This window comes from Corvus hawaiiensis, chromosome 26, assembly GCF_020740725.1.
Source record: "Corvus hawaiiensis isolate bCorHaw1 chromosome 26, bCorHaw1.pri.cur, whole genome shotgun sequence".
Lineage (NCBI taxonomy): Eukaryota > Metazoa > Chordata > Aves > Passeriformes > Corvidae > Corvus > Corvus hawaiiensis.
Genome location: NC_063238.1, coordinates 10,147,195 through 10,288,967, shown reverse-complemented (window position 1 = coordinate 10,288,967; position 141,773 = coordinate 10,147,195). Strand labels below are relative to the sequence as shown.

General features: G+C 39.8%; 1 protein-coding gene and 1 long non-coding RNA gene across 3 annotated transcripts; one reads left to right on the top strand and one right to left on the bottom strand.

The window, feature by feature from the left end:
* Nucleotides 1–29,627: 29,627 nt before the first annotated feature.
* LOC125317291 lies at nucleotides 29,628–38,060 on the bottom strand. The gene is made up of 2 exons (XR_007200004.1): nucleotides 37,934–38,060; nucleotides 29,628–30,692 (listed from the first exon to the last, which is right to left on the bottom strand). It is a non-coding gene; the product is annotated as an uncharacterized LOC125317291 (long non-coding RNA).
* Nucleotides 38,061–38,109: 49 nt separating this feature from the next.
* On the top strand, nucleotides 38,110–126,304 carry CPA6 (carboxypeptidase A6). Of its 2 annotated transcripts, none has more exons than XM_048287046.1 (11): nucleotides 38,110–38,212; nucleotides 77,094–77,169; nucleotides 89,871–89,995; nucleotides 93,377–93,491; nucleotides 94,435–94,536; nucleotides 95,365–95,469; nucleotides 109,199–109,309; nucleotides 109,557–109,647; nucleotides 114,193–114,395; nucleotides 119,351–119,435; nucleotides 126,117–126,304. In XM_048287046.1, the coding sequence occupies exons 1-11, from the start codon at nucleotides 38,127–38,129 to the stop codon at nucleotides 126,119–126,121; spliced, it is 1,104 nt and encodes a 367-aa protein (XP_048143003.1). In that variant the 5' UTR covers nucleotides 38,110–38,126; the 3' UTR covers nucleotides 126,122–126,304. The 2 variants fall into 2 exon arrangements, with proteins under 2 accessions (XP_048143003.1, XP_048143002.1); XM_048287045.1 differs by having other exon boundaries at nucleotides 120,754–126,304.
* The last annotated feature ends 15,469 nt before the right edge of the window (nucleotides 126,305–141,773 follow it).

Below are 141,773 nucleotides of genomic sequence, written 5' to 3'. Positions count from 1 at the left end.
CACTCTATGCCTAACAGAACTGTTTACATTCAGCAGCAATATAATGCTGCTCTAAGACAAAAGGTTGCTAGCTGCAGGATATAAATCAGTGACAGCACACTGATTTATGAGTGCTGAAAAATCAGTAATTTGGGTACAAGTTAGGTGTGGATCAGCAACCTTTTATGGCCATCTATAAAAGGCCATGTAGCAATAAGTGCATTATGGCAGCTGTGGGAATAGGTGATTAGGAATTTCCTGTGGAAGTAGCATTTTTATTTTCCACAGTAAGAATTCCCACTCAGCCACTATGACATTGTTTGGACTCTAGAGAGTTTCCTGCACAGGTGCTCCATGACCATTGGAAGGAACTGCACAGAAATGTTTGTGCCGCTAAAAAGCACACAAACACGTTCTGTCAACAATATGAAATCACAATTTAAAAGATATTTCACTATACATGATGAAGACACATGGCCATAAAACAGTAACCTAAGAACTGAATCTGGAGTTTACCACTAATTTGTTGTGCAAGCACCATTAAGCCATCTCACTGCATGCTCCTCTGGGTTCTTACCAGCTATTACCTCCATTTATACACTTGACTACCACTAACCCACAAATCAATAGCGGCTTTTTTTTTTTTTTTTTTTTTTGGCAGCTTTTATGTTTTCATGGGCCTTCATAACTCACCCTTCCTTGCTCACATAATGTCAAAAATACCTGGCAGGGTTTCCACAAAGTACCTCCTACTGAAAGGAGACAAAATTTGCTGCTGTTGTAAACGGGAACTGTCAGTAAAAAAGGGCAGCAATCCTATACTGGCAGGAATTTCACCATAGGAGACTAAACAGTAACACCTATGCTAATCTCTGTAAACTGTAATATCTGATAGGCTTTTCCTTCTCAGACAACAGAATTTATTCTGTTACAGTAATAGTGTTGCCTCAATAATTATCTTTTCAATTGTTTTTCAAATTACTGCAATAAAAAACATATTATTTTTACATTACAAAGGAGGTAATACATAACACAGATGTAAGACCTGCTGTCCCAATGAGTTATGACAGATTCGCACGCCACCTGCTAGTGCAGTTTGGCTTCCCTGTGAGACAATGGTGTTACAGCCCTAATACTTGATTCCATAAATAAATGCAGGTGTAATAAATGAAATTGATGAAATAAAGTCCATAAATAATGCCAGACACAGGATCTGGACTTCCAGCAAGGACTGGTGAACTAAGGTTTATTGAACAAATGAAAGGAATTATTGCAGTAAGATTTAGAGTACTAAGCGTTGGATGATCATATTGCCTGGATGAGGAAATTGAGCCACTTCTGAAGTACAACTCCAAATCCCAAGGCCTGCATTCCTTTTGGTAGAAAATATCCTTTTTATTGTGTCATTCTTTGACAAAACATGACACATTTTGCAATACAGGAATTGATCTGGTATCATTACTATATATATCTGTGTCAGTTTGGCCTACACTGGGGCTCTGTAGCCTGGGGAAGAGAAGGCTCGGGTTAGGGGAAGGGTTGGATCTCATCCATGTACACGTACACTAGAAGGGAGTGCGACAGCACGTCCATCAAAGGGCAACAGGGCTCATGAAAGGACTAGAGAACATGTCTTATGAGGGGCATCTGAGGGAGCTGGGTTTGTTTATTCTCAAGAAGAGGAGGTTCAGGGGGGACCTCATCACTCTCGACAGCTCCCTGAGGTTGTGGTGAGGTGGGGGCCTGTCTCTTCTACCATGCCTGCAGTGAGAGGACCAGAGGAAATGGCCTTAAGCTGAGACAGGGGAGATTCAGATGAGCTACAAGAAAAATTTTTTCATTGTTCAGGTGGTCAGGCATTGGAATAGGTTGCCCACGGAGGTGGTAGAGCCACCATCCCTGAAGGTGTTCAAGAACTGTCCAAATCTGGGTGATGGTTTCATGATATGGGAGTTACAGTGGTAGTGCTGGGTTGATGGTTGGACTTGGTGATCTTAAAGGTCTCTTTCAACCTTGATAATTCTGCTCTAAAGCAGAGAGAACGGGGCTCTTTTCAGTGTCACCCAGTACCAGGACCAGAGGCAATGGGCACAAACTGAAAAACAGGTTCCTTCTGAACATCAGGAAACACCTTTTCACTTTGAGCTTGACCTAGCACTGGCACACCTTACCAAGACAGGTTGTGGAGTCTCCACCCTTAGAGATATTCAAGAGTCATCTGAACATGGTCCTGGGCAACTGGCTCTTGGGTGGCCCTACCTGAACCCCCTTAAGGGGGGTTGGAATAGATAACCTCCATAGGTCCCATCCCATATCTGTCATTCTGTGGTTCTTTGAACTGCCAGGCTCATAGAGTTTTGATTACTGGCATAAATTCTGGATGGAGGCAAGTTAATAGGGATATATCTGGAGGCTGGTACTGGATCTAATACTGTTCATCCACTTCATTAATAATCTGGATTATGGGATAGAGTGCATCCTCGGTAAATTTTCATAAGATATAAAACCAGGAAGAGTAGTGGATACACAAGGTCATTGTGCTGCTATTCAGAGGCACATCAACATAAAAGAACCCATGAAGTTCCCTCAAGAGAGAATGTGAAGTCCTGCTCCACGAAAGCATCAGCAAGCACTGCCAGCCAACAAGATAGAAAGCAGTTTTGCAAGGAAGGACCTGGGGGTTCTGAAGGATGACATTAACATGAGCCAACGGTATGCCACAGTCCCATGGATAACACCAGCACAGAGCAATGGAAAAAATGTAAGAGGCAGCAAAAGACAAGAAGTAAGGAGCAGCAGAATGAAACTGCTACACACTGATCCACACTATCTCTGCCACCCATCACGTCACAAAAGGGACTGGGAGTAACCATCAGTGACAACAGGAGGAGTGAAGACAAGGAAGTTGGAAGAAATGGTATCTGGAGTGAGCTTAAGCCTAAGAAAAGGGAAAGAAAGGTGTTTTCCCCGAGTCTTCAATGCTTGTCTTCTTTCTCAATACCCAAATCAGTAATTAAGTGTTTATGGCAATTAATTCTCCCACTGGACTCTGCTCATAGTAACATAGTAACTATGTTAATAGTAACTATTAATTCTACCACTGGACTCTGCTCATAGTAACCCTTTGACTCTGCACAGCCATAGCCTCCACAAGCCTGCCCTTGGCATTTCTCCCCACATGCATACACACAGCACCTGTGCCCAGACTTAGGAATCTCACCACACTGTTTCTTACAGATCCTCAAATCCTCCCTTCACCTGCACCCAAACTGCACCAGCATCCCAAAAATAACAAATCCACCACAAATCCATCACGTTAGCAGTGCTCCCAATGTCAAACACTGTCCAAGTATCCCAGTCTCTCTAGTCAGAAAACCTTTTCTGCATGTTGAACCCTTATATGTGGAACTTAGTCTCGGATTTTTTTTCAAGTGGGTAAAAGTTGCTTTCTTATCTCTGTCTTGTTTCACCCCAGTGCTGCCATATTCGCTGGTGTGCCCCATCCTGCATTTAGCTCCATAGAGCTGGAGCAGGGCTATTGCTACAGGTTATAGTTCCTTCACTGTTGTGATCCTCCCTGTTTTCTCAACCCCCCAACAAAAAAAGCAGAATCAGTAAGACAACATCTGCAAACTACCAAATACTAAATATACCTGCTCTGATTTTAACCTAGAATTTAGCCATTTAAACTGCTGCACTTATGCAACCCAAAACCTACAGATTCTGCTCAGGTATTGGCACAGTACCTGAAAAGCTAAAAACAGGACATCTGCTTTGTGATTAAACAGTACGTCACCTAACTGAACAATTCCCCAATCTAAAGCAACCAGAGAAAGAAAATTTTCTGAAGCAACTTTATTGCTAAAGAAATCATCAGTCTTTAGAATAATGTACAATGTCTGGTGTTTTCCCCTGGAATTGCATGTGCATAAGAACAGCTGTGTTGAGGATCTAAAGAAAAAAATATATGTGAGATATAACCTATTCCACACACAAAAAAATCCATTATGTATACAGCAGGAAATCAATAATCTGATCTAAATCAATTAGAGACTACATAGGACTGACTGAAATAAGGAAATGTCTGAAACACAAAGTGCTGTCTTAACTGTTTGAAAACATCCCAGCTGGTTCCTTCAGTGAGCTCAGGATACCTGAGGCAAGACAAAGCTCCATCCCATTTTCTTTCTAGAATCTTATTCCAGGGATCAGATGTCTAGACAGGGTCCTGGACAGCTGGCTCTGGGTTTTCCTGTCCAGGCAGAGACTCTGGACCCCAGGCCATCCAGAGGTCCCTTCCCACCTCAGCCATTCTGTGACTCTGTGGGATTGCCATTGTACAAATTCATAATGATGACCAACCCTACTTTGCCATTTCGGTCTTAAAATTTACAGACAGAAACCTCTGGTTAAGAGTATTAAAACATGTATTTTCTGTCAAGTGTGAGTACAGAGACATATACTTTCTCAGGTCCCTTACCAGCCTTAACAGCCCTGCCCTGACTCTCCAGGGCTCCCTGCATGCTGCCCATGGCATAGGACCCCACATCAGCCCCAGGGCTCCCCTCACCCTGCTCCAGAGGTGCCACAGGTGGGCTGGTCTCCAGCTTTCCCTCAGCCCTGCCTTGCCTGGCCATGAGCTCCACAGAGCCAGGCCCAACCATGGACTGATGGCCCAGCCGGGACTCTGCATGTGGCGCTGATCAGCCATGTCTGACCCTTGTTCTCCTCACCAGCTCTGACTCCCAGCTGCAGACCACTGGCCTGGCCTGGCCCCATCACCACATCCCTGCCTGTTGGCCACTGGACCCAACTGCAGACTCCGCCTCCACCATCTTCTGTACTTTTGTTCATGTACTGTCAAAGCATTAGGCATGCTGCCACTGCAAGGCGTTTTCCATGGGTGGATTCACATTTTCTTGAAAAGCAATCACTTCTGCCTTTTTAGGCTGCCCAAAGTAATCTGTGTGTGCTTAAGAGCAGCAGTCCAGATCACAGCATTCAACATAGAAATGATCTAGAAGCTTAAAGTAATGAACAGCAACACGGGAAAGACTGCTTGAGTTGAAAAGTTCATTACATGACCGCTTATCCTTGTCTCCCAAAGCTTTTTTTCCTTTGGAGTGAGAATTTCTTTATCACCTACCTTCCAGCCTAAATTTACATGGAGACTCTACTTTGCTGTTAACCATGTTTAATCTTCTACGATGTGTTTTCTTTAATGTCGTAATTGTTGCTTCCCCTGCTATTTATATGTTTGCTGAAAGTGGCAACAATTTCCCACTCTGAAGATGTAAATGGACCTTGTATTTATAAACAAAGGCAAATGCAAATGTATTACTTGACAAATCAAAATTTTTCCATTATGTGCTGTGCAACTATCATATGTACTGCTGTTGTTCTCGTGCACAGAAAATGGGAGAAAAGAAGAATATCACTTCATACAGTCAGAGTTCATCCTCCAGATTTCCAGATTTCAATTTTTAATCAGTCTTTTCCTCATCCTTTGTTGCTATGTTTCCTGCTGCATCCAGTAAAGGACGGAGATTCACCTTGACCCTCCTGTTGCTAATGCATGTTAACAAGAACCATGAAGTAAACAAGAGTACTTGTATGCATATCATTCATCCATCCGTCACCATAGGTGTAACTGCTGTCCTAAATACATTAAGTATTACGTTCATCCTTGAATGCATAATTAGCATCACCAGAGTTAAAATTTAAGCATTTCTCTAAGTGTTTAAAGTCACTGCCTTCACAACAAAAACATGGCAATATATAATCTGTGTGAGAATAACTCTAGAATATTTATTAAAAATAATAATTAGGGAGGTTTTAGGCATTAGTAAAATTAATTTTTGCAGCCATCTTAGGGTTCCAGAGATTTGGCCATGAATTTTACCTATGTAATTCACATTTACATATCCTGAGGATATTTCTAGGGGAGAAGTAAAATTCAACTTCCACACTACAGTGTTAGGTAATTTAAAACTAAATAAATTGGTATATACAGTAGCATTATAAAAGTGTGGTCTATATTTTCACAGAGTTATGCTGAATATGCTCATTTTAAATTTGATGGAACTTTTTGTTTGGTTTGGATTTGGGTTTTGTGTGGAGGCAAATATATTTTCTTTCACAGAATCACAGAATGGCTGAGGTGGGAAGAGAAGTGTGGAGGTCATCTGGTCCAACATGCCCACTCACACAGGGCCCCATAAAACTGGTTGCCCAAGACCATACCCAGATGGCTTTTGAATATTTCCAAAGAGGGTGGTTCCACACACCCCTTGGACAATGTGTGCCAGTGTTCTGTCACTTTCAAAGTAATTTTCATATGATGGGTAGCAGAAGAATTATCCTCTCTAACTGAGTACCGTTCTGCCACTAGACAGCCTTTTCTTTCATTTATTTGTCCCGGTAATTTATCAGCTAACTGGCAAACAGCACTTCTGATAGTACAGTTATAGTTATGCTTATTGAAAGATTTAAATATGACTCCCTTATATGCAAAAAACCCTGGAAAAAAAGGCACAATTTCAGGGCTTCTAATGGCACTAGAGAGTGATAAAAGAGTAGTTTTGAAGCAGAAATTGTAATGGTCACCACCATGGTTCAAAAACCTAAAAATACATGAGAACTATGAAAAATGTTCATGAGGAACATTTGAGTAAATCACAGAACAAGTTGAGTCATTTTTTAGGACACAACTGAAGGAACAAGAGATCATTGATATGCCCCTGGAAAATATGTCTTAAATGTAGTCAATCCACTGCCAATCCTGTAACATTGTTGTAGCAACTGTAATTAGGACAGAATAACATTTAAGAGCATCTAAAGTATTAAAACAAGTGAAGTGGTGATGGTGCCCCTCTCTGGTCATTAGCTATGTATCAGATGCTGTTTGATCACATTTTTCATAGCTTCCAGACTGATTTACATGTGTTGGAAATTAACCCACAACATTTTATCTATCAATCATCACAGCTCTTTGAAATGTATCTTAACATCATTTGATTTCCCAGTAGAGGAACAGACACATGCAGTGTATTTATAGGTCTCCCAGTGCTGTCTAGTCTGGTAAATGAACCACCTATTTTAAAAATGTATTTGTTTTGGTTGTATTTCCAAACTGATGACTAAAACATTTTAAATACCTAAATAACAATAAGTATTTTTTTTACATTTTCTCACAAGAAAAAGCAACCTCTGAGTTGTGTATGGATGCAGATTGATAGCACCAAGAGTTGAAGAGCAAATAAGGACAGATATGCAGATAAGAAATTAAAACTGCACAAATGTCATTTGCATATTCACCAGAGAATATGGATTTTTATCTGTGATACTGAATTAAGCTTTTAAGTCCACACTCTTTCTTACATATTACAGTCATGTTTTCAACAGAAATGCAAAACTAAATCTGAGCTCGCATCCTTTCCTCTTATTTATTATCTTTTTAAGTAACGAGGCCATAGAGCCCTTATCAAGCATGAAAATGCATGGGAGCTGCAGTAGCTGCTTTCAGATTTTACAGGGTGCACAGGATCAGGCTGGCAATGGAGCTAATTAACAAACCAGCGTTTTAGCTATTGCTGAGCAGTGCTTGCACAGGGTCAAGGCTTTCTCTGTTCCTCTCTCTGACCATGAGCAAGCAGGCTGGGGGTGGGCAAGATGCTGGGTGAGGACACAACCTGGGCAAAGGGACATTCCTTACCATGTCTAATGTCATGCCCAGCAACAAAACTGGAGGGGAGTCACGGGAAAAAAAGGCAAGATAATATTTCTTGTGTGAAAAGCCTAAAAAAATTGGGGGTAGAGGGCTGGTGAGTATTCAGTTTTCCATCACTAATAAAGGAGAAAATTACATCATTCTCCAGTACTTTTGATTACCCTACATCTTATATGCATTTGATCAGTCAGGTTTGGGTTTTCTGATTAAAATTTCAAATAAGAAAAAATAGTAATAGAAGTCTTATAAATGTATGCTTTCTAAAAGTAATCTTTTGGTAGAGTAATGCATAAAGAAAAAGAAAGAGCAAACTCCAAGGGGAAAAACCACTGAAAACAGGGAAAGCCAAACAACCTATTAAAAACCTAAGTTTTGATTGTAGGCGCTCACTAGATTTAATGAGTTTTAATAATCCTTTTCAACACATACGGAACACACAGAGTAGTTCATTTTTATACACTTTCTACTTTCTATTTAATCTACTTGCTCTTAAGATTGTTTACAAGAATAATAAAACCAACATTTCTTGGAAAAGGCTGGCATTCCACTGGCTGTTTGATCCCAAATCGGTTTTTTCCCTTTGAACTGTTTCCTTAGTATACTGAAATTATCTCCTGGAAAATTATGAAACAATGCAGATTTATAGCTGGCCAAATAGTCTTTTTTCCCATGTGCTGGATTGCTAGCCGTGAACAGTAAAAGGAGGACACAGGGAACACAATGGATATGCAAAGTTCTTTGCTTGCCAAATTAAGGACTCCTTTTACCTTCACATCTGTACCTATAGGGGGCCTACAAGAAATCTGAAGATGGACTTTTCACAAGGGCATGTAGTGATAGGACAAGGGGAAATGGCCTTAAGCTAAAAGAGGGCAAGTTTAGATTAGATATTAGAAAGAAATTGTTCACTGTGAGGGTGGTGAAGCCCTGGTACAGGTTGCCCAGAGAAGCTGTGTGTGCCCCATCCCTGGAACTGTTAGAGGACAGGCTGGATGGGGTGTTGAGCAACCTGGTCTAGTGGAAGGGTAGGGGGTTGGAACGACATGATCTCAAAGGTCTCTTCCAACACAAGCCATTCTATGATTCGACGATTATGAGGCAAAGATTCATTCTTCCCATAGCTATCATTTACCCATTACACCAACAAAATAATCAGAGTTTATCCAGTAAGCCATAAAACTCCAGACTGGGCACCTAGCAGACCCAGCAACTTTATAGCCATTCCATGCATCTGTAACCAACATACTATGTCACATGAGGTCCTTACATAGGTTGATGACTTCAGTATTACTTTGAATCCATCATCTCTTACAGCAAGTGAAAAGAGTTCAAATTTACATCACAAATCACAATGGAACAGGCAGAGTTTGATTTGTGATGCAGCTTTAAAACACTATTCACTTTCAGACACAGCAACAGAAAAACTCCTGATGCCCAGAAAGGCACACACATGTATCTCTATAGTTGAAAAGGCAGCTCTATTCAGGAAGAAAAATCATCCTTTCCCACATAACTGCTGTAGGGATAATTTATGGTATAAATCTAAAGGGAAGGGTCTTCCTTATTGAGAAAACAGAACTAAAGTAAACTTCTCTGCCCTATTTAGTACAAGGATCCTTAAGCAGATTTCCTCATTTATGTTATTCTGAACCTAGAAGTGAATGGACTTAATAGTTCACTGCTGTAATCATTGTTTTATGTTTCTAGCTACAAGTGTGTGTTGGGTTGACCCTGAGTTGATGGACAGTCTTTAAGACCAATTACGCTTCTCACAATTTACATATTTAAACCGCACCGAAAGGCAGGACTTCCCCTTTTTGGTCGGAGCTCGCCTGCTGGAAGGTGGGGGGGCTCCGAGCCTCCCGGCCCCGCTGGGCCGGGCCGGGGCCACTGCCCCTTTCTCCCTTTCCCATCGCCGCGGCACGGACCCTGGGTCACTGAGGGGGACTGTCCCAGAGCCGCAGGCAGCTAAAACCAGCCATGGACTGCTCACAGCTAAAACCATCCAGCGCGGCTTCTGGGGACAGGCGGGTCCCTCTCCTCTCCATGCGGAGCCGGCGGAGCCAGCGGGAGCCGGCAGAGCCTCCTGTCCGCAGCCAGCACACTCCGTGCTGAACTGAAGAGGACACCACGCAGCCAGCAGCACAGAGGGAGCGAGGCTTTCCCCACCGTAAAGCCCGAACAAGAACACTCTTCAACATGGCGGCTTCAGAGTCAGAGAGAAAGAGAAGTGAGTCACGTGGGACGGAGCTGAGCATGGCGACGGGAGAAAAGAGGGCGGTGCCGCGATTCTGGCGCGCAGCTTAAAAGAAACCTTCTTGCATGCCGTGGTAAGAAACTGTAATACCGCAAACTGTTTGTCTCTTTAATCCATTTGAAGAACATGGGGGGGGGGGGGGGGGGGGTGGAGAATCAACGTGTGCCTATGAAGTTTGTGAAGAGTGCCTATGCCAGGCTATATAGAAGTAGTAAGAGGCTGTTAGAGACTTGTGGCGAAGAAAAGCCTCTGTGTGCAGGCCAAAATAACTTATCCTTAAAAAGATGAATAACCCCATGTGATGGCCCATGTTCTGTAGTGTGAAAGAACTGTGAAATTCTTCATGGGAGAGATGTTCTACACACAGCAGACTGTTTGTTTCCGGGCGGGTCTGCTATTGGTGGCAGTTTGGGAACCACGTGCAACTGAAGGAAAACCTTTTTTTCCTTAAGCATAAGAGAGAGACTTTTCAGGAACTGCAACACTGACTAACATCCCATGTTCTGTTATCCCTTGTGTGAGCTGGATAAAAGGAGAGAAGTGCTGGAAAGAGGGGGGGGGGGGATTTACTTTAATTTTGTTTTGTTGTTTTCTCTTTACTTTTAATTCTGTTAGTAATAAAGCTCTTTCATTGTACTGCAACTGTTTAAGGTTTGTGCCTGCTTTGCTTTTCTCCTAATTCTTATCTCACAGAAGGAAAATAAGTAAATAATGAATATTTTGAATCAAAACCACTACATTTAATTAGTGTTTCCGCCCGGTTTCAAACTCAACCCGCTACAAAGTGCTGTTGCTTTCAGCACAAAACAGAACAGATGATAAAAGCTCAGTGTGTCTAAATAAAAGAGATTTTTCACTTTTTCCAGTCATATCATCAAGTCTAACCAAATATATTATCTTTTTCTTCAATCATTGCTTCATTATAGCCTTGGTAGTCATGAATGCAACAGTAATTAAGAGTATGGTATCATGAAGCTTTGGTCTTACTCCTTTCCTGTTTTTGCTCCTAACTGTACAAACATAGGGTCTGCCTTGGCTTCTCCTGGTTATTTTTCTGTTATTTTGTCTTGCTCAATATATCTCTTCCACATACAGAAACCATGATAAAAATAAAACTGTCACCTCAACACATTCACCCCCAGATACTAATTTCTTTACTCACTTCAAATAGGAATGACTTAGAAAAATTTTCCTTTTGGAACATGTTCCATCCATTCTGCCAATAATGATTAGGAGAATGGTTTCTATCAACAGTCTGTAGATTAAACTACATGTCTCAAACAATACAATATCCTATCACTTCTATTTTTATCTGATTTTTATAAGGACTTCTTATATTAACTTATTTCTCCTTATTTAATGCCACTTACTTAATATCACTTTAACAGTTATTGAGGAAAAAGGAAAGGAAGTAAGTGTCATACATAATTTACAATTTCTTTTGATTAATCATCTTCTGTTGGCAGAACTGTTCATCTTTCATGTAAAGAGCTTGGGAACATTCAATAGTTCTACTGGACTAACACTATATAAAAGCTACTGCTCAATTATTCATACATAGATTAAAGTGAATTAAAACTGTGGTCTTGGAACATCAGGAAAATATTAAATTACCAAGAATTACTAATATAGAAACCTTCAAAGAAGTTATAAAAGTCAAATTCTCAGCTACAACCTACTGTTATCTTTTTGGTCCAAAAATCAAAGGAAAACTTATTTTCTTTTTTAAAATATGGTAATTCATTTTTTCACAGTTTCAATTAATTGTGCCAAAGATTTCAGAGAATCTCTTTCTTACTAAAGAAGATCATTTCAAGGGGTAAATTACAGGAGTGGTTCATAGGATTGATATGGTATTATGCTGACCTCAAGCCCTATGGAGTCCTCTCATGACTGAAAGGGCAATCTGGAGTTAACACTTTCTTCCCTGCTCATGATGTCTACACACTGCAACACTGATGCCTTCAGTTTTGTCACCTACTTGGGGGAAAAAAGGAAAAAACTGAACAGAGCACTGTGGAACAGTATCATTCTAAGATAAGATAATAGGAGTTCCAAAGGAGAGTCCAGTTATGCCTTTCTTGAGAAATTTTGGCACTCATTTTGGGAAGGCCAAGGATGTAATTCAGAAAACGCAGATAATGTACAGCCGGTCTCTCACCTGCCACCTTATTTTACACCAAGAGTTTCTGGTCTGTTATGATCCCAGTAAGAAAGCATTTTGACTCTGTAAGGTATCATTTAAAATTCTACTTATTAGAGATAACACTATAATGAGAGAAAAATAAAGGTAATTTCATGTCCTGTTTGCTGCTGGGAACTCTGAATGTTCAGCATCAAATTATTCTCTGATGCACATGTAGCTCATCATGCAGAGAACATCCATTGAATTTTTGGTGATTTGAGCTGTTACAGGATTTTATTGCAAGAAAACAACTCTATTCATCATTTCTACTATCAAACAGAAAGGATGTTCACATGAGAAGTTCTTGCTGTGCCTTTAGATAAGGCAAGGCCAAGCAGGTGGCATAATCGTGGTGGGAGTTGCCTGCAGGCTCTTTTTTCACAGGGAGTGGGCTGAGTCTGTCGTGAAGCCAAAGGACACAGGCAGCACAGCACCAGCCTGAAGGCAAAGCTGCATGTGCAGTGCAGCTCAGGTTGACTGTTTCATGGCTCACTAATGATATAATATGGTCTTCTGGTCAGGATTTCTACACACATCTTTCAGCATGTTTCCCCTAGAACTAATGCTGTATTTTTCACAGAGGGACACTGAAAGGCATTTACATTCTCCCCAGAATTCTGAAAGCTCCCACTCTCACAGCTGCTGTCCTACTGCAGAGAGAGCACAGGTCTCCTTGTAGAGCTCACATACAACTTCCAAAAATTCTACTTGCACCATCCCTTCTTCTTTCCTGTAACTGTGTACTATCATGCAGAAATTAGCGTTAAGTCAATTTAATTGCACAAGCACACAGCTAATTTTTCCCCTGCATACTTGTTCAGTTGCACGCCATGCTTACGTTCCTGTGGCTTTTTACTAATTTTTAATCTCTTCATTCGCTCTTTTCTCGAAGAGAACATGCTCCTTATTTCTGCCACTCAGTTCTACTTGTATTCACCTCTGTTCATCCCAGCTATGAAGAAACAGGGGTTTGCATGCATGCACACTTCACATGCTGACAGCCACCTGTCTGAGCACCCATCCTTCTTCCCTTCTATACTCAAGACAAAACAGAGAGCGGGAACATGACATTGTGTGAGTATATGTGTGTGTGCATGCGTGCTTTGGTGTTTATTTACCCTCAAGCACACACACATATACACATGCACCTTGCTGGGTCCTGGAGTGGAAGAGGATGCGAACAGGCTCAATGGGACACAGACTCACATCCCTGCAGGAAGGGAAAGAAACAGCTATTTCTCCATCTGCAAGCCGCAATATTACTTCTGCTCTCAGGACTGAGCAGAGCTCAAATTCAAGAATAAGTTATACCTTCAGCTAGCATAATCAAACTCTGAAAATAAGGCTAAAGCTCTGCACCCAGAACTCCCTGTACCTGACTCTCAGAGAGGATGAATTTGATATCCTGCCTCTGCAAGTCACTGCTTTCTGTACTAATGTTCAAATTGTGGTGCACCAGAAAGCAGACATAGGGAATAAACACTGCTTACCTCTATGCAGAGCACATATGAACAACTGGGGCCACATTGCATCTTGCTCTACTTGGGACAATCCATGCAGTTGTCATACCTACTGTGGCATTCACAGGCAGGAGCGCAGCACACAGACTAAACTGGACACTGCACAAGGCAGCCAGATAATGGTCAGTGCACACACAGATGTTGTTGAAAAGGCTGAGATTAGGAACCTCTCGTAGGCATCTATAGAAATGTTTCCATGCTTGTTCTCACTGAAGGTAGACTTCAAGCCTAACGTGTGACAAATGAGGTGTGACATCTGCCATGGGAAAAAAAAAGTGACAGGATCACACAAAAATATCTGCTATGTCTGTGAAATGCTTAAATGACCACTTGCCACTTTGGCTTAAGTCATTATTTTCATTAGCTGACTAGCTAGGTAATATTCAGAACATCAACTTCTATTAGGAGAGAGAAGTTTCATTCAATTAATACTCAGAATTAAAATAATTTGCTCAGAAAGATATGCTGAATTTTTATCCTACATCAGGTGCATCCTTTTCATCACCACCACATTGCACAACCAGTGTACTATTGTCACAAGCACAGGTGATTTAATCACTAATTAATGAAATGCTGCAATCAAAAATATAACACAGCAAGCCTTTGGCTCTAAATGAGAAATTCTAATCAGACTTAAATAGTTCAGTTGTTCCAGTTACTGCATTGATCTTTGTATTCATGGTTTTTTTAATAGGATGAGACTATCTGTGTCAAAAATGCTGTTACCCAAGTACAAAACTGCATGTACTGTAGGCACTTTTCAGTTGCCCAATTCTGTCTTAAGTCTTGAAGCAGATGTTTGGTTCATTTTGATAATTTATTATCACTAATTTTCATGGGTTTAAATTCACTATATTTATTTGAGGTTTATTTCATTATGGCCACAGCACCTTTAGTATCATTAATACTTTCTAAATCTAGTTTGCTTCAAATTTCAATAAATATACAGAACTTGTAGTTGTGAAAATAGGAAATGAGTATAACAACAGGTTTCAACATCAGAAGACAAAGTTCACCTAAAATTACAGTAAATAAAATAATTTTTTCTGACCTAACTCCAAATTATTTTTTTAATACCATAAGTGAATGATGCTGGTGACCAACCTCCTTAACCTGATTATTTGGGTGCTGTTTTTCCGAAAGCTGCAATAAAATGCATTCACATTACTCTTGCTGTGTACTGCCCTCTCGTGGATTCATCAGACAAGAAACCCAAAAAAGGGATCCAGTAGACTAAGAATATACAGAGACCTACGAAATTGTTTTCCCCAGCCCTGTAAAGCCTCTGTACATGCCTGACTTTGGTCACAGAAGTGGGTCCACAGGAATTCGCATCCAGAAATATACATAAGCATTTACAGAAATCTCTAATCACTCAGAGAATAAATATATTAACAACACTTTGCATTCAAATGACAGCTCTTCATGTCTTCAAAAAACCTATTTATGGTTTTTACATTAAAATAACTTATAGATTAGAACTTGATAATTTTAGCTACAAAACTTACTTTTTGTATCGATTATAACTGAAAAACAATTTAATTAATGAAAGCCTTAAGCTGCTTTAAAATCAAGCCAAGTGTTTTAAAATGAAGCCAAACTCTACAGCATTTTCAATAGGCATTTACAAGTAATGTAAATAGTTTGGAACTCATGTAAATTTATGATACACATATTTTTAGGTCAAGACTGGTAAAACACCCAGATTTTGGCTACCAGAAGGAACATTTTATGCAAGCTGCAGAAAAGAGAGACACTTCAATACAGCTGGCACATTGAGCAAGACAGATCTGCAAGTATTCTCAAAAAAATACTTTCAGCATCAAACCTGTTGTTTGCTCCATGTGAAAATGTGAGTTTCTCTGCAATTCAGCCTGCTCCTGAAATTCACAAATTCCTGGAATTTTTTTTAATCTTCAAAGATGGGTGTATAATTTATCTCTGAATATGGGATAGTCTGCTGCATTTTTTAAAGGCAAAACTGGATTTATTCAAAGGCATGCCACAGGAAGGGTGCTTTGGTCTGTACAGAGTATACCTAAAAGTCTATGTCAATAAGCTCATTCAGCCCAGTCCAACAAAAGCACATTCCCTTCCAGGAACCTCCTTCCCTGATTAATTGATTTCAACTAATTTTGAGAGGAAAAAGATCAGAAGCTTTCAATTAGCATGGTTTACTATAACGTGATGAAACAAGCTCTGCCACTGATCAAGGAACATAATATATCCATTGTTTCCATCATATTTTAAATTAAGACTTCAGAACAGGGTAAATTATTCTTTATTTCTTCTCTATCCAAAAAAGTGTGCATATCAGAATGCCTTCACAAAAAGCAGATGGACATTTGACAGGAAAATCAAATCCAGGTAATCTAGGATTTTAATCCATGTTGTCAACTCTGTTGTCACTCAAATGAAGGGATCTTGGACCGTAACTTTGACAGGAAATAAAAGTATTGGAGATGAAGAGTTACAATGCATGACCACCTCCAGATGTAATGAGGAAAAACACAGTTCTGAGTTTAATGCTGTAGTGAAACTGAAGATTCAGCCCACAATCTGAATTCATTGCTGGCATCTAGGGGCAGATCAAGGGTATAGATTTCTCCATGCCAACAGCATGGAAAAGTCTCCACCACAGCCCTTCTGCTACCCAGCTGAGTCTGTGCTCACTTTTTACTCCCAGGAACCAGAATAGGCAGTGCTTTTCCATTGCTTCATTCAGGATTTAGCTTCTGTGGCATCGCCCATTTTAAAATACACATTGGGGAACAGATGGATAGGATGACACATTTTGCATGTCTATGCAATATAATTCTTTATGGAACAAGCTGCCAGATTTTAGTATTTCTAATTTACAAGAAATTTTTTTATACCTTTTATCAGCATCAGACACTGCAGCTCACTTTCTGAAGCAGCTAGAAGTAAATAGCTATAGATTTTAGGATGGATAGAAGAGGAATGCACTTCAGGGAATTCTAAATTCAATAGAAGTCTATTTGAGCGTTCAGTTCTTTTATCTGGGCATCTTTTAGAGCCAACTAGGAACACTACAGAATGAGCACAGGAAAGTTTTCCCTCTCTGGTCATCCAATCAAATTGAGTAGGTCAGCTTTAGAAAGGAAAGTGTTCTTCTATTCCTTTTGAGACTCTTACTTGTGCATTGATGTGATATTCTGGTTTGTGCCTGTTCTCTACTATTCTGTTAATACAAGAGGACCCAGGCTCAAGAATACTGCTGGTTTTGTTTGATCTCTCTTGAAGTAGTAAAGTCAGAGCAAAAGCAGGATTCAGCAGAAGAAAGGGTCCATAAAGAGCCTTAGAGACTTGTGGATTCCAGTGATTTCCATGGCAGTACCAGAAAACAAGATTGGCCTCATTCAATTTTCTTTTGTGGTGCATTACTTTGTTCCTGTGGTAGATGACACTAACAGTAGCTATTATCAATTTTACCACTTTTCACCTAAAATGTTGTTTAATTATTTATAGTTTTGCCAAGTACCAGTACTTTGCCCTTAGAGTTTGTTTCCAGGCCAAGTATCATGTCAGCTTGAAATACAGGGATGAGGGACAAGAGAAGGAAAGGAACAGATTTCAATAAAAATAATTCAGCTGTGTAGACAGAATTGATTGAGACTTTGTTTGCCTACGTTTAAAATTAAGTGTAATCTTACTTTTTAAAAATTCTAGCAATTTGGTTTTTGAAGTAGGGACTTGAATTTCAGGCGGCCAAGGATGGGAAGGGGGGAGTGCCAACCCACCACTGTATCAAGAATGTGGCTTTTTCATCCTTTTGAAACACTAAGTCCCACTGAGGTAAAAATATGGCAGGGCAAAAATAACTGCTTGAGTGCCAATAAATCAGTACCTATAAATGATAATCTGAGAAGTGAAGTGTATCCAAAGAGGATATTTCACAAAAGTAGTGGAAGACTAGTCAGAATAGCAGGTGGTGTTCCCAGGAGTTTTGGGAAAAGCAGGCTGTGACAAAAATCTTGAGTGCTTTGTACAGATGAGGGCTCCAAGCAATTTGGAAAGTGACAACCAAAATATGTAAAACAGTGACTGAGATATTTTATATGCAGAGAAAAAGAAATGCATAAGGGAAATGAGATCTACAGGTTTACTGAGGCTCTCTGAATTGCTAATCCTCTGTTTCATGTAATGGACAGTTCTGTTCTGCTCTGCAATGCTAACTGGAAGGTTATTTAGCAGCATTGTCAAATCAGCATATCATACTGATGGATTTTGAAAGCCAGGTAAACCATCTAATTCATCTGCTGACAGGTTCACAGAATCACAGGATGGTTGAGTTTGGAAGGACCTCTGGAGGGCATCATGTCCAACTTCTCTGCTCAAGCATGGTCATGTAGAGCCCAGGACTATGTCCAGGAAGCTTTTGAATATGTTCATGGATGAAGACCCACAATCTCCCTGGGCAACCTTGCCAGCCCCTGGTCATCATCACAGTGAAAAAGTGTTTCCTGGTGTTCAGAAGGAACCTCTTGTATTTCAATGTGTGCCAGTTGCCTCTGGTTGTGGCTCTGGGCACCACTGACCTCCTGGTTCTGTCCATATTGGACCCTCCCTTCAGGTATTTTAATACATTGATCAGTTTTCCCCTGAGCCTTCTCTTCTCCAAGCTGAACAGTCCCAGCTCTCCCAACCTGTCCTCACAGGAGAGATGCTGCAGTCCCTTCGTCATCTTTGTGGCCCTTCACTGTACTCTCTCCAGTACATCCATGTCTCTCTCTATTTCTCTGGAGTCCAGAACTGGAGCCAGGCCTCCCCAGACCCAGGCCAACACCTCCATTGTCTCTTGGCCCAAGAGAAGCCCATGCCTCCCTGCCAGCTGCTACAGCTTAGCTGTGAAGTAGCCTTCGTCCCCAGCTTTGCCCAGCCATGTTACACGTTATTCGTCCAAACCGAATTCAGTCATGCTGGTCTGCGCCCACAAAGACTACTGCAAAAGACAGCTGCCACAGATGTGTATCACCAAATCACAGAATGGTTGAGGTGCTGAGTACAAGACAGCTAATACTTTACATTTCTTCCTAGTGTTGATAATTTTTTTATAAATCTTGGCAAAACTAGGGGGAGAGGAGAAGCAGCAAAGAAATTATGTAAAATTCTGGCTTTGTAGTTCAGCTTCAGTTAAAAGAGAGAAAAAAAGTCATAGCAAATATTTATGTTCTTTTAATATTTTGAGCAGGGCACACAAGTAAAACCTAGTGAGATAAAGAAATTCAAATTAAAAAACAGCATGATGTACATTTTGCACATATTCTGTGGTGATTTAGATCCTATACAACCAGAGATACCAGTGACTCAGCACACAGTGTGAGTTAAAAATAGGACTTTACCCAAAACAAATAAATATTTGTTACAAAAATCATTGCACTTTAATACATACCCCACCTTCTACTGTACACTCCAGGCACTCAGGTCTACAAGGTCAATGATTTGGCTACATTGCCAGAAGCCTCCCTTGTGACAAGTCACCTTGTTCCCATATGGTTATGAAACAAGAGCATTGACACTCTGTCAGAAATCTGTAGGATTTTTTTTCTCTCTCTTCATCTTTAGTCAAGTTAGAGCTGCACAAAATTGTGGGAATGACAGCCCTGGTGTGACTGTATTCTTTTGTAAAATCACAAAAGGGTTCAGCTTGAGCAGAACTGACACCAACCTCCCAACAGTATCTTATCAAGATCCATCAGCCATGGCCTCCAGTGACCTCTCCCAGCAGTGAGCTTCATTTAAACCCAGTTTAGTCAGAAGGTTCCCTGGTGGAAAAGGCTTGCAATGCTGGCAGCTCTGTTCAGGCCTTGGTTCAGGCCGACTGAACCAAAATCACCACCACATTTCACATAGTTATCCAAACAGCACATAGATGGCAATTGCTGGTCACTATCTATCCAGCCTGGATATGGTAGTTATTCGCATCTATATTAGCATCTTTTTAAAGACAGCTTGGAGATCTATTCCTAGCAAGATGATCAGTATGTAAATTATTTCATAATGTAATTAAAATTTGCAAACTGCAGTAAGAATCCAAAGGGATTGCCTAAAACCTAAAATTATCCTGTGAAGACTGTGCTCTCCAAGCTCCCTCATTTTTCAGCAGTGAAAGAAAGTTTTCTTGGGCACAGAAACATAAACCAACTTCAGTCACCCTGCATCTCCCTCTAGAAAAGTCCCACAGGAAGCCCAGGGTTATTAGTTTTGTGAGGCTTAAGTTTACAGAATGTAAAAGACCCTTTATGAGGCACTATGTAGAGTAAGAAGAACAGGAGCTTGTGGTATGTTTTTGTTTGGTTTTTACTTTATTTTTGAATGCACAAAAATATTCCTTAAATATGCATTTAATTCTCAATGAAAAACAGTGTCAAATTGCTTATAGCAGAGACTTGTAAGGAAAGTTGTTATTTTTTATTGGATGTACCTCAGAGTATGATGTCTCTTTGACTTCCTCTGTGATTTTGTTAAATTTCCCAGGCCTACCTGACAACAGCTGCCTTATCAGCCTGATAGCTCAACACATCTGCAGAGAAATGCAACAACAAGAGCTGGAGAAAAAGATAACACCTATTTTGATGTGATTAACATATTAAAAAAAATATAAAAGGTCAGATGTCTGGTTCTGGGCATATGAAGTATATAACTAGATAAATTTAAATTTTGCATGGGGAGCAAAGGAAAGGAGGAAGGAAAAGCACTGCCTGTCTGCATCCACTAATCCCACAGTTATACTGTAGGCACTGGTGGGATCCTCTATTGCAGAACTCATTCCCAGCTACCTTTGCTTTGTAGCAGCTTACTGGTTTACACTGTTCCGCTCTGTCACAGCCACATTAAACCTCCTATTAAATTGCAATAGCTTAGTCATTACCATATTTTGACTCAAGTAGTATAACAAAATACTACCAATAGAATTAATATTCTTAGACTTATTCATGATCATAGCATGGAAATTCCCATATGTTTTGAGAAGGAAAGTAATTTAGAAATTATCGGTTTGATATCATGATGGTAAAGAGACTGTATGGTCCATAAAAACTTATTAATAAAATGCTTTACCCTACTAAAGTGAAATGTGTTTTTTAAACCTCTCGGTGGCCATTTCATGATTGGGTGCATATATTATTAATAATGTTTTGGTTATGGTAAATACCTGAGATACATTCCCCAAACCTTACAGTATTTTTTTAATATTATAAAACTGTATTTTTCTACTGCAAGTGCCTATAGGTAAAGAATTAAGCAGCTTACAGTACACAAAATGTGTATACTTATATATATATAATTTTGTAACACAGGCTCTTCTGATAGATAAGTGACAAAACTGGATGGAAATATTCACAGTAATCTGGTTAATTGTTGGATAAATTATAGCAGACCAGATCCTGATCCCACATTTATTCTCCACAGGAGTTGACCCATACAAGCCTAAATGGCATGCTAGCAAATCCTGGTGCTCCAAACCATGCACACACATCCTAAGGCACCTTAAATGCATCCCATGAAGGAACTTGATTTGATAGAGAATCGAAATAGCTCTTATTGCATAGATATGTGTACATCATGTATTAGTTCTCCGCAGAATATAAGAATTTTTAGATGTGGACTGAGTGATTTTATGATAATAGCAGAGGTATTTGCAAGAATACCTACATTCACGGGATTCCCTTGAAATATTTCCACACTGCTTAGAGTTTTTCCCATGTATATCAGAGATAAGATATACTGCAGTTGTCGAGCAGCTGTAATGACAGCCCATCAATACAGAGTGAGAAACGACTGTAGTTGGTTCCTTTAATTTAAAGTTTCATTTATGACATGATCCTGATCTTCATCTAAATTTGGGTTATAATTCATTAGAAGCAGCCTCGGGGATTTTTCTCTTATTTTAATCACCACAAGTGATTTTAAATCAAGTTAAAAATCCTATCTGATAATATTCCATGCATTTAATCTAAACTTCCTAGACAACTGTCTAGCAACAGGGGAATGGAAATCTCTAATGCCGTTGCAGTGTTCTCTGCAGTCATACCAGAATGTAAAGCAAATGGCACACCTTTGACAACTTTTCCCCATCTGGGTTCCTACTTCCACTATTCAGGCAGTAAGTGGATTCCTAAGGTCTCTTATACACTGATTGCTAATTTTTTTCTTTCTGACAAGCTTTCACCATGTAATAACATCTGCCTGTTTGTTACCTTGTTCTCTTTGTCAGATCCTTTGAACTGATTAAACAGCTTAGCAAACTGACTTTTCATCATGTTCAAAGCTGAAACCCCCTCCTTCACTTTCCATCAAAGAAGATAAGATTATAAAGAAGTCAACACATTAGTGACCCCTGAAGAATCTCTATCAATTCTACTTTCTCTGCTATTACATTTCTGTGCAAACCCCTTAACTTCAGTGCTAGAGCCATTTCTTCCGAAAAAAAAATAGGAACCAATTATACAGACTAAAGTGATTCTGAGAAACTCTATGCCATTTCAAAAATATCTGGTAGGTCCTGTTCAAATATCACTGATATTTCTTAAGTTAGAATTTCAAGGACCATGGTTCCTGTAGAAGTCTTACTCAGGTAATCCAAATAGCCTGTTTAGAGCCTATTTAGTTAAAATAAATGATGTTTCCCCTAAAAAGATAAACCAAAGATACAGGGATTAATGCAACCATTCTTTAGCAAAGCTTTTTAAGAAGAAAAAAAAAATTAATTTGACAGATATCCATGAGGTATTGTCTTGGTTTGAAAGACAGGTGTCTGCTAAGGAAGGCAGAAGCCTCCCTTGGAATGGCAGATGCGACCCCCCTTCCCTCCGAGTTATTATAATTTTGAAATCAAGGGGCTTTTAGGCAAAGACGTGGGAAATAGGAATAACCCTTCTTTACTATTATATATCTATATGTGTATAACCAGTCAAACAAACAGCAATAACTCTGGCAGTAACAGCAATCACAAACCCAGTCCCAGCCTTCTCGGCTGTCAGGCCGTTTCCCCTCGGGTGCAGTTCCGCTCGCAGCCGGCAGGGGCGCTGGCGGCTCCCGGTGAGCAGGGCAGGTGCGATGGTTCCCCCGCGGCTGCAGGGGGCGCTCCGGAGCGAGCTCGGGAAACCCGCGGCTCTGGTGCCCTGGGATCCCGGGAAGGATGGAACAAAGGCTTCACAAACCCCTGGGCAGCCGATCCCGGTGTCCGGCCAGACCCAGCAGCAGGCTGGAACGGCAGGGACGAGCACAAATCCCGGGTGGCAGACGAGATGTATCCAAACTCTGGAGCTGTGGTGGGAACGCCCCGGAGGTCTGGGCAGGCAGGGTGAGCAGAGCTACAACACAGTGAAGGCTCGAAGCAATGGCAGGGGCAGGGCGGCCACGGCCTGGCTCTGAGCGCAGCAGGGAAGGCGGGCTTGGGATCCCAGGGTTTCTCTGGCAGAAGGAAAAGCAGCCAAAGAGAGCAGCCTCCCCCTCCGTCCAAACGCCAGGGACCGACTGACCGCACACCCAGGTGAAACAAAAGAGTAGCCTGGTGCACCCCACCCTCAGTGGCTAGGTCTTTGTTTTTCTTAAATACCCAGCAATTTGTCCCGTATGGGGAAAATTCCTTTAACAGAAAAAAAAAACCAAACCAGGAGAGCTCCTAAAACCCCAACAGGTATAAAAGCAGCATCATGCTGCTCCCACCTCAGCACATTATCTTAGGTTCCTACAGCAGCTGACAATGTGGTCTCCAAAGTAATTTTGATATTTTGTTTCTTTTGGTTTTGAGGATTTTCCTTGAAGTGTCACAGGACTTCTAAATACTCTTGAATAAAGAATGCTTGCCACTGACAATTATTGCAGTTCCAGAAAAACTTTTTACCAACTTATTTCTCATGTGCTAAAATGTGACTGTAGCAAATAAATTGTGTGTATATATATAGAATTGCAATAAGTGTTCTTAAAATTAACCAAGGACTTATTTATAAACAGGCTAAATAAGGTGCTAACTATTCTCCTTTGCCATCATTTTAGTTTAATGGAAATAGGTTTATCTGCATGTGCTTGGAAATTAATCAAAGATTCCGTGGTGCCTTGTCAAAAGCTCACTATGCCTTTTCCATGGAATCCAAGAGGTGTATCCTGTTCCTGAATTTCAGACGTTATTTACATAACTAATAGGGCACTGCAAGTTTTAGTTTGAGTAAAGTTGGGCAGAACATGTAAAAGGTATCAGTCTGCCTGCTGCCAGACTGAGGGAATGTACTAAGGGAGAGCTCATCCTACCTCCATTTTCAATGGACTCTGTGATTTTGAAGTTTAGTTTGAACACAAATGTTTATCCATTTTGCATCTCAGTCCAAAGAAAATCTGTGTGGCAAGTGGAGAATAAAGAGCAATTTAAAGAGTCACAGGCTAGAAATACCACTCAGCAGTGATGTTGTTTTTTTCTACAGTGCTACTCCTAGTCAGTCTTCAGACAGTCTTGAGAAATGTGATGAATGTGAAATACATTGTCCAACGGCGGTCTGGAAAAGATGCTGTGGCTTAGTCTAGACAGAAACTTCTTCCAATTTCCTCTTGCTGAAGGGGAAGGAATAATTTGAGGATCTTTGCCTGTTATATGTTCCTTCCATCACAAGTGTTGGGAAGATTCATGACTCTATTAATTCTGTAATTTCCTTCCCACAAAGCCTCCTTGACACAAAAGCACGTTGACATGTGCCTACTCATCACAAGAGTCTTTCAGACTGGAATAAGTGTTACAATGTAGTCTTAATATAGATGCGTACCTGTTTGTACGTATAAACCTGCAAAGTTAAAAGGGAGATAAATTTTTAAGGGAAGTAAACTATATGTTATTTTCCAAATATCTAGGGTTAGAGGAGCTCATCAGTGCCATAATACTGTGTCAATGGGAGTCTGTCAAAACTTTGTGGGAGTTTGTCTCACCATTATGCCAGGTCACCTTGCCCCAAAATTAAAATTCTTCAGGTCAATATTATTTCATGTTTCGACCTCAGTCTCTCTGACTTAAAATAAGAATGAAACAGTGGCAACAAACTTGAAAGGACTGTCAATCCAAAGTTTAGTAAGTACACAAGGAAGGAGCATCCTGGACTATGTTAACAGGCATGTAGCTAGTAGATTGAGGGCAGTCATTATTCCCCTTGGCATTTGCTATACGAGGTCTAGAATACGGTGTCCATTTTTTAGGGCCCTGATACAGATAATGCAATAATTAAACCAGTGCACATCCAGTGAAGAGCCAGCACAATGCTGAAGGGCTGGAGCACTCCTATGAGAAGAGGCTGAGAAATCTAGACCTTCAGCCTGGAGAAGGACAGATTTGGAGGAGATTGAATAATCCCCTGCCAGTAACTATGAGGAGATCACTGAAAAGACAGAGACAGACTAATATAGGAGTGGATGGTGGGAATGAAAGAAACAACAGATAGATGGACACAAGAGAAGTTCAAACATATGAATTAAATCTTTCTCACTGTTGGAACAGTGACAGTGAAAGAGGTTGCCCAGAGAGGAAGCACAATACCTGTTCTTAAAGATTTTCAAGATGTGGCTGAATAAAGCCCTGGTCTCACCTCATATGTATGCCTCTTTTAAGCAGAAGGTTGGGTTACGAACCTCCTGCAATCCCTCCCAATCCTTTCTCATGATCCTACGCAATACTCTTAAGAGAAGGGGGATTGATCTGTATGCTCTTACTCAGGACATTATTTTTTTTGCTGCCAAACTTCATGTCATTAATCAGTTTCTTTACTGAGGGGTATGAACATGTTATCACAGATACTACTACAATGATCATACTACAGAGATTTTAGTGCTGCATAGAAGTACTACCAGTAATTTAAATCAGCTGTTTCAGGTAATAGTCACACTCTGGCTCAAATCTAACTTCCAGAGCTGGCAGTCAGAATAGGGAGTTTTGAAAACACAAGGTTTGAAAACAAGATAGTAACAAGACAATAACTTTACACACAATTATAATGGGGATAATTCAGATGGCTCCATGGATGACTTTTTTCCCAACAAGTTTCTTAATATAACCTATTTCCTTATACAATTCATCAGTGTTCCATCTTACTCGCTTTACTGTACTTACATTTGCACAAATGGTCCCAGACACAAGGAATACCCATTACACTAGCAACTGTATCAACAAATGTTAAAATAAAGAAGGCTGGGTGAGGAAAAGAGTGGAAAACATTATCATTCCTACATTGTTTTCTCCAAATTGCTCCCCATTACAAAGTCTTATGTTGAACACCCCACACACACACTCCCAGTTAGTAACTTCCTTGAACAGACATTAATAGATCTAGATGGAGCCTTAAATGGAACAAAAAACCCCTCCTCTCCAAGAAAAGGAGTAAGACAGCTGAATTGCCATTTATCACTGAGACATTGGACACTGAGATACGGCATTTTGAAAGCAGTAAGTGCTAACCTTTATTTGCTAAGATCAAAGGGTAGTTTGAGCAATTTTACCAGTGTTCTTGGGTACACTGACAAATCTTTTTCCTAATCTCAGGTATCTTCTCTGGTTTCATTTATAATGCCAAGTAAGGTGTGGGTGCATACCTGAAAAAATATCTGCACTTAACAATGTGTTTAAAGCCTATTATATTAAATTGTATTCATATTAATTAATGTCAGTATGTTACACTGTTATATTAAATGCTAACATAAAAAGCATCCAGCTAATTGTTTAAGAAATAAAAGAAATAAGAAACTGCTATGTTGCATGGAATGTAATCACCTGGAGGTGAGAGTTCAGGAGGCAATTAGAAAGCCAGCTAGGATAAAAGAGAGAGGAACTTGAAAGGAATCTGCAAAGGATTCAGTCACTGCAAAGAGTGAGGAAAAAGAGAAAGAGAGAGATGTAGTCATAGATTACTAGAAGACCTGAGAACTAATGGGCAATTAGAGTGACTGAATACAATGAGGGATGGGAAATTCTAACAGGATGCACTTCACATTAAAGGAAGCACTGGCCACAGTGAAGTGCCTCAGGAATTTCCTGCCTGCCTCCCTTTCTTTCTGGCAGGCCAGTCTTTCAGTGAGGAAGTCAGTCTGCTAGGAGCTGATGTGGTTGTCCAAAACCTTCATCCAAGCTGCTGCAACAACAGAATGTCGCAAGACACCACCAAATCAGTGAAGAAGCTGGCAAAATACATTTAACTGAGCACTGGTTAATGTATTTCATATTAACCTCCAAAATACAAACAAAAATATGCATGCTTACTTTATTGGCCATATAGGATTTTCTTAAACTATGCTTTCCTCAGGCACAAACCTGCATCTTGTTTCAATGACAAACAGATCCCAAAGACTGAAAGCATGGGTTTAGTGCATAATTTGGAATCAATAAATAGAGAAAAGATTTTTTGTCGTATATGCAAATATATGTGTATATAAACATACACGTATTTTTATCGTGCTAGCATGCTAAACACTGACAAAAAATGACTCCGAGATATTTTGTAGTTTTTGGAATGTACAATTTAAAGTTGCCAGAGCTCACATCCGCTGTAGGAAGTGCAAATGTGTTACTTCTGACGCTAGATGGCAGGAGATTGAAGGAAATTGTTTCAGCGGGTCAGAGTAGCCTTCTTAATAAATCGGCTTATAAAACAAATGCCTGACATTTTGTTTATAAGGTGATCAAATCAAATTGAGAGATATCGAGATGTTTCTGAAATAAAGCAGAATAGATTTTTAAGTTTTTAAAGCTAAAATATTTCTCTGAGAATGACTGTTCAAACACACACATAAAATCTCAGTAATTAAATGGAGTTCACAAAGGGTTAAAAAAATCAGGTGGAACTGATTCTACAAATTTCTAACCCCAATGAAGTTCTTCCAGGTGTGGTTAGAAGCTGGTTGAGTCTCACTTTTACATTTAGCTAGTGTTTTCTTGGTCTGTTTCTTTATCAGAATTATATTTTAGAGCAGTTACCAGCTACATCCATCACACAGGGCTGTGGTTACAATGATACAGAGCCAGTAATGTAATACAGTGCCAGACTAGCTGGCACTTTTCATTATTCATTAATTGCTCTTTGAAAATGGTGAGTATCATTATATCTCTTTTCTAGTTGGGGAAACTTAAGCTGAGGAAAATGGTGCAATCTGTGCAGGATCATCATCAGGCTAGCAGCAAGTCAAAAACTTAAATCCCTCAGATTCTGGGCCTCAGGTTCTAGCCACTGCCTTCCAACAACATAGTAAATACTAGGAAGAAAAGATTCTGGCATCTTTTGTCATCTAGTAATTTTTCTTTCATATTGATATTTTATATGCAATGGGTGATAATTTTAAGCTTCCAGTATCTGAAGAGGGTGTACAGGGAAGCTGGAGAGGGACTTTTCATCAGGAATTGTAGTGATAGGACAGGGAGCAATGAGTGCAAATTGAAAGGCAGAAATTTAAGTTAGATATTAGGAAGAAATTTTTTACTGTGAGGGTGGTTACACTGGAACTGATTGCCCAGGAAGGTGGTGGATACCCAAACCCTGGTGGTCTTCAAAGTCAGGTTGGATAAGGCCTTGAGCAACTTGGTCTACTGGGAGGTGTCCCTGCACATGGCACGAGTGGTTGGGACTAGATGATCTCTAAGATCAGTTTCAACACCTGATTCTCTGATTGGGAGTTCAAGCAGCCTCTGGTAATGGGAACAGGACTAGTCCCAGTCTCCTACTAAACCACTTCAGCTGATGGTCCCTTCCACATTTATTATGGATCCTAGCAAATAGAGAATACTTTTCTTAGATGTTATAAATTATCCATTTACAGGTATCATATTGAATTTAAACCACTCAAATTATTCTAATTCACTGTTCCTGTGCTTTTTGCACTGGTTCAATTTAGTAGATCAGATTTGTAACATATCTCTATGGAGCCTTGCTTAGATGGTTCCCATTAATTACAATTTCCTATTAACCCCCATTTCCTTTGTTCACCTGTTAACTTGTCTCTTAATCTGTGAATTTGCACTTTATTTGTATGGCATACAGCTATTCTTGATTTGTGCTATTCAGAACATTGAGCAATATGAAATCGTGTATTGTACTTCTAAAAAGTTGGAATATACTGCACCCACATGGCAATAAACCCAGCTCCCAGAGGGGTAGCTTATGTTTGTGAACAAGTGTCAAATATATTTGATTTAAATCTTTTTATGTACCTTTTTTCACCATTCATATTGACTAACATTACTTCCACTCCAATCCTCAGATTTTTCTTCTAACTGCACCCTGCGTAAGCCACTCCTCTGTCTTCCCTGGGACTTCAGACCAACAACCTTACCTGGATCAGCTACTCTGTCTCTGTAATACATAATATGGAACAGTATTTGACTTTTCCATAAACTTTTCAGAGATCCATTATTTATCTAAAATCATGAAAGGATACAGGATACAGCTCTCTGGCAATGATGATTAATATTTTCTTTATCCCTTATTAGAAATTGCTCATGATCTTCCTTGATCACTTCTCAGATGATTCCCAGTTCTCTTAAAGTATTAGATTATAATGTTGATTCTTGCTTCTTTACAAATACAGAACAAATTTTGCTATTGAACACTTATGTTAATTCTGCATTATTAATAATTTAACCATCAAGCAGTGCCTCTTTGCCACAGCGAGGATTTACACTCTACTCAATGTATTTAAGCCCCTTTGTTCTTAGGCTTGTCAGTCATGAATTTCTTCCTGATGCCTTTAAATCCTCTTATAACTCAGAATTTGTAAAGTGTAGAATGTGTGTATCCACTGGTATATATTTCTCTTTTTTTCTTGTTACATATTGCTTTTTCCTTTTTAATCACTGCACTGTTTCGCTACTGAACCAGGATGAACTTTTAGGCAGTACTGTCCTATTTCCTGGAAAATAGTAATCATTGAATGATGTCTTCAGGCCATAAAATAAATTATTCTCAAAGGTTATTCAATTCAATACAGTTTTTATTTTTGTTTATTAGAGAGATATTTAGGAAATAACATATATTTTTCATTTGGCCCTTAACAAATCCTAATCAGTGTCCTTCCTGTGCTGTATTAATATGCCGATCCACAAATTCAAGACCCCATGATTCTTTCTTAATCAGCTTTCAAACAGGTAATGGTGTGTCTATTGTGAAAGACCTTATTGTTTTATGCTTTTTACTCTCTCTACCCTCACTAGATGGCTCAAAAAGTAGTTTCTCTGCAGTAGAGTAACTGGGGTTTTTTGAGGCATTACAGAGGAAGACTCTGTTATGACATCAATTATCTGTATTTCTGGCAGGTAGCTGAAAATACTGGCAGGATGTGCCACTGCCTCTAAACCACCTGTTGGCATTTGGAACATCAAAGATATGTGAAATGAAAGGAAACATCATGACACTTCTCTTGTTCTTGAGGGTAAGAATATATTCCAGCAGTGGGATGGTACAACCTTCAGAGAGCTGTGTGGCAATTTCCTCATAAGTATTGACCTTTCTAGCTGTTAGAGAAAGCTCTGGATTATCAGTTTAAATCCTTGGATTTAATCCAGGCGAACAGTCTCTGAGCTAAGAGATTTTTTGCTATGGAAACAGTTTCCATGGTGCATGGATGGTCTAATTCTATCAGATATATCAACCAATCTGACAAAATTTGACTGAAGTATTGCATAATAATTTTATATTTTCTTTGAAACAACAATATTCCCAGATGCAGTCACTTGTTTATATCCAGTGATAGCTGCGTGACAGAATGCAAAATGGTATTACACCAAAATACTTCCATGTTAATGAAGATGTTACTTGGAAAAACTATCCTTGACATTTCATATGGATCTTCACTACTAAGTTTTGCACTAATAGAAGGCAGAAAACTGTAATTCATTTCCAGGAAAAAGGTCCCACAGCTCTTTTTTCAATGTCTTAGAATAAGGAGAGTTTTCACTCTATGGAGTCCAGATTCAAAAATGTTCATTGGTTGTCTGGTGTATCAGGCACAAGTTGTGGGCAGGAAAGCAGGACACAATCTGGGCTGGAAAAGCAAACAAACAAACAAACAAACAAACAATTATTTAAAGTTTAGCAAGATGGTTGAACTGAGAATAGAATAATTGAGCTGATAAGGGACTTGAATTGAGTTTTTTTACCTGGAGAACTTACCTACTATACTTCAGCTGCACATATACCTGAGCTAAATGTTACCACAAAGGATTATCCCACTTCTACAGTCACACAGAGATTGGGTATGTGAAACACTTTTAATAGTGTTAAGAAACAACAGAGAAAGTAATCACTTGGTTAACAAGTTGACATCTGCTGACTGACTACTCAGGAAAGAAAAACAGTTTAACAGGCTCCTAAGGGGTATTTTCTACTCTGCTTGTCTGCTCCTGTTCTGTGTTTTCATGTGCTTACCTCTTTGGACAGTAACACAGCAGCTCAAAACCTTTTTTTTTTCCTAATATATTGCTTCCAGGTTGAGGTTTTTTGTTTCTCCAACAGTGGAACAGCCTATCAAGAGAAGTATATTTTTGCATTGGCCGGGGGTGACGGGTTCATTTGCTTATGAGGGGAATTTCAATCAATCCAAGGAAATACGAAGTGGAAAAATTGCACATCTGTGTCTCAGCCACTGCTGTCATGCCTGAAATCACCACATTTAAGAGAGCAACAAGTGAAGACTACATGCTACCTGAGTTATAAAACACTAGTACTTGTTCTAATGAAGGAAAAGAGATACTGCATTCAGATCATGTACTGCAAGGACTAGCTTAGACACCACATTCAGATCACTCTGCCTACCAACGACAAAGAGAAAAAGCTAAATTGTAATCTAAAATGTTCTTTAACTGTATCACGTGTCCTTCCTGCACTGTCATGCTCTGTGAAACAGCATTACCAACACGGATGTGAGGTGAAAAAAATACTTGACGAGCCCTGGATGAAAACATTAATGGACATCTTCAGCAAATTTTTCTTTCTTTAAACAAACTATTTTCCATATTTTCTCTTCATAAACAGTTTTACAGGTTGTTCTTTAAAATTTTTTCATTAAATGAGTAAGTTCAAAGGATCACATTTAAAGGAAGGACTCCCCAACAGAAGATTGTAAGAGATGACCTTTCAGTGAAAATATATGGATCCCACAACTTCCAGCAGATGATGAAATTATGAAATTCTCGTTATGAAGTTCTTTCCTGAATCAAATTTTGTAAAGTCACCTCTTGTTAAATTAGTAGAATATTGGTCAAAAATAACTCAGTGGCTGTAAAATTCAAGTAGGGTGTTAATCACAAAAAGGGGGGTTGAGTTCAGATTATTTTTTGGCATTATATTTCCATATTTATAGCTACAATTCAACTTCAGGTACCTGCAAGCTCCTGCCACCCTCCCTCTTCTGGCTTTGTAGCCACTTGCCTCTGGTTTGAGCTGCCACGCTATGTGTGCCTTCACTGGGTCAGCCACCCAGCTGGAGAGGATGAACAGACATGTCAGGGAGCAGAAAAAGGCAGCTCCCTGTGAGCTGGGAGTATTAGGGTGTCCCAGGGCAGCCCCAGCCCCAGGATGTGGGCCTGGCTTGTTGGGGCCCATGGCCAGGCAGGGCTGTGGGGAGCTGGGGACCAGTTCTGCTGTGGCATCACTGGGGCAGGGTCTGACCTGGGGCCCTGGGCTGTGGGCAGGGCTGGGGAGCCCTGGGCAGATGCAGGCAGGCCCAGCAGCGCCCTTGGGGATCTGGCAGTTCTCCATTTCCCAACTGAAACAGTTCCCTCTCATAGCCCAGCTCACATGCATCCACTTTTTTTAGGAGTTGTTGACAATAGGTGGTGTGATCTCGCCATAGTGCTGCCTGCTTGTAAGACCCAAGGATGTTTGCATTAAATATGCTTGCGGGGTTCTCCTTGTTTTCCTCCTCTGACATATTTCACCAGATCTAGACTTTATTCCTTGGCTTTTTAATGTTTCAGGATTGACAGAATTCTGTAATACCAGTACTTTTCACCATTCATATTTTCCAGTCTTTTCAGCATTTTTCAGCATTCAAGTTGCATAAAGCTCTGAAGCACATGCTACCTAATTATATAGTTGCAGGCTATTGAGGCATCTGAATTTGAAGGAGGACCATCAAAATATCACTTCAGGCACAGATGGTAAAATGACCTGATAATTATGAGGCAATGTTAAGGGTGAGAAAGAGAGGAGGAGGAAAGACACTTCTCATACCAGTGCAGCTGACAGATAAATTAACAACTCCGTAGTTTCTGCTTCACCTACCTCCAGTACGATATTCTACGTAATGTTCCCTTTCCTCCCAGAAGATATAATAATAGTTCACTGCAGAATGTCTGCAGCCAGGAGTTGTCTGGGGAGTCACACAGAACACCATTGTACTGAATGTACTCTTTCAGAAGTACCTTTTCCTTCTCAATATTTTCACACATGTATGTATGGCAAATGCCAATTGATATAAATAAATACTGGGCACCTGCCATCTTTTGTGGGCAGTAGCAGCTATAGAGCAGTGCTGATTCAGAAGATTTCTAGCGGTGTTTCAAAATAACATTGTTATAATTTTCCTTTCTTCTCAACATTGTAACTGGGTCTCCAGTGATTGCAAACAATGTGTTTTAGAACTAGATACTGAACATACAATGCAGTTGGCAGTGCTAAGTTAATGGTTGGACTTACTGATCTTAGAGGTCTTTTCCAACCTCAATGATTCTATGATTCTTTGATTTTATGGCATAAAATCTTTCATTGGGATTTGTCACTACCCTTGGAGCAAAAGAAGCAAGACTGTATCTAAGCCCAAGTACCCTCAGACAAGTTTGAGACTCTGGGAACTAAAATGTTTGCCTTTCAAATTAGAAGTACAATCTAATACAAATTCACAAATTCCATATGTTTGAGTGGTTATACTCATGAAATCCAAATGCTAGACTTAAAGTTGCTACAGACTTGCTCTTAACTCTTGGGACAAATTATTCAGCCTCCACATATCTTAGTATGTCCACCTGCAAAACAACTCCAAAATACTGGTTACATGAAGTTAGAAGAAGTCTGAGATCTTTAACCACTATAAAGTACAGAAATTCAGAGAAGGATGGAGAAATGTGAAATACAAGTGCAGTGTATTACTACACACAAATCATTTGTACAGAAAGTAAATACACATGATTTGTGTAGGAGATGCAAGAAATTTTTTAATTGCCATCCTCGTATTTCCCCACCATGAATTTTTCAGCAGAACAGAAAAGATAGGGGAAACTCTTGCCTAATAAAAGGCTGTATTTTCACTCAAAAAAAATTATCATGGAGGTTCAGATATAGGGAATATTTTTATGTGTGTTAGCAGGGATAGAGACATCTGAGACAAAGTCTGTATTCAATGCAATTTGTTTATCCAGTTATATACACCTCTTATTTGTCATGAGCAATGCTTTTTTTTCAGAACACTCAGCCAAAAGTCTGAAACCAAGTTGCCACATGTGTCTTAATGCAGAATCTCAAGACAGAACAAACCTTTCTTCACAATGGTGCCTGCAGCAAAGCCTTTAAAGACTTTTTTTCTCCTATGGTTAATTCTAAGAACTCTGTACGTATAAAGACACCTATGAACAAAAGTATACAAGTCTTTCCAAGACTAAAACTATTCTAAGGAATGGACTCATCAGGTTTGTAATACTGTGTTCTGATGTTATCTATCAGTATGATTCCTAAAGGCTTCTATGGAGGGTTGATCTGTTGATGAATTGTCTATTATACATCTATTTTTCTTTAGCTGCTTCTAAAGCATACCCATATTTAAATGTCCCTTGATTCTACAAAACAGAAAAGAATATTTAACCTGTATTCCTGTCCTCCTGCAGAATAACAGAATAAGAGCAGAAGACAGAAATTCTCTAAGTGCAATTGTTCCATTCTTCCACTTCATTTAACCGTTTAATGAAAGTTCAGTGCCATTGACACAAATTCAGATAAAATTTTTCAGTTATGGTAATGCAGCATCCCAAAGTAAGTTGAAGACAGAATGTCAAATTCTAAATTGCAAAACTCCTTCCTTCTAAAGATACTTGTACTTCGTTTTAGTAAGAAAATTACATTTGAATACCCTCCAAGGCAATGTCAAGCCCTGGTTCATTGTAAGGAAACTGTCTCAGGTACCAACAGCAGCCTGTCTCTGATAGTGCAAATCCCAGCACAACCTGAATAACCAAGCCCTAAGAGTGGGCAATTCTCAGGTTATCAGATCTCTGTTGCTACAGTAACATTTCTGACTACACAGAGTGGTTAGTTAAGGCTAACTAGCCATGGCACTCATGCATGGATTATATCACATTCATTCTTTTAGACCACAAACCTAACCTAGAACATAACCAGCAGGGCTACTTTCACTTTCCTTCATCTGACAAGGTCTCTGTGGGAGTTAAAAGAAATAGAGACCAGATCTTGAAAAGAACATTACACTCAATCAACTTCAATCTTTTTTAATGAGTTACAGCAGAGAAAATGCCAGCATGAACACGCTTAGTCTAATTTATCATTAATGGGTATGATTTAAACTAGGAAATGCAAACCCTTTTTAAGCTCCTGTTTCTGAACTGCTTTGTCTCTAACAAATGTGCAGCAAGGATTGTTCATTCAAGCCATGCAACCTTCTCATGAAGGTCAGAGTTGGGCAAACTCAAAGCTATAAAATATGCTCATAAGAAGCTAATGCCCTTTTTTCTGCTCTTCCCAATAAGTGGCATGTTCTAAAGTCCAGGTACCAGATGTAGGCTGCCTGCCCACTCACTTTAATGAAGCCTTTCCTCTTTCCACGCCGTGTAGAATTGCCTCTGTTTTGGCAGTATGCGCTCCTTGTAAAGTGTAGGACGCTGTGAAAAATCCCACAACTTGATTCATTAAGAGGGAAACTGTATCTCAGTTTGCTCTCTTCTGTTCCATCCAAAGCTGTTATTACTACCAAGCAGTCCTTGCTCCTGGCAATTTCTCTTTTCTGTTCCAAGAAGAGAGGGAATAGAAGCTCTGATCTTCTTTGTCTCAAATCCTTTGTTTGGCTGGGTGCAAGTTAGATAGCCCCTTCTTGTCGAGAAAGTAGACTTGCCACGTGTAACTTCCAGGCTCAACTACAGTGTTTTAATACTTTCCTAGCTGCCAGCATGACAGAGTTCCAGCCCTCCCTCCAGTATGCCCTGCAACATAGTAAAATTTAAACTGATGGATCAAGGAGGCATCAATGGACCTGTATCCGCCTCACTATCCCTACCTCGTCAAAGCTCTTTTTGGTACTTTTGAGCTGTTTCCTTCTCCAGCTTCCCCATAGCTTTAAAAGTGTACTTTAAAATTATATTTAAAATGTATTTTAAACTGCCTGAAGTAGTACCTATTAACAAAGGTAGTGACACCTTTTTTTTGAGTATTGATTCCCTATTTTGTTACTTTCCTTCACTATTTAGTTTTGGTGCATGAGTTTCCTTTCTATCTCATACCTTCTTGCATTTTACTTTCAAGGAATGTTGCAGGAAGGCAGGATTTAAGACTGAAACCTAGAGCCACAGAAGCCCCCCATAATTACATCCTCCCTAACTCAAATGAAGCCAAGTTTTCCTCTTGAAAGCAAAATTTTTAGAATAACAGCTAAATTATTCTACAAAGAGATGCCAAAAGTAAAGTTCTTACTAACTCAAATAGAGGCGGGTTTTCATCTGGAAAGCTAATACTTTCGTATAATAGCCAAACTACATTTTAAAAATATTTAAATAAATTAGTGTATTACCCAATGCACTTCAGGTGTCGCAAGAATAACAGTAAGAAAAGTAAATGTGTAATAAAGCAGTGGGCTTTGCTTTAATATCATACTCACCCCCTTCAAAAGTCACTTACTCAACTTTACCTTTGAAGTCACTTCTGAACAGAGAGTAGAGCTTTTATTAAATAGGTGTTTGTAAAGTTGAAGTTGCATTTATTATAAGACTGAAGATTCACAGAACAGATTTGGAGGCTTGCCTGTAGTTAATGGAAAGTGTTTCCAACAAGAGATGTACAGCATTTAAGCACACACACACACACACACACACATTCACCTCTGCATATTCTCACCAGAAATAAATTTAAGATTTTAAGCAGGGCATGTTATGGGGGGATGGGAAGCTCAAGGGTGAGAACACCAATAACCAGACAGAAGAGAATAATCCTGCCTTGGACAAAGCCTTTTCCACCTCCAGACTCTATCATACAACTAGTGTCAGATTTGGTGCCAGTATGAAAAAGAGGCAAAGGAAAATGCTTGTTTGCCTTTCAGCCAGAGAATACAAAGTGTGTGTGGTTTAATACAGTCCTTTTTCAAAAGGCTCCCTGTGTTTCTGAAACATTAACAGGGATTTACAGTAGTTCTCACACGTTCAAATGTCAGCTGGTTTTATTTTTCTACAGCCCACTCGTTCATTTTGCTGTCAGAGAGGCTGAGAATCAGTTGGGTTTGAAACAATTTTTGCTCCTTTTTAGTAAATTCAACATAAATATATCAAAGGGGCTACCATTTATTCCATATTGACATTACATTTTTACCTACATTCTCTTTAACAGGTACTCCATGTGCTTTCTATAAACTACAATTATTTGCAGCAAAATTCTTCCCATTTTCCTTGTTATTCTCAGTGCACCAATGACTTATCTTTACATGGATCTTTCATCCTCACCAGTGCGGAAGAGATAGCAAAAGTCCAGTTTTAAAATCATGCTTGGCTTTTAATTCACTCTATCGTATCAGTGTCTCTTCCATTCTCACTGCTCAGACCCAAGATTTTTGACCTCACCGGTAGCTTGAAATCCCACGTTCTCCTCCCTTTATGGTTCCTAGTGGACGTTCTACCACTCTTTGTTTCATGGAAGTGTGTCTCTGCCCTCTCATCAGCCTCACCTCTTGCCCAGCCTGGGAAACCTCATCGATAATCCCCCGATGCCACTGACTGCGCATTAAGCGGCCCTTGGCCGGCTGCCTCGCCGCACCTGCAGCCGAAGCCCACCCCGCCGCAGCCCTCGTCCCGCCAGCCCCGACGGAGCCGCCGTGCCCGCGGGGGCCTGCTCTCCCCCGCCCGGCCCTTGCCGGCCCCCGGGCTCCCCCCGGGGCAGGGCGGCGGCGGGGCCGCGCACTCCCCGCACCCCCGGCCCTCCCCGGCGGGCGGGCGGGCTCCTCCCCGCCCAGTCCCGTCCCCGTCCCGTCCCCATCCCCGTGCCCAGGCGCGGCGGGGCTGCGGCCGACGGGCGTCCTACCCCGACTTTCTGCCCTCGCCGCTGGCGACCAGCGACACCTCCGAGAGCCCCGCTCCTCCCGGCTGCGGCCCCGGCGCCGGCTTTGTGTGCGCGGCACCAGCCGCCACCTGGGGCGGGCGCGGCGGCGGTGGCGGTGCCGGGGGTGGCGGTGCCGACGGTGACGGTGCCGGCGGTGACGGCGCGGCCCCGCACGATGCCGCTCCGCAGGCTCCTGCCCCTTTGTCTGCTCTGCCTCCAGGCTGCGCTACCGCTCCGCGGCCACCGCGGCCGCTACGCCGGGTAAGTCCGCCCGCCGCCCCGCTCCGCCCGGGGCGCAGCACCGCGGCCGTGCTCCCTCCGCTCCGCTGGCCAGAACCGGCTGGTGTCTGCATGTTCGGGCATCCCTCCCGCCGCCGACCTGGTCGTGGGCTTGTTTGCTGGCAGTTATAGCATGTAGTTCTTGAAAGAGGTGCTGCTAGTCTCTGTTAGCCAAAGGTAGGATGCTACATTGGGGGAAAAGAAAAAAAAGTTTGAGTGTCCTTGTGAAAAAGGAAATTGCGATTATACAGGGGGGAAATAATAGGTTTCGAGGCTCCACCGTGCTCTGAAATGAATGAAGGTTTGTATTTTCCTTTAGGATACAATTGTACTGGAACTTAAAATCGTTTTTCAGCCGTTGAACAGCGTGCAGTCTTATTAGGGAATGCATAAGAAGTTCAAGTAATAGGGGAACTCTACTGTAAGCAAGTGAAGACTAAAACTTTCACGTGTATTTCAAACTAGACTTTTTCTTTTTTTCAGCGGGAGTTCAAATTTGTGTTAGAGAGGGAAAGATTGAACTAAGTAGTAGTAAAATGTGAACTTGCCTCCAAAGTGTATGTTCTTTGCCCGGTTTAAAAACTTTGTTTTTAGTAAGTATTTAACATAATAGGTTTATGATGCAAATGAAAAGGCAGTCAAATATAGGAGCATTAGAAGCCAGTGGCGTGTGTCAATGTACAGTATAAAATTCTTTCGAAGTGATCAGCAAATTCGTCAGGATAAGCATCCCTCTCTGTGGAAGTAAGAGCTGTATTATTCTTTTCATTTTGTTGGAGTAGCCAAGCCAGGCATAGAAATTCCCCTACTAAAATGAAGTTAAAAAAAAACATTCCCTAAGCTTCAAGGATTTGGTAATGTGATATGAAGCCATTTACCCCTGGGTCACTATTAGTGACAGAAAGTAGTTAAACACTTGACAGCTGTTTCACCATCTCTGTTCAGTTCCTCAGGTCCCAGTATCTGTCTGCACTGCGAAATCAAACAGGCCACCACAGTCAAGAGTCCTCCTTACAGTGCCAGAAAGCAGCAGGACATAAAACTAAACTGTTCTTTAAAGCCAGGGTCCCACTGTAAGTTTTGTGCCACAGCACTGTTCTCTCTGTCTGAAGTCCATAGCACAGGCATGGTCTCCAGGGTCTTGAATTTTTTAAAATTCAAGATAGCATTCAATTTGTTTCCAGGTGACATTGAGATGAATAACACATTGACAGTGCTGGTGCCTAACTTTTTCTGAATATTAATTACATGAGTTATCTACTAATTGATGTGTAAAATGTCAAAATACACATTTTACTATCCTCTAGGTTTAAGTGACATCGTCAACTATAATCAAGTTGGTTCAAATAGAATAATATGCATAAAAATTCAAATATTGTACCTCTGCTCATTTATGCAACTCAACAATTTTGTTCAAAGTTTTAAAAATTATTTTCTTGTTTCAGAATCTCATATTCCCAAGGTGATATGTGAAAGACCTGCCCAAACTCTCCTTTGTTGATCCCTGGTTTTGAAGCTTTTGCATAGACTCTAGTTCAAAAAAATGAGACTTCTCAGCAGCTTCCAGAAGTTGGGCAAGAAAATCACTGCTCAAAAAAAAAAAAAAAAAAGCTAGAGTTAATTATAAAAACTCCTGGTCAATAGGCAATTGTAGTAGGGGGCCAAGATACATTTACAAGCCTTGCTGAAAATGTGGTCATATTTGAAACAGAAACCAGAATGTGTACCACATGTGTAACACAAACTGGAAAAACAAGCTAATATTTTTCCCACTCTACTAATATTTTCCCCACTCTACTAATATTTTCCATTTCTACCGTCCTGGCATTAATTTTGTCAATAAAAGATGATGGAAAGTTATTTTGAAATGGGATGAAGGTTTCTACAGGATTATGAATATATCTTGTCTGTCTGTCATCATCCCAGTGTCCTGAGCGGGATCATTTAATTTCTTCTGTGTGTGCCATTGATTAGAAACAGTTGAACAAGTACTGCCATTACTACTGAACCTGGCTGTCACTCAAGGGGAAAAAATTTTGATGGGTTTCTTTTGAGAAAGCCAATTAGGAGGTGAATATTTTGCTAATGTTCACCATTAGAAGGGGTGCCCCAACAAACTGACTTCTTTTTGTGCTGAGAAACATCTGTGAATCTTAGTAATTTCTATTGTGTCAGAAGCTGTACCATAAAGGGAAAAGGCATAAGTATAATTAGGGCAAAAGAATGAGAGGAAAAAAGAACCAAAAAAAGTAATGGAAACATTTCTCATAAACTTACGTCAGCACTAATAGGTACATGCAATTGTAACTCTTTAGTTGAGGACTCAGACCTAAGACAATTTCCTGGTACTGCACATGTTTCTCCAAACTATGTCAAGCAGGCCAGGTATGCCATATGGGCACATCTTTAGGTAAATGTGTTCCAGATACCTTTGGGAACTCAGCAAGTATTTGGGGAGTCTCAGCAAAGAAGAAGAAGCATTCATGCCCACAGAGCTCTTGGAAAGACTGAGGGACAGTTATATTTGCCTTCTGCCTCACACAATACTCAGAAGTTCAACCTGCCTCTGTGTTCTTGTGCCTGAAGGAACTCAAGAGGAGCTGTCTAGAAGACACTGCTAATTGGCCACCCGACAGCAAATTCAAAATTATACTGACACATACATTTTTCCTTCCTGCATTTGTATGTTCTGTCCAAAGGTTCCAGGGGAAGTGGATAAGTGGGAGATGCACACACACACATCAGGGTTCGGACAGAGTAGATGTGGAATTTTTAAGAGGATTTTTCAGGAGGCCATTGCCAGAAATTCAAACAGGGGAACAGTGATAACCAAATGCATGGGAATAGTTGAAGTTCCTGAAATAACCAAGTGGACTAGAACTCTTCAGTGTCCAGTAGAAACAATTTAGGCTCTAAGAGATGTCTTCAAACTTAGAGCCACATGGACCCAGTAGATAAAGATGAGTTGTTCACTGTTTCTTCCAGTTACAGGAAGCAGGAGACATAAAATGAATCTAGTAGGAACCTTTTGATAGCTTTACAGAATAGGGTGCTGGAGCAGACGGAGTTTTGTGAGGATTTTTTACCAAATGCAGCAATCTTCCTACTCTTGGGAATCCTATGAAGGAGATGACTTCCCATTAGCAGGTCAAGTTTTCTTAGAATAGAAAATCTCTCTCATTTATTCTTTAAAAATCACTACTGTGATCTTTTACTTCAGTTCATCTACCTCCACCTGTAAATGGTGGCTCAGCATGTTGCCTCTGATTTCTCCCCTACTTTTTGTTCTTCCAAAGCCTTCTCAGAAGTGTTCCTCATCTCACCTCTTCTCTCACATGTTGATGACCAAGTGCAGGCAAAGGCTGAAATAACTTGTCCAGTTTTTCTCTAAGGTATTTGTTGCAAGATTTGAAGTCTTTTTAAATATTGGATCAAGATGATAAGTCCTCCAAAATGTTATTCCTCAATGAGTTGCAGTACTGCAGATAATTGTCATTTCTCTTGGTCAGATGAAGGCCATGATACTGTGTAACAACCGCATAAAATAAACTGGGAGTCATGTGGAGGTGGATAGCAAGGAAACAGAACAGTAAAGAGATGTTCTGTAATCCAAGATATAATGTGCTGTAGCTACTGGGATATGACATCTGGCAAATTGCATAAACCAACTGTTCATGGAGATAAGGACAGATATCAAATCTGAGAACGTTCAGCAATTTTCAGGTATTTTAATGCCCATTAATACCCCTACATACCATAACTAAGTACCTCTGATCTCACAGTACCTTACACACAATGGCTGGCAATTGTTCTGTCTCATGGAAAAAACACATGGGAGTGTGATGAAAATGAGTTGCTGAGGGAATTGAGAAGTGGAAAGGAACTCCTCCTGTGCTATTCCCTTTGCAGATTTTTTCCAAATGCTTTGATCAGGGACTAAAAGCTCTGCAGTGTAAAAAAATTTCTTTCTCCCTGCTGCTCAGCTCTCCATCCCCAAGTCAAAGTTAAAAATGTCATGAACACTGGCAAAAAAAGCGTTTGGAAAGCACACCACCAGCATGAGATGGAAGGTAATCATATTAATTCAGATGAAAACCAAACTTAGTGCTTCTCTGGATGGTGTCAGGGAGCTTCTCAGAAGTGAAAAGCTGTGAGCTCTATAGCAAAAACCATTCTGAGTATTCTTTTTTTCAGATGACCAATAATTATGTAGTCAAATCACCACTGATTCCTAAAAGCAGCACAGATCAGTGAAATCCACAACAGCTCTGGGACCACTTACCTATTATTGTCCCAACACCACATCTCTAATTATGTGTTTTCTCATTACCTGATACTCCACCTGTACAATAACATTTATGTTCTCCATCAGGAAAAAAAAGTACTGCCGAGTTTTGGTTATTTTTCTCCTCTATGCCCAAGCATCATAAATTTCCCTTTTAAAGCTTCTCTGCCCTCCTCATAATAAATGAGAAATACAAAGTGTTTCAGTTGCTCTTCCTTTCCCTCTTTTACTTTCTTTTTTAAAATAATTGGAACAACAGTACACATCCACACTACCTAGGTGAAGTGCATGCCAGGCAAGGAGGGTCCCAGTTTATTATGGCTGTGTTGGAACTGCAGATTCAGGTCACCATGTGAGCCTGGTACCCATACACTTATCCAGACTGGGACACCATTGCCTGGTGTTGTGGCTTCTGACCTCTGCAGGTGGAAAAGATGGGGGGAAAAGCATGGGAAGTAAGGGAAGATACAAAAAATCAAGACATGGGCAAAGCTTGCACCCCTGCTTAGGAGCTCTGAACCTGTCCTAGATTTCCTAGCTTTTATGCAATCTATGGCCTTTCAGTAAGAATGATTCTTTTGGAAGTGTAAAAGCAATTCCAGTAAACACTTACACTTTCCTCGTTTTAAAGTGTGTATGTTACAAATGGGAATGTAGTCTATTATTAAAGAAAATTCATGTTCAGGGTTGAATCCAACAATTATGTATGCAAAAAAACCCAGGATACATCTAAGATGTACTTAGAAAAAGACACTTTTAAAAATAAGAAATTCACAAATAAAATCTGCCTGGACCCTCAGTCTAAAACATCCACTTTGAATATGCCAGCTTCACTGTCTCATGAAATTAAGCAGGCAAAGAAATACAGCTTTTCCCAGAGCTTCTGGTAGTAGTTGCAGTGAATTCCAAAGCTCCCACTTCTACACTGTGTTCACCATATGCTGCTGCTGTGAGTTCACACTGCCAGAGTCATTCATAGGCTTCTTAAAATGAAGTTCTCAAATCTGAATGTTTTGTACAGGGCTTAACAAACACTTAACAGGGGACAGACACTGTATAAATTACGTACATATTGATTCTTTTCACTAAAGAAAAAAGAAATCTAAAATATGTGAGCAATTCATATAAAAGACAGCATAACCTACTTTTAGTTTAGAAAGAATCTCACAGTTCTGAAAGGAGCAAATTTGAAAAAGAGAGGCTAAAAATCTGCTTTTCTGAATACACTGCTAATATTTTACAGGGAACCCTTAGTTTCATACACTGTACAGCACTGTATCCCACACTGCACAATAAACAGGATCCCAAAGTCTCATCTCCTGAAATTCTAGTATCTGTAAAAATGTCATTCATATGTCTGAAATGGCCTTACATGGTCAAAACACTGTAGGAAACGTTTATTGTTGTATCCAGTTGAAGGTGAATGGACACCATCAATCATCTCTCACTATCTCCTGGAGGTAAACTCTGTCATCTCTGTCTTGCAGCATGGCTCTTCATTTATGTTTTCTCCTTAATTTTACTTCTGAATACATAACAGAAACTGTACTCCCTCTTCTGTGGTAGAACATAGTATTTAAGAGGGCACTGTGTGCATAATGGTCAGGAGGAAGTCAAGAAATAAGCAGTTATATTGATCATATATTGGGCATCTCTTCAGTTCTCCTGCAAGCAAAACCTGCTGTGAGCATGCATATAGCTCTCAAAACTGAGAACAGCAGTGTAGGTCAGCAGTCAGTACTTCTACTGCTCAGGCAGTATGATTTGTTTTGCTCTCAGGCAAGAGATTAAAAGAATTTTTCTCAATACAAAATAAAAATAGAAAATAATTTTAAATAAACAGCATTTTTACTGTCCTCTGTCCTCCTAGCTTACATCTTTATGTTATCAGCATTGTTTTTCAAGCAGAAAACAAGTGAAACCCATACTCTCTGTTCTATTTACGGTAAGCAGGTTTAGTTGGAAAATGAGAACTAATAATTACAGTTACACATTAAACCTCTCTCTGAAAACTCTACTGTGGTTAAAACAGGACTTTTGCTGGTCTCAGATTTGCAGGAACAAATCCACAGTCAGCAAAATTCTGGAGACAAGCCAAATTCTAATTTTTTTCCAGTTAATTTTGATTCCGATTTAAAGGCTTCATTTACATGACTGTACATGTGGGTACGAAGTTATGGTTCTGATTTGATGTTGGTGTTACAGCAAAATGTGCATGAATTTCAAGGGTGCTACTAATTTGCACCTCAGTATATCAGATCAGAATCAGACTTTAAATAGACTGTGATTTTCAGGAAGATATCTGCAAAGAAAGCTCCAAAACTGCAAGGCACCTAAGGGTAGATAAACCACAGTACTCTGAACTGAAAATATACTCAGACCAACAAATGGATGGGGACAATAAATTCCATTTTTTCTATTATTTTGCATCTTGAACTTGCCAGATGAGGAGGATGGGATGGGAGCTGGAATCCAGCAGTGGACAGGGAGCATGAACCCTTTCCTTCTGTGTCTGCCTGTGCAGGCTGAATGCTCTGGAGGACAATGCTCTGCTGAGCCTCCTCTTCCTCTGGGAAACAATGAGACTTACAGTGTATTTATTTAAAGAGAATCCACACCATAAAGTTACCAGACAAAACAATACACAGAACAGCATTTTCTAAAGAGAAGATGCTCTAGATTGCTTAAATACAGCCATGGAAAAAAACAGAAGTACCTTATCAAATCAAAACAGTTTTTCTTTACGGTCTGCACCTCAGTTAAGGCTGTGACACAGGGGAGACTACCACAGCAGGACCTTGAAAATGAGTTTTTAGGGGGTTTATTATAGTAAAATTATTCTAAGAAAAATTTACTGTTTCTTTATCATACCGTATTTCAAATATCTTCAGAACAGTAGTGATACACCTCATGGTTGACTCAGGGATAAAAAAAGAAGCTCTTTTTAGCTGAGATTAAAACTAAATTCTGGGTGTTCACAGCCCAGAAAGCCAATCATATCCTGGACTGCACCGACAGAAGTATGGCCAGTAGGTCGAGGGAGGTGATTCTGCCCATCTGCTCCACTCTCATGAGACCCCAGCTGGAGTGCTCCAGTGCATCCTGCTCTAGGGACCCTCACATAAGAAGGACATGGACCTTGGAGCAAGTCCAGAGGAGGGTCACGAATATGGTCAGAGGACTGGAGCACCTCTCCTGCGAGGAAAGGCTGTGAGAGTTGGGGTTGTTCAGCCTGGAGAAGAGAAGACTCCAGGGAGACCTCATTGCCACCTCTCAGTACTTGTAGAGAGCTTATAAGAAAGATGGGGACAAACTATTTAGCAGGGCCTGTAGCAATAGGACAATGGGTAATGGTTTTAAACTAAAAGAGGGTTGATTTAGGCTAGATAGATAAAAGAAATCTTCTACAGTGAGAATATTGAAACCCTGGAACAGTGTACTGGAACAGGTCTGGTTGCCCAGAGCTCCATCCAACCTGACCTAGAAGGTTTCCAGGGATGGATCATCTACCATCTCTCTGGCCAACCTGAACTAGTGAAAGATGTCCCTCTGGAGGCATTGAAGTAGATGGCTTTAAAGGTTCCTTCTAACCCAAACTATTCTGAATTACTTTAGCAGGCCTGATGAAAAAATCTTGATTAATTCCACCGTACTCCTGCCAAGATTACCACCAGATGCCACCCCGAGGCTGCAGTGCAGTCATACAGCCAAACCCTACAAACCCACACTAGTGGCCACCTGCTGCCAGGGCAGTCAGTTGTGCTTCTGCTCTTCCAGATGTGCAGCCTCCGCTCAGGGACTGGCACTTCTCTGCCTACAGAAAGACAATTCCAGGAACACAGAGAGTGAAAAAAACCCAACTTACTCATTCTTTTTTTCTCCTGGGACTAATTGACAGCTTATCAGGTTGTGATCTGGCTGCTGCAGAGGCTCTGTGTTTGTGTTGGCACAGGGAAGGGGCAGGAGTGGCTGGTTTTTTGGTACCTGCCTGTGTACCTTCAGCCTGTTAGTCTCCCTGTGCACTGGGGATGGTTATCTGAAACCAGTTGATTCCAGATGTGTATTCCAAGGAGCACACCATGGGTTTACCTCAGCAGAATTTGGCTTCTTGATCAGTCCTGACTGCCAGATTCCTCTCCAGACCTATGCCAATGGAACGATCACAAATGAATGTCTCAGACTCAAAGAGAGAATAGTAGGATGCTTATTTTCAAATAAGTACTTTCCTGAAAGTGAAAAACCAAAGAAAACTTTAACCTCAATACTAACCATCATCCTGTGGGTTTTTGAAGCAAAGGAACTTCATTATGCTTAATGTCTGAAGAAGCTGTAAGTCCTTTACATAATGAACAAGACTGATGTGATAGGGCCTACAGAAAAAATAGCCTCTATTTATTAAGTAGGTTTGTGTTAGGCAAACAATAGCTATTACATGTCAAGAAATCAGGGAAGACATTTAATTAAGGATGTTTTATTAAGAGCTCTGTATTTTTTGTCACAGCACAGTTTCATATTTTCAGGGAAATAAACCTTGGGTTCACTTGAACTGTGTAGCACAGGCAGCCAAAAACACACGCTGCCCAAAATTTACACCAAATAACAGGAGTCACCGTGCAAGCACAATGCCAAGTCTGGGCTTGTAAGTCAGACCTCTCTGTAGAGTGGGCTTGTGTCCTTGCCAGCAACACACAGTGTAAACATACCCAGCAGCACAAAGACAGCGCAGTGTGTCCTTACCCTGCTCCCTTATCAACAAGCTGGATCCCTGGTCCATCTGCCTGTGGTAGCAACAATGGTAAAAAATGTAAATGGAGATGATTAATCGAACATAAAATCTAAGTAATTTGCTTTTCTTCATGAAAAATCCAATAGTTTCACCTTCAGTGTGTTTAGCTGAGGTTTTTTTATTTTGCTTTTACCAGAAGCATCTCTCTTAGTTTTGAAATAGTCAAACATGTAGTCATGTTTTGATATGGCCAATAAAAAGGCTTCAGAGGAAATCATAGCATTTGTGTTTAAAGGGTAAAATCTTTTGTATTCACTATCCAGCAGCATAAAAATAATTACTGATGTATTTTCTGAGGCCTAGCCTAAAATATTAATTGCAGTGAAATATCTAATTATGCAGGTTTTGATCACTACTGCAAGGGTTTTTCTTTTCACCACTAAGTTGTCCTGAGAGAGAGTGGTGGTTCTCCCTCCAAAGCAGCTGCGAGGAGCGGGAAACACAGGAAGGGAGGGCTCCTGTGTCCAGACAGGTCTTGTGAGGAACCCTGCCTTCTTGCCATGGGCTGTGCAGTGTCTGAGCACATTTGGTGTATCATATCTCAGAGGCCCCAGGCAAAGGAACATCATCTGGTCATAGAATCACAGAACCATAGAATTATTTGTTTTATAAAAGACCTTGAAGGTCACTGAGTCCAGCTGGTAACCTAACACTGCAGAGTCCACTACTGAACCATGTTCCTAAGCATCAGATCCATATGTCTTTTAAAGACCCTCAGGAATGGTTTAGAATGGTGACTCAACCACTTCCCTGGACAGCCTGTTCCAATGCTTGACCACCCTCTCAGTGAAGAAATTTTTTTATCAACCTCTGTCAGACAGATGCATGACAAAGATGCTGATCTACTCTTGCCAGGTGCTTCTAGGCCAACACAGAGACAGAAATGTGGGTATTTCAGGTTCAAACTGGGTGAGGGAGGACTCAGGGGCTTCAGCCTTTCCTCCTGTCTACAGCATATGTTTTTTGTCACATGAAGTAGGTATATCTTTCAAGGCCTTACGTCTAGCCTCACCTGCCAAAAAATCGTGCCTTTGCAGTCCAGAAGCAAATTAACAGGTGTAACACACCTGGAGACTACAGGACCATCAGTGCCCCTGCTAGCATCCACTCCTCCTATTCTTAGTCCTTAGCTAGTGGGTGGCATGCAACCCTCCAGAGTGTTATTTTTCCTATGTTCATCCCTCTTCCTTGCAGCTGTCACCTCTTCTTCATAAGATAACTGGTGGCTTTTTACTATATCATGAGTGGTGGAAAAAAAGGCACCTCAAAAGTCTGGTAGTCAGCACAGGCTGCCCCTGCAAGGTGCAGGACAATTTGTAATGATTAGCATGTATCACCCAGAAACATGAGAAAACAGTATAGAGCCATAGAAAGATTAGTTAGCTTAAGCCTCTGGGAGATTATGGAAAAGTGGAGTCAAGTCATTGTCCTACATGTTAAGGAGTCAGTATGGAGTAGTGCTCAGGATGAGTTAAAGCTTATGTCTTTTTTTATGAGGGGCAACCTCTCCAAATCCTATGAAAAATCCAGGGAGGAATGGTGAGTGAAGGGCTCCATGGACCAGGAAAATCTGATCTTTTGCTTCTGCTGAATGAAACTGTAAGAGTGAGGGCAAAACCCACAGATTTTACCTCGTCAGATGAGATCAGTCCTACCAATTTGCAGACAGTGAGACAGTGCCATGAAACATTTTAGGGTACAGTATAGTAGAGAATAAGGGATGCACACTGTGCTCTGTGAAAGCTGATCTTTCTGCATTGTTTGCCTTTAATCCAGCAACCATTATCTCTACTGAAAAAATACATGTGAGCTTTTGTGTGTGGCAACTGCACTCGGGGTGGTCTTTGAATTAGAAGGCATTTGGTCGCAGAGCCTGCAGCAAGTCATGCCAGTGCAGCCTGCAGTTATACTGGGAAAAAAGAAGCAGACAGGAGAGGAAAAGCCTTGTCCTGGGTGGTTAAAGGGGCAGATCTGTGAAAACTAGATCTGAGGAAAGAGGTTTCTAATATTCAGGTGTATTTACTGTGAAGTGACATTAACTGAGGGAAGAGACATACATTTTAAATGTTTATTCCACAGGTGATGGATCTACCAGATTTAAGTTATCTTGTTAGAGCTAATGAAATGCAGTCTTAATGGAGTAGCTAATAGCTGGCCAGTAAAAATGCAAAATAATAATTCTGTTAAAACATAAAATAATTAGAACAAACAGAAAAAGTCTTTATGCAGAAGAGAAATTCAGGGATCTTACTGGGAGGACCAGTTTTACAGCACCCAATGGAAAAATTGTTAGGGTGTATGTAGCAATAAAAGTCCCCCTGGCTCACTGGAAAACATTACTTTTTTTTCAGGAGGAAAAAAACAACACAAACTTCAAGCAAACAAAGGAGGAATTTTTAAATTAGTTGTTGCATGAAGAACCTTGCTTCTTACAAGAATAAATAAATGGGTGAATTTAAGGTAGTATTTTTAAAGTTATAAAATTGCAGAGAGACTATTTATTTCTAAACTGCATGGCTATAAAACACCAGATGCCATACAATGAAGTAATCTCAGAGCAAGGCTGGAATCTGTTGTCTGCGAGGAACACGCAGATGCTTGCTTTCAGCAGTGGCGTCTTGCTCATAAAACAGGAGCACCAAACACTCTTCACTGCATTCAGAACTTGTGTCCCCATTGCGTGTGGGATTTTGTTGTTTTAAGCTTAATAATTACTCATGTGAAACAAGGAATGGAGAGTTTTAAGTTACAGTTTATGAAGAGAGAAGTAAGAGTTGTCTTATGTTATGTTAAGGATTAACTGAAGGAAATGGTGCCTCTTGGTTGAGCTTGGCAGCCAAGCTCTTTTGGCTCTTTTGGCCACACATTGTCCTGATGTATGGCTTAGGTCACTCCTCTCTATTCTACAAAAGCAAAAATGAAAGATCAACAAAAGGATATATTTTTCATTTGAGATGGAAAAAAACAAAATTCCAGTATAAAGGCAAAGTATCACCTCATATATCGTGCTGCTTCTTGCGTAATATAAGTTTTGGCAGCTTGTTCTTAGTCATGGAGCATGCCAACTCCATTTTCCATGAAACTTGATGTAATGATAGCTGGTCACAAAAAGAGTATAATAAGAAAGAAGCTGCAGAAATGTGGAGCCAACAATTTAGTGGTTTTGTAAAGCTCTACATTTGTGTGGTATTAATTGACATAGCATATCAAGTGTAGCTCAAAATGCACGTATTTTGCCCATTGCAGCCTTATAGACTGCAATAATTGCAAATGGTAATGAATTCACCTTATGAATTTATCCCGGTGTATAATGTAAAAAATATAATTTAAATTGTAAGTGTATAAAAGCAGAGAATGTGATATTAGCTGGATTTTTAAAAATAAAATAAAAAATAAACACAACTCTGTATCTGGGTTCTGAATTTAGTATGTAGTGGGCATGTACTATTGCTGCTAATTAAAAAAAAACCCCTTTTGTTTGCACTTTTGATAAATCACATTCCTTCAGGCATATCAAAACAACTGTCCTTTTCTAGGAGAAAATGTAGAGCAAAGCTGAGGTTCAATATTGATCACAGGTTTCATAATTTGTGCATTCAAGATAGCATAAAAAAATACAAACATTACGTATTTTTTCATCTGAAATTTCATCTCACGCTTCGAGACCATTTCAGACAAATTGAGTTACATCCTATTTACCTGCCAAAAACTCAGCAAAATCAAATAGACCAACCAACCTTCCCTAGCTCAGCATTTCACCTTTAGATGGGAGTAAGTACGTTAGAAGCTGTTTCATAAAAACACTGGGTGCTACAGCAGCAGCAGGAGATTTTGGAGAAAATGCTGCTTGGGGGATATATCTTGGCAAGCAGCAGCTCCCTGATGGAAATAGCATTTGGCATCAAAAGTTCTCTCACAGAAGGCCTATGTACATAGTTTCTTGGTTGTCTTTTTCAAAGAACCTTTCCTTTTGCTGGCTGTGCAGGTGCTAAGCTGAGATTACAGCCTGCTGTGTAAAAACCTGCCCCTTTTCCTCATACCTGCCTCTCAGTTCTCACCCCCTTCTACTTCATTGTCCTCGTGTCTCCTCATAAACAGCCTGCAGAGCCATTCTGGGTAGGGACTGAGGCATTTTACTACCCGCTGGCTCAGCACATAATTCCAGATCTTTGTTGTGTGACTGCAGTATAATCAGGCAATAGCAGTTTCAGCTCTGAAACAGGTCTTTTGGACAGTGGGCCCAGACAGTATGATAAATAGCCATCTTATCCAGGTGAAAATAAGCTCAACAAGTTTTTATTATTATGAATGTTTCCAATTTAGGGATTTGGTTTCAGTTAGACAGAAGGCAAGAAATGCTGATGGGATGATTTGTTTAAGGAGCTAGCAGCTCTCTTCAGCATTTCATTAATTTTTGTGAGTTATTTTATCAAGAGAGATCTTATATCATACTTAGGAAATTTTCAACAAGTATCAACAGACAAAGGTCTGTTTTGTAATATGTTGAGTAGATGTGAGCAATGCTGAGAAATAATTGATACCTGAGTGCAAGACTCTGACACCCTCTGAACTTGGTATCCTGTTCTCCTGGATTCCCTTGGATTTTTTTGGTGTATTTGCTTGGGTTTAGTAGTTTTATCTGTGTGGGAGTTGGAAATAGGAATCAAAAAAGAGGAGTAAGCAAGAGGTCATAAACACCAGCTCTGAGAGACATCTACCCTGGTCATTTCAGTCCAATGTAACACATCCTGAGTGAATTTGATAGCAATGTCCCTTTTCACTAGAAGTTACGAGTATATTTTTATACCTTCACACAAATATGTGCATCATTATCCATTATACCTCCGAAGCTGGTAAGTCAAAGCAACACACAAAAAGGTAACTGTCTCTCATACAGAAAGTGTGAACAGCATGATGTCATGCAGTCAGGTAGACTAAACAATCTGTCTTTTTTAGATAAAAAACTATAAAACCTTTAGAAACATTTACTGTATCAGGTATCTGATGAAAATTACAGCAATAAATCTGAGATGATTTAGAAACTGTGTTCCCAGGACAATTACAGAATGCCTTAGGCATTCGCTGTCTGCCTGCTCTTAGGCAGAACATGTTTACACCATGTTTCATAAATCCAACTTCTGCAGCATGGAGTGGTTTATTCTAAGAGCACAGCAGTGAATTGTCTAAACAAAATGAATGACGTAAAATGTAGGTTACGGGGGTTCTGGGGGTCCAGTCGGGACGGCCGGACGTAGACGGTGACGGATGGAGACGAGAGATCTCTATAGGCAGGTCTTGGGACACAGTCGGTTTATTGTAAAGGGCGTGGGTATTGGGGCACTGCTCAGAGCTGCCAGACTCAGCTCTGAGCAGGCCCAAGAGAGCAAGAGAGTGAACGGGTGAGAGAGAGAGTGTAAGAGCAAGAGTAAGAGCAAGAGTAGAAGTGGAAGAGAGAATGTCTGAAGTCCTGGTTACAATACAATAAATCATCTTCTGTACTGAATATTCTAATTGTCACTAACCAATCTAATACAAGATACAAATCCTATAGCATTTACATACAGCCTATAAGAGTTCTTATATTACCATAGAGTGTTACATCTTAACTTCTAAAAACTACTCTTTGGACCCCTTCTGCTGAGCTAGTAGGATCTGCTCTGACCCTTGGACCTGTTTGCAAGCAGAGGGTATTGTTCCATCAAGAGGGGATTACTTCAGTGGCCATACCATTGTTTTCCAGTTGTTCAGTAACTAAGACTTGGTATTTCAAAAGTGGCTTTCATTTCGATGTTGCCTGTAGTTTTCATATTCCCAAAATCTTTTGTCAGGCAGTCATATTTACAAGGCTTTCCTGTTTCATCTTCCCCAACAGTAAAACCTCAAATGGCAAGTTTGATATTTCAGTGACAAAGGCACAATACTTAAAGGAGATCTCTGCATTTGTGGTTTGTTGTAGTTTAGCAAATTAGATTCCAGATTGATGTTTAGCAAATAATCAGTGTGGTAATGCTTTTCAACAATCAAGTAATAAACAAATGTAGTGGCATGTCTCAAGAAATCAATTGTAAGTTGTTTTAACAATGCATAAAACATCTGCTTATTACTACAGATGTCACAGGGCTCTAGCATGGAGAGTGGCACTAATGGGACTTGCTGTGTGTTGTCAGTGCCCTGAGTCTTTCCAAGTAGCCCCTTCACCACCCTGCCTTCTTCCAGTAGAAGAGCCAAAATCATCATGTTATATTCAGTGACTACTCATTGACTATTCTGAGCCATGACTCAGTTGTAGCCACACCTTGAACTTTGAAAACACAGAATCACTGCTTTGCCAGTTAAGAGTTTTGGGAGAGCAGCCAAGGTAGTCTGGGGAGGTTTTGATGGCATTACAACAATGAAATCAGAATCTGGCCAAACATGAATGCTCCTTAATTTGAGGAAAAAGTGTTTACCAGGCAAATAAGTGACATTTTCACAGATTTCAGTTCAGGGCATTAAACTTTTTCTATCTCTGTGGAAGTAAAAACCTTACCATCTAATAACAGCTCTGCCTTTTTTGTTTAGCAGAGCTTCCCAAAAGTCGATTATATTTCTTTTCTTGGTATCATAAGGGATTCCCAAACCCTACTGCATTATTTCTCTGCTTAAAGAATATTTTTCAAGTCACACTTTTCTTTCAAGCTTATAGCTTGGTTGTTCCTTTAGATAAAATAAATAACACTGCCATCAGATTTTCTGATTTTTTTATTTACCTATTGAATACTGGGGAAAAACACAAACATTGATTCAGGAACCTGCATAATTCTGGGCAATATTGGCTAAGAAAGTTCATGTGTTGAACAGATGATAGTAAATGAAATGTTTTCTCCAGGAGTTACTAAATTCTCCAAACTGAATGAAACTGTAATGCATGTTAATTCATCTTAATTCATGCTGTGATGAGAATTTCCCAACCTCACCCCACATTTCAACACAAATATTTGTATTATCTAGCCGTAAAGTGAGTTTATTAAATGAAATAAGACACTCTGTACTCCATTTTACAAACATTTTTCCGTAAATTACATCATATTGGTAACAGATTTTGAGCCCAGCTAAGTCCAAAACACTAGAAATAGTAAGATGAACTATTTAAAGGGTCATTTTTTTGTGTGTTTTAAATTGGCAAGAAATTACTTCAACCTTTTGTTGTTTTGGTTTTGTTTTGTTTTTTAAATAAAGGAAAAAACCAAGGAACTTTTAGGTATGCTGGTGATCATGATACCTCCCATAAAATTGTGAATGTTTTATGATGTACTTTGGGATATCAATCACAGGACCCATAAGCAAAGAGTCAGCAAAGGCAAGAGACTCTTCCAGGCATGACACATCTGGTTCTTTGGCAGCTTAAACAGACTTTATATTGCCAGCTTTAAATTGGGCCTTTGAGTTTGCCACATGCTTTGTCTGGCGATGGGCTGTCTGGACTGCCATGTGTTCCTGGTTGCAGCAGCTTTAACATTTAATATTTAGGTTATTCCCCTCCCTTCTCTCTCTTCAGAGGATCTCCATGCACACAAACCTTCATACTCAGTCCTCGTGCTTAGGGCTTATGGCCTTGCACTTCTAAGCCTCGAAATATGCATTTCTAATTGGAACTGGGACACATTTACAGTACTACATGAATTGTGTTCCTGCGTCACCCACAGTTCTACACTTGTAGATATTCAAAATGAGCAATTAAAAGATTTCCCATCTGTACAAGACTCTTAATGCATCCATTGACTGGTCAGAAACTTCTCAATTGCTTTCTTTACTAAACTGAGGCTCTATTATCAGAAATCTATTACTAGAGGAAGTCAGTTGTAAACTGTATTTGTCAGTTACGAAAATGAATCTAGAATCAACTGGGTATGCCATCATAGATTGTAAATGAATGTACATTTGTGTATATCTTGATTTAAGGTGTTCTGCAAAGAAGCACCTTACTGCTTTTAGAAGTAGAAGGAAGCTGCTGTTAGGGAAAAAAGAGTCTTGATTATCTCCTGGATGTTAAGCTCTAATAAAACATAAAGTTGCTTAAAAGGAGTATCAGTAGTTTCCAAATTAAGTGATATAGGAAATAGAGGAAATAAAGTAGTTTATTCTTGATCTATTCCATTTCTGGTTTCTAGTACTCTTGCCCCTACATCTGACACTTCAGTCTGTATACAGCGTACTTCTGAAGTTATGGATTCGGGTATATTCATGCTGATCTTAAGCATTAACTTTTTTTTTTCCTGCTCAGACTATGCAATCAAAAATAACTGAAATATCATGGAAAACAAGTTTCCACTGTGAACCTATATACTCAAAGCAGGAAAATGGACTAATGCTTTTGTTTTCCCTTATCCATAATTTCTTAAGCTTCTCTTAGAGTCTGCACAAACTGTTTGAACACTCAAAGTCAGCAGTGACTGGGAAAGCAGAGAAGTATCAGGCCAGAGGATTGCAGATGTTGCCCCACTCTGGCTCTGTGTGCTATTTGTCACAGGTGCCACTGACTCCACCAGTGTGTTATGCTGAGTGACAGTCAAGTGCTTTCATGCAAATATCTGCTAAGCAGCCTTTCCCCTCACTGCCTGCATCTTCTTCATTGCACTCCCTGTTCTTGTGACAATGGTGCTCTCACTTCTCTTCCAATTTAGGGCTTATTTAGAAATTGCTACTGCCATCAAACCTCAGACCAGCAATGGGCCACAGAATGGATTATCAATCTTAAATATTCTAATATAAAAAGCCATTGTAGTGTGGTATTACTAAGTATGCTGTTAAACTAATATGAAAATCAATAAAATAGTTTCACTTATGACACTGATATCAGAGAGCATAAATAAAAGAGTTCTGTTTCTTCCCTTGTTTTCTTTTTAGGTGTTGCTCATTAAGTGTGAGCATTAAGGAGACTTATAGAATCAGGAACCTCTTCACTTTCATATCCAAAGTGAAAGCAAATGGCAAGCTAGCAGCCACCCTGCTCTGCTCCCTAAACCAGCCATGGATCTGGTGTATTTCTGTATCATACTGTATTTATCTGGTCATGTGTGATAGTGTGGTCATTTACAACAGTACCAACATAGCACCAGGATGCCACTTACTGCTGTGGCAGCTATATCAAACTCCAGCAGATTACCAGGCTTCCTGTAGGCAAATAGCACCCAAAATACTCATCTACCCAGGGAATTAGGCATCTGTTAACTTACCTGATAGCTTCTTTGTTACACAGTTCATTCTCTTGGCAACTGACCTTCAAAATAAATGTGAAATGCAAACCTCAAAGCATAAGAAGAGCCCCTAAAATATATCAAATCACTTAGTAAAATCCATCACTATTGGCTCAGACAGAATGCTTCCTAATTTAAGGCTGATGTTTATGTTACTCTAAAATAGCTAAACATGAATACTGAAGAGAGGAGAGAAGTTAGAAACATCAGAATTAGTAGTTAAATTTCTACATCACTTAATTTTAAAAGTTTGGTTGATGGCATGAGATTCTAAAATCTGTAAGAACAGGGGATTTATGGGTTTGCAAAAGACCTTTAGAAAGCTATGTACATGCATTACTGGATCGTTAAAATATTTTATGGAGAAGTTTTGAAGAAGAGTGTTTTGGTTTCTTTGACACTTGCTTAAAACTGTAATATTTCACATAAGAGCCTAATGTGGAACTGAGAAAGCTTATTTTACACATTTAAATATGTACCGACTTTGATAGCATTCAGACATCGACACTTGTATAACGTAGTGCCCTTGTAGGCAGAAAACATGTGTCAAGTAGAGCTGGTAAAAACAAAAGTTACTCGGGGTGTTTTTTGATTAAATTGACCTTTGACAGAATAGAAATTTCTGTGAGGTTTTTTCGTGCTTGTGCTGATGCAAAAAAAAAGAGCCATTAGGGGAATTTAAAATATATTTTAATTTTTTTTATGAAAGCTAAATACATTAACTTTCTTCTTACTATTTCTCTGGGAATAAATAAATTTCATGAGTAGTTATCAACAAATTAGAATTTATCTCAATTATGACAAAATTTTGAGGGTGAAATTTCTCTCACCAGAAGACAGGATGACTTGTAGCTCATGTGTTAATGACATGTATTTGAGTGGGGAAAAAGTGTTTTCCACAAGCAGTGATGGAGAATATACATCCACCCTCTCAAATGCATGGTCTTGTGTAGGAAAAATGGCCCTCCAGGAGTTACCCTACCTTTGGTAAATTTGAAGTAGTTTTGGTTAAATTTAAATCTAAGCAGAGGTCTACTTTTAAGTCTTGGCATTTTGAGTCAAAATAACCACCCTTTCAGGTTCTGTGTGAGCAGGTAGCCGGTGCTGAGGACCAGATCTTCTCTACATTATATGGATATGATTGGGTTTGGCTTTGGACTGGCTGATCTCATCTCATGGACTAAAAGCTGATTTGTGGTTGGGGCACATTGCGTGTATCCCAAGAGCATCCCTCAGTTTATGTTCAATCAAATTCATGCACTCTCAGACTGGTCCAATGTGTGCCACAAACCCAGAGGCTGCGTCATAGCAAGAACCATATGTGTGTAGGAAGGGACACGCAGGTTCAGTTCAGAAGTGCACTTCTGATATAAATTAAAATGTTTATGTAACTTCTATCCTTCTCCCAACACTAGCATCTAAAGAATAAGGTGTCTGAAATACTGCAGCTGTTAAACAGCATATCTGCAGCAAAGGATTCTTCCTAATCTCTATCACTTATCATTGATAAAGATACTGAGATCTCTGAAGTGTCTTGAAAGAGAATATGGAACTACTGTATTTGTGTTCTCTTGGTTTTGTAATTTGTGGGTATAATAGGGAGTAATTCCATCCAGAACGATCCAAGATTCTTGTGTATATTTTAAAAAGCTTTACTCAGCCATTGGCTCCTTTTTCAGAAGAATATTTTCACATTGTAATCAGATTTGTACTGCCTAAAAATGAAGTAATTACCTGCTCTGTACCAGGAATGTATTTAAACTAGCAAAACTTTTCCACTTCTTTGCTTTGTGACCCAACATAGTAACTGTAGAACAAATGTAGTTTCTTTAAAGCATTGCCTTACACCTGTACAACATACACATCTGTATGTTGGGACTTCCGTATTGAAGGCTGTTGTGTCAGCAAATATCCGGATCACTTCAAATCACGGACCTTGGAGATTAGGAACCAGCTGACTGACTACTGAAGCAATTCAGATCACTGACACCTTTTCTTTTGTTAGCTGAGGACTGAAATGAGTCATATTTAGAGAACACTATTTGTCCTTCAGTAAAAAAATCATATCAGGGGAAGCAAAATGTTTACCTGTGTGTACCTGAGGCACCCATCTGAGTGGACTTGGGTGAAGGCCCTGTCACCCTTGGCCTGGGTGGTACCATGTGGTCAGCTCAACCCCACAGCTGTGACTGAGCTGTGACACCCATTTGGCACCATCTCGCTGGGTGCTCTCTGCCTTCTCAGCTCCTGCTGTGGGACAGCTGTGCATCCCCCACGAACCAGCCCCACACACGTTAGCTATGCTTACACCACACCCAACACAAAAATAGCAAAGCAGGAACTCTCACTATCCATTTCTTCCTTTAATTCATTTGCAAAGGTGTCTTTTGAACCCCTCCTTTATGGAAACTAAGATATCAATAACAAGAAATACAAATTCTCCAATAACAAGAGTGGTTAATACCAGGCTTTCACTTTTGAAGTTACTATAAATGGAGTCATATTACCCTGAATGGGCCTAAGAAATGTAGAGCAAGTCCCAGCTGCCCTGAAGAGATTTCTGAGACTGGGCTGAAGATTTAAGAGAAGACACCAGCTTGTCTGCAAGCTTCATGGCAGCTTCCCTTGTAGTAAACTAAGCACAGCTGTCGCAGCTTCTTGCTTGAGGGCAGGGGGTTAACATTCCCTTACACACCACACTGTGTTAATCTCCACACTACCTTGGGTTTTTGTTTACTGAAAAAAAGTGAACAGAATCAGTGAGTGCAATTTAAAATGTTTCAGCATCACACTGCTCTTCTTTGTGCAGGTGACACTGTCCAACCGAGTATTCAGCTGGCTGTCACCTACCACAGGTATGTCTGGCTAACTTGGGGCGAGACGACTGCTCCAAATTAGAAGTGCTCTGATAAAAATGCTTTGATAAAGATAACCACCTTTTGACCCATACTAACATTCAGAGAATCTCAAAGCAATTTTATATTGCATATGCTTTCTGGAAGCACATCAAGAGGTGTTTAAGGAATTTAAATTGCTTGAGGCAAGAGGGGAAGGCAAAGGGAAGTGTCTTGCTCTAGGCATCACAACAAAACAGTTGCTGCAGGCAGGAAACTGCCTCTGGTGGGATTACTGCAGATATCTGAGGCTCCTGCAGTACAGCCCTTCATACAGCACCACTGGACACTTTGCTAGATCCATAATGCAGCTGTTCTTTTAATACTTATTTGTACTATGTGTTTCTCACTGTTCAAGACTGTACTTCTTGAGCTAACATGCTACCTCAGAGTTTTCTGTTTACAAAAGCAAACAAAAAATGCACTGGTTTTCTCCTTTCTCTTTCACATCCTTCAGTGGTTCCTTGTTATGCTGGAACTGCCTTACCCAAGCTTCTACTTGACATCATTTTGGTGTGAATATTTAAATCTGCTACTTGGATGCATTGTTGACTTTTACTGTGCTGTTTCCCGGTTGAGTAGTATTAAAAAGTTTGGAAATCTACTACTAAAAAAATATTTAATTAGTATTTATTTTATATTTATATTGTCTCTAATTACAATATTAGTAAGATTTATTAACACTCTCTTTCTGCTCCTGTAAAAAATAATTAAAAGCAGATGATCTTACATACCTATGTAATTTCTTTTCCTGTACAGCTGGTAAAGAGTTAGAAAAGACTAGCTTAACTTCCACCATTTTCACAAAATCAAAATGCTAAATGTGATAGATGAGCTAAGTATGAATGATGAGGTCTGAAAGTGAACTTGTTTTTTTTCCAGCAAACAGGCAGACCTGAGCAGCTTTAATTGTAGCACTCACTACAAGTAGTTTATGCCTGTACTTACAGACTACATAACATACATAATTCCCATGTTAAGCACAGCCATATGGATCTGTTAGGAATGGGCTACAAATTTGGATTATTCCAACAGTCAGAGTACAACCTAATAGTTGCTAACCATCACTGATCTTGCTACAGCCTCTTTTATGAGAAGTCAGAATACCATAACTCATTTCATGCAGACCACATTAGTATGATTGATTCACAGTTCTAGAGCCCCTTTCTGCCACAGAGGAAGAGAAGTTTCTAAGTAAAACAGAAGAGTGAAAACAAAGAAGAATCCTTATAATACACTATACTAGGGATTTTCCTGTGATGCAGTAGACTCCCTTCACTCTGCCATTAAGACCAGACAGGAGACTTCACATGCTGCCTGTGTTATCTCCATGCTAATCTGGGCTACTGAGTCTTTCTGTTGGATTTACAATTGTGTGGTTTGCATTGGAAGGGACCTTAAGGAAGATCTAGTTCTCACCAGGAAAGTTTTCCTTTTCTCTCCATGCAGAATGGGAAAGTTTTCAGAATGTCACGTAATTTCTCACTTACCCCCTTTGTCATTGTCAAGATGTGTTTCAGGTGTAGACTTTTATTGTGAAGTGCTCCAGCTGGGTAAGCCTTCTGGTATAATGGGGAGAATTTTGGTGCTGGCAGCTTTGTTGGGTACTACACCAACTCACCCTACAATCAGGATATTTTTAAGTAGAACAAAATAAAATGAAAGCCATCCGGATAAAAAATGTTGCTGCGAGGGTTGTACTGCAGAATGATTTATTTTCCCGTGTGCCCATGCAAGGTAGGTATATTTTAAACAAATACCAATAATGGTCTTTGGATTTGAGGGCAGTAAACATCCTGCAATGAACATTTTGCCCCAACATCTGTAGATCCCAAATGTCAGAAGATAGGAAAATTCATGACCAGTTTATGCAAGCAGGTGTAACTCCATTGACTTGAATAAAACAATGTGTATTAACACCAACAAAAAAGAAAAGAACACCAGGTGCTTTTGAAAGGTATTTTAAGACACAGTTTATTATTTAAATATTTAATATAAATCTTTCTCCTTCCAGTCGTAAACATAGATTACCTTGAAGTTAAATATCAGCCTCACAACACGGCTATAACATATGGACTGCATTTATTCCTTGGTGAAGTATTTTACCTCTCTTCAGTTACATAAATAACCTCACCAAGACCTGTTAATTTATACATTGCCTTTTAATCCTTATTTGTCACCCTTATTTTAAAAATATACATTTATCTTCTGCTAATGAGAAACAGGAATAAAAGTCATTCTCGGATGGTTCCAGGAAGCGTCAGAATGTGCAGTGGTTAGATTAGTGCACAAAGCTCAAAATAAAGTGCTCAAAGCAGTCATAGCCCTGGCATCAGAGAACAGCAAGTTTAGGAGGAAAAAAAGAGGAAAAAGGCAAGAAAACAGAGAGCCTTAATATATAGAAGATATTAATATAAAATATAAATAATAGAATAAAAAATAGAATATATATTCTATATATATATAATATAAAATAGCTTAACTGCATTGTGCTCTATACTGCATTGGTCCTTATGGAAATATTTCACTGTGTAGGTGATGAAGAGAGGAGTTTTAGAAGGTGATCTGTGTCTTTATCAGTCTGGATAATCTTGAGATGCCCATCCCTCACTATGAGCTGTGTCAGGTCGGGTGGCCTGGCATGACATGGAACGGACCTGGGCCTGTAACACAGGTGATGCAAGTGATGCCTTTTCCTGGTCTTAAAATCAAGAGTCAAATACGTTTAGAAGGGGAAAAGGGATTTTAACTTGGTATTTATTTTAAGCATCCTTAGGTGCACACATCCAGGTCAAACGCACCGAAATGCACACTCCAACCATTTGTTGCAGTGGGGATCCTGCAACACCAATGCACCCCCAAAAGATCGGGTATAACATTATAGGTCTTACTAATTAGCATATCTATCAAAAATTCCCCAATGAGAGGCTTGAATGAGCCCCCCTCCTCAAGGAGCCTTCCCCTGGATGGCTCTATCTTAGTTTACAGAATGTGTTCTGGAGAGGACCTTGGGGTCTGGTGCACATTAACCCCCACCTACGAAGCTTCTAAAATGTTGAGTCTCCTAGCTGAACAAACAAGTCTAAGAATGCAGGCAAAAAACATTAAGAATACAGAAGTTGTAAAAAAGGTATAACAGGGGTATAAAAGAAAAGGCAAAAAATCATCATGGCATCACAAGCACCTGCTGGAAGACAGCTACTCATGATGTGCTTTGCCAAGACACCTGCCTAAGGCTGTTGTTTTTACAAAGTGCTCCCTCTCAGCAGTTCAGAATTTGATTTTGTGGCTGGTCTATTAATGAACACATGTTGGTAGAAAGGGCAATGTTTTCTGGTGTGCCTACAAACATCATCTCCCATGTGTCTTCAGACTGCCATAATACAATAAAATCACTCTGTCTATTCACAGCACCCTGGTAGAAGGTGTGGGAGGGTTACAGCACTGCTCAGGGAAGACCTGTGGAATTGGCCTCCTTTTCAATTGTGTTGAAATTGTGACAAACTCAATAGGTGCAGTTAAGCTGAACTATTCTCTAAACCACAAGCAGAATTTCCACTTTTTTGCTTAGAGAATTCTTACTGTGGCATCCTCTGAGGTCAGGGTATTAGCAAACTAAGAGGCACAGAAGTTTCTGTAGAATTCCAAGTTCTCCCACACAAATAACTATTAACACAATAAAGAAGTAAATCCCAAGCTTTCAATTCCAGATTTATGCAACATGTATCTCTAGTATTCCTTTCAGTCAGAAGTGATTTTGTAGACAACTGACACAGCTTTAATCTAGTGGAGAAAAGTTATTTCTCAAGCAGCTTATAAAAATGGCAAAATATAATTGCGTTAATGGCTGGTGCAGCTGCCTTACAGGAGCTGTCTTCAGAGAATAAATAATTTCATTGCCACTAAAATATTTATATCCCTCCCCAAGCCTTCCATTTGATTTTGTTTTTCAAATGTTATTCTGCATTTGGTGTGCTTTTGTTTACTTTGGCACTATAGGTATCACTTTTCAATGATAGGATAGCAGGTCAGTTTTCTGTAAGATACTCAGGACTGGTTTGAGGAACAAGAGGTAAAGAATTTGTTTTAGAAAATCCAGATCAAAGGAGAGTCAGATTGCATATATGCATATCAAGACTAAGTTCAAAGATTCAGATCCATCATATTATGCACAGCTATCTTGTTTGTATGTGTGGATGTGTTACAGTCTTCCTTCCCATCCATTCCTTGCTGTTAAGTGAGACTACAAACTTGCCATCTAGTATAAACCTGTTTAAATGTAGTATGCTGACATCTTTTTTATCAAGATGTGTAGCTGAGTGAGTGCAAGAACTGTGATGTATGTATTACAACATCATTAGGGATTAAGGATGTCTTATGTGCCTACACAATGCCTCTCACAAGAAAAGACTAAATACCACTTAAGAAATGCACTGCCCTAAGAAGCAGCTGTAGTCACATCATGAGCAGAGCTCTCTTGGGTCGTCTTTCATTTTCTGGGGAGCCAGGGCAGGAGGACCCTCCACTCTAATTCTTTCCCACCACATTATTCATCATTTTTGTGTGGTTTGAGATTTTTTAAGCTTTCACTTTTGACACCAAAAACCAAAACAGCCTGGACCATCTAAATATAGCAAAATATAAAATATATGGCCGCCTGTCTTAACAAGTAATTGGCCAGCACAAATGTCAGTCCTGCTGATTGCAGTGCTGCACGGGTAGTCTACCCCTGAGAAACCTTGTGCCAGGTTGGAACCTAAATTTATGGCTATAAAAATGCAGAAGGATAAAATGTAGTATCCTGATGGGCTAGACCAATGCAAAGGCATTGGGAGTCTTCCACAGCCTTTAGAAAGAGAGCTCCATGTCCAACAAAGTGAGTTTGGTTGTCTTTCACACCCCAGCTCCTAAATACAGCTGACCTGGGTGTGTCTGAGAGGCCCCTGATAATACATAAAGCCACTTTGCTTTTAAAATAATGGGGGAAAACCCCAACAACAACAACCCCCTAACTTTTTCACTTCCCTAAAAAATAACTGAACAAAATCCATTATGTTCAAGATAGAGATTATCAAAGGAAAGGCACTTCTACATAGTTGTTGTGCTGATGTTCACAGCATTTAAAATAAGTAATGAAGAAGATAATTATGTTGATCACATCAAACACTTTTTGGATGCTTTTTTTAAATTTACTGATATATACAAATGCCTCCCCATATTCAGATCCTGCAGGCAATTAGTGTACTGTTAATTTTACTGACATATAAGGTGACTTGTTTGTTCACATGTGGGTCCTAGATGTTGTTCCACATATATTTTCTGTCTTTATTCTTATCTCTCTTATCTATTCTTTTGACAAAACATTGATAGAAGTGCTACAAGCAGTCATCTGAAGAGCTGCTGGCCTGTGAGCTGAGTGTGTCAGGGAGGGCTGGCAGCATGGGCTCTCCAGAGGGGCTGGGTCCTCCGTTTGGGCAGATTATCAAGTAACTCACGTGGTATGAGAAACAAATGGATGTAACCTCTGCATTTCCAAACAAAAAGGCTCAAAAAAAAAAAAAAAAAAAAAAAAAAAAAGTTACAGAGCCTGAAAACAGCTTAAATGCATGTATAAGCAAAAAGATTATAAATAACATCCATAAAGCTGCTTGGAGCAGCTGGAGAAGTGTTTTTCTTTTTCTGGGCTAAAATTGTCCCACCACAGAAGGTTTCTAAACCTTGTCTGTAAATTCATCACCATGGAAAAGTGGTCCTTAGGAAAGAACATTCTGTGAGTCATCATGAACTTTCTCTTTGTAGTACTACATCTAGTTCCAAAGGGTTGTTTTGAACTCTCATATTAAAAAAAAAAAAAATCTGGCCTTTATCCAAAACTTATAAAAATGTGAACATTACAAATCTGTTATATTTAGTAAAATAACACTTCTTATTGCAGGCACATGTATACTTAATTTGTTTATACTTAACAGGAAATCGGATTGATACCCGTAAGGAAAGATGGGTCAGTAAATACACTGCAATTTGAAGTATATGTGGTACAGAATTGTAGCTGTACTTTTCAGTGCATAATTCTTTAAAGTGAAACAAAAAATTTTTCATGGAAATTATTTTTCTCTCCTTCTGCTTCACACATTTGGTTTCCATGTTCACTGAAAACGTAATTAAACATTTTTATTTTCAGATTTATTTCAAAAATTTTTTTGAAAGTTGATATAAAGACAACCCATTGCATTACTGAGCACCCAAAAACGCTTCCAATTTTTTCAATACATTTTACTGAACAACACCTGACAGTGCTAAATGCAAAGTACATTTGTTTATATTGGCTACCCAACAGTGTAGGCTGCTTCCAGGGCACACTCAGACACTCCTCAGCAGTGTGCACCTTGCATCCTTTCACAGGGCAAAGATGGTTGAACTCAGTGCATTACGGTCACACAAGATTCAGCTGGAAGCCAGGATACATCTGGGCTGTGCATTAAACTGGGCAATACTCCCAGGTGCATCTGTACCTTTGCAGTCTTACTGCTAGGTTTGTCTCACTGGTCTCTTTATTCAAGGCAGTTGGTAGAAAGCAAAAATGACACAATGTACCAGGGGTCATGGAGACCAACCACCCAGCATTTTTAATTCAAAGAATTTACCATACATCTCTGCTTTATATATATTGAATCTGTTCCTTTCCTGCAGTATCATTTCCCCTGGAGATATATCTTCCCCTGAAGATATTCTTCAGTACGGCCTGTTTGGAGAAAAATTTGTAAATACCATTTGACCTCAGGCTGGGTGTACAAGGTGTCCCTTTGCTGAGGGACTCTCCTCATTCCTGTTGTCAGGGACTGTAGTGCTTTGGTCCAACCTACTCATTACTGTTTACCTTCTGTGATATAAGAATTAGGACAAAAGCAAAGCAGGCACAAAACTTGAAAGAATATAAAGAAGTTTATTAATAAACCTAAAAGAAGGGGAAAAAAAAAAATCATACCACACCTTCAGAACACTTCTACTCCCCCCACCTTCCTCCCTTCTGCCACTGACAATGTAAAAGACAACCTCTGAGATGTTCAGTCTGTTTACCAATTCCGTAATAGCCTTGTTCAGTTCATTTAGGAAGAGGAGTTTCTCTTGCTCATGCTATGGAGACCATCTCCACAAGAAATTCTCTCATGGCTTCAAGTATCACAAGGAGGCAGCCGCCTGGGTTGGTTTTGAGAGTCCAATCTGGAGCTACTGGGGTACCATTTTAAGGTTGAGCTGTTCAGAAACAAAAGTTCTCTTCACCCATCTCTGGGAGCATTTAATCTCTAAGAGTAGAGGCTCTCCTCCTTTCCTGGGAGACAAGGGTCCTCATCATCTTCATCTTTAGGACTGTCTCTGGGAGTATCTCTAGGAACAAAGGTTTTCTCCTTCCAATTGGAGCAAGAGTCCTCATCGCTTCCATCTCTCCCTGCTCAAACTTCTCATCAAATTACAGCTGCTTCAGCATTTGCTTATTCCAGCACAGGTGCTTTTGCTCACAAGTACAAGTTGAACGCTCCACCCCCCGTGCTTTCATGAAGTTACAATGGGTACTCTGATATATCATAGTCCATCACCACCATAGCTTTACAACAGAATTTCAGCTTTAAGCATCTCCTCTTTCTCCTCCCTCAGGATTTCAGCTCTTCTTTCTTTACTTAATGTCTGCAGCACTTACAGCACTAAAGGGTTAATCTCACCTGGGCCTTGCAGCTGGAATTTTGCTTATTGCTGTTGGTCACATGATCTTTTGCTGGACGGAGGTGCAGCTTTAGCTGAATCTCAGCTGCACTGGAGAGGGGGAGCCGGGCTGCTCTGTCTGCGCATAGCAGGACTGGGGGGGGGGGGGCGGGGATCCCGCGGGTGGAACAGGGCCCATTGGCTCCAGGATGGCTGGCCTCGGCCCGCCAGGCCCTGTAGGGGCCCTGCAGCCACCTGTCCCAGCCCCGGAAACGAGACAGTCCTCCCCCAGGCTTTGTCCATTCTAAAATGTGGACCACAGAGGCAGTCAAAATTTTAGGTGGCTTAAAAAATTGTCCATATTCAAACTAGCCAGCTGATAGGTTCTGTCAGGTCATAGAGGAGTTGTAAGCACCTCTTTGCAAGAACATCACTTCTGGGACTATGCTCGCTAACTCATGACAGGGACACTCTACCTGGACACAAAATATTGCACCTCAGGTCAACACTGTCACCTTGCTCATGTTCCTGTGGGGAAAATTAGAGGGCTTCTTGTGAGACTCTCGGTTGTGGCAGTATTTAGCAGCTAGCATCATGTGTAATTGTTTCTGGGCTTAGTGCTTGCAGATTTACAATTTCTTCTTCAAAATAGCATCCTAAATTGATGAACAGTTCAGCACCCACATCTCTGTTATGCTTATCTGAAACACAGGAATAGCTAATTGTACTGTAATGAAAAAAAAATCCTGCTGTTTTTCTCTAGCTTAACGTAGCAAGACTCCGTGGAAATCAATGGAATTGCACCAGCCTATTGCAGTAACACCAGCAAAAAGAGAATTTCCTTACAAGATTTTCCTCACTTTATTCAGTGAATTTGGTGTATTCCCCAGCTTTGAAATATATGGATCCTGTCCTTCTGCAAAACTGTGGAGAGGCATGTCCTCTTTGTCCTTTATTTGAATAGTGACACTAAATGTGTACTTTCCATGAATTAAAATATATAATCATTATGTAGAAGCAAACTAGGCAATAAATGATGATGGAAGGGTTTGGGGAAACTTAACATGCTACAGACATCTCATGCAGCAGTATTTCACACCATAACAGTTTTTTACTCCATAAATATTTTCATCTTTCTTGCTGTAACTTGCATAAATGAATAAATGCATAGAAAACACTAATGATAAGTCCTAAATTAAATCTAAGCTCACCATCTTGACATTTACTTTTTAAAATATGTATGAGGCAATTTCTCTGATCTCTTTTTTATACACTTACAAACACATGCTTACAAGTTATTTGTGTTTCAGGGCCAAGTACAGTAATGAGTAAAGGCTTCCTCCTGCTATTGCTGAAAGACTTTGTGAAGTCATGAGGGCTTGAGGATCAAGGTCTTAAATTGAGCTCAAGAGATTGCCTATCAGGAATAACCAAATGCTTCCAAACTTGGTCCCATTCAGCAGCAGGAATTGCTACATGCCTTTAACCCTCATTCTCTATGCTTTGAATTATCATTACCTACAAAAAATACAGTTTTTCTCTATTTCCAGTTATTTTCTGAAACTATTCATTCAAGAAAGGTTCAAGACATGTTAGAAAAACCTGATGGACTTAATGACTGAATTAAAAGAACTAGGGTGAAATGCAATAATTTAAGTTTAAGATCATGCATACAGGAATTCTCCCTGTTACTGCAAATCGTTGGGTTGGATCAAGGAGGAAAAAAATCAGCAATGTAGTATTCAGCCACAGGATGACTCTGATTTTCAGTGTGTTAGGACCATAAAATTGAGTTTGTATGAGGTTCTTCAAAGGAGTAACAAAGCTTACACAGTGCTTTTGGTCCACATTCAGAAGCAGAAAACCAGGAAGAAGTGCAGAGAAGAGCTACAAAGACGTCTGATTTAATGATCTCCAGATATCTCATGAACCAAAATTATTCTCTTACTCTATTGAATTATTTCTCCAAAGATGGAAATCATTTTGGAATGAATACAGTACAAGAATTACATGTATTATAATGAGAGGAACAGAGTACTGTTAGAGAAGACCTGGTGGTCATAAGATCTTCCTCTTTGCTGTTAAAGGAAACTATGTAATAAATTCGGCAAGTTTTTTTCTGGGCCGCCTATAGGCATTCTGTTGAAATTAGAGGGGAGGAAAAAGAAATTTAAAATAAACACAGATTTAAGTGAAGAACATGACTTATGAAAATAAAAGTAAAAATTTCTTCTTTTCAGTTTTTCAAAGATAATAGTATTATCTGCTCCTTGAAAAGAAGCCATCAAGGCAGATAAATTACATGCCCCATTCAGTGGTTGTCACACAGTTGGAAATGTGCAGGTATTTGACTGCAGTGGCAAGTCAAGGTCAAGTAAAACCATAATTCATAAAAAGTGGAGTACAGGTAGTTTTTGTTCTATAAATTAAGGATTTTCTGTGAACTTCAAACATTCAAAAGGAAGGGTTTACACTTGTGTGTGGTAAGCTATTTATTAGTTTCAGAAAAATAGCTATTTTACTTACTTCTGAGTATTTGGGATTTTTAATATAAACACACTTTTAAAAATATGGCAAATCAATTTTACCATGTTTTCCTCATGGTCGCACATACTAAACATGGGCAATTTTATCAGAATACCACCAGTTTAAAATTTTCATGCAAGACTGTAGAAGACTGCTTTCATTGAAAATATACTTTGCGTTTTCCAGGTTTGTAGCTTGCCTGAACAACCAAAAAGGGGGGGGTTTTCCAACCTTTGAGCATATTTCACAATTTCATAGCTGTCTTCAGAATAAGAGAGCGTGGACATCTCTTGTTTGGACTCTTTGCTGTTATTTTACAAATATCAATACATTGAAAAAATTGGAGATGTGGAAAATATTAGATTATTTGAAAAAGAAAAGGGTTTTTTTCAACATCATTGAAGGCTGTAGAGTAAATGCAGAATGTTTCAAGACTTAAGAAGAGTTGTAGAATTTCGTTCTGTGGAAGCTGTATTTAGCACTTTCCATCTGTGGTCCCTGCCTTGCTCCCATTACCATAGCCATCAAGAAGCTTAAAAGCTGTGAGTTTATTTGTATCTCCATACTCTCACAAGTTTAAAGGATGAGATCATCCCTGTTTATAGGGGCGGGGAGCTGAACCGTGCTGCACTGTCAGCCGAGCATAGCTCTGCACCCCAGCCTGTCCATCGGGCTTTGCAGGCAGGTCTGAGATTTGCGCCCAGTCTCGTACTCAGGCTGAGTGCCAGGCTTTGGCAAGTACCTGTGCTTCAAGCACACCCACCACGACAGAGCCCAGAGTCTTGCTCAGGCCATTGGAACAGATGGGGAAGAGAGGGACCAGACAAACCAATCCACCATCAAATGTCTCTAACCAAATACAGAGTGTGTGGTTTTCACACGTGAATGGATATAGAGTATATGGATCTCAGTATAAGGAACCTTCTGCCAAGCCTGCACTGAATCTCACAGGCAGATGACCTGTGATTGTTTGTTCAAGGTCTTAAAGGAAGTTGGAGCACAAAAAGTTTAATGCAGCCCTCTACCACTGAACCATTTCCCCCTTCAGCCTTCTGCTCTTGGTATCTAAATTCTGTAACAACTTTCTTTCAGATTTGGTGTTCTTTCTTTCACTGAGGCCAAGAGCAAATCTGCTGCACAAAGTCCTGAGATACTTAGTTTGGATATAGTTGCTGCAGTTGTCTCAAAATGTACACAGGGCTTAGAATGAATTGAAGAAACTCTGAAGCTCAGAAAAGCCAGTGAGATTCTGTGTGGACTTCCAACATGACAGGACCTGCAGGAATGTGCAGGCCATGGACTGGACTCTGGCCTGAAGTTGAGCTAAGTGATCCAAACATGGATAAATGATGGCACATGACATGAGAAATTGTTGGCTATGACAATGTGAGAAGCCGACAAAAAAATCAGATAGCACTGTGAAGGACAGCTAGATCTTGCAGGAGGTAAAGGAGGAGGTACTTGAGAAATGGTTGAATTTCACAGGTAATTGAAAGGGAGTACTGGGGACATTTTGTGGGCAACAATACCTAAGTAACCCTATCAGTGATATGTATGAAGCTGAGATTACCTAGAAATATCAAATTTGGGTACAGATATAGCAAAGCTGGGACCAGTTGGGGAAAAGTAATTAGGTCTAAGTTGTTTATTTGAGAGGAGATGGAGAGAGGAAGCAAGGTACAAGTGTGGTGAAAAAAGGGAAGGTCAAGAACAGGAAAAGGGATAAAATACATGCAGCTGATGTAATCAGATCTGTTCAGGGCACTGACTGGGTAGTAATCATTTGCTACAGCCTGATCAGGACATTACACTGATCTTGTCTGGCCACACCACACAAGTTCAACATGCCTCTGCAGTCAGGATGAAGAGGGAATATAAGGGGAAGATTTCCTGTTTGGGCAGAGGAGCACCCAGATGGATAGATAAACACCCTGGTACTGCCAGGCCTATGCCAGGCCTGACAGCATCACCATCTACTCATCGCTTCCTTACAAAGCACGGAGCAACTCACCTTATTGCCATGAGCCACGGCAATAAAGAAATAGATGAGGTTATAGCGGAAGCTCTGTTCAATAATATGTTACCAGGATGATGGTGATCCTTTCTTTAAAAGTAGCAGTAGTTCATATAATGTGTCATTGGAAGGATCACATCCAAGTTAAAAAATCATCAGCTGTTTCATGCAAATATGTTATTACAATATGTTTCTTAGGAAGTTAATATGAATGAGTATACATGCTGTTTCATTTAAGCAGATTAATGCAGCCTCTCCCCTGGATCTTAACCCTGCACAGTTAGCACAGTATTTCCTTGTCATCTGGTTGCTTAATTTGGTCTATTTGTTTGTCTTAAGTGTGTATTGGTCTTGTTACTTCTTATTTTATTTTCTGCCCTGAATCACTGCCCTCTTTCTCTCTTCTGTTTGCACATGACTGGATGACACTTGATGAAGCAAGACAGCATTCATTACCATACACAGCTGGTTTTTCTTTTCTGAGACAGAGACATGCACTGAAGCAATTGGTTCCCACTACTTGTGTTTAAGCTAGATGTCCCTATAGGCAGTGTTTTTGAGACACTGAGGGACAGCTTTTATTGGAAAAGCATTGCTCCTTAGTCGGAATGAAAATGGGAATTTTTGCAGTTATCAACATTTCCATACCATGTGTCTGTGAAAAGGAGCTCTTCAAAGGAAGATGGCTAGTAATATAGCACAGCTTTAGTCTGTAAAGTTTCCTACTTGGTAAAGAAACCCTTTTTGCACCTGAAAAACATCCCTGAAACTCAGATATTCCGTGTCCAGGAGTTAGGATGTAAGCTCAGCTTCTCAAGAAGTCATTTGTGCTATCCTGATAAATACAATGCAGTAACATACTTTGCCTTCTCAGCATTTCTGCCTACATTACCCAAGCAACTATTTTTCATTCAAAATTATAAACTAGCTAGCTCTTTCTTATACGAGGAATGGTATCAGTTTTCCTGCCTTAATAGCTAAAAGGCAGAAAATATATACATTGCTATCTGGACAATACAAATGGTGTTCTCTTCTGTTTGGATCAGCATCTGCTGTAATACAAAAAACCATAATGAAGGGCTCAGGAAGTTTTGTAAAGTTCCCTTTCCAGATGTCCCCACCAGGTCTCAGGAAGAAGCCCAGCCTTATTTATCTATCTTGATTTTGTAACAGTATTGAGTCACAGTTTAAACTCTTCATCCCAGTAACAGAGAGAGAGTAGAACATTAATGTTTTATTATTTCTTAACCTTTTGACTATCAGAGTTTAGTGGAGAAAAGGGAATGAAGCAATTGATCTTTCATCACAAATGATATCTGGTGGCATATTGGGAGTTGACGAGAGGCTTTCAAAGTGTAGATATTTTCAGATGTGTCATTCAGCCTTAATGAACCACTGAAGTGCAGCAACTATGGCAGCTTGCTCTCAAGAACTGTAATCCCTCCTGTACCATTAGGAATGGATGCCTGTAAGTGGGGATTTATTTTCTTTCCTATTTTTTAGCATAGGTATTTGATTTATAGCATATCACTTCTTAAACTGTGTTTAAAATACTTGTAAAGCCTTTGTAAACATACTTCTATTAAATTCCATGGGAGAGCAGAGATCTGATTAAGGTTCCCATTAGTCAGGAGAATAAAACAATAAGAAGGATTTTCCTGAAGGAAATGAGGAATTTACATAAATGCAGTTCATGCCATGTGAGTTCATCAGGAAAGTTTCATGAGAGAGAACTGCTAATTCCATCAGTAAAGAAGTTGTAGATGTGCTGCAGAATAGTTTCTTTGGATCCATCTGGTCTGTTCAGAGATGAGTAAAACGATGAAGTAAATGGAAAAAAAACCTCAATGAAAAAGCCAAAGAAGTAAACCAAGAGGTTTTAGTCCCCATTGGCGTCAGGGAGTATCACCCTTTCCAGGGCCACGTAGAATATTCTGTGTTTCAAAAGCAGGTGTGTCATTTCTCATGCTGTTCCTGAAAAATATAAGGGGGTGATGAAGGGAAAAAAAAGTGTCATTGCATGTCAGTGCTGGCCAACAGCTGGTCACCCATTTTGCTCAGACATGAGGCTGTCCCTGGGGACATCAGCTGTCTGGCTTCTGCTCTTTGCTCACCACGCTCATTCAGTCAGTACTTTTACTAAAGCTTGTGTTTTGCTCTTGGCAAAGGCTTTCAACTGTGTTTACACAAAATTCAAAAGATCTCTCTAAGTCCTAGCTTTAAATTCCATTAGCCTAATTGCTAGGGGTAAATTGAAAGTTTGTCATGGTGGATATAAATTTCTACATTAATTGATACAAAATATATCCCATCTTGCTGTTTGTTTAGAAGGTTTTAGAAATAGGCTTTAAAAAAAAGATTTAGAGGCATCATGGTTAGAAAAATAACCTTACCTGCATAAATCAGCAGACTGCTGACATATGTCTGCAGGCAACAAAACTTTCTCTAGACAGACACGATTACTTGCTTCTTTCTCCTCAACAGCTCAACATGAAGGATGGCAGGCAACCTCACCAGGGGATGGTCCTGAGTGTTTGGGGTGCAGCTGCCATTTATCAACCATATTAGTCCATGATCTGGTAGATTTTGTTGTTGGCTTTTAAATAGTGGGTAGGTTGCTGAATTTCTACCCTGAATTCCATGGTATTGCATAGTGTTCAAGGTAATCGTTCGATTTCTTTAATGTGAACTGTAACCAGAAAAACTATAAAGCTAAAAAAATTACCTTAGGACTATGGTTTTTGACTGGTAAACATCTGTAGTAAAGCTAGATTTGCAATCTGTGCTTTGTTGAAGAATGCATAATGATTATCCACTGGCTAGCCAGCCTGCAGAAGTGGGTGTTAGCAGATAGTTCTCAGGAATCCAGCGTATTCCTACATCTTGCATGCACAAAAATTGAAAGAGCCTTGCCATAATGGCTTCACCATCTTTTAATAAAATACTAAAATTACCAGGTATGCTAGACTGCTTGCTATGAGCTCTCTAGCAGCAGACCCAGCCACAGCTTGAGGCATTTCCCAACAATGTGTCAAGTGATCAATCTGTCACAGCACCAGTATTTTCCTCTTTAGGGCAGGTTTTTCGTCACATTGGAAATGACAGAGTTGCTGAGCTAATTGAAGACAGTTTACAGTGATGTGTATTAATTCAAGACCATACCTAAGTGATATCCGTTCCTTCAAAATTCCATTACAGCTGTGTAGCACATGCTTAGCTACTTATTTCATTAAAATCTGGTTTTTATATGTTGGTTGTACCAATCCTTCCAGACATGTCTGATGAATCTTTATTAGCTACATCAACTTCCTGGGCAATAATTACTTCTTTATTACTTCTTTATTATTTTCTTCTTAACAGCAGTTTAGTGCTTAGAAAGAAGTGAGTAATGGAAAAGAATATTACTGTTGTATGTATGATAAATTCAAAGCATCTATTTTCTTTTAAAAGATGCAGCAGTTGTAGTACTCTAAGAGATTTATTCCTTTCTGTGCAAGCTCCTTTACAGGAGGTTAAACTTGTCTTGGAAGCAAAGTAATTTCCCCTAAATTTTTTGGGCTGCCAAATTATAATGGGAGAGCTTTCAGGAATCTTTCTTCTTAGGCATAAACTATTTGTCCAGTAAAGTCAACAGCAGCCGAGGAGAATGGACTGAGGTCCACACCTCTGGGCACATCAGTGTTATTGCAGCAGGAACCTGGAGTCTAATTGGACCAAAGACTTAATGCCATGAAGGAGTTGGAAGGCTTGGGACCTGTCTACAGGGAAAACTCAGCAGGGGTGAGAACCGAAACTGGAGAGCTAAGACAGAACGAAGGATTAGAGGCTGACCAAGGGGAGCAAATGTTGACTGTAGAGAAAAGACTAAGAAAGAAGAGGATGTAAGGGAAAATTATTTCCAGAAAGAGGTAAGCTATTTCAGAATTCAGAATTTATTAGCAGTGCTTTCTTCTGAAACACTTACTGGCAATATTTAATGCTTACCTACATATGCATTAAGGATTTTTGCAACAAAGGTGAGTCCTACCAGAGCTGTAGCTGCAGTTCACCAAAGGCAAGACCTAGTGCTTTGGAACAGCAGCAGCTTGGGATCCTTCCTAAAACGGTGAGCCAGCAAGGGCACACTCAGCAGTGCTGTTTCTAGTTGGCCAAATATCTTCTCAGCAGACTCAGAACCTTCAACAAAGTAGGAGAGCTCATGAGATATTTAAGGGACAAACCTCTCAATGTCAAGGGAAATTCTACTGTGTGAAATTCCCAGATGATATAGAAATTGTAGGCCAATAAATTGTTTAAAAGGCATTCTGGATAGTGGATGGAACTGTAGAAATACAGATATGCATGACCTCCAAGGTCTCTTGGAAGAGAAGTACTGGTTATCAAAAGTACAAATAAAAAACTCAAAATGTAGTAAAATGGCAGAATTCACATGGGGCACGTAAAGTTATTTCATCCTTCTTGTGTATGGCTGATATTTTAGTTACATGATCGTGCCCTCTATTTTCTGTGGTCTCCAGCATCCCATTGGTCATGACATAGATGGTGGTCGTTGAAGGGTCATTCAGTTTCTTGCTTCCTGTTTGCATAATTATGTTGAGATCATGGAATCATAGAAAGGCTTGAGTTGGAAGGGACCTTAAAGGTCATCTAGTTCCAGCCCCCCCTGCCTGCAGGGGTACCTTTCACTAGAACAGGTTGTTCAGAGCCTCATCCAACCTGGCCTTAAACACTTCCAGGGATGAGGCATCCACAACTTCTCTGGGCAGTAAGTTCTAGTGCTCCTCACAGCAAAGAATTTCTTCCTCGTGTCTTACCTAAACTTACTCTACTTCAGTTTCTGTTAAAGAAAGTTAATAAAATTAGCTACTAGTTTTTTTAGAACCTCCTGAGCATGTATGAGCAGCTATTTACTTCACAAAATTTGTGCAAGTTTTAATGGGTAAAGCAAAAGGCATGCCCTAATATGAAGATCACCTCTTTTCTCACATCAACTCCTCTCTTTAATGCATGAGAACAATGAACTTTTCAAAGGCATTTGAGGGTTTAAACATGAAAAAGCAATGTATTTTACTTAATCTCATCCTCGGAAAGAGATTAATTACTTTGGAAAAAAAATAAGTGCTTTGTTCTGAGGCATTTGTTCAGTATGGAAGATGTCAGCTTGAATGGTTTAACTTAGAAGGAATGAACAAAGCATTTACATAGAAATGGAAGGTCAAGCTGACACTGATCTGTAAAGAGCAAATAATTTCTATGGAAGTGCATAGTCCAGCAGCAAGCTCAGAAGCAGAGCTTCAGCTCACCCAACATTTCGCAGATGCTGAAAAAGAGCACAGTTGCAGTATCTATCTGAACCTAATTACTGTCCCATTGTACTGCTGCAAAGAGTCCTAAAGTGCCAATTCAATTTTCTGTTATTGGCAGTGATAAAGTCATACGAGTTGTTCCTGAGAGCGACAGGGAAACACAGATCCTGAGGGCTGCGTTCAACAGGCTTAAGGTGAGTTTCATTATTTTCATCTTCTTTTTCTGATCTTTTTTGAAGACTGTAGTGGGTTAACAAACTTACCTTTCATTTGGCACTTCAAATTATTTTATTATCTGGAAAGCAGTCTTTGCCCAATAAATTCCTAATTTACCAATAAAATAGCATATGAATTAGATTCATCATGCCTGACAAATTTAACAACACTTATTGCCTTAAAGTAATGGAGGTGCCACACTTGTAAATTTGCTTTCTTTGCTCTTCCACTTCTTGCTAGCATACATAGTTGCTTCATTATCTGCCCAATGGTGTTATTTAAAACACTGAGAAATTTAAAGTTGTGAACAAACAGAGGAATATGAAAAAGGAAGTGGCTTCAGTTTGAGAATCTCTCTGGCAGAATAACTTTCTAGTAGCAGTTGAGATAGTGTTTATGATACTCACTAGAAAGCTAAAACCTTTCTTCCCTGGCTTTTCCCTGCAAATATAAATGAAAAGCAGCGGTGCCACTGCAGCAGGGCAGCACAGGAGCACTCTGCATCATGCTGCTTTGCTGGCACAGCTTATGAAGGCAGAGGCAGTCTTTCCACAGCAGTCTGGCCCACTGTCTCAGAGGATGGGCAGCACCTGTAAGCCAGGTCTATGGTCTGAAAAAAAGGACTGTACCATGAGCATGCACTGCCCCAAGCACTATGGGAAAGGGATAAGCCTCATTAATAGTCAACAAAACACAGCCTAACTAGAGCAGAATCAGGGAAGTAACAACTTGATCACTGTTAAGTACCACAGTGTTTGGAGCATGTGCAAAAGCTTTGGGCTGCTCACTGCCTTCAACTCCAGCAAACTATTAGGCAGTCTGTGGTGTAATTCTGTCTCTGTTGTTGAAATCTTACATAAATGATTGTGTTCTCTGTGACAAAAAAATGAAGGTGCATCTAATTTTCTAGTCCAATAGTTAACATCTGTGATATAAGTAAATCAAATCTCTGTCTGCATACCAAATAAAACAAAACAGAACGAAGATGTTAGAAGAGGTCTTACACCCTCCTGAAAAACATTCCATCTTTCAATTATGACAAAGCTTTCTTGCTACTTTTTTTTAAAGAAAGAAGACTGAGCTACCTTAGGTACCTTAGCTCAGGAGAGGGCTTACTGCTGTGAATACTCCAGCAGTCAAGACATTGACACCTCACTAGTCTTAAGTAAGAAAGCTGAGGCTGTCTCCATCACATCTGCATTTCTTAATGCTATGTTTGGTTAGTTTCCCATTAAAGATGCTATATTTTGTAACCCCCGTTCTCAAGACATCCAGCCTGTGCACGTGTTGCAGGAAAAATTTCAATGTTCAACAGAGGCCGTGTCATGATGCCATGGATTACCACACTTCGCACTGTAATGCCCAACTCTCCTAAAGAATATTGTCTTATGTTTGTTACTGCACTGCTTATTAAGGACCTGACCCTCACTGTGAATGCTACTGTAACACACCAAAAAGGATACTTGTTTTGCTCCCAATTAGGAAAAAAACCTAACCATAAAACCAAGCAATACATGTGGAAGCTGGGTTTTGCATTAATTTCTCCCCCCTGGATGTTGGAACATAAAGAGGGAGCACATGTGTTTTTTCCTTTCTCCTCATATTGTAAACCCTGCAAAGCAAAAGGGTTACTCACCTTCCTGTAACTGTTTCTCATTACAGAGCTCCCTTAGGCTCCCAGAAAGAAATCCCTTCACTCAATTCCATCAAAGTGGGAGCAGTAGAAACTTGAATAAATAATTGCATGCTGTAGCTCTGAGAGCAGGATAATAAAATTTTGGCAAACTGCATCAGAATCTGACTAGTTAATTAGAGAATGATTGATTCTGATGAGAAACTAAGCTGAGGAGGTTGAAATGAAGACTGAAAAAAGAGAAAGTATCGTGTCACCCAGTTTCATGAAGACAGGCTGGGTTTGGCTGCGTGTCAGGTCTTAGGGCTCTTCTGTCTGCAGCTGCTTCACTGCCCATCTGCATGGGGTGGAAGAGACACCTCAGTGGATAACAAGTAACAGATATGTTTAACATTAAATTATCATATTTTGTCCCCTGTCCCGGTTTGAAATAAAAATCTCAAGTTATTCCCTCATGAAGAAGTGGATCAATAATGACACTCTTCAGAAGTGCCCAGTCCTTACAATACCAGCAAAAGTCAGTAGTGGCTGCAAGTCATCAGCCCCTCTGGAGAACCACGTATTTAGAGTTGTGCAATTTTTAAGTCTCCAAGTCAAGTTTCCCCTGTCCTTCTCCCTGCCCCCCACGCCCCAGACTTCCAGAGCTGAAATTCAATGGACAGTGGATTTATGTTCTGTTTTTTAAATATGACCCTTTAAGCACGATGTTGATTATGTGCTCAGGAGGAAATGGAAGACAGTGCACAAAAAAAACCCCCTCTGTAGTGCAAAATAAGCTGCAAACAAACCCCAGATATACTCCTGCTGCCATCTTAACACAGTATGCCTGACAAACAACAGGAATATGAGCAGGAGTGTCAACAGGCGTACAAATTGCTGTAATTACAAAGACTGCATTTCAGATTTTTTCATTTTTGAGTCAGAAAACCAGAACTGGTTTGAGACACATCTCCTTTGAATCTATTTTGGTTTGAGCAGTAAATGAATAGCAACCTGTTACATTACTCACACATTCTGTCCCTCAAGGGGGAAATCAAGATGGAACCAGGATCCTTTTGAGACAGTTTGGTTATGTTACTCAGTGTTGTGCAAAACTCAGTTTTCAACCTGAGTTATGATATGGCCTGATAGTGTTCTCTACCATTGTCAGTATTATAACAAGAAAAGTCAATAAAAATAAAACTTATATCACTTCTGTTGTTAAATTGAGAAGAGTACATGCACTTGGGTTTCAATTCAGACATGTTTCTCTACCCTGGAAAACTGGTCTACTAGAGATGAGGTATATTTCAGAGGACCAAAAGTTACACTCTCTAGGGATGTCAGGATTAGTCCCCGTTAGTCAAGCAGGAATTGCAGTGCAAAAGTCATTTGGGGAGCCCAATTTACCCCTGGTGTCATCCATGCACAACATAATTATTTTGAATAAATTCCCTGGACAGTGCAAGCACAGAGTAGATTCTGCAAAAATGGATTGTATGCTTGGTGCAGAATTTCCTTGCATAGAACAGACAGTGGTAATAGGGCAAAGGGAAGATAATCCCTCCTGTCACAGGCTTCTTCCTCACCGGGTCTGGTGGAGGGAGGTTTTCTAAAGACTTGGGGTGTTTTCTGTTCATTCCAGCCATTTCCTTCTGCCCTTAAACTTACACTTGTAAGGCAGAGTGACTTAGCTTTTTCTTCTGACCTACCTCTCATAATCCAAAGAATTATAAGAAAAACTCCTCTCTGTTCAGTTCAAATGACCCTATCCTTCTGAAGGGTGTTATCACAAAGAAGCTTGAAAAAATGATCCTGATGATCCTACTGCAAAGGCAATGTATTTTGGTGTCAGGCAGAGAATAAAGCAAATGCAAAGATACCCCTCCTTATTGCCTACTGATTTGGACAAAGAGAAAAGAACCAAGAAGAAAATAAATGGGCAGCGGAAAGAACAGTAATGTATTGTTTCCCTCATTTTGTTTTATATGCCAGTTTCTTAATTATTGTCCTTACCACTGATCTTCTTGAGTAGATTTTGTCATTTACAGTCTACTCTAGCTGTTTTCTTTCAGAAAGAAACACCAGGGCAGTGGGGAAGTAAGTGGTGAGAGCTCTGCCTTTTGCCATGCTGAAGCCAATGCCGCAGAGGTCAGCAAGGTCCATCCCTTTTGGGAAAAGCACCAGACACAAAAGGAATACTTTCCTGAATGTGCATTTACAGAAACCTACACTGAGTTATCCTTGAAAGATCATCTTGGAATTGTCTCTATGTCTTGATGTATTTGAAGTCTCTTAGAGTATGTCCCCAGTGATTAACTTGGGCAGTGGCAGCCGAGCTAAAACATAACAGCAAAACTCATGTAAGAGTTTGAAGGACTACTTAGGGGTTTTCATCCACATGGAAACCTCTTGATCTCAAACAGGACTGCTCTTCTACCAATACCTGAGCTATAAGGTTAATTCACACACTATTACAGAAGGTGTAATCTCTAAGAACTTTATAAACCTAGTATCTGGAGCTCCTTAGGAGGGATATTTGCCCCCCTTTTTTTAAGGGAAAAGTCCATATAGTACTTGGTGTAAATAATCCCTGAATTCTACCTGAAGTGTCTAGGCTCTGTACAGTATGAATGCCGTTGCCTATACTGAGCGAATAATGGATAATGAATGTTTCATTCCACACATTTCACTTTTGTTCCTGAATTGCCCAGTGGCAAATCACATTAGTCATAATCACTTGCTGAGTAATTTCCACAAATTAGTTTTGGTCTGTAGCTCCATTGCCCACAGTCCTTTGTTATTAATCATTTTTATAAATTGATTCCTTCACAGGCTGGTTTTGTTAACTTTTAGGGGACAGAATATTGCTTTTTTTCCCCTGTTGGGGTGGACATAGCATGTAGATCTGCACTGCCAGTAAAAATAGCCAGCCCTACAGATTAAAATTTTTCTGCAGTAAGTTCTGTAAAATTGCCTGAATGTGCATGTATTTAACCAATAAACTCAGCTACAGTAAAGAAGAAATATAGAAGGTAAATATACTGAGTCAGATCAGCTGCATTCCAGCCTCAAAGCAGCAGGAGGGGGGTCTGGCCCTGACCACTCTCGTCTCAGCCAGGCTGAGCAGAGTTCCCTGTGCCTCCCCACCAGCCCCCCACTCTAGGACTACATCTCTCCAGAACAAGTTCTCAGGAAACTCTTGTGCACCATGCACTGCTGTGTATGCAACTGTTTCTTAGGGCAATATGTGTGTGAGGTCAGAAGAAATGTGGCAGGTGGGGAACAGAGTCATGCTCTTTTTTGAGGCTGGGTTTCACTAAGTGACAGACGTAGTAGCAGCTGACAGATGCCATCAGTATGTATACAGCAGTATCTCTTGTCTCCAGCAAGTTCCTCCATTTTTCTTTCAGTCTCCGTGGGGAAGAAAAATAAGACCCTGGTAACTGTCCTACCAGCAGCACCACCCCACACCCTTAGACACTTTTGGCACAGACCTTGTGCCAAAGCCCACCGGGGTAGATGCAACAGGGAGTATGACAGGGATAAATGATGGTGGAGCTCCTCCTCTGACTTTCATGTAAGATGATAGTATGCAAGTATACTATACATGCATGACAAGTATATTGCAGAGCAGTGCTGAGGAACATTTTCGTATGGTTGTGACGGACTAAAATGCAGCAAATTCTTTGACAGTTCAAGTGAAAATTTTTTATTTTTTAAATATTTCTTTATTGCTCATGGAATTATTTATTTTTCTAGCTATAGGTCTGTCTATAGACAGTATATACTGTCCAGCTTTTAGATTGGCTGCTGCTGTAATGCCATCACAGGTGCCAGTCTTAAATTTTAGATTTTCTGTTGCAGTCCTTTGCTCTTATAAATAATTTCTCTTTTTAGAGATACGGTAAAAAATTTTAATCCTGACTTAGTGTTTAAGACCAGAAATATCTTTTTGCAGGTACACCATTCCACACTAATCATTTGCAAATTATTACAGTAATCAATAAATCAAAAAGAAATACTTAGGATGATAGTACCACAGTGACATGAATATTACTGCCCACACTCTGTCCCCCAAGACTCCTCTTGTCCATCTGCTGTCCCTCTGTTTTGTACACCTCTCCAATGACTGGCTATTTTCTCCTGCTCTTTCTTGTTCAGAAGACAATTTGAGGAGCCTGTTGCTGATTTATGAGCCCTTTCATGGTTTTAATTCTGTTGGACCTGACTGACAGAAACAAATGTCACATTCCCAAGTGCTTTGCAAAGAAACGGGGATTTTCGTGGGTCCTCAGACCCAGCAGATTCTGTTTATCTGCTCTGGAATTTTCCTTTCTAAGGGTTATTTTTGAAGCAGCACTTCCTTTGAGCCTTGACTGATAACTTCTACTCCATCGGTGGTCTACAAGCACTTTTTATCACATAACGTCTGACTGGGATCAGGACTGTTTGTATAGGTAGCAAAGAAGCCACTGCTCTGTGAACATTCCTGGCATAATAGAGTTAGACCACTCATTCTTCAGCAGTTTTTATAAAAGAAATTCCTGGGCACAGCCAGGCACTTCTTCAGCTTTGGGAGAAGCCAGCCTAGCAGGCCTTGAAGCCAGAACTCCATTCCCTTTTGTTTGTTTTCTAGTCCTTACAGCAGCTGCTTATCCATTGTAATCCCTGAATTGATCCTGTCATTGCAGTTCAGGGAATCAGAAAAAATGTCTCATAGGGGAAAAGGATCACTTGGCTATAAATCTGATAGTTTACACCTCCATAGGAAAATGCTTAAAAAGCCTTCAGAGGACAAAAGCCCATCTGAAAATGCAGTAAGAAAGTCTGTAAGCCCAAGTGGAGCTATTCTTATTTGCAGAAGGAAAGAACTAGCTCAGCAGCCAAGGCTGCATGCATTTTACTTTGCACCTACAGCAAATATATCTATATAGCCAGATGCTTTAGTTTTCAGTCTAAATTTTACCCTAGCTCATGGTTAGGGTTCCATTCAGATATTAGCATATTTCAGATACACAAGGAACATCAGGTGACAACAGAGGGTATTCATAGATATATCAAAATACATGTTTGGAAACCACTTGCCAGGATCAGAAGGAAAATGTTGTTGCAGAAAATCTTTAGTGGGAAAATACAAGATAGAACAGAATAACCCAGGTAGTAAGAGTATTGCTCTCACAAGATGCAGAAAGCATGGACTTTCTGAGATGGAAGGAATCTGCTTCCTCTGAGGAAGTCTGAGCCTGAGCTCAACAAAGTCATCAGCACAGCCTCAGTGGGAGTAGAATCAGATCCAGGGCTTACTATTCCATTTCCCATGCAGTGCAGCAGCAACTGCAATTTGAACCAAGCTATAAATAGTTTAATAATAAACAAAAGAAGGGTTTGGCCTTTCTTTTTTTTTTTTAATGAGTCTGTTAAAGACTTTTTCACATCTTTAAAATATACTTAGCCCAGTGGCATCTGTACTTCTAAGAACAGATATTCAGTTACCATAAAATTGAGTACAAGTTTTATCTCAGTGACTCTCTTGAGGAATAGCCGACAGGTTCTTTTCAGTGTAGAGCCCTGTGTAAAATTATACCAGTGCAAATAGAATGGGAAGACCATTATTTCGTTATAGTTCCACAAAGATCCGCAAAACTCAAAACTTCAAGCTGTGTGTTGTTCATATTCTGTTCCTGTCAGTGTTATGGTTGCTGCAATCCCATGAATCGTTCCCCATTTATTGGCACAATTACTCTTACCAGCCTCGCTGAAAAGCAAATAAATACTGAAAAGTTAGAGCCAGTAAAATGTCTAGTGCACTCAGTCAGAAAGCTAAATTACTTTGCACTAGGACTGCATTGTAAGTCCTTTTAGAAAGCAAGGGAATTCCACATTGGATTTCCATTGGATAATTTTGCAGCGCATAAAGGGCAGCTGAAGCAGATTGGCAGTTAGGACTGCCAATTAAGTTCCTTAATTGTCAGAAGCAAGTGAGAATGAAATCAGTCCTGGTCCTGAAATGTTTGCAAGGCTGAAGACATTAGAGATTAGCAGTTCTGCTCTTTCCAGGTGAACCACAGCACTGCTGTAGTTATGCAACAGTGTCAGAGTGAACAAGAGTCATTCTTCCTTGCTTCTTTCTCTTCAGATGTACCAACAGAGGTCTAAAATTCTGTTGCACACTGTACATGTGCATGCGAGGTGTGTTTGTACATACGTGTAAGTAACTGTGTTGCCCATGTATTATGTGATAAAACCTCGGGCAGTCAGACCCCTGACAACACCAATAAGACTAAAGTGGTTTCTACTTCTACACTCTGCCTTCTACTATTGGATTTCTAATTGAAGACATATCTAGTAACTTTCAGCACTGCTAAGGGTGTTTATGTGTCTATACATGAGCATATGGATGTAAATGGGAAACCCATGTTTCCTGAAAGAGCCCGCAAGCAAACAGTACCCCTGCTTTCATTACTGACTGCACATTCCCTTTTACAAGAGGGTCAGAAATGCCAAGCCATTTCTACTGACAGCATCATAACAATAGTTATATTCTGAACTTTACAGTTGACAGCATTTCTCAAAGAAATCCATTCATAGTGATGTTAAGGACAAGTCCAGCTTTGGCACATGTATTGCTGGATACAACTCAGTAGGAATAAAAACTGCAATTGCTAGGTAATAAAACATATAACAAAATTTCTGTCTTCATGGTGAATAACACAGATAAATCATAAACTGTTTTCTCCAGATACTAAATGTAAGTTATGACAAAGTTATTCTAGTTATTTTCGTGACAAGCATCAATCATTTGATTGATTCATAATTGCCGACCTGATGAGAGCACTAAGCATCTTCCTTTCAGGTTAAATGGAAGAAGAAATGAAACATCTGCTTATGAAAAGGTAATGAGGGACAACTGGAAGCTACTGCCCAAGAAAATGGCTTTAATTACAAAGGCTGGACTAAGCCCCATGGTCTAAAGAAGATGGGGATTTATTTTTATTATTACTTGAATTTAAAAAAAAAAGACTGTGAGATTTATGCAGCCATGAGAGTGTTTGTGGGGAAAAGCAGGGAGACTTTTCTTCCCAGGCTTCCTTTCCATGGCATGGAATGAGCAGGAGGAAAAATGAACTAGTGAATTAAAAACTCCCTGTTCTGTTTTCTGTCTAGGCAGAGCAAAAGAGTTTTCTGTACACCATTTGTGATATGTAGGATTATACTAACAAAATGTTTGTATTCTTGGAAAATTATTTGCATAATTTTAACTTTGGAAGAAATTCTGAATTCTATTAGTTCAGCACCCAAATCTGTTTAAAATATTTGTCCCTTTGCCTTGTCCTGACTTTTCATCACTGTACTGATCAAAACCTAGAGACATGACTAGTGAGTTCAGTGTTGCTGTACCTTGGAAGGTGTCCAGGTAAGAGCTGATAGATTTATTTGAGCTGTCTTTAACACCTCAGTTTAAAGGAAAATTGCCTGCAAAGAAACCTGGCTTTCCTAAGCACAAATTGAACCACAGGGACTTTTATGGGACAAGTGAGGTTGAAAAAAGAAGAACAGGCAGTTTAAAAAGACTACTTATTATGTAGTCACAATTAATAATCTCTCACACTTTCTTTGTTAAATAAATAAATAATGTGTTTAAATGTTTTGGAAAAAGAGACCAGTCTCTATGCTCTTACATACCATTTTTTCCTCATAGAAAGCCAGTCAGGATGCCCATGCTTCCAGTGAGATTCTGGGAAAGAGCATTCACTGGGCATCTGGGGAGCCACCACTGTCCCTGAGAACAGGCACTCATGGCCACATTGAGTGACAGGTGCCTAGTAATTGTCTCCTGGTCCCAACTCTGAACATGCTGAAAGACAGGAAAAGATGTGCAAACAAGAGTGTTCTGCAAAGGAGATGAGAATATTTAGGTTTGCAGACATGCTCTAAAGCATATTTCTTTTCCTCTAGCCTCAAGATACCAGATGAATTTTGAGGTTCAAATATTTGGCTGTATGCTCCGGGAGTTTTGTAGGATTTCTGCATCTCTTTGTTTTGTAGCTGGAGAATCTTCCTCCCACCTAGCAAATCCTACCACCCATACAGCAAACAGATATCTTTTGGCACTGACTGGTACTCCATAATACTGTATAAAGGCTCGTGTGTAGTGTGTGGGGGTAACAACACCCTGTCTCAGAGAGTGAAGAGGATAGGACAGTCATTACTTTCACTGCCACTCACTAGCCAGCAGAGCCCAGCATGGAAATCCAAGGCATATTTGAGAGAGGAATGATGTTGAAATAAGAGTGATAATTTCAATAAGACTCTCAGTATCTGTGGGAGATGCAGTGATAAAGTCTCCTGAAGATGACAGTGAGTAGAGGATAGTTGGACTTGCTCAGTCCAAACATGCTTGCTCTGAAATCCATCTTCTGTTTGTCAGTTTCCATGTACTTGTCACACCAAGGACAAGCTGACAGCTGCAATATAAATAAGATGTCTGTTGGAGAAACATGTTGCTTTTTATATGCTTTATTAGGCAAAATCCAGCCAGTGATTGAAGTGTTGTTCTGGACAGCACAGGTAACATCTCCCAGAGGAGCACTGACTGCTTCGTTTACATTGCAAAGGATGAGAAGTGGGAGTCAAAGGAAGCCAAACTACCCAAACAGGGAATTGGGATGAAGCAGAATGATTTGCATTCTAAATATAGGATTTTTTTGTCTCACTTCCAGGACAATGCCAGGAGTGAAATATTGCAGTTTCACTGAAAGAGTGTAGTGGCAATATGCCACTGATTTCATTAGTTAAAAGAAGATTGCTTCTGCTTTTGATATTCACTTGTAGCCAGTAATGTGAGGAACAATTAGAATACCTCAGAAATTAAAAAGTCTGGTGATGTTATAGCTAATAGTGTGAATATTTGTTGGTTTATCTCCTCCATGGTAATGGAGAGTTTCACGAGAATAAATCCTGAGTAACTGTCAAGAACAAAGACAAGTTTCAGGTGTATATCAGTTGTGATTAGTTGGGGTTTTTTCTTCTATTGCAGTTCTGTGTGCTTAGATATTGCAGTTGGCCAGGAGACACTTCACTTCAGTTGCTCTTAGCTTGTATGTAACAATATGTTGTTATTTTTATAAAGATGGCTCTGGCTGAGCTCGTTGATAGACTGTTACTCTAAGAACAACACATTTACCCTTTCTGATGTATATTTTTTGGAATAAATCTTAAAAGTCAAATACACATTTCTAATTAAACATGTGTGAAATTAACCATGTTGAGTTAGGGGGGAATTTCACGGGGTGCCTGTAATTTATCAAAATACAAAAGACAGATAAACTAAAAAACATCAGGTGTTAGCACAGTGAGACAATCTTTATTTGTAAGCAGCATTTATCACCACTTAATTCACGACTTTCGTTTCTACTGGCCATCTGTCATAGCTGCTGTCAGCTTCACAAGCCTCATGAACTTTGCCAGTCCTGGTGTTAGACTTCAAAAGATGCTGCACCCACCCACCACTATGACTTGGATGCCGATACCATATTGTGGCAGCTTGAAACAAAGAGTGGCTTTGGCAGGAACAAGAAGAGGCTGGCCCTGTGTTTCAGTTCTGCTCCTTCCAAAGTAGCAGGCATTTAATTGGATTAACCGGGTTGAGGTCACTCTTGTTTAAAGAGGTAACACCAGATTCAGCATTAGATGCCCTCTTAGTAATCAGAATATTTTTACTCAGGGCCATTTGAGAAATGTTGAGAACTAAACCCCTGTTGCAAGATTGTACTCCTCTCACAAATGAGGTCCATAGCAAGACCAGGTAAATGCATTTGATGTTTCCCAAATAGCTTCTATGGCATAAAAGAAGTGAGGACCTTTTAAGGTATAGATTATAAAAATCTTTTTAGATACCTGGAAAGCAGTGGACGCTCATGAGCTGTATCAACGGCTTCATAAGTGCAGCCTGGCACAGCTGATTGCAATAAACTTCAAAAGACATTTATCAAGTATCAATCCTTTAAAAATTCTCTTTAAGAAATGTGTGAACATGTACTCCATATCAGTTTCCTTCCTTGTATTCAGCTCACAAACATATTTTTAAGGCCTGTGGATCTTGGCATGCCTCTTTGTCATGTTGATACAGAGATTGCTCCTAAAACTCCCATTTATAATCTCCTATGAACATCCAGAAGCTCTGGAAAGAGTTTTGTTGACTTGTGTTCTTTCCACTGTCCTCACACTGGTTGAGGAGGAACTGTGCTCGTGTTGAAGAGTGCAAGTACAGTATTTTACTACAGGGTGCAGAACACTGAGTTTCAAATCCTTCTTTGCAAATTTTCTTGCTTTCTTGAAAATTCATGTTCTGGGCTAAATTTTCCAAATTTATCTCAGATTTGGCAACAAAAGGAAGTAAAAATGGACAAGAAACATCCCTTAGGTATGAGCAGATACAGATAGCACAATAATAATAGTGGCATTGTTCAGTAGCTATCATTTTTTACAAGATTGAAATAATCTGATTATCTTAATCCTGTTATTTTGACATTTAATATAAAGTTATTGTGTATTCATGGTCTTGGTGACCTGTTACTGACCTCTGATCTGCTTATTATCAAGAATAAAACTTGAGTACGTTTTACAAACAACACTGGTATATGCTATGCTTCCTATATCTCTTTAGCATTTTTTGGCTGCCCTAATGAGCAGAGAAAATGCCTTGCAAAATTAAAAAAGACTCATGGACTCCATAGGAGCTAATACATTGGGAATGTATAATAGTCTGAGGAGGTGCATGAAGCTGGAACTAGCTTTTGTTTTGAGCTGTTTGAGGAGGCATGTTCTGAAGACTGTTCTCTGTTCCCACTGGCAAATCTCCCAGGGCAGTTGTGGTGAGCTGGGCACAGTGAATCCTCAAAATCTGCTCCGTTAGCACAGATGCCGAGCTGGACCAGCCGATGCAGTTTTATTGTCTCTACCAAGCCTAGAGGGTTTGCCTACCTACCTTCAAGCATGCTGTCTCCTGGACTTCCCCACCTCCACTGAATGCATGTGAATTACAGGTTGGTTCCTGCACTACAGGTGGACTTGTGGCAGCCCAGCAGCCCCTTCCACATCGTCGAAGGTACAGTCGCTGACGTGCGAGTACCGCAGAACACGAGCCGGAGCCTGCTGCCCTACCTCCAGCAAGCAAACATCCAGTACACGTAAGCCCATGCTTCACTTCCCATGCCTCACTCCAGAGGCCTGGCCTTAGGAGCAGGTCTGCATCTACCACGCCAAGTGCTCTCAAAAATGCGTTCCACATCACAGCAGTTAGGCTGGCAGACAGCTAGGCATTGCCAAGAAAACAACCACTTTAATGGCAGAGCAGACCATCTCCCACAGGCAGGCAGCTTTAATTAAATGTCCTCCTTTGGAGTCAAGCTGAAATGTTTTCAATATATGTGAAATCACATCTGTTAAGAGAGGGTTGGTAATTACTAATTCTGTAGCCTGCTTTGCCTCTTTCTTTGTTTAGTAGGAGCAAGGTTTATTTACAAGCAAGCTGCAAATGCAGAGGCAAAACTTCTTTATCAGTTATACAGGAACATGCTACTTCTTTATTCTCCATTCCTAGCGACCAATGCAAGTCATACAGTACAAATGCACACTTAAGTTCACAAACCATTTATAGTGCTCCTTAAAAAAATTCAAGACAATTTTGGAGTATAGTTATCCTTTCATATTTATCCATATGCTATACTGGACAAGAGAAATGATCTTGTCATTAAAGCTTTTTCAGTGACACGCCTAAGCATCTGAATAATCAACTGATGAGTTATTTGAATTCTCAAAAATTTGCTGAGTAAAGACCTATATGAAGTTATTTATACTTTTTCCTCCACACATCATCTCAGAATGGTGTAAATCATACTGTAGATGTATTTATGTATACATATGTATAGTACTCATCACAATCCCATTTTAATTATAACAATGGTCTCTTCTTAATTTGTTGTTCTAAAAATACAGAAACAAATATAAGGCAATTAAGTACACAAGCTCCATAGCTGCAGTTCAGAGTGACTTTCATGTGGGTTCAGCACTGCTTCGGCTTTGTTTATGTTTAAAACTGAGATGGGGATTTCTGTAATTGTTTTCCTGTGCTTATAGAAAAATGTTCCCTAATTACTGTGACCCAGCAGTTGTATTCATGTCTACTGCTGTTCCTGCTCACAGTAATCACCTTTAATGATATCTGTTATAAACACTCTCTGTACTTGAAGACCTCTGCTTGGGTTGCAGAGCCATGTGCCAGGGCAAGAACTGCCAGAGCAAAGGGTCTCTGCAGTTTACCCCAAAAAACATGCTAGGATAACAGTGCATTAATCTTCCACAGGGAAAATCTGACTTTTGGCACAAAAGTTGTGTGCACTTAGAAGGAAATTGGGCAGCATTTTACCAGGTCCATACTTGTCCTTTGCTCTCCCTCTTCATCTCCCTGCTGCGCATTTTGGATGGTCCCAGCCATCAGAAGCAAAACCCTGCAAAGCCTCGACAATCATGTGCTTGTCCTGACAAGCCTCCTGAGATCTGTAACTCCACAAGAGCTAGGAGGATTCACCATGAGAGCAACAACATCCATAATCAGGGAGAAGCAGGAGCAGGCTGGCCAAGCACAGTCATGCCCACAGGGTGGGGACCACAGCCCTGAGCTGAAGTGCAGCTCTACAAGCCAGGATCTTGTACAACTCCTTTTCAGATTACTGTTTTTCACAATTTTTAAAATTATTTTTTTCCACACACTGCAATGGAGTTAAATTTCTACATCTCTTTTGGAACTGGAAAATCTGAGGCAAACGCCAGGTAAAATTTCAGCTCAATACAGTGATGCTTACCTAAATTATGACATATTTACAAAGGCAGGAAGCATTTAAGCATCCCTAATAATGACCAGCACTTGCCTTTAAAACAGGCTTATTTCTCTTAGGATTTGACTTCATGACAAGATGGCCATGGAAACGAGCCAGGCATCAGATAAACTCTCTGCACCCAGTTGCCTTGGTTGTAAGTTTTCTGGCAAAGAAGCCACTTACGTTGCACTCAGACCTAAGGGACTTAAGAGCCTTTGTGTTATAAGCACACACAGTAGACAGTCATTTAAGAATAAAGAAAGATTATCAAATCCCATTTAGAGTACAGATGCGTAAATTAACAGAGTGAGCTTGATCCTGATAGGTGCTTATACGAATCAGAATTCTGCAAAGCAGTCCAGTATTTTTTTTAAATATTAGATGCCCTAATGACTTGAATAAAATCACTCCTTTGATCAGCTTTACAGTACTGCTCTTACAGTACATACAACACCTTGCAAGTCAAGACTATAATCCTTTAGTTTGCTTAATGAATGTTGCTGATGTAGAACAATGTAATTCCTAATTATACAACTACTTCACTAATGCTTTGGAGGATGAGAATAACCTTTACTTTGATTCTGTATGTAGAGAGGCCTATTACCTTTGAGGCATCTGCTGCACAGCTGAGTTACGAGGAGAGTAAATGCCAATTTCTTTCCATCTTTTTCCAACCACAGCAGCTAATGCCTATAAAAATTTCGAAGGTTGAATGTGACTGTCATTTTCTGGGAATGGTGAATTAGTGGCGTGGTGATTACACATTGCCATGCTTTAGGAGAAGGGAGCATTACAAGGATGACTCTCAGTTTTACAGTAATGTTGTTACAGATATCCATGACAATATTCCCTGCTCCTGCTACTGTCTGATGGGATGGATGGATGCCTCAACTTCCTTATTATAGTTATTTTCAGATGTTTTCTGTATTATAATTTAATATTCTTTTTTTTTTTTGCCATAAAACAGGAAAGTTTTCAGCTTACATAGCCCTCTCTGCATTTTGCTCTTAATGCAAAGAACCTCTCACTTTTTATGCAAGTATATTTAATTTTCACTTCATATTTTTCATATTTTTCCTGAGTTATTTTAACAAAACTGGCAAACAACTACAGCAGAGTAGATAAGGTAAACAACAAAGCACACTTCAGATTTTTTTGTTTCCTGTTTTTACGTGTTTCAGACAGAACGATAATGCTGCCAAGTTCTTAATTTTTTGTTTTGCCTCTACAACTTGTAGCTATATGTAACATTGCATTCCACTCCCAAGAGAAAGTATGTCCATGTTTTTCTAAGCTTAAAAAGATTTTCCAAATGGTTTGAAATCAGTTTTCAAAGATCCATGATCACATAGTATACCTGGATTATAAAAGAAGACAGCAAATGTTGCTCCATAAAAAATTAAAGTGGGTGCTTCTTCACATTGGCTACATTATTTACATCATTCTGTTTTAGTCACTTAACTAGCTTATTGTGTTTTTGAAGGCACTGTTACATTTCAAAGCAGCTGGAGTATTTATTTGGCAGCTTATATTCAAGTGAGCCTGAAGCACTCTATTGTCAAAATGTAACAGATGAAGTAAAGTCAGGATGGTTTAAATTCTGCTATATTTCCTCTAAACATGATTGTTATTCTGATTTAGCTTGTGTGTTCTACTAGTTTTTCAGTAATACTGCTATCTTTTTTTACCTAGGATTCTCATATCAGACCTACAGCAAGCAATAGAAAACCAGACTGGAGTGAGGTCCCATAGGAATCGAAGGTCCCTCTCTGGGTATAACTACGAAGTGTACCACTCCCTGGAAGAGGTGCATTAAAATCCATATTGTTCCTCTTATCTACTACAATGTTGTATTTAATAAGGCTAAGATTTCATTCTCTCTACAAGTTCTGGTTACCTGTTCATCTTCAGAAATGTTCTAAGTCCTGCTTCTTCAAAAATAGGCACTTCCTTGAAAAAAAAAAGTATATTTAATATTTGTATTCAAGGCTCATCTTTACATGTAACTATCTTTCAGAGCACCTGAGTTTTTATTTTAAAAAGTAGGTCTTTTACTCTGGTGGAATAAGAGATTTCAGTGAGTGATTGGTCACACTAAGTCATTTAATTAAGCAATATGAGTAAATGCTTAGGTATTTGCACGGGAGGTACAAATACTTAAAAACACCTAGGTACAAACTCATGTATAAGGAATACTATCCTGGATTATGGCTGGGTAAACAATTTCTGTTGATTTTACTGTGCTCACATACACAATTTCAGTCTGCACCAAATCAAAGTCACTGGGTTGAGCATGCAGAGTGCTGCACCACAAGAAGATCTGGTGCCTGTGAAACAAATATTGCAGGTAGCATTGAGACATGCATGTCAATCTGTTTGTCATTGTGTTCTGGCAGGCAGAATCAGGGACTCTCTTTCTTCATTCCATTAATATTTAGTGGCAATGGTGGATTAGCCACGTCCCCCTATTTTCAATGGACAGCTTATGTATGCATTCCAGTAATACCCAACAATTAAATGGAAAAAAAAAAACCCATGTGAAGGCTGCATCCAGCCTCTGGCAATAGAGCTATGAGAGCCAAATAATGCTTAAAGTGTGAAAACAAAAACAAACAAACAAGACAAAAATAAAAACTACAGGAAAATCAAAAAGTAGAGAGAGGACTGAGAGCTGAGAAAAATAAATATATTACAGTTTCTTCCCAGGAAATGCAAAGACTGAAAAAATGATTTTATTTCTGTATTTGCAGATTGAGGAGTGGATGCATTATCTGAATAGAACTTATTCAGATCTTGTTCACATGTTCTCTGTTGGAAAATCCTATGAAGGGAGACCACTGTATGTACTCAAGGTAAAGATTAAACAGTCATTAATGAGACTAAAATCTGGAATCAGGGACAGACCCTGTTATTTATGTTACAGCACATACACCAGAGACACAGCTTAACAGTGTTTCCTAAGGATGAGTTGCTTAAATCTAAGTATCTCTCTGAATGTCATCTTTAATGAAAAAAAGGGAAAAGAAAGCTGGAAAACTAATAGCCAAATCCTATTTACCTGGTTTGAATATGCATGGAGAAAGATAACAGGACAAGTTCAATTAGCAGGATTTGGATTTAAGGGGATTGCAAAGCTTTTTTTTTATAGACAACTAGGAGAGCAGTTATGCTGGAGAGGGACCCCAGAGGACTCTGGAGCCCTTCTCAGCATGTGCCACATGCGCCTTTTCTTTAGCTAGTGACAAAATTTCAGGGCTGTGTGCTCTCGACTCACATGATTAGGACCACAAATTAGAGTGTATCGGTAAGATGCAAAAAATCTTTCAATGTATTTTCTTTCCATCTCCTGTTGAAAAGTTCTGAAAATTTGATTCTTTATGAGGCTATTCACATAGTGTCATTGTTCCTCACCCTACTCCATGTGATATTCATTCCTCGTAAAAGAGGAACTGACAGATCTCACTTTTCCTACAGTTTTTTTCCATAGGTCAGCCTCATTATCTTGGCACACCTGCCTAACATTATCTTGGCCATACCTTTTAAAACAATAAATTTGCGTTCCTTTATATGAGGAAACTCAAAATGATTTCGTCTCTCTCATATTCTATTATTTTCTCATTATTGTGTTTTCACTAATGTGATGAGATCCATTGGTATTTTGTGAATATTCACACTTCAAGTTAGGTAAAAGATCACGGCCCTACAAGAAAGCTGTCTGGATAGACTGTGGGATTCATGCAAGAGAGTGGATTGGCCCTGCCTTCTGCCAGTGGTTTGTGAAAGAAGTAAGTGTGCAAAATTTACAGTCATACAGTTCCTTCTGTTAAATAAACTTTGCATTTTTTCTGTAGCAGTTCTAACACACTACTAATATGGAAAATAACTAGCTATTATACCTCTCTTTTTAAAAATAGTTTGTGGAATACTTAAGTGCTTAATAAACAAAGCTGTTAATGACAGCCAGACACAGCTAGGCACAGGAAAAAATATGCCAGACACATACTGGCAGAGGTATGAAGTAGGATTTTATTCCAAGACCTAAAAATGTGAAGATTGTGATTCTGGTAACGGCGCAGGTAAATCAGTGCCAGTGTGTACTGCTTCAGATCAGTTCAGCAGCATCTTTGCTTTAAGGACTTAGTTTAAAAGAGACATTTCTCTTTTGTGTCATTCCATAGGAATAGGAAGATAAAGTCACAGAATAATGCAATAGAATCACAGAATTGTTTGGGTTTGAAAAGACCTTAAAGATCATCAAGTCCAGCAGTTAACCTAACACTGCCAAGTCCACCACTGAGTTATCACCCCAAGTACCACATCTACACATCTTTTAAATACCTCCAGGGATGGTGACAAGCATTTAACTGGGCAGCCTTCTCCAATGTTTGACAACCCTGTCAGTGAAGAAATTTTTCCCAGTATCCAATCTAAGCCTCCCCTGACTCAACTTGAGGCCATTTCCTCTTGTCATATCACTTGTTACTTGAGAGAAGAGGCTGACTCCCACCTAGCTACAGCCTCCTCTCCGGAAGTTGTAGAGAGCAGTAAGGGTCCTCCTGAGCTTCCTTTTCTCTAAAGACCCTCAGATCCCTCAGCTGCTCCTCATCACATTTGTGCTCCAGACCTTCACCAGCTTCATTGCCCTTCTCTGGACTCACTCCAGCACCTCAATGTCACTCTTGCAGTGAGGGCCCAAAACTGAACACAGGATTCAAGGTGAGGCCTCACCAGTGCTGAGCACATGGGGGCAATCACTGCCCTGGTCCTGCTGACCACACTATTGCTGATACAGGCCAGGATGCCATTGGCCTTCTTGGTCACCTGGGCACACACGAGCTCATGTTCAACCAGCTGTTGACCAGCACCCCTAGGTCCTTTTCCAACGGGCTTCTTTCCAACCATTCTTCTCTCAGCCTGTAGCACTGCCTGGGGTCTCTGTAATTCAAGTGCAGGATCTGGCACTTGGCCTTTCTGAACAGTTGGTCTAAATCTGTCAAGAATTCATCTGCCATTTTCCCATGATGGCAATTATCATAGTTTTTCTGCTGTTCAGTGGCTTCCAGCTCCGGTTGGTTGCCTATCCTGTGTGTATTGGTGTAGATGTACTTCATCTGGGCTATTGATCCTGCTGCCTTCTACAGGGAAGAAGCCCTAATTCCTACATGACTGTTCTTTGGCACTTCTGTGGTTTCTGACACATCAATAACCCTTCTGTCTTTGCTGCCTCCTGGATCTTCATCCCCAGCCTCCACTGGGATGGCAGACTGAAGGACCTATCTAGAACAACATCCCTCAAACATCGGTGTGGTGCCCCCAAGCTCATCTCTATCGAGCCTGGTTTTATCCTCTTCTGCCTTCAAATCCAGTTTAAAGCTCTTCCAATGCAACCTCTTAACTTGTGATCAAAGATCCTTTTCCCCCTTTGAGACATGTATAGCCTATCTCACTGGGAAGCCTGCTGTTGTGTAACCCAACCCATAATCAAGCCCACAAAATTCTTCCAGTGACACCAGTCTCAGAGCCAGTGATTGATCTGCTGGCTGTTCTTCTTCATGCATGGATTTCATCTGAAACGACGGATTTCATACTATCTGAAGAACAAGTGAATCCTATGTTTCTTTGATTCTATCTTATTTGGTTTATTCTCCCTTTATTTTTGAGGTCTAGTATTTAGTCTTCATATTTATCCATTTGCAGTTTTCAAATGAGAGGTGAAATCAAGTGGAATTGGAATTTTGCTTCCAAATTGTCTGGTTCTGGTTTGGTTTTGGCTTTTTATAAGTATCAGCACTTAAACTCTTCTAATTTGGGATACATTACAGATGCATTATATGTTTATAGGATTTTGCCATCTCCCCTTAGCCAACAAACTTTTGTTCAAGATGAGACATTAGCTGCACAGTGCAGGCTACCTTGCAACGTAATTGGCAGAAGTCAAAAGCGGCTTTAAAATACCCCCACAGAGGTGCTTTGAGTATTTTGCATACTGTTTTTTGCACAAAAATAAGGGTTGCAATATGCTTTTACAAGCTTCTTCCTATAAACACACGATTTTCTCACCTGTCTTCCCACCCATCACTGTGTAATTCTACAATGTATTAATACCTCCTCTGATTTTGTGAGAGTAAACTTCTGCATCACCAACACCCTAATGCTGAGATGATCAGGTAATCATGTGTGGCCTTCCCTCGAGCATCACAACAGTGAAGTTGAACAGGGGAAGTATAGAAATAATGAGGCCACTACAGTTTGGATGCGCCCATGACCATGGATAGGCTAAATGAGATCCAGGAGCCAATCTCCAAAGTTCAGCATGCAATGATGGTGTGTCTTCTCATTAAGACTCCTGTTAATGTAAAGATGAACTAACTTGCAATTTCTGAGTAGCTTTCCTACAGGAGAACATGTGCAGTAAGGAAAGAAGTTGGGACAGAAAGGCACTGGTGGGAAGCCTGTTGCTTAAGTACCTCTTCCTTACCAAGGTTTTCCCATAAAGCAGTAGAATGTGGCAGTAGGGTAAAAATCACAAGGTTTCTCTGTAGACCTTATAGCAGAATATAGGCTGTGGGTGTGTATACAAAAACCTCCTGGTTGTTATATGAGATTTTCAGAGAGCAGCTTGTAAGGCTGCTTCTCTAATTATGTAAAAAAGTTTTCCTAGATTAAAAGTAGTCTCCGCGGAGTTCCTTCATACTACAAGAATGTACCACCCTTGTCTGCCCATCCCTTCTTAGAGCAGTATTTCAATCCAGCATTAAAGCAAAAACCATCAGGAAGAGAATACATTATGCTCATAGTCTCCATCATCATATTAAAAATGACTGGCAAAGGAGGAGAGACAAGATGATTAGACTGCTTGGTTTAGGATATTACTTTTCTCATTGTATGAATTAGAAAATTTTAGTAAGAACTCTAGGAAAACTGAAGGTCTTTCTGTGCTTCAAACTCTGCAATTCTCTTTTGCTGGCAAACTCCTCCCTTAAGCACCTCTGCAGCCTGGCAGCCCAGTTTTCCATCCTCCCTGGCACTTACGGGCAGTTCTGAGAAAGGGCTGTCAGCTTGGAAACAGATCTTTCCTGGCATGTTTGCTGACTCTCAGGAATAGCACCACAAGTCCATCGATTTAAGGCAAGCAAAAAGAAATGCTGGATTTACACGGTGTTGGCTTCTTTTCTACCAGGAACAGCATACATGCATTCCTTTACCATGCAGGCAGCCTGAAATGTTTTACCAAGCTTTCACTTCACCCTGTGATTTCTGACACTTATTTTTAATGAACTAGATTCATGTTCCTGTGTACAAGAAGGCTTTTCAAGCAATTTAGCTTAGGAAGAAAACCCTCTATGCATGAATGTCACTTAACATTCAAGCTCAAGACTGGGTGCTGCAAACTTTACCAGATACTCCTACCCAGTTTGGGAACTCTCAGTATCTTGCTTGCACCTCTGGAAGTGGCAGCTTCTGAGTGACAGTGGATTTGCTGCAAGCAGTGGGAGACCCCCTCCGAAGGGTGGAGGTGCCACCGAGCAGCTGCTCATGCAGTTTGCCAGGGTATGGCAGCAGCTCCCCACTTTCTACAGAGTCTGGAATTGTTCAGCTAAACTGGACCTGGCTCCCACCTATTTAGAAATGCAAAACAGACTAAAGCAGATCAGACTTGGGAAGTGAGGATGTAAGGCTGGAGCATGGGAAGGCAAGAGGCTGCCTGCTGTGCAGGCTTGTTCTATATTTGGGCAATTACAATAATTAGAGGAAAGCAAAATAATAGCTAGAGAAAAAAAAAAAGATACAGAAGTTAAAGATTTAAAAGCAGAAAGAAAATGCACAGGATATTATGTGATGATATAACTCAAAGTACAAAAGCAGCCTACTCTCATTTTGGAACAAACAAAAGGAGAGCAAAGACTATGGTCTGAGGAATTGTGGGGTTTTTTTGGTTTTCTGTGTGTTGGTTTGTTTTTTATTTCCTTATAATCTACTCCAGAATGAGCTCTAGCCTTGGCTCTGTGTTCCATAGATCTGATGTTAATAACAACGTCACTGTTTCTGTGGAAGGCGCCCAGAATGTCTGTAGTCTCTCGCCTAAAGATAATCAGATGTTCTGTCAGGATTAGCTGTACTGGTGGCCTCTGACAATCCCCACCTCATGGTCACTGAATTTCAAGTCAAGAAAGGGGTCACCTTGCATACAGAGCACCAGAGCTTTAGGTACCAGCTAATGAGCCACAGAGAAGTGTCTGCACCTGTACTGTAGTGAAATAGCAGTCAGGTTACAGTGGAGTCCCACCCAATTCCAGCCTTACTCAGCTGGAAAGGGATGGAAAAAGGACTTTGATAGTGGAAATATTATGAGACCTGTGATGGAGCAGGGAAGCAAGACAAGCTGTAAAAGGAAACAGAACTGATTACATGTGGGCTTATTTGAAGGCAACCTGCAAAGATAAATGAACCCAGAACTTGTGTCCACAGCAAGAGATTTAGAAAGAAAAAATGAAAAAGAAAAAAGGTTTGTTAGCCTAGAAATCTAAAGAGGCTACATGGGATCTAATACATTATTATGTGTTAGTAAATATTACAAACTGAAAGATACTCTATTATGTATAATTACTTTGTAGGAAGCAGTAGACTTTAGAAACAAAATTCAGATATATCATGTATTTATCCAAAATTAAATAGTCCTTACAGACACAAAGATGCAATACCTATAGCCATTTTGCAAAAATACAATTATATATGTACATATGGTAAGTAAGAACATTTAACTCCTACTCATTGAGAGCGGAGAAGCAGAATTCAGGTATCAAATTATCCAGACCTCAAATTTAGGATTTTACCATTTCTTAAAAAATCTTAAATATGGTTCACAGGCTGCTATTCAAATTAACATCAAAACTAGATTCTGTTTCAGTTTTAGTGAAAGCAGATGAGGATTCCCATTACATCTGGTTTGACTTTCTTCCCTCTAATAAATGCTGCCATTTGATCCATTTCAGTGATGTATAATCTTGACATGTCTTTCACACAGTATTTTCAGAAAACAGCATAGTTGAGATGTGACTTTGATATGTGTTATTCTTTATTTCTGGTGCAGGAATTTGTATTTCAAGATTAGAAATTCAAGAATGTAATTAAAAATCCTCAAGAAGCATGTACTGATTGTTCTTCTTGACAAAATATCCTAAGAGTCCAATGTCAACTGTAAGGAAAATGTCCATTGAGATCAAATGCATCTCCCTAAAGGAGTGACCTCATCAGGGCCTCAAATGAAGGTGAAAATAGCCTCACACTTTGGAAATGAAGTAACCTCCACCACCTTCTTCTCCCATCCTCAACAGTGATCTCAATTATTTGAGTTCCCAAATTATTCAAGACTATGTGTTTGGACTTCATCATGCTCCCAGGGAGCAAACATATAGCCCCAGAAAAAAGAAATTAAAGGCTGAGGGCAGTTCTCAGAGGTATTTTGTTGTTTGTTGGGGGTTTTTTTCATGCTGACATTGGTATTGATTTATTCCAAAACCAGGCTAGAATCCTGTCTTTTCATTCCATAATAATGAGCCAAGAGAGACAGACAGACTGTCCAAGAAGCAAAGTGGCAACATCTGCCCCCACTATTCTCAGCTTGAGACTGATTTATGAGTCACCTCGTGGGATGCATATGGGATGCATACTGCCAATTAGCCAGCCATTAGGATTGTGGACCAGGCCCCAGAGAGCAGTCTTTACCAGGAATTTTGCAGCATTCAAGACCTCAGATTTTTCCTTAAGAATGTTTATGAAGTGCTTGAGTGCAGCCAGCTAAAGGAACAGTATATACACAGGGCTCAGTCAGGACAACAGCGCACTCAGATGCAGGGCCAAGCAGGAGACCCAGACAATGTTAAAAAGGGTTGGCTCTTTTCTGCTCTGTTCAGGCCATGTGGGCAGAGGGCAGTGAAGCTGTAAGTATTCTTACTTTAAGATCTGCTGAAAGCCAGTGTAGCACTTATTCTCATTGTACAAAATTCACAGTCCGTGTCCTGATGGACAAACCATCTGCAAAATCCTGCATCGATAGTCAGAGCAGCACTCGGTCATTCATTCCAGTGCTGAAGCCCACACTGCCAGGAAAACAGCTTCACATTCTGTATCATTGCTGGGTCTTACTGAGCTCCATCAAAACCAGTAATCCTTTAGGATTTAGAAAATTTCTTTCCTGTGTTTTCCATAACTACCAGAGTCTTGAAATAGTGGCTAATTATCAAATTCAGATACCAGTTTTTTCACCCACTTCAGAAATAGTCTGATCTTGGGGGTGTGTAAGATAGTTATGTGAAGCAGCACAATAATGTTTCTTAGAGACTATACATTTGATCTCTCACTTGTCAACCCACTAAAGTCTTTTGAACAGGTACAGCTGAAATGCTGTGTTCCCACAGCCCAGGGTTTCAGACAAAGATTAACTCAAAGGATATTCGTTACACCTATATTTAGTTATTCTTTGAGACAATGTGTTCCACCTGCTGTGATAGGCTTTCCATCTCCATTTTTTGGAGTTCTCCAAGTGGAAGTTTTGGACCATAGAGGAAAGAAAGCAAGAACCTGACTGCCTTTCCATATAAATCAGACATTTATGCCAGTCCTTTCCTAGGTACAAGTATGCCACAGTTCCTAAAGTATCTTTGATGGTCCTCAAAAATCTGAAGAGCTTTTGAAATAACTTGAAATATTCCAAAGTGAATGAGAGGCATGCAAGGCCAAAACAAATATTTTAGCTGTAGGTTTTTCCTTTCACCCTTTTAGCTGAGTGTTCTTTCTTGACAAAGTCTGTTCCCTTCAGCTAAAGCTCTTTCGCTGATGTTGGCTTGACATGAAATTTTTGTTGCTCTTTAAATCATTGCATCTTCTTACTCTATGAAATCTTCCTATCTGGGTTTTCCTGCTGTTGATCCATTTTTAGTTTACCCTTGGTTTAGGAGAGTCAGATGCCTCCCAGGGCTGTGTCTTACCCCCCTGCAGCCTCCTTCACAGCTGTCAGTGGTGATGTCACCACAAAAACTGAGCTTTTTTCACCTTGAAGAACCAGTCATCTGGCTACAATCTCTCCACAAATGTCTGCAGCTCTTTCAGCAAACACGATACAATCCTTGGAGCTTAATTTTTATTGTTTACCGGAATCTAGTCTCCCCAGCTGTCTTTTTAGCTGCCTAACTTCAGAAAAAAAAAAATGGACTTCTCTGAGTGCTCCCTGTATATTCATTATCTGGAGGGAAAAATCCATCTGTTTCATCCTGCAGTATCTATATTTGAAACACTCAGCCTTACTTGTCTTTAGCTAATTCATTCTTCTCTGTCAGAAGCTTCTGCCTGAAACATTATTTGTTTTTTCTCCATCAGAGACATCACCTCTTCCAGCCTCTTCACTTAGCACTTCATTTATCAGCCTTTCAGCAGCAAGAGGCATTGGTACCAATGCAGAATTTGTTTTATCCTCATGATTTTTTTTCCATCCTGCAAATGCTGTTCCTGCCGTTTGAAGTTCATGTGCAGTATTCACACCTATGTGTAGTAGTTTTTGCTTCTACTCAACGTCTCCCTTCCATTCCACAGCTGTTTCAGTTCTGAATGTGTTCCCTTTTTTTGGCAGCCATCCTACATACCACTTCTCTCTGAGTATCTGCATTTCTCTAGCACATGCTTGCTACTGAAAATGTGCACCACTTCTGAGGGGAAGGAAAACAAAGTAGCAGTGAACACTATCAACAAGAGTTTCCTGATCTAGGGCCCCAGTTGTGGTGCTTTAAAAAAAAAAAAAAAAAAAAAAAGATAAAATCTAAGCCAATGGCAGAAAGATAGAGTGCAGTACCACGGTATCACCACAACGAGGCATGTGATGCATTGCTCTAAAGGCAGCTGTGGCAAACCATTTTTATACTGTGAGGTATCTCCCTCTCTTTTAATCCGCGGTGGAATTTCACAGGTTTTATTCAACAATAAGACAATTTAGGGAAGGTTCCTTCCCTTGCTTTTACACCTTCACAATAGCAAATAAAATTTTAAAAACCAGTTAAAATTGCTTTCAGTTTTCCAAAAGGAAGTACTGCACTGATTTTTGTGTGCACTACTCAGCTGCATCTTCTTGCCTACCCATGACCTTAAGAAGGTAAAAAGTGCTTTCATTTTGCTTGCAGCTATTAATTTTTCATAATGTGAGTAGATCTTGATAAAAGTAACACTGCAGCTGTGTTGTGCCTGTAATAGGAATTCTTCAATGACACTTGCTCCTGTATATTCCTATTTAGGTATTCATCACTAGGACATTCAGATTCTACCCCCTGAAGGCTTTTAAGATGTTGGGTATGTTCTTCTTCAAGGCATGAAAAGAATTCACATTGTTGTTCCAACACATTACTTGCCCTAAGGGAGGAAGTCTGCTCTGTATTTTAGCAGTCCACTCCAGTATGATGGCACTGAGTAATTAGGGCCTCAGTAAAACTGCTGATATACAAAAACACTACTGAGCATGAGACAGGACTGTGAAAGAAAATTCCATATGTTGGACAATTTAGTTGTTCCAGAACTGGAATTACAAGCAATTATTTGTATCTTAAGTATTTAATCGTGTCTCAAAAATTTAATTAAGCCTTGTATTCAAGTGAGTTCTATTGAGTTTCCCTCAATATGTACTACCATGGACCAACACAATTAGGATGTAAAATTCAATAATTACATTTTTCAGAGGCCTATACCTTGGTGGGTCTCCACCAAGTTGGTGGGCACTAATTTCATACAATTACTAGTAAACAAATCTTACTCCTTTCAAAGCATTCACAGTGCTTCAGAATAACTCAGGCCTTTCTTTTCCTGGATAGGCAGTCCCTGACTTTTTTGGCATCTAAGAGGTTTTTATTTTTGTTTTTGTACTACTCTCTGAGTGGAACCAAGAAGCTGTGTCTCCAATTTCTACTAAGATCTGTGTAATTATGCATCTTCTTTCCCACAAGATCCTGCCTTTGCTTGAGTGGTCCCAGCCTTACCCAAGATTTCTGGAATGGCTGTTTGCTTCCCTAACATGTCCATCACACCATCGTCCCTCTGCCTCTTCTCCCCTCAGCATCTTCTCCACTTGCATCCTTAAGGAGCTCCATAGTCAAGTCTTTGGGATTCTGCAGATTCTTCTTGTCAGACTCTTTTTGTGGGTGTTGAAGAATAGTTGCAGCACAGTCCTCTTTCTCAGTTGTTTCTGGGTTTCTCCTGCAGTAAATGCCTTCAAAGAGGAAGGAAGGTCTTGCTTGGAATTAAACAAAAAAGATAAATCAGACACAGTTCAAGCTTCAGCCTTGAAAATTTGACCCTTTGTTTTAAGCCATTTGTTTTTAAATACTCAGTTGTATCTTAGCCTTAATAATGGGTTTACCACTCTGCTTGTGATTTGAATGCCAAAGCAGGACACTAGCAGTAAAAGGGAAAACAAAGATAAAAAGCTGTATTGCTTCCAAGAGTAGAGACAGAGCTAATTACTAGCTTGCCAAACTGATAAAGGGGCAATGAAGGCCTGAATGGCAGATCACAGTGCTAAAGCGTAACATGTACAGATAAAAGTAAAATATTGTGTGTTACTGTCAAAAAGGATGTTTTAACTGATATCTTAATAATGGCACAGAAGAGTTAATCCTGTTTTGCCAGAAGCAGGTTTTTTGCGATTTCTGGCAGAACAGTAAATGTAGTCTATTCCTTGTGCTAAAATAGTAACTGTTTAATTCAGTATGATTGTTTAATTCAAAATCAGAAATAGCAAAAGCTGATTGTTACCTTAAATTTAATAATAATTAATTGTGAGATAGCAAATCCTTATTAAGCTCAACTGGGATTTCAGAATTTCTCCCAACCCTGTCTCCTCGCTGTGTCCTTCTCAGTCAATCCCCTGATTTTATAAAAAGCCTAACTGCATCCTAAATCCATTTTACACTCTTGCCTTTTATTGCCTTGGCAGTTTACAATATAGCTCTTTTGTTTACTTCGTCCCCTAAATTAAATTTCCTATGGACCAGATCCTCAGCCAGCCTAAGCCAGTATAGCTCTATCAACAACCATCACTCAGCTGATCCAGATGATCAAGCCCCCTCCTATTAATCACTGGTCCTCTCCCCATCCCCCAGGCAGATTGCTTGCACGGTGTTGGCAGTGTTCCTCTATCATCTGTTCACTCACTAATAACACAATTCAGCATTTATTGGGCTGGTCTGGTTCTCTGTACATTCAGCAGCAAAGCTGCTATTGATTGCATGATGGGGAAGCAGAATCAACCCATATTCTGAGAGCTCTCTGCAAACTACAATGCAGTTAATTCACTAATGCTTTATATTTGCCTTGCTCATGTCACAGCAGAGGGAAAATGTTTCAGCACTGCTGGCGTGGGTGGGGGAGGTGGTTCACACAACCATTGTTGGGAGGACTCGAGAGTCACGTCGCAGAAGGCAAGTTGTGGGCTTTGCTCCAGGAAGGACGTACCTTGGCAACTGTAAGGCTCATTGCCAAAGATTATACAGTCTGCGTTGCCTGATTACACACATCAAATAAAATTGCCAGATAAAAGCAGGACAAAAGACAAAGTATTTTCAGCAGAAAGAGTGAATATGATCTTACTTACACTACCTACTTGCTTTCCAAGAAGAAAGCCACTCTAGATCCACTATGTTTTTAATTAAATACTACTTTAAAAGGGTAACCAAGTTATTTAAAACCCCATATATTCTTTAAAGAACAGAATTGAATGACATGTTTGGCTCTAAACCAATGTTAAGACTTTCAATTTTGAGGATTATTACTGGGGACCATAATGCTTTCTAAAGTCTCTTCTAGTATTTTGTCAACGATAACAGGCATTAAAATAACTTAGTCACTATAAAACCTCAGCATTTTGCTGCCTATATTTTGTTTAGGTTTTTTTAATGGTGGTCCTTTTACCTAGCAAGGAAAATATATTTTTCACAGGATTTAAAACATATTGTATATTAAACAGTCTTAATTCAAATATTTTCATTATGCCACTTTTTGCAAATTTGGAAAGGTACTGAAAAATATGCAAAGTTCATTCATGCAATTTTAAGCAGTGTATTACCTTTAATTAATTAATTATCTGTAGTTATTTTTAGGAGATGATTTTAAAAGTGTTTTAAAGAGTTTAGTCTTACAGCATTGCAGTTTAAAACATAATATATAGCCCAGTGTAACAAAATGCATAATTACAGATGTAACTGACAGCAAAAGGATGGCATACAAAATACAGATACAAGCACATATGCCAATCTCATCATCACTGGTATGTAAATACCCACCATGGGGACACAACCTGAGCTTAATTTGCTAATACTGTCTATAAAGAGAAAAGCAGTAAAAAAAATCAAGAAAGTGGTGTGTGGTGCCTTATTTCCTCCCCAGCCAAACTACTTTTCCCTGAAATAAGCATGATGAAAATGTTCATTTTCCTTGACTCACACTTTGGAGCATGGGTTGGTCCTGTTTCCAACTGTAAGAACAGTTTTACCAATTTAACATCCATACTTACCATACAGGCTCTTAATCCTGTGCAGATTTAAGTACAGGGCCAGCCTAATGCACATAGTAGCCCTGTTTAGTACAATATGTGTTCTCTGCATGTGAAATAGCAATGACACAGAGTCCTTATTTTCATGGTCATTGTTTTTGAGTAACCATTGATTTGACAAATCAATGTTTTGACAATTTTTTTTTTCCCAGGTCCCTGAACACCAATGTTTTTATCCAAATCTATTTGAAGACTTGATATGGTTTTTTAATACAAGTAAATAAAATTTAAATGCAATACCAGCTAAGAATTTTGGGGGATTTTCTGGTACATGGGCCAGGGAACCCATCACCTCCTCACTGGCCAGGGACTTTCTCCCGAGCAGTCCATCAAGCTTCCCCTCAAAAGCTCAACTGTCATTTCCTTCTCCCCTATGAATGCCTCTTTCAAGATCTCATCCCTGCGTGCTGTGCTCCACACCACCCTGTCCCAGCTGCTGCCTAAGTCTCATTTCATTCTGTGCTTTGCCCATTTGCCTTCTATTTCTCACTTTCCTCTCCTCTTGCCTGGCTGAAACAGAAGAGCTCGGTGTGGAGTAGCACCAGGTGACTTGGCTTTTCACGGGGATGAAGTGCTGCTTTGGATCTGATAGTGAGGCTGAAGGACTTGCATGTGCACAGCACTTCTGGGAGGGTGAGATGAAGCTGGGTAAGGATAAAGCACTGCACAACAGAGGGACGAATAATGAACCATATAGAAGAAGTATTTAGAAGTCTCACTAATCCCCTCCGTAAAGAAAAAAAAAGTCATAGTCCTCCATGAGTACATTTCAGCCCCAGACATGTCCAGATGTATGGTTATTTCTTATAGGTATTCCATACAAAGCATCCATCAGCTCCCATAGCAGCTTTAGTAATTCAAACAGCTGCATAGTTAGGAGCCCAGAAGTATTGAATTCCTGTACTTCACACTGCTCCCAAGCATTTGTCAATTGAAAAGCATTTAACTTAGTTTATTTCAGAGTAAATATTTCCCTTTGCTCCCCAAACACATGCTACTCTTCAGATCTGAAGGGCCAGAAACACTGCAGAGCAGAAGCCTGTAATCACAGTAGCAGCAGGAGAGGAGCCAGGCTCAGGCATCCCCCTGAACCCAGCATCAGTGTGATATGCTTTCCACCTGCCACATGAAGCACTGGATTCCTCACCTTACAGAATCAAGACTTACACTTTGAAGGATGCAAAATTGATGCCTAGCTATGACAAGGGACAGTATTTGCAAGAGCATGTGGAGTATAAGCTTCCTGGAGCTGGTAAAAGAGCATCTCTGGCACTAGCAAATAGAACCACTGAGGAGCCTCTGGTTTTGCTGCATTTTTCTAAGATGCAGAATGGATAAAACCCAAAAACTTTCCCTACCTAGACTTCCTCTACTAACCTTTATACTAGAGGTCCTCCAAAAATAGAGAGGAGTCTAAATGATAAAGGAATAAACTGCCTGTATTGAAAATTGTGCATATGGTAAACTACTTTGAATACAACAAAAGCTGTGTTGTTAATGTGAGCCTTAAATACTTCAAGACCTTATCAAATCACCTGGTGGAAACAACAGGACTCCATTGTCTTACAGGAGCTAAACTCATTTACTCAACTAACAATCTATTCCACTGACTTTCAGCTCTTACTTCAAGAAAAACTTTGTATGCATTTGCTTCTCTGTAATATGAGTTGTATTTTCTTGAATGTTGAAAGCCACTGAGAAGCAGAGAGAATAGGGCCTTTAGAACACCTTTTTCACATGTTCACATGCTGTCTGAATCACATTTGCAGGAAGATGTCAGCCTTTCAGGCCCAGCTAGAAGAATGTCTGTGCTGCCATGAGAACAGACCTCTGTACTGCCAAATGCCTTGTGACTTAGTCCATCACAATACTTAATTGGGAAAATATTTTTTTAATGGAAACTATTTTCTTTGCCTTTTCTACTTTAGGCTCTTCAGACATACCAGACTGATCCTGACATGAGAAAGATGCTAACTCATCTGTATTTCTATATCATGCCTGTATTTAATGTGGATGGATACTATTTCAGCTGGACAAATGTAAGTAATGTCAGTAGTATTACTCAAAAAATTATTCAGACAGGAAAGATAGAATGGTTGTTACATTATTCAAAGGTGACTGTATAAATCCAGTCCATCACTTTGTGCCTTGCAAAATGGAAGTAAATTACTCCACTTAAAACAGAATACTGAATATGTTTACCAGGGTTGATTTGTTATGTGTACAAGCAGATTTTTGCCAAAATGGAGTAATATTGCGATTTACATGTTTTGTAACTTATGCTAGGATCGATTTTGGAGAAAAACAAGATCAAAGAACGTGAGGTTTCACTGTTATGGTGTTGATGCTAATCGCAACTGGAAAGTGAAATGGTGTGGTAAGTATGGAGATACTTTGGTCCCCCAGTTTAGACTACCCTGTATTTAATTATCCAACAGAGGTAATTATCCAAATAGGTTAGGTCACATCTGTTGTGAAGTGTTCTCTTTTCTGTAGTTAAAGATTTTTTTCCCATAAAGCCATAAGCCAAGGCTCAAATCTTCCTACTAACTTCTAAAAAAATAAAAGTCCCCAACTTTAGAAAAACAGACCTTCTCATAAGTAAAAAGTTGTCATGGCAAATGTGGCAAAATTTAAAAAATCACACATACAGCTATTCTGTATTTTGGCAATCATATAAATAATTTGAAGCATAGCATTAAGAATGAACCATGACTTTTCAAGATTTACCTAACTGCAGCTCTAGGAAATATTTCAAGCTTAATTTTATTCAATTTGCCATTTCTCTGAAATTATTTTAGTTTTGTAAATGTCAAACTTACTTTGTTGGCCTCAGTGTCCTTAAGGCCATTATTATTAGTGATTTAATAAAGAAAGAAGGTGCTTCTAAATGCATGGAGATACAATTTTAAACTCCCAGCACTTCTGTAAGTACTTCATAAAAATTGGACTCAATTTTGCATAGAGAAAGCAGCAGCAATGAAATAACAACCAGAAGATTTGGCATGGGTCCACCAAAGAACAAATGGTATTTATTAAATCTTACCAAAAAGTAGTGCAACTCACAGAGGGGTAAGCAGCCCCTAAAAGTCCTGGTGTAAGAAAGTAAGAACACTGAAATACAGCCATATATACCTGCTGACCTGCTCTTCCACCTCAAGAAACTTCTTCAGCTCTCTGTGCAGCTGTTTTCTCATCCAGCATTAGTCAACCTTCCTTATGTTACAAGCTTCTAAAGACAAGAAATTGTGTTTGCATAGTGCAAGGGCCCTGCCTTCAGCCCATTCCTCTTCCACTGGAAGACTCTAGATGTTTCCACAATACTCTGTGTGTAGTAGGAGTGAGCACTGTACAGTCTGGCTTGCAACAGCTGGATTCTTTAAGTAGAGTTGTGAGAATTTTAAGGATAAAAGTGAATGTGAACAGATGTATACATTCAATCCAGTATGGACCTGTGAAATATGCTTCAAATTGTTTTCAAGGCTACCCACTATAAGGAGAGGACTGAGACAGAAGCAGAAAAGAAACCCTGTGTTAACTGAGAAACCCTATGTTAAAGAAGACAGGCCCAGGACTGCTATCACAATCTTTAAGGCAATTTTATGATGCAAAAATAACATAAAGACAAACCAGTCCTACATCACTGTTACCATCTTTACTTAAGTGTGTAAGCCACAACTGCAGATATTGTGGGGACACCCATTTACTGTTCAGAAGACAGCCAGTGGCATAACTGGAATGATCAGTTCTCTTACAGTGTGTTGAGAGATATATCTTAGGTACCTATCAGTGCAACATTAATATTCAATGAATTTTCTTTCTAGTTCTAATTAATCTTTCTTGGGTTCCTCCTCCCTCTTCCTGCTCCCTAGCCACTGTATTAAAGCACATTTTTTATTCAGTCCTAAAAATGCTTGCTTAGTTTTCATTCAAAACACTATTTTTTCTAGGCTTAGTGAAACTGTAACAATACCCGTGTGTTGCATGTTGTAATCCCCTACTTGTTGCATTTCTCCCCTGCACTGAACATGAAAGACAGGTCCCCACCCCAAGTTCAAAAAATAAAAATTCCTTCAAGGCTGCTCGTCATCCCAACAAGCACATGCTCTGCTTCCTGCATTGGACCCCAAAGTCTGTCTGATGGTCTGCTTTGATGGAGAATAAAAAGCTCTTTCATCAACTGGGCTGACTGGTGCTCAGATGACCCTAACCAGTCACTTGGTATTGTCATTAATATCTGACACTGGATGAGTCAGAGAAGAATCTGGATCATATCACACTTTGAGGCTTGTGTAATCATGGTGTGTTTAACATTTAAAACTGCATGTGCTTGTAAAAACCTTTTTATTCAGCTCAGTTGCACTTAGCGTTTTCAGACAGGCTTGAACTTAACTGTGGGGCTTCCACGCAGGTGTGCTGTGGCAGACTCCAGCCTCAGCAAAGCCACTAAATGCTATCAGCAGTGAGCTAGTCAGTGCTGATAACACAGCATCCCATCTGCTTTCCTCTTCCTTTGTAGTGTAGGACTTTGATGTAAGGTTTGTGACTCTCTAGGGACCAAGCAAAGGGCCATATCACTGCTAGATTTCATGTTGCAGTGCCCTGTACTCAAAACAGTGCGCAGAAATTGCACACAGACCCATGTGAATACTGGCAGCAAGAACTCTGGGTAGAACCGCTCCTTGTAATGCACATATATTGCAATAACTATGATGGTTTAATGATAATCAAATAATAGCAACTTTAAAGCAAAATAATGAGGTACTTAGAATTAATTAAAGTCATAGGGCAAATCTAGATAAAGTGCTTGCATCCAAATCCCCAAGCGAGCAACAGTGGGAGTTAAAATTCCCAGTACATCCCAATTTCCAATGCACCCCAGTGCTCACTGAGGACAATATCCCATACTGGCAGAAGTGGCTGCAAGGAAATTTGAATATCATGCTCCAGCTCATTCATACTCTTAGTCCTCCCTCTGTATCAAAGTGCTGGTTTTATCACTCTCAGTATGCATTTCCTTTGTTCAGTGGGTCTCATGATGGATGTTGGAGGATACTTGTCCTCCCCGGGTATGCTATTAGGTACAGTAATATAGCAGCACAGTAACATTTTACACAATTCCATTTGCTTCTCATCCCTGTAACTTAGAAATGTCACAGGAGTTGATACATGCTGTAGCAATTCTTTTTTCATTCTTGAGTTACTTTAAAAGAATTTCCAGTACGAAAATTGAGAATATCCTTACATTATCCAAGGCTACCATGGAAACCTCCTCTTTTTACTACCAGCCAGTTTCACTTAAGGTAAAGCATTAACTACAGCTGGGATAGCACATGACTCACTGTAATAGGTTGAACAGTCACCATAATAGGCTGGACAGCTTACAGGGTTTTTCCTTCACTGGAAGTCACTAAACTGAGTCATATTTTACCATTGGGCCATTTTACCATTAGCTTGTAGGAATCCACTGTTTATTAACAGTGTTATCCATTGCCATGATTCAGTATACAACACTGTTACAGGAGATGAAGTATCTATAAGAAAAAAAAGCAAAGGCTCTGGGGACTTGGTAAAATAGCTCTCCTTTAGCTATATTATCTGAAAAGAAATCGAGGCAGAGTGCTCTTGGGATTTGAATGACTTGGTGTCCATCTGTTCTGCACAGAGAAGACCATCTGCCCTCTATATAACCCTTCCGTATCCACTGCAATCCAAGCACTAATACCTTTAGAAATCCCCACCTGTAATGGGCCATTGAATGGTAGCCTCGATTTTCATCTTACAAATGAAAATGCAGCATGAAATTCTTCCACTTCTTTTTATTTTTTTGGCATGATTGCATAACCCTGTTTTAGTTGATATCATTATGCCTTCTCACACACTGCTCTTTTCTTATTAATTGAAGGTGGCAGTACTTACTATACAAAGGAAAGCTAATAAAACACTGCTGTTTTAAGTCCCTGATGGCACCAGGGAAGTTTGCAAACAATTATTATTCTGCGGGTCAGTGTAAAATGTGTGGTATTTTGAAATTACAGTGGATAAAAGAGCAGCGTAGATTTGCATAAATATTGTTCTTTTAGGCCCAGGCCCTAAGCTGTAAATGAGATGATGGCTTAGATCCAGAATTGCTAAAGTATAAAGGAGCCACTGCCACATCTCCTTTTCTAAGTTTCATCTTTCAGTACCTCATGGGATATTACAGTAAGGCTACTCTTGAGCAGCTTGCTGCTGCCTGAGCAGATTGACATAAAGATATCCTCAAAACTGAACCCCTGCCCCAAACTTGAAGGAAAGTTAGGCCCTATGCAAACCGAGGTGATTTCTATTTTAGCTGACTGAACAATCATCCCATGTGACTTTTTTTTTTCCATAAGGTTTTCAGGGGTGAAAATAGGCAGTAGTTAGGAGTTGTTATCATGGTTCTAAGATAATCCCTGTTGAGGTTGTCTACCTGCCATTGTAACCACCACTGTAGTAGATAGTACATTAAAAGCTCTAAAAGGCTAGATTTGTCCTGGGAGTGACTCATGAAAGAGGTATAGCTCTCTGATTTCAAATAGACCAACTGAGACCCATCAATAGTTTTAATACTGGAATGCTGTCATAAAACGTGCCACTGATATGAAAAGCCAGGGAAGAGAATACAATGAAGTCAGGTTCTCCTTTTTCAGTTGGAAAGAATGTATCCTCTGGGGAGAACTGTGTGTAGTTGGCAAACTGGGAGCTTGGTGTGTCTACTAGATGAGCGAGCAGATTGCTGCACTGAGGTCCCATAGGCTCATTCCCATCAGGCACAAGAAAGCAATTTGTTTATTGCTTTTCATGCTTTTGCACATGGGCCAAAAAAGGTTGAGCCAGAAGTTGACCCTTGGAACTTCTCTGTGATTGTTCAACACCAACTTTCTCTTTCAACCTCTAGATGAAGGAGCTTCGTTACACCCATGTGATGATACTTACTGTGGTCCTTTTCCCGAGTCAGAACCTGAGGTAAAGGCTGTTGCTCATTTTCTCCGCAAACACCGGAAACAAATAAAAGCCTATTTGTCCTTCCATGCATATGCACAGATGCTGCTGTACCCTTACTCTTACAAATATGCAACCATTCCAAACTTCAACTGTGTGGTAAGTACATTAAAACTTAGGAGAATGTGCTTGTCTGTATATTTTTTGGTACATTTTGTTTTGAGAGGAGACTTGTTTCTTCAATAATTTGCACGTTTAATATTGAGCAGTATTTATTCTGGATCTACTTGCAATCACATTTCTGGTTATATAACCTTCACACACCATGAGTCAGTGGCAATTTGATTAAAATGGTATAGTGCCTTTCATCCATCAGTCCCTTTAAATTACTTTATAGGATAAATTCCTAAATTTTAATTATAGTTATTATAATTTTATTTAATTAACTGTAATGGGAATTACATAGTTAGGTCCTTGGGCTTCTAGTTGAAATTCTGTCTCTTCATGCTCAGAACTTAAACACTAAGAGCACAAAGAAGATCATCTTCAATGTTATGAACAAAATAAAACTGAAATTATGTTTATCAATTCAAAAAGAAATCTCTTAGATTTCACCAAAATTCCATTGCACTACATATCATTCGGTCAGACACAGTGTTTTTAACCCTTTCAGAAAAGCAGGTACAAAAAACCAGGAGCTTCTGTATATTAGAAAAAATAATTAACAAGAACACATTTTTTGATGTAAGCCTATTGATTCACAGATGAGTACATTTCGTGTATTCCATGCTCATCCAAATGCATAGCTATTCCCTTTGCTTGCAGTCTGAGGTCTGTTTTAGCCAGCCCCCTGTTGATAAAACCCCCCCTTATGTCTTATTCTCCGAGGGACACATGGCTAAGATTTGCTCTCTGTTTGCTCCTGCTCTCAGACCCACATTGCACAAACCAGTTGCAAGCCTCTTTCTCTCACCCTCAGTCCTGAGTAAAATTACATTTTCCATTTATCTTCCATTTTGACCTTGAAAGCTGCAGTGACTTTTAACTTGCTGGTTTTCTCCGAAGGAGCTTAACTGCACCTTAGATTTATCCTGTGCAGAATAAATTATGTTGTCAGTCCCTGGAGCTTCGCTGAAGTTTCACTCAGCTGTTCTCTCAGGAGGCTGCGCAGCCAGCACTCCGCAAACTAAACTCTCTTTGTAAGTTTATTTCTGTTGAGACAACTAATTTTAGTACCTACTAAACATTCTTCTATCTGATGGCATTCCTGTGAAACAGAGCAAACTAAAAGTTAACTAAGCAGCCAGAGGAGCTAAAATATGAAACTTGTGGAGACTGACCACCCAGCCCTGTACTGACTGTGAATAAATTTATGAAAAATTTTTTATGCTACCTTCACTCTCTTTTGGGGAATGACAAGGAAAAAGGAGTTCCCCAAGCAAATTGATGACTATTCAGTTAGCAAAAAAACATGGACTGGGAATTTAAAATCATAGGTTCTCATTCCTTTGAGGATCAGCAGGTGCGAGCATATATTTTTAAGAACAGACAACAGAAAAGAAGGTAAAGATGTAGTGTTAGGAAGAATCAGCACTTCTCTGCAAGTATATGATTATTGGGTATCTGACTAAAATGTCCAGAGTAATGTAAGGCAATAGCAGATGCTATAGATGGGAAATTCATTGTAAGGAGAAGGAAGATTTAACTGAGAGTTTTCACACACACCAGTATATTTTACACGTTGTTCTTGCTTCTTAAGGAATAATTCCATTCTGAGATGGGGTGTAACTCTGCCTTTCCATCCATTGCTTTTAGAACAAAGGATCCCAGTTTTTGATGTTTAGCAGGTGTTCCTCAGGTTTGAAAGACCTTGGATCAGGCTTCTCATCAGAGGAGGTGGATCACAGACCTAAATGAACAAAAAAAGACACTATTTTAAACAACATCCATGGATAAATTGAAGCCAAATACCAATTCTAAATATCTTGTCAGTATTTGAACTTCATACTTCTTTTCATTGCAGTCGGTCAAAAAGAAGAGGGAGGTTGAAATAAGAAACTGAAGTAATTTCCTGTTATTTATAAAGCTCATTATAGGGATCATAGTGAAAATCAAGGGAATACTTGTTGGTTATTTATTTGTCTGTTTTAATACTTGCCTACAGCCAAAGGCTCCATCACCTGGTGGCTCATAAATGCATAGTTTTTAATATTTGAAGTTTCTAAAATGGTGACTTAGGCTGAGGTTTCAGATTCTCCAGCTCTCTTGGAAATTGCAGTTAGCTGGAAGGTCATAGATCTCTGTTTCCTGACACTGATGGAACAAGCATTGTTGGTCTACATGGGCTGTGTACAGTGGAAAACTGTAGGACCCCACATGCATAGCAGATAAATAGCTTTTGGTGCTAACAGTGGGCTACAAGTAATTCTGAGCAGAAGAAAGGCTGTTTCTGTCTGAGCTGGATCATCCTAGTAAGCTGTCAGTTACCATTTCAATTACAGCGTTCAATTATTCAGAGCTGCCTTTAAACTGGAGGGCAGTGTACTGATCACAACATGTATATTCTGTTCTCATTTAGGCACAACTGTCTTATTAACACTCTCCTGAAATCTACTCTTTTAAGATGCTTAAAATGAAAGTGTTCTTTTAGATTGAAAAAAACACCAACAGAAACATACATCCATCTCAAGAGTTTTAAATTTCACCTGATTTTCATCCCTTTTCTTCCTGTACTGTCGTTTGCCTTAGTGTTTGCAGTGAACTTACATGGCATGACTGAGTTTGTGTACACCTTTGCAAAAATCTGATAATTTTATGTGGCATTTTCTCCTTGAGGGCGTGCAAAGACTGGTTGCCTGGATTTACTCAGGATCCAACCTGCTCAGTATCATACAGTTGAGAACTGTCCCTTTCTTTGGGCACATGGCTCTAACAGTGGAAGTCAGCTGCATTCCTCAAGGCTAAGAACTTCAAGTTCACAGTGCCCAGGGATGCGTGCCCACGTGCCATGGACTTGGGATGCTCCCGGTCTGACCTCCTTCTGTGCTTCCTCCGCACAGAACCCATTACTGTTGTGCTGATTTTACATGGGCATTGCTAAACTATTTCTTCAAAAGATTCCAACAGAATTTTCTGTTGTCTCATTGCTGTACAGTGCATAATTCACATAATGCACAGGGAGTCTTTTCATTTGTGGCTATATTCTCCTTGCCATGGTGCATTTATTGGGACTTTGTTCTCCACCCCTTTGAGCTCCCTCAGCTGAGCCCTGTCTCCTGCTCCCTTGGCATCAGGCCTGTTGTCAGGCCATCCTAGTTCCACACCAAGACCCTGGGATGGTAAGTACAGCTGCTTGCAAATTTTGGTTGAGCAACAGAGTCTTGGACTTGGGACAGTGCCCCTGGCTGCAGCTGGAGTTCCCCCTTCCTGGGCCCTGTGCAGCCACAGCCACCACGGTGACATCACTCTGCCACCCCACCACCCTCACAGGGTCCAACAACTCCAACCCCATCATGGGTCTTGCATGTCACAACTCAGAAGTCAAGGCATATGGAGGAAGAGTTCCAAGTGACAGCATTTCTCCCACAGGACAGGCCCTTCTCATCTTTGGTGTTAGGGTGAGTCAGAGGTTACCCCTTACTGACAACTACATCCCAGACCAGCAGAAGTTCCAGCAACACTGGGTTCAGTGGTCCTTGCCTCCACACACTCTCTCATGGAGGTGGCAAGAGGCCAAGCTGAAAATGTCAGTCTCCAGCACCATCATCCTTCTGCTAAACAAACAATAATTCTGGTTGTGCCTAACAAATTTTTGTAATGGAATAAAAATGTGCTCTTTCATTTGCTGAGAGGAGTGTAAAATAAGCTCTCCAAAGCCCTACCTGCAGGTAAGTTGTTTCCAGAATGACATTTTAAAGCAGTTTTCTCTGGCTTCTCTACTTGGACAGACAAAGCCTGCATGGGTCAGACTGAGGACTAAGTCAGAATCCCAACTCCTGACAAGGGCAAACAAGTGGAAGGTTAGGAAAAACATTTAAATGAAAAGGCAAGCATAGGGTAATCCTTCCTCAGTGTATTCATTTAGTGCCTGATGAATAACAAGGTAAGGACTGAGTTCATGAAGACTTGCATAAACCAAAACCTACAGCTCTTCTGTTCAAGGAAGTAAAACAACTAAAACAACCATTGCAACTTTACCCAGTGGTTCAAAGTCCAGCAGTTTCTAGCTCCAAATATAATAATTTCCTGTTGTCTATAGGGACATGACTGTGTTTTCCTGGCCTTCATTGTATATTTGCCAATATACTTTTCTTTGGGGTAATAATATTCCTTTTCCTTTTGAATATGTGCATCCTTTCTGTGCGTTTCGATGCACTATCCATATGTGACTCTCAGAAATTTCCATGGGTCAGGCCTTCTGCACCCAGTTTCACAGGGTGAACCATGAGCCTCCTAAACAGCCTTTCAGCCCCAAGCTGTTGCAATGTAGGCACTCATTTTCCCCATACAGCACTGAAATCACATTTCCATAACAGTGGAAAGAGCTCTCCAAGACTACATCATCAGGCCCCAGATAAAGTTGGACCAGCAGTGAATATCTACCTGCTGGATCAGCGATTCAGGAGTGGAACTTGCTTCCTTCCTTCTTCCCACTCTGCTCACTGAACCACTGTGAGCGTCAACAAGACATCATTTCTCCTTCACAAGTCCAGCAGGGACAAGGTTTAGTGAACTGGGAAATACATCCTCAGAAAATGTGAGCATGGCTTTTAAACTGCATAAAGAAGATATGATTTCATCTCATGGTCATCTAAATTTGTCGTGTTGCTAAATTGACATATATGCCTATAATTACAAATAATTAATGTCTGATCGTTCACAGTGCAGTGAGCTCTTTTATGTCATGAAAACACCAAAACAAGTTTTTCAGGGAATTGATGTTATTAAAAATAAATGATGCATTTATCCTTTACTATAATTTTAACTTAGCTGCCATGGACTCATGGAACACAGCATTGCACTGGAAGTCAATGATCCATTGACTCAGGTTCCAATCACAATACAGTACTTAATTCAAAGTCTAATTTATGTATTTGGTTTTTTCTCCTCCCCAGGAATCAGCAGCCTATAATGCTGTTAACGCTCTTCAGTCAGCCTATGGTGTAAGATACAGATATGGCCCTGCATCCAGCACTTTGTGTAAGTTTCCCTCTGCAGGTTTGTGACTTTGACCTTCCTACAGTAAGAAGGAGAATACCCTTATTATAACAAAGAATGCAAACACTATTTAAAGTGAACTTTGTTCTGGTTTTGGTTGTGAGGAAGGCAGAAGAAAGTTTTGCAACTGATTCAGTCGATTGCAGTAAGATTAACTCAACTGATGCAATAACAGAGATTAAAATGCAATGCATTTGAGAGTCAAAAGCCAGCAAATAACATACCATATAAAACTGTGGATTCTTTAAAAAGAAAAATTAAGATCTTAAAACTCATATCTTTATCAGATACTGCAAATGCACTACTAAGTTGTAACAGCAGTTGTCAGGAAAGCTCTCTGTAGACAGGTAAGAGAAAAAGAAGTTCAACAGGTTTCAATTAGACTCTTTTTTTTCTTTACTGAAACCTTGAGGCCTGAATGCTGTGGCTAATGATAACAGACATTGAAAAAGTGAAAAGCTAAAGACTATTTGCTAGTAACTTCCTGCATCTCATCTGTCATTGCTGCATTTCAGCTACAATTCCACTTATCTTGGGCCTCCATCTCCCAGCACAGTCATCATCTTGTGCTCATTACACTGCAGTCAGTCACTATGTCAAAGGAAAAGCAGTGTGAATTAATGCCAGAATTGCACAGATTACAGCAGGCCACATGAGAGATGTATCTGTATAAAAAAATGTGTCTTGGGTAATCAACATATGGAGATAACGAAAGCATAAGCAGCACACTTCCTCAGGAAGGTTTGTTAATATTAGACACCACCTATGCAAACGCTCTCATGCTGTGAGGAAATGGTGAGAAAGTAAGACAAATGAAAAGAATTTTAAAATCACTTTCAAAAGAAGATGGTAGATTACTTTATCAACTTCCCCCCTTCTCACCACAAATGAATTGCCTAAAAAACCCAATTTAAACCTAGGAGCATGCAGAGTTCTCCAGTCCAGCTGGGAGATCTTTGTGGAAGGAAAGCTTTAGACTGCGCTCACATGGGGACAAGAACAATTTGAGGCTTTATTCTAGATATTCTCTTTTAATAAAATTTTGCTTTACACAAAACAATTACAATATCTTTTCCTATGAAACTGAAGTGTCTAATCCATATTGTGCTGAGCACATTTCATCAGGTGCTGGGTTCTCATACTATTTCTGAAGGGTGTTCAGGATCAGGGCAAGCAACAGCTGGAGTTGCAAGTATACTCACTGAGCCCCAGAGACAAAATGCCACAGGAGCCCTCTGGTGATTTCAGCATTACTTGGATTTAACATTTTTTAATGCTTTCTCTGAATTGCCTGTTTCAGATGTGAGTTCTGGCAGCTCTATGGACTGGGCCTACAAAAATGGCATCCCATACGCATTTGCATTCGAGCTGCGTGACACTGGCCATTTTGGTTTTTTACTTCCCGAGACACTGATCAAACCAACCTGCACAGAGACCATGCTTGCAGTTAAAAATATAACTCTTCACTTGCTGAAGAAATGTCATTGAAATGGATTTCTAGGAGCTGGAAGTGAACATTTTACTCCTAGTGCTGATGCCTTTCAGCGTGTTCAGTTGCCATTCTAAGTTTGGCCACTTCAGAATTCTAGAAGCTAATGGGAAATACAGTATTGTTTCTGCCAAATTTACTTAGTGGAAAATGGAAAAAAATCATTTAATATCTGCTCTTCTAAAGTCCATAAAGTTGATATACTAACTTAGTTACCAGTTTGGTGCAAAATAGTTTCTTCTTTTTGCAATAAAACTTTAATTCTGCAACTTCAGTGAGGCCGGTCCTAAAATAAAGCGCCACTTCCAGGCAGTTCCTGGCCTTACTCCTTTCCCTAAGATGAAGACTTCCTGTGGGGTCTCTCGAACCAAGGGATAAAGTTTACATTCATGTAAATATACCCTGTGACCCAACACAGGCCTGTATCTACTGCAATAAATGCCTTATAGAGGTAGCTGGCTGCGCTGCAAGTGGCAGTGTGGCTTCCTTCTGCGTGTATACGTACATACATACATATATGCACTTTTGTGATTTTTTTTTTTTATATTATGCAATAATTTGAACCAAGGTTTCTTTGAACTGTTCTGAGAAATCTACTTTCAAATGTATATAATTGGAGTGGACTCAAAATCAACATATTGTCTTTGAAAACGTAACTTTCCTAGTGATGTGTAAGGATTATAATGAAATACTATTGAGATAGACAATACTCTGCTTTATGGAGAGACAAAGCAACTTGCCATGACCTGGAACTTGAAGCTGGCAGTCGACTGATGCATCTGGGCTCTGCTGTAGTCAGGGACCGCCCGTTTCCACCAGCCAAGGATTTAGCCTTAAATTGTAATTAACTGATGTTTTATTTATCAGTATTCTTGCAGTGAGTTCTGTAGCTCTTTGGCTATGTGGCTCTTCTTCTTGGAAGTTGTATTTTTATGCATGTTTTAAAGGAATTAATAAATTTTTAATAGATTCTTAAGTGAGCCAGAGGTGAAGGTAGAAGCCTTACAGCTGAAATAAAGTGAATAAGCACTGTTTGAAAGAATAATGAAAGCACAAAGAAGGTACCAACATGTTGAGAGATTTTTCGTACTTTTAAAATACTATTTTTTAAATCTTATTATATCTGCAGAAGCATATATTTTACTTTACAAATTTTGAATTTAATCTTATGCCACTACATGTTAACTAAAACATATTTGTTAATAAAATTGTCAAAGACTTTTGAAGTATTCTTCATATTTCACTTCAGTGTTAAATCTTTAGTTCAAGGATGTAACAGTTTTACCTATCTGTAAAACATTCCTGACAATAAGGATGGGGAATTTAAAAAAAAACTAAAAAAAAATCCTCTCTAAATAAGCACTTGAATTTAGCAAACAAGCAATCTTTATAAGTCTTATAAGGGTAGCACTGTATTTAATAAAGAATATCATTGTTTTCAGGACTCCAAAAGGCGATCAGTGAGCAAAGATGACAGAATTGCATTCTATTTGTCTAACATTTTGTTAATAAATGTGTTTATTTTACACAAGTTTTCTGAAGGCCTGTTCAGACTTGTTTAATTCAGTCTTGTTTGAGTACTGTAAGTTTCTGTTCTGGTTTATTAAAAGTCTAGGGGACAGAAGCCCTCAAAATAGTAATTTCCAATTGCTTATGAGCATAACCATTAAATATTTTGAAGACAGCAATAACTGTCTTTTTCTATGCACAGATTCCTGAAGAATATCCTTGGTAGTGGTACAAATGCTTAGCACCAATTGTTATGAGTTATTCTGAATTTAGGTGACAAGATTGAACTACTATAAGGATGTAAGAGACTGAAAAAGAGGATGAATGAGGGATGTCTAATTAGCATGAGGCAAATTCACCTCTGAATTGCTACAGTACAAGCATGGAGCAGGAGAAACCAGATTCTTATGTGATGGTTTGATTCCTGCTTGCAGTCCAAAAGTTCATCATATGAAATATTTCAGCTTTATGTTCATACCATTACAACTCCACTGGTAATGACAAGTAATTCAACTCTTGAAAGAAACAAATGTCCTCTTTTAATTACCAAAAGGACCTAACATTGTAGACCTAGTTGACCTTCTTGGACAGAAAAACTGCAAGTATTCTTAGATTTATCTAAGAAACTTTGACAGTAAAAGTACTTGATATCAAACCCTTTCCATGCGTAAAGCTACACACTAGTTAATGGATGGACTTCACTTGATTACTATGTATGACGCACAGCTGAGAACTCTGAGCTGAGTTTTGAAGACTTGTGCAGGGTAACATAATGCCCCATAGCTGAATACAAGTGTAAAGAGTCTCTGAACCCTCTAGTTTCAGGGTCATTAAAGCTGGTGGAAACACAGTTGCTGGGAAAGAACAAGCCCTGTTTCCTGAACTAAAATTTAGTAAAATAATTTTTCAGCAGAAGAATGATTCTAAATGGAGTAGTTTACCCTAAGGAGAGGACTAATGGCAACCAGCTATTTGGATATGAAATCATATCATTTTTGTGACTTATAAATGTTTATTCTCAAGAACAGCTCTTTTTTATCCCTATAATTGCTTACTTCTCTTTCCTTTGTAATTTTCAGCAATTTTTATTGACTACAGGACAACAGATTGAAAGCTGATTTCGAGAAAAGTGAATTTATTTTATGATCATAGGTACAGTTTGTCATTCAACACAATAAAAAGTACATGAACAGCAAAACACTGTTTAGTAACCCAGCAGTCAAAATCATATATATAGTGATTATGTGAAATCCAGAAGTTACATTTCCATTGATTATTGATAGAATAATTATAAGCACTTCTGTAACTTGGAAAACAACATCCGTTATTTTTTAATAGCTTTTAATTTTTATAAACAAACCTCTGAGATTAATTAATAGGAAGGAAACAGGTCCGTGCCTCTTCAAGTCACCATTCCAAAAAACAAGTATTACAAATTACATTAAATCATCATTCCTAAATTGATTTAAAAATCCCCTTTAGAGATCAAAAAAGCTATTGAGCTTTGTTGCAAACCTTGAAGAAAGAGCACTGCTGATGGGTGAAGCTTCTTGTGTATTTTCCAGAAGTTGCTTCAAAAAGGTCAGTGTATTTGGTTGCTCCTAATATATAAAGCCTATGGAAAACTGCAGTTCCTTTTTGAGAACTGCAATACCTTTTCCGAAATGTGAATCGGAAGAGTCCAAATGACCTTGAATGCCAACATGCATTTATATCCAGAGCCAGTCTATAGGAAACAGCATTGTGCAGATTGAGCTGCCTACTCAAGGACCGCATAAAATAGCCATTGATGGACAAGATTGTGTCTAATTCTTAAGGCTGGGAAGAAAGCTTTGTATTTCTTATGAAAAATAAGTCAATATTCAACTGCTCCAGTTTATTTCTGTTAAACAATCCCTTCACTTTTTATATTTACATTCATTTTAATGGTACCAATCAAAGAATAAGGTACTCAGTAGCATGGGTAGGGTAATAAGTACTTTTGTTAGCACTTTAACCTTTCCTTTGGTTGTCCAAAATTACTTTATCATTTCCATAGTTCACTGTTTTGTAGCAGTCACATTCAGTCTCACACATGCATTCGTGTTTTTGAATCTTTAAGCAGTTCTTAAGTGATGGTAAAACACCAGAACAATATCTCAGATGCATAGAGATACAACTATCAGTCTGCTGTAGAAAACAGAATAAGAGAACAGAAATTTAAATAAATTACAGAAAGACATCTTAAAAACAAACCCTGCGGCATTAGGTATACTTCTTAAAAAACATTTTTAAATGCTCACAACACAAAATAATTTGTAAATTTGTTGGAAATTTAAAATTATTCTGTCCACAGAAAAGGTAGATTATTTGCCATGTGCTTAATGTTTGCCTGACTCTCATAATTATTTAGCATAAAAAATTGAGGTCCAAACAGCTGTAATTCCCTTCTCCTTCATTGTGTAGGAGGGAAGCTGGGTGTGGAGAGAGCTGCCTTCTTAGTGACTGCATCGATAGATTTTCCAGCCCTGTCAGCAGCACCAAGCTGGGAGTACTGATGCTGTTGATGGGTCTGTCTTGGGGGAAGTGAAACAACTGCAGAGAGGTTTTCACTCTTCCCGGCTGAATGCGCCTGTTGCCACAAGCATGATGCGCCGGTTGAGCAGCTTGTCAGAAATTTACAGCCTTAGGCTGCTCCTGGTGTCAAAAGGGCCTGCCCTAACAACAAGGTCTTCTGTTAACATCCGCAAGTTTGGGAACTAGCAGTGAGCTAACACACAGTTCTCCTTAGAAAAAGATGTTTGGGGCAAGGGCATTGAGAATTGGGAAATCTTTAGCCACTGAATGCTTGACCTTGCCTGACAGGCAGGAGCAGTCAAGCAGAAAGTCTCAGGTCTCTCCACTTCTAAGGTGGAGGTCCTTTCAAGCCATCTTGTAAGAGACCACATCAAGCACAGCAGGGCTTGCCCTTGGATTCAGACATCAGGGAATGCACTCATAAATAATAGATTCAAATGTTAATTTAAAAAATCTGCCACTGTCCCCAGCCATGCAGAGAGCATACTTTGCCTGTGACAAGGAAAATTTATCCATTGCCCTAAAAACATGGGGTAATCTATTCCATCAGTCTGGCCTGCTCTGAAAGTCCAGCCACTTTAACACTGCTTGGCCTTTTTGAAAAAGATGTGGCAGAATAACCATAACAATGAAATATTTTAAACTACTCCCAGGCCCGTAGGAGCATATACTTTATATAAAAGAATGGATAACAGCTTCTGAAATAAATATTGTGGTATTACTGGGAGCAGGTGCTTTAGTCTACTTTGCTGACTGTGATGTGCCAGGCTATTCCTCTGCATACCAGGATGGATCAATGCTGGGAGGAGTGTGTGTTTTATTAACCAATTAATGAAACTTTTTTCCCACTTCTGAGCAGAATATCAAATTAGGCCTGAAACTACATACACACAAAAGAGTCTGATAAAGTTGGATTTTAAAAACAGGATTTTCAATTTTCTTGAAAATAATGCAGCTGTTAAAATCACAGCCATAGTTTTCAGCTGGTTTATTGTTTTCAGCATGTCATAACTGAAAAAAACCCCAGTTATAGCAGCCTTGAAAGCTGAGCAGAGATGCTGATCTACTCACTGTTTAATTTCCCTTGTTTCATTTTGCTTTGTTTCTAGATTGAGAAAATCTGTTGATTGGGCTGAATTGATGGAGTGCAGTCAAAAAGCTGAGTGTAAAGGGTTTTTCTGTGTCTAATGAGCTAGAAATAGCTACTTAAAAAAAAAAGTAGCTTCATCTATTTTAAGTTCTTTATACAGACTAATTGCTTTATGCTGTTTGAAATAAATTATCACATTCACAGAGATGGTTTGGACAGATCTATTGTGATTTTGTTGTGACCCAGCCAGTTTTCTAAGGTTTAAAATAGTGAAATGTCTACTACTGTTGTAGAAGAACCAGAGCTGCTCTTTGGCCTTGACAGCACAGAATCTGTACTTGAGCCTTCTCTAACAGAACAAATTTGCTCCATCATGCTGCACGCACCTCCATTTTTCTCCTTCCATTTCAAAAAAGAAGTGAATACTGTCTGTTGATGATGACTTCGGGCTATAAAAGAGCCTAACTTTTGGTACTAAATTTAAAACATGAACCTGTTAACATGTGTGAACTTCCCCACATACCTACGCAGAGCCAGTCACACACAAACACTCTGTCTGGCTGCACAATGTGTACTGTGTAATGGTTTATGTAATGGTGTAGCTGCAATTCTTGGCAACTGCAGGGCTGCTGATGGCAGGCAGCATGTGTTCAGCATCTCTCCGCTGCCTGCTGGAAGCACACACAACTTCAGCTCGTCCGGCCAGCTCCCTAAAAGCCCTTTGACACTATTTCCCTGGTGCAACACAGGAAGTTCTCGCTTCTGCTGCAGTGTGTCTCCGTGGGTTACCTGCCACTACTGTTGACACACCACCTATGAGCTTCCCTCTCAGGCCAAGCCCTTTGTGTGCTGCACCCTACAGAGCTCAGAGGTCGAGTTTCCCTATTGTGAATATTAGGGCAGAGGCTGTGAGAGGGTGTTATGACCCCTACTCCAAATGTGGATTGCATCCCAGAAAGCTTTCTTACCTTGTGCATAATGAAGAAAGTCCTATATCATTGCTCAGAGTGAACAAAGGGGTGTCTGAGATTGTGCCTAGAATGTCTGAAGTGTTAAGGAGAACACTGGAGAGCCTACAAGCCCATACCAACTTCCACCAGGAGTTTTGGAACTGCTTCAGCCCATATTAAGCATTTGCAGGAATACATTTTTAAAATAGTAATTTTAGACAAAAAAAACCCCTTATCTTACACAAGTTAAAGATTTTCTTTTGAAGTTTTTGTATTTATTTTAATGAGGTTTCTTTTCTGAGAAATGAAGTCCCTTCTGAGAAGCTAAAGTAGAAATAATGTGAAGTTGCTCTCATGCTGAAGGCTGTTTAGGAAGCCAGTGGATGCAGTCCACTACCTGTCAAAAACACACTTCCCAACACTGCAGATAGTAAGTGCAACCTTCAGCTGCAAACATGTCTGAAGACCGGGATATTCTGCAGGTAGCAGTTTTGAGGCAGAATGACTAATGAATGTTGAGAAGCTCTTCTACAACTCTCTCCTCTGGAGCTGAGAGTAGGAACATTATGCTTTCACAGCTCTCAGGACTGCACTTTTCCAAAAAACATTAGTCTGTGTCAGAGTTTTAACAGAGAAAGGAAGGTCCCCATTCATTTCACACTCCTCTGCGCAGCACCAGCGAAGGGCTCCTTTGCTGGTGTGCCTGGCTGCAGATCCATTGGCACTCAGCCCATCAGAAACAGTGTTGCTTGAAGTTGATGGAATCACTGTCTTGTTTTCCTTTTGCCTTTATGAAAATCACAAACAACCCAATAGTGCTAAAGCCTGAATATGCACAAGAATAACTCTCTCCTGTTTAGGTGTCTGTTGAAGGTCACACAAAACCTCATTTCTTAAAAATTCCTTTTTGGATTCAGAAATTTCCATTCTGTTGAAAACTAACAGTTTGTATGTACATGGGGGAAAAGAATAATCCCAGAAGACAAATGATTAATGGAAACTTTTATCCAAAACCATACCAAGTACAGTATGTATCATCTTCATGGCTTAATTCTGAATGCACAGAGAAAAGGTGGGACATTTGGAGTATGTTTTCTATTTTCACTTGGTATCAGGACTAAAAATAAAGGCAAAGGACAGAAGTCTATAACACGGAATAGAGAAGTCCAAATTAAGTAGCAAGACTATGCCCTAAGAGCAGCAGAGATTACTGTAACTAGTATAAAAAGGCATTTTTATTTTTAACCAGGAATAAAAACACCAAAGCACCAAACAATACATTAGAAAGATGAAAGAAAATAATGTTGAATAATGCTGATGTTTGAAAAATCCAGAGCTGCTGGGTCAGATGACACACTGGGAGAGTGAACAGCTATCAGTGACACAGGTAGAAGAACAAAATTTAGAAAAAATTTGGCAAACAGGCAAAGGCTAATCATTTTAGATTGAATGACACTACGTGAGGAGTATAAAAATAACTTCATCCTGAATAAGTAAAGTAAATAGATACTGCTGGGATTACTTCTAAAAGTAACAAGCAGAGAAGACAAGATGGACACTAAAACAAAGATAATCATTTCTCTGATCATCTGATGGTGTCAAAGCCTATAATCAAGCTTCTTTTACCAAAAAAAAATTACCTGCCTTCAGTGTATACCCATGGGGACAATGTTAATTAATATTCAGCAACCTTGCGACACAATTAATTTTTGGTGTACATGGATATTAGAAAGAGGCAAAAGGTATCTATCAAATATTGCTTACTACCTTACCTGGCAATACCAGTGTTTCCCACCTCATGAAAGTTTGCACTTTACCTCTTCAGCTGTACATGTGGATAAAGCCCAACACAGGCAAGCCAGATTGCTAGCTGCTGTGTGAAGAAGCAGAGCAGTGGATTCCATACAGAAGTAACAGAAGTTGTCTGCATTATATTCGGGGGGTATTTCCACAAGGGAACACGCACAAGTGTAAAAAGAACCACATAGCTACTATAAGATACTGGAAACTAAAAGAGGGTTAAGATCAGCTTCCTCTGTAGAAAACCTCGCTTGTCAAAAAATTCATCAAAATATTGATCCCACTGCATAGTAGATGCACATTTCTTCTGCCACTTTTTATTAAACACCCATAATGCCACACAATGATGATTTTTCTCAATTCTCCTGCATGTCAATGCACTTTCATAAGTACACAGCTTTTCAAGAACAGATTGATACCATAGCTGAATAGGATAAAGTTGCAGCACAACCAATATACAGTATTAAATTAAAGACCTGATAAATTCCAAGCAAAAAGCAGCACTGCAACCCAGGACATGAGATTTATACAGGAATGTTTCCAAGGAAGCCTTTCTTAGGCTTCCCTAAATCTTGACAATGTGTATCTATTTAAATCACACTTCATGCTCAGATTCACCGGAGTAAAGAAGCCAAGGCTGCAAGGAAAGCAAAAACTATTGGATATGTATCAGTTTACTTGCCATTAGTTTAACACAGCCAGAGTCAATCTATTTGCCTAGTTGTCTTGGTTTGAAAGACAGGTGTCTGCTAAGGAAGGCAGAAGCCTCCCTTGGAATGGCAGATGCGACCCCCCTTCCCTCCGAGTTATTATAATTTTGAAATCAAGGGGCTTTTAGGCAAAGATGTGGGAAATAGGAATAACCCTTCTTTACTATTATATATCTATATGTGTATAACCAGTCAAACAAACAGCAATAACTCTGGCAGTAACAGCAATCACAAACCCAGTCCCAGCCTTCTCGGCTGTCAGGCTATTTCCCCTCGGGTGCAGTTCCGCTCGCAGCCGGCAGGGGCGCTGGCGGCTCCCGGTGAGCAGGGCAGGTGCGATGGTTCCCCCGCGGCTGCAGGGGGCGCTCCGGAGCGAGCTCGGGGAGCACGCGGCACCGGTGCCCCGGGATCCCGGGAAGGGATGGAACAAAGGCTTCACAAACCGCTGGGCAGCCGATCCTGGACTCTCAGGAACAGCAGGCTGGAACGGCAGGCTGGAACGGCAGGCTGGAACGGCCGGCTGGTGCGGCAGGGACGAACGCAAATCCTGGGTGGCAGACGAGATGTATCCAAACGGGGAACCCCCCGGAGGTCTGGGCAGGCAGGGCGAGCAGGGCTACAGCGTAGCGAAGGCTCGAAGCAGCAGCGGGGGCAGGGCAGCCACAGCCTGGCCTCCAGCAGGGCAGGGAAGGCAGGCTTGGGATCCTGGGGCTTCTCCAGCAGAAAGGAAAAGCAGCCAAAGAAAGCAGACTCCCTCTCTGTCCGAACGCTGGAGACCGAACTGCCCACCCACCCAGGTGAAACAAAAAGAGCAGCCAGCTCTTTTGTTTTCCTGAAGTACCTGGCCATTTGTCCCCCTGGCAACATGTATGGGCAAAATTCCTTTAACCAAAAAAAAAAAAAAACCCGGGAGAGCTCCTAAAACCCCAACACTAGTATACACCTATCTTTAAAAGGAACAATAAATAAATAATCTTTAAACTCTGCAAATTTGTTATACAAAAGAGTATTACATATCAAGGCTCACACATTTATATCATGACTCTCTCTGTACTTCATATTAGATGTTCTCTGAAAATTACATACATCACCATGAGAAAGGTCCAAACCTTTAACAGCCCAGTCAGTATATTTCAGCACATTGACAAAAGCTGGCAATAATCCTACAGCCAAAAGCTTTACTTCAGATTTCTGAGACATCACAGTAAATCCACCCATTCTTAGGTGTTGGATAAAAAAAACAGGCACCCTTGTACCTCCTGCTGGGGCACGGTGATGCAGGATACTGAGGAACAAAGAGGTGTTAGAGGTGTTACCTCTAAGAGTAACACCAACCTTACCAATTTGGTAACACCAAAGAGGTGCTACCAGTGCTGCCATTCACCTTCCGTTTTTCTGTATTCATCCTCTGCGGTGGCAGGCCTCAACTTTCACCTGTCTGGGAGAAAAATTTCATGTTCTTTCTGCTCTGAAGGTGGGATTTAACTCATCTGACTTCTGTGTCAAAGCTATTTATCTAAACTAAGTCGACTTGGTTCCCTCTGTAGTTGGTAGAGAAAAATAAAGGATGTAGAGGATGACAGGTCACATCTACCTTAGACTTGGTGCCATTGGTACTGTGCAAGTTACTCATTAGATGTCAGACTTTTTGCATAGTAAGAGCCAGCCTATGATTCTCAAAAATAAATGTTACTTATTTTAGCTATAAATATTTGTCTAATAGAAAATAATGTCCACGTAATCAGCAAACTGTCTATATGTATTTCTGTCACATAACTTTAACTCAAGCAGACCTAGTTTAATAAGCCACCACAAGTGAAGCCTGGCATCTTTCAGGTACTGTGGACCATGAATGCTTCCCCTTTTCTGTCTCCCATGTCTCTTTTAATCCCACCTGCTATTTTTGTGACTCTACATTTACATTTCCTTTCTTGTCCTTTTATTTTGCTGGAGAGAAAGCCAAAAATATAAGAGCCCCTATAAAAAACAATTAGCTGTCTAACACTAATCTAACAAGTTAGCTGCTTGGTGAATTCTTCTTTTTTCCCTGGACAGATTTTTTAGAAGTTAAACAAATGCTACGATACAGAATACAGAAAATGCCAAAGACACATAGTACATGAATAATCAAGCAATGCAGAGTATTCAGATTCTATCATAGGGCAGTTCCAAATCTGGCACTGAAAATAGCAAATTCCAGGGTTGTTAAGACCTTGTGGATTTTACCCTAGCAGCTGCCTGGCTGTCAGCTGCCTGCTGAATCCATAGTAGATGCCTCTATAAACAGTCAGTCTCCTCTGTTAATTATCTCTTTTTCTTGCTTCTGATATATAAAAGCTACTGAGTTTAAAGTGAAAATGTTATTTTTATAAGAATGTATAAGAACTCAATGTTTGATGCAAATTATCAGTAATGGAGACTAGTAAACAAATATTCAAAGTAAGCTATAACCTCCTTAGCTTCCCACTGCAAAACCAATCTTTTTCTTGTAAAAGTCAATACCTTCATTAGAAAGAAAACTCACTCTGAGTTTTTTATGAGCAAGAAAAATAAAATGCAGTCACAGGTTCATGGTACAACATTTATCAGAATTGTATGTGTGAAATAAATCCTTTCTAGTAAATGATGCAGTAAAAACAAGCTCAGAATTTTTGTGCAGAACTGGTGACTACAGATTTTTGTGTTCTGTGATTTGTTTTTTAATTAATGTTTTTGCAATTATTGCAATAAAATTTAGGTTTGCAAATGCACCAGACTGTTTTAATACTATATTTCACAGAGTGACCACATTTACCAAATGTGCACGATATGCAAAGCTTGCCTATAAAACATTGCTGTTATCTCTTGGATTTTTAAACCAGAGCACAGTCAGCTTCCATAGAGAGCTCACACCTATTTCAAAGGACACAACCTCATTCTTATACAGTACACTGTGAATTTAAAGCCAATTTGCATTTTAATCTTCTTCCTTTGATACAGCACTACAGTAGAAAGTGAAAATGTGAACTTAAACCTCCACAAACTCAGGGAAAATTCTGATGGGGTCTCATATTATGTGACATGAATGCCTCTAATTCCTATTATTAAGTGATGCATGATTGTGTACCCTTCTTTACATATTTCTCCATGAACTATTAGGCCTTAGGATTAAGGAAGCTATCTTGAAGGTGCCACACATACTGCTGTGCCTGTGCCTGTGCTAAATGTTCTGGTTTCTAAGCATCCACACCTGTACTGACCTCATGCATGTGAGAGAGCTCACTGCCAGCATGCTTCATTTTGAAAAACTGCACCACATTGCATCCTTCTTAGATCTGTGTTCATGCCATTTGTGCACATTAATATTCTTGTTATTATATCCTTGTGCACAATAATATATTACTTCTGTTCTAGAATGGTGAGCAAAGGAGAAGCAATATGCTGACAAGAGTTTAAACCAGGAAAAGTTAAGGAAGAAGAAACTAAGGAATAGAAGTGGTTTGTCAGGTGAGCATTCTAAGGATGACACCTGCAGCAATCCAGAGGCATGACCCCCATCCCATGTCGACCAAGTAGACCAATTCATCTTCCACTGCTATAACCTGCTGTTAAATAAACATAGCTAAGCCTTTATTGCAAAATGTATCTAGTCCCAGAGCTAGCCAAGGAAGTAAGTTTGATCCAGGTATACATAAAACGCCATAAAGATTATTGTTAGTGTTGATTTACATAGTTATGTATCTATTACAAGGACCCTGTAGAATTATCTCCTGCATGCCTCATGAACTATGATACATGAGATTTGTACCAGCCCAAAAATGTTTGACTTTCTTAGCTACAGCCAATTATAAATTGAACTTCAACAGTACCAGTGGCACAGCAAAACTTTCTAATAGCCACAGTCCCTACTTCTGTATGGGAAGACTTAAAATTATAAAACAAAGAAACAGCATACAGTACAAACCTCCAGATATCAAAACTTAACACTCAGGTCTGCCTGGATCAAAACCCAGACAAGCAACAGCTTTCCATGTCATGATAAACCATCCATCGTACATGCTGTGAACTAGTCAGTTCAGTTTTTCATGATCCAGATTGCACATCAGCTGTGACACTTGACTTGAAACTAGAAACATATCAGAAGTCTAATCAAAATCGTTGCAGGTGTTTCAAAATGTCTTATAAAAATATTTGAGTGAATACACATCTAGTAAACAGTTAGCTAACTGGCATATTAGAATGAATCACTGCAATGCTTCTTTAATGTCTTCCTTTTAGGCAAAAGTATCCATATCTCCCATTCAATTTTATCTTTCAAGTTATTCATATTAAAAATCTTTCATTCATGTCATGAAGTCCACATATAAAGTATATGCTCAAACATCAGTTATTGCATTTTTGACAGGAAATGACCAACTGCAGTTGCTGGAGGAAACAATCAGGCAGATTCAAAGATCATTTCATGGTATTTAAAAGTGGTTATTGCTTCAGTCTCATTGTTTCACACCTTAATTCACATGACTTTTATGACCTCTCTATCTAAGCGTTTCAACACGGATATTAAAACACTTGGAAACCACCCTTGTTATTCATTTGACTTACCCTGCCCAGAGATTAAAGGGATATTTTTCTCCAGCTGAAATCCATTCAACTTTTCTCAGCTGATTTTCATTTTTAACTGTTCTTTTGGTATTAGCAGCTTATTGAAAGAGATCTGCATAAACCTTTGAAAGCACTTAAGTTCTAAAGTGCTATACTGAATTCACCTCAGATCAAGGGGAAAAGAGTTATTCAGCATACAAAAACTAGGTTCAGACTAATGCTTCATGCACCCAATATCTAGGCTATTTAATTACTAATCTGTAGGACAACCTCAGCATGCATTACACTCATCATGTCACATCAGTCACAAAGACCTGCAGGAGACTGAAGCCAGGATATAAAGGTGGAACAGTTACAATTTTCAGTAAATGTTACTTTTCTCATCTGTCAGATTATTCCCGTTTTTTGAATTGACACTGGAGATTAAGAATATGGGACAAACTATACACTATAGCAGTCCTTCCTATTACAGGTGTTTAGGGAGGTAACTAATTAACCAGGCTCACCCACAGAGCAATCCAGGAAATCTGTAATGGTACTGACAGCAGCTCCCAGGAAAAAGGGCAATCGTGTTGCGGCTTCCTCCTCTTAAATAGTTTCTCCTCTGCAATTTTAGTTCTGCTTAGCAATTTTATCTTCTGGAGTTGGCTGGGAGAAGCAATAAATCAGTGGATCTTATTGCTAGCTTTGCCATACATTCTCCAAATACCTTCTTTTACAGTGCAAAGGCTCTCAGGAAAGTGCCAGAGCTTTATATTCTTAGCATTTAGAGACAGAAATTATTTGCCATCATGAAGGAGTCATAATACTGGCTTGGATTTACCTTTGTATTTGCATAGTCTCACATACAACAGTAAGTGTATAGTAGGTTCCTGGTTCAGGGTGAGTATGGGCTACTCATTACTATGTTCCCCAAAACACCCTCTCTTCTTCAACAGAATGTTCCAGAAAATTACCTTTTCCGACAGTTAGGTCTGGTACATCCATAATCAGGCCCTTAAGTTTGAAAAACTACTGAAGAAACATTTTTAAAAACCCTGTATGACCAATTTTTTGAAAATGCATTTCCTTCTATCTTTAAGACTGATACTTATATTCCTTCTTCATGCAGAGTATTAGGGAACAGTACGCTGAGGTACCATGGAAGCTGGGAACTGAATTATTCATCTGTTAGCAGGAGCAACATGCAGAAGAAAGAACAAGTTGAAAACTCCTATAGGTAGTCTAGAAGAAAATGTATTCCCACAGAAAAAGAACTAGAAAAAGGAATCATATTCCCTCAAATGCACTGGTATAACTTCCAGCACATAAATTCAAGCTACAGCCAGGAGCCTTTGATATCCTCTCACAGTTTTCAGCCACAATTCAAAACTTTATTCCATCAACCACAAGAGGTGGAATTTTTTCTTCACTGGTCTCTGACATTTTTCCTACATGTCACAGACAAATGGCATGCTTTGCTAGGAGTATGTTTCCTCACTTAACTGTAGTGTCAGGAATGTATTTCAATATGTATTGATGTATTTCAAAGTCTGTACTTTTTAGCTTTAAGGTATGAATTTGTCACCTTGAAAGAGCCTCCTTGCAGTGATGGATGTTTACTTCTTTACTGGTCACTCCAGGGTGTTACATGCTTTTGTACAAATGTCTGGAACAAACATACCTACTGGTGCATATTCCCTCTGCTAACAAACATTTGCTTTTTTTTCTCATTCAGTGCAACAGTGGATATACTGCAACCTGTTAGAATACTCACTCTCTGAACTAACTGGCCTCTTCAGTTACAGAATTTATGTAAAAAAAAGCCCCAAACAACAAAAAAACTCTTAAAAATATTAAAGCACATTTGTGCTGAGTGTACCTCTTGCAGTTTGGTTGACAGACTGTGATCCTTTGCATAATGGATACACCAAATGTTCTGGATTATGCTTCACCTATTTTTACAAGGGTGGCAGCCCTTTGAGTCCATAAAGAGACAGAGAGCAATGCTTGGTTCGTACCTCAGTATTATATGACCAAGCACCACCAGAAGACCTGTTAAATCTTATGCATTCCGTAAGAATCTTGGAAACTTCTCCACCAAGGTGCCTGCAGTTGAGAACATAATCACAGCTTCTCTCCTGTTCCAGGTTCCCATCTGTCACATCCATCTGGACTCTGATCCATCACGCACTGATTATCTGCATCTGGTATATGAAAACAGGATGGGAACAGATGCAAAGTATTATATTGGAGCTAAAGAAGGTGACAAGTGAGCCACCATGGTTAAAGGTTCATATGCAGTGGCAGGAATACACTAGTCCTATCTATCGACCCATCCATCCTATACAAGGGGTTACATACAGACACAGGGCTGAGTGCTCTCTTGCACCATGGAAATAATCAAGAAAACTTATATTAAAAGTAGTCACTTAAACAATACTTTAAGTTGGCATAAACCAACACTGCTGAAGTTTTTTAAAAAAGCAAGCCTGACCTCTTCTTACCTATTTTCTTGTTCCTGTTCTTGTGTTATCCATTACCCTGAGCTAACACAAACATCTCTGATGCTGCCTGCTGAATTGGGATATGGAATACATCTGGATTAAAAATAGTCAGTTTCTTGTCAGGTTAATTTCAATCTAATTAAATTCTGAATATAATTCAGCACAAAATTCACAACATATTAATGCAAATGCTTACACTGACGAAGGAAGTACGAAACATATAGGTAGAAGCAGGAAGGATTGCATCTTCTAGTAGTAGTTCTGTCTTATTCTAGCTTGAAGTGATCACTGTGTTATTATCACTGTGCTGTTTTAAAGCTCATCAAGATGATTTAAGAAGACACTGCCACCATGAGAAGCAGTCCTCTTCATCACCCACATTCCCCACTCCCTTTCTTGTAAGATTTACTGAATATGCAGGCAAGTCTGATCAATTCACTCATCCCACTGAAAACTAACTTTCTTATAAGACTGATTTTTGGCTGAACCACAGATGAACTAACTGATGGCACAGTTACACAACTGGACCAACACAAGAAAGTGGATGGGAGCTCATACAGGTGAAAGAATTCCCTTTGGGAGGCAGAACAGCTGAAAATCATCAGCTTTTTCTAAGCATGAAACTGCACTTTTACTATTCCCTTTTACTACTCATCTCACTTTTAAGCAAAGCTTTCTAGTCCTAGCTTATCAGCATTTTCAAACAAGCACTACATACGATTGTGGTACATAAAGCCAGCAGAAGCAGGTGCTAATTGTTCCCTCTCATGTGGAAAGTTCTCCACAGTTTTTTACTAAACAAATATCTAACACTCAAAACAGTTTAAATATATGAAACAATACAAATGGCTTTTGGACTATTCCAATTAACTGGTAAATAAAAATGTACTGGACAGTAATTTTTGCAGTGTTTCTCAAATACACTTTGTTCTCTTGTGTTGCTCTATGTTTAAATGTTAAGGCTCCAAGAAAGCAGTGATGCTTTTGTGCTTTAGGGCATATATACTACATGCTTCTTTTAGGCTGGACAGCAAACATTTCTCAGGTTTGATTGGAGAACTATATTATTTCATACATCATGTTGCCAGCAGGCTTAGCAGTTGAAGAAGAAAAAACAATTAACAGTCCTTTTCCACATCTTCAGGACTTCACCAACAACCAGATAGGGACCCCTACAGCTATGAGGACTACAGTTCTTGGGTCAGACATTTACTAGTAAAACAAATTACTAGCAAAGCAAAGATCTGCATGCTGAAACCAAAACAATTATAATTACTGCATGCAACAAGCATTTTGGAATTCTTTGCAAGGCACTGCTGTCGTATGGCACAAGCTGTTCCTCAGGGCTCTGTATTGAGGCCAGTCCTTTTTAATAACTTTATCAACAATCTGGACAAGGGGATTGAGTGCACCCTCAGTCACTTTGCAGACGACACCAAGTTGGGTGGGAGTGTTGATCTCGTAGAGGGCAGGAAGGCTCTGCAGAGGCATCTGGACAGGCTGAATCGACAGGCCAAGGCAAACTGTATGAGGTTTAACAAAGCAACAAGGCCAATTGCCAGGTCCTGCCCTTGGGTCACAACAATCCCATGCAGTGCTACAGGTTTGGGGAAGCATGATTGGAAAGATGCGCATTGGAAAAGGACCTGGGGGTGCTGGTTGACAGCAACTGAACACAAGCCAACATCTGCCTGGGTGGCCAAGAAGGCCCATGGCATCCTAATTAGTGTCAGGAATAGTGTGACCAGCAGGACCAGGGCAGTGATTGTCCCCCTGTTCTTGGCACTGGTGAGGCTGCACCTCGAGTCCTGTGTTCAGTTCTGGGCCCCTCACTAAAGAGAGGCATTGGGGTGCTGGAGCATGGCCACAGAAAGACAAGAGAGCTGGTGAAGGGTCTGGAACACCAGTCTCATGAGGAGCAGCTGAGAGAACTGGGATTGTTCAGCCTGGAGAAAAGGAGGGTCAGCAGGGCCTTTATCACTCTCTACAACGACCTGAAAGGAGGTTGTGGTCAGGTGTGTGTCAGCCTTTTCTCCCAGGACAAGAGGAAATGGCCTCAAGTTGCACCAAGGGAAGTTTAGATTGAATATTAATAGAAATCTCTGCACCAAAAGGGTTGTCAAGCTTTGGAATAGGCTGCCCAGGGAAGTTGTTAAGTCACCATTCCTGAAGGTAAGGCACGTAGATGTGGCACTTAGGGACATGGTTTAGTGGTGGATTTGGTAGGGCTGTGTTTACAGTTAGGTTCAATGACCTTAAAGGTCTTTCCCAACCTAAATGATTCTAGTTACGAATCCATGTAAGACAAATAGTCTAAATCTTCACCTTTTAATTCTTACGAGTGTTCTCATTCTCCTTTCACTAGAAATAAACCACTACCTTTTAAAGTAATCAGGAAAGAGTTAAACACGTTCCTTATGGTCTGTAGTCTCTGTAACAAAATCTTCCCTAAAAAAGCTTCCTCAAAGTCTGTAACTTTTTTATGATTGACCAAACATTATTTTAATAGCTGGCTCACCTAGTAAATGAAGCTGTCATAACAACTAACTTTATTCAAAGCACTGGGACCCAGCACACAAGCTGATTACCATTTGTATCTTGTCCCTAAATGAGGGCATGGGACTTTTTCTCTCCAATGCTTATACAATAGTTCCACGGTGATTTCCACCCTTATTGACTCAGCTCTGGGAAGGAAACTGAATATTAACCTACTGGACAGGTGATTCACAATAAGATCTCCCTGTGCAACTTCAGAAGCAGGCTCTACACTGTTGCAGAGTTTAGATAGTGTTTGCCTTGTGACTAGAATGTAGATGTAGATAACCAGCTGCGCCAAGCTACAAATTGAGTCAACAGAGCAGCAGTTGTTTGAAACTGAGAACAGAATTTGAAGATTCAAACCACATTAAAAAATACCCAAACCAAAACAAGCACTCATATTAGAGCAAGAATGAAAGACATGGAACTGAGTCTCTTTTTGACAGGTCTTTTTCCCCAGACGCTTCAGCAGCAATTCTATACGCTCAACTAAAACACAATTTTACACGTAAAATCATCTTGTGTACAGAACATGAAAATAGACATTAATAAGAACAAAACAGATAACTGCAGTGCTCAGTGCTCGTTACGTACAGATACCCTTTTCCTTCATATCGCAAGTCTATTTCTGCTAAATGGACTGTGAAAATCAATAGCAAACTCCATTTGCTAAATAACATTTGTAAGCTCTGACTTGGCCAAGGGAATCTGGACTCAAATGGTTTGTGCAAACCTACCAGCAAGAACTCCACGGAAATTCTTACATTTTGCCATGCGGTCACTAGCAGGCAGCTTTGAAAGACCAAAGTGATTTTGACATCTGCATTTCTGAACTTGCACCTATACATTTAAAAAAAAAAAAAAAAAAAAAGATTTAGCCAACAGGCAAATGGTGTTCCCTAAATAAACTACTAGAAATAATTCAAGCATGCTTAGCAATTTTGCTGCTGAAGACACAGCCTTTTGAATAAATCAACACAATCTGAATACCATCTTTTTTCAGGAATCAATGTGCTTGGTGACATGACTTCTAACTCTCTCACAAAGTTGTCATAATTCTAAAATCAGATGCACCCTTTTCATATTTTCTGCATTGTTTATCAGTTGGGTGGCAAAATAGCCAATAACCAGAAAAAGCCACTGGTACAAATAAAGTCATTTCAGCAGGACAAGTGTTTTGCTCTAATACTCAGGCCTTACATTCACCTATAGCTTTAGGAGAATTCCCTGGGCCAGTGTGTTCCTTAAAAAGTCAAATACAGATACCTGTAAGGCAACAAATCATTTTGGCACAAATAATTTCTCATTTGGGAAACTGGGTTAAGCAACACTGGGCAGCATTACCTGCCTCTTCACTGGGGGGGCTGAGATCACTGTACCTTTACTAATGCAGCTACAATGGCTCCATTGTAGATAAGGAAAGAAGTGCTCAAATAAACTGCTTACAAGGCCTTAGCACAGTGGCATGACAGCCCGGGCAGAATCTCTCAAATGCTCCATGATGAAGGTGTCAGGATTAACTTCGGAAGGCTGTGTTCCTGACTGATACAGCAGGACCACAGGAACAGAGAAAAGACTGAAAAGGCTTGCTGGGGATAACCTCCTTCCTGTGTGCTGGCTCTGTCCTCAGAGGTCAGAGATGGCCCCTGGTTTCCACAACCATCCCTGCTTTCTGCATGCTGATGCTGTAGCTTTGTCCTACTCTTCCTGAAAGGTACAGCTAGAACTTCTGCTCTTTCACTTCCAGATTAACTTCTAAGAAAAAAAAAAATTTTTTTAATCAGGTAAAAATTTTCTAAACCAGACCTGCCTTCAGTTAGGACCAAATTCTACATTTAAATACTGCTGTATCACGTCTGAGTGCAAAAGCTGGCTCTGTTATCTTTTTGATGCTTACCAGTTAGGCAGGCTCGACCTGAGCTTTTCTTGGCTCTGAACCAAGTAGGAAATGACCCTTTTGCTTTCTGGGACGGAAAAGGACCAAACAACGTAAGCAAAAAAAACCCCAAAACCAAAACCCACCAAACAAAAAAACCCCAACCAACCAAAAACAAACAACCCCCCCCTACAATTTTACAAAAATTTCCAACAATTTAATAAAGTAACAAATCAAAAAAGGCACTGTTCAGTTGCAAGCGAAGGTGCAAATTTTATTATTTTTTTCAGTGCTCTATACTCTTAGTGCACGTGCAGTGGGAAGAAACTCGGGACGACAGCGCTTCAGTGAGAAGATACAGGCGAGAGAGGAAGGGCACCATGCAAACTCACAGGTGCAGCGCTCCTCCGCGCCTCAGGGGAGCTCCGGGCATGCGGCTGCAGGACCAAGCGCGGCGGGGAAGGGCTGAGAGAGCGCCCGGGGAAGCCCGGACACCTCCCACACCCCAACGCGCTTCTTCCCTTTCTCCCTCCCTCGGTGCCAGGGGCTGCTCTCCGCTCGCTCCCCCGTGAGCCGGAGACCCGGGCGTTTCTCGTCAGGAAGGGCGGAGGGCAGCTCCTCTCCCAGAGAGGGTCCTTGCCCCAGGCCCGGCGGAGCCCGCCCTTTCAGGGGCAGGTGGCGCATCTCGGGGGAGCCTTCCTCCTCCTCTTCTTCCTCTTCCCTCTCCTCCGTCTC

Excerpts from the sequence above, each read along its gene's own strand:
- CPA6 (XM_048287045.1), top strand. The coding sequence starts at position 38,127 with ATGCCGCTCCGCAGGCTCCTGCCCCTTTGTCTGCTCTGCCTCCAGGCT. Across the intron at positions 38,213-77,093 it reads CACCGCGGCCGCTACGCCGG|TGATAAAGTCATACGAGTTG; the intron begins GTAAGTCCGCCC and ends TGTTATTGGCAG. Across the intron at positions 89,996-93,376 it reads CAAGCAAACATCCAGTACAC|GATTCTCATATCAGACCTAC; the intron begins GTAAGCCCATGC and ends TTTTTTACCTAG.